Source organism: Aquila chrysaetos, chromosome 23 (genome assembly GCF_900496995.4).
Source record: "Aquila chrysaetos chrysaetos chromosome 23, bAquChr1.4, whole genome shotgun sequence".
Classification (NCBI taxonomy): domain Eukaryota; kingdom Metazoa; phylum Chordata; class Aves; order Accipitriformes; family Accipitridae; genus Aquila; species Aquila chrysaetos.
The window spans coordinates 19,920,238-20,063,773 of record NC_044026.1 but is presented as its reverse complement, the minus strand read 5'-3'; the positions used below and the strand labels follow the sequence as shown (position 1 = coordinate 20,063,773).

Genomic DNA, 143,536 nt, shown 5'->3' with positions numbered 1-143,536 from the left:
GATTACCATTAACCTTACTTGATATACTGTTAAAAGTTAGGCCTTGTCTCTACTTCATCTGCATTGTCTTTTTTTGCTTCCCAGTTATATATTTTAAATTTATATTTCTGAACTTTATTAAAATGCCCTGAAATGGTCCTTCCATAACTTCACATCTTAAAAAAAAAAAGCAATAAACCCCACAGTCATTGTGCCTATAATTTAAATACATCTTATGAGTTAGGATGTTAGTATTTCATATTGGCATTTTAACAGAAACTGAAAGGAGTAAGGTGGCAAAGCGTAAAACAGCAACACATCTAAATAAACTGATTTTTTTTTTTCTCAGAACAGCAGTCACACATAAAATGCATCCATGTGGAGCAGGAATGGAGCACAAGGAAAAGCCGGTCATGCAGCATCCAATTCCTGATCGCCATGAGGGGAGCTGCCCCAAGCTGGCAGTCCCCGGACTGCTCTGCCACTGCTTTGCTAGCCTGGGACGATGCTGTGGCTGGGGAGAGGTAGGGATGCAGCGATGCATGGGTACCACAAACCCAGCAGAGCAAGTCAGTAGCTTGGAAGACCTTGTGCCCAACGTGATGTGCTAATGTTGCTTATCCAGATTTGGAGTTTGCCATGTCAGCTGGCTCCCGGTGGGTAGGAAGCGCCTTGAAAGGACCCCTGCATCTGCGGGGCAGGTCAGGGAGCTCTGGCAGAGACAAGCAGGGAGGAGAGAAAATCGGCAGCGGGTCCTCCCAGGGCCTCCACGTGGAAAACCACTAATTACCTTGTCAGCAGGTAGGAGCGCAGGCTGTTTTATTGATGGCGAGATATGTTTTCTCTTAAAATGCTTTTCTCCTAAATGATGCTTTGCTCTAAGGAAGCTCTTCAGTCACCAATTACGACTTTTCTTGTAGCCAGAGAGAATAAAATTACCAAATGGGAGCCTAAATGAGATTCACCAAGATAACCGTATTTTACCGCTGGGAACGGCACCCTCAAGCCAACTCACAGAGTGGCAGAATCAAGTAATGCTGTTCTCAGAAAAAATGCAGTAGCTGAGGGGCAAAGACCAGCGGGGTATACCAGAGATGAGGAAGCATCGGAAGTGATCACCTGGTGATTATAACAATTAGGTTTGGGGACATGAAGCAACCCTACATTTGGTTTGTTTCCTTCATAATTACGGTTGCATTTTGGTGACAGAAGATGGGCAAATCACAGCATCTGGCATCGCCCTGCTGCACAGAGTCCCCAGGGCCACAGCTGCGACTGACTGGCCGCAGACGAGATGCACAATGGGCACAAGATGAACTTCTCCTCGTCGCCCACAACTGCCCAAGCTGCTTCCTGGCGGGAAGTGGCACATCAATTTTACTCCTCCTGGCCAAACGACCATAGCAGCGTAAGGTTACTGGCTGAAAATGGAAACCTGGGCAGCTGTCACAGCAACTCTGCCAAGGATTAGCCTGCCTGGGCTGCACCATCTTAAGGTGTTGCTCAAACCTCCAAGACTGACCAGCCAGAGCAATTGGGAGAAACGTACAACCCCTTTCGTGCAAGGCAGGAGCTGGGGGTACGTTGTGTTGGGCATCTGCGCAGCACATTACTCTCTGTCAGTTCTTACCGGATCCTCCTATTGATAGCCCCAGCTTAGGTCTATACACTGAGCCGTACATTAAAAATGCCCTTCCCCTTCCCTCCTCCCTTTTCAACCACCCTGTGAAAGAGCTGCAGTTGAGGTTTAAGTGCCTGTAATGTCACATTGCCAAGCCTCCAAAGACTGCCAAATTTCTCAGCGGAAAGCTAGGATGTGTCGTGGTATTTGGAATGATTAAGTTGCCTTTATGCATCACAAAGGGCACAGACGCCATTACGAACATGACTGATGTACTGCATTTACAAATTATTTTTTAAAACAATATTCACGAACAGACTGCTAACAAAACTATTTCAAGACGTGCAAAAATGTGTGCAGGTGAAAGTGTTGTGGGCAGATATGGTCTATGAAATCACTTAGAAGCTAAGCCCCTCTTAGGCCCATCAACAGCAGATGGGTTTAAGCAAAAGTCATTTATCTTGTTTTTTACAGCCTTAACACTCCTTCTTAACTGCCAATGTCCAATGTGTCTGCAGCCCTTACTGGGAAAGATTAATGGTCCCCATCATATGCAAAGCATTATATTTTTCTTTCAGGACCTAATTATTTTCCTTAATTGCAAGTTATGTATGGAATTTACTTTTAAAATTATAAAGAAATATCATATAAGTTTAGATCATAACAATTACAGCTGGGGAAAGGAAAGCACAAAGCAAGCATCCATGAGACTGTCATTCTGCAGATATGAAGAGCTCGCTCTCAGTGATGTTAAACTGCTGGAAATTTATATTTTTTAAGCTTTAAAGGTACAGAAGCCAGTCTGGGCATCTAAACATTACTGCATTCAAGGGACGCAGGTTTGCTCAGCAGTGCACCAAAGGTGCTCACCAGCCTGCAGATGTGTTGATCTTGAGCATCTCATTAATAAATCCCTTTATGAATAAATCACAGAGAAGAAATCTTAAACTAGCAGGAGAACAAGCAAACTGATGTAGCTCTTTCCAACCCCAAATTTATAGAAGTCCTAAACAATGTAGTCTTCCTACATACTGATAATAAACTTAAGTTTCCCTTGCAGTTTTCTCCCTGGGATCATGGCATGCCATTTGTATGCAAGATAAGGGTTCTCACTAAAATGAATAGGGCTATTTTCGGAGGTTTTATTTTTAAATGGAAAAAAAAACACATTAAGAGTTTGTTAAAAAATACTAACCATTAAGAATTTGTTAAAAAACCCCACTGGGTAATAATGTGACTATGTCCAGTGAAATATTAATTAAGTGGTTTCTGCTTTATGAACTTCACTTACTGCAGTGAAAGTAGAGAGGGTTAAAGCAATCTGGGAAGACAATCAATATTTCATTTCTTCGGAGCTAAGTAACAGCTAAGATAAACAATATTGATGCAGATGTTTGTAGAACTGGTGCTTTTCAGTTTTACAAGCACATCCTGATGAATCCTCCCAAAATCCTATGGGAATGGTTAGTTTTATTCTCATCATTTTATAGGTAGCAGCATTGAAACACAGGCTGAAAGGCTGACATTTCAAATGTGGGTGTCTTAAATTAGGACTTAATCCATCTTTTAACATCTAAACAAAGGTCTGGACAGAAGTTCACTGAAGCCAGCTGTTTTCAGTGAGTGTTTAACTGGGTCCAAAATAATTTCATATTTGTCATACAGCAAATGGGACATGCAAAATTCATGAACCTTTTAAGAAAATGGGCAGAGTCCTTGTGGAAATGCTGGGGTTAGAATTCAGATGTTTCTGGCTTTTGTTCCCTATTTTACATTTCTAGCATAGACAACAGAATCAAATAACATGGAGCTCAGTCACTTTTATTCTAAATAGCTACAGGAATATGCAACAAGTCACAAATTGGTTTTACAATTGGATGGTGTACATAATGTTAATTACTAATTATAATATGTTTGGTCAGAATTATTTATTTATTTATTTATTATTCAGCCAGTTCTAAATGGTCTGCATTAAGGGAAGGTCTACAGAGTAATGAAAACTAGCAAATTATTCTTCAAGGCACATTTGCAGAAAAGAGTGCTGTGTTATTTAAACCCTTGAATCCTGACTACAGTTTCTTCTGCATCATCTGCTAAATCTGATCCCATTTCTACCAAACAGTGGAATTTAATTAAAAAGGCTTGTGAGTTTATCATACATAATGATATACTCACAGATGTTAAGTCCATCAACAGCTTTCTCTGAAAATTAACAACACATAACAATGTACCCAGGGGAAAACTGCAGGCTCACCAGTTTACTGATGTGTATATGATTTTTTCTAAGACAACAAAGGCTTTTCTAACATGTTAAACAATAAAAGAAATTGATTCAGACCTGTGTAAATAATAATAGGTTATAGTCTCAGATGTTTCACATCTCGTTGATAGTATTTTCAAAGTTTTTGCACACTTAACTGTATAAACTTCAGAAAAAAATGCTGAAAAACCTGTAATTAAAATGCCATCTAATATTTAACTTTATGGTTTGTTTTGATATTTAATATTTAAATGTATATAAACTGACAATTAATCTAGAAGATCCTTTCTGAGATAGATAGATTTGAAGAAACACTGCTTGAGTATAAAGATAAATATATTAAAACAGCTGAAGTGCTCATTCTTCTGCATTGTGATAAGCCTATTGGGGTTCAGTGACAGACTCTTGCAATAGTTTAATTCTGCTGTTAAAGGATACTTTAGAATCTGTATTTTAGAATAGTACCACCATCTCATAGTAAAAGATCTTTTCTGGTATAAGCACAGGATGTAAAACAAGCCATTTTTTTAATCAAAACTCTTCACTTCAGTTCTAGCATCTCAAGAAAGCCTTTGCAAATAAAACACCATGAAACGTGTTGCAAATAAAAATGTACCCTTCAATCCCAGAAAAGAAAGAGCTCAGCAATGATATTATGAACTCCATAAAATCACAATGGCATAGAGGAGGTGAACAGAAAAATGACATAATTCAAGAACTAGCCAGAGTTCTAAAACAAACAAACAGAAGTATTTTCCCCAAATCACGAATCATTAAACTGGAGAATTTAATGTTAGAGGTAATTTTGAAGGCTGTGCTGGTTTTGGCTGGGATAGGGTTAATTTTCTTCATAGTAGCCAGTATGGGGCTGTGTTTTGGATCTGTGCTGAAACCAGTGTTGATAACACAGGGATGTTTTCATCACTGCTGAGCAGTGCTTGCACAGAGCCAAGGGCTGTTCTGCTCCTCACCCCACCCCACCAGCGAGGAGACTGGGGGGGGGCACAAGAAATTGGGAGGGGACACAGCCGGGACAGCTGACCCCGACTGACCCAAGGGATATTCCAGACCATAGGACATCATGATCAGCATATAAAGCCGGGGGAAGAAGAAGGAAGGGGGGGACATTTGCAGTTACGGTGTTTGTCTTCCCAAGTCCCCGTTAGGTGTGCTGGAGCCCTGCTTTCCTGGAGATGGCTGAACACCTGCCTGCCAGTGGGAAGTGGAGAATGAATTCCTTGTTTTGCTTTGCTTGCGTGCACGGCTTTTGCTTTCCATATTAAACTGTCTTTATCTCAACCCATGAGTTTTCTCACTTTTACTCTTCCAATTCTCTCCCCCACCCCACTGAGGGGGAGTGAGCGAGTGGCTGTGTGGTGCGTAGTTACTGGCTGGGGTTACACCATGACAAAGGCCAAAAATTTGGGTGAAGTCAAAACCGATTCAGATGAAGAAGAGAAAAATCTGTCATCAGTAGCTCAGCATGAAGGTGCAGTTAGAACCTGTGCTTCAGAAGGATCATGAACTGCTGTGAAGCTGGGAGATTATATCAGGGAAATGTTGTGCCATTCTTAAAATTTAGCCCTTTTTTCTGTTGCAGACCATTATACAAATGAGGCTAGAAGGACCATTGTTTTAACTCAACAGGGTGGTACATTCTTACTGTTCAGTAAAAGGTTCACCACTGTGAAGTGGAATAACTCCAGATCACAGGCTGGCGATTTTGAGCAGTTCATTCCTGCTGTTTTCTTGCTAACAGTTTTGGAAGACATACCTCCTCTGTTATAAGTTGCATTTGCAGAGGTATTTTTTTCAGAAGAATGGAGGTAAACAAATGCATATACAACAAATCATCCCAAGGAACAAGTCTAGGAGGTCAAATTATTATGTTGACATATCCAAACTATCCAAACTGGCCACAGGAGGTGAATCTCTGGTGCAGCCATCAGATCGTCAGAAAGATCTCCACAGCCTTCAGGATGGGCAAAGACAAGCCTTTGTACATTTACTAGAGTTTGGGTGGGTTTCAAGCGTGCACAGGCTGCGTGCTGAGGTCAATGACACAGTGGGGGAACTGGATGGGCTGGGTGTGATATCTCAGTCATGTTTGCCATTTGAGGTCAACGGTTATCGCATCATTCATTTGAGGTAGAAACTGATAAGACCTATGCTATTTCAGTTCAAGGGATAGAAGTGGATGCTGTACAATAACAATAATAAGAACAGCAAGAGATTAAAGCATTGCTTGTGGTTTGGTTCAGCTGTCTGCCTCCCTCCCTGGTTGGCAGGTGTGGCATGATACCTCCCGAAGTTAAGTGCTGTGGTAGACCAGGAGAAAACATCTAGAGAGTGGAGTTCAGTTGCATATGACAGTGTAAAAGCGTAATTCATGCAGTGTAATGCCTAGAGCAACACAGCAGTGGCTAAAACAACTGAGATCTTTCTTGATAAACATTTACTTCTGTGTAATCTTCTCCATGTTGGACTGGAGATACCAACAGGGCATGCAAAGGGAAGTTTCCAAAGTAATAATGGGACATTCCAGATCACTACTGTGGGTCTAAAATGGTCATTGTGCAGGCAGACAGTAAAAAACCATGGGATAGCTGCCTCAGTTATGAAATTATCTGAAGTCTGACTCTAAGACGGACTCACGGCTCCAGAAACTGTCTGGGAAGAAAGTATTTCAAGCAGATTCACTGCTGACCTATTGCCAGGAATGGCAATATTTTGGACAGAAAGAAATTATTGTATGTATATAAAGAGATTGTTTGGCTGATCTTTCCTGTTTTTTCCTGTCCCTGCAAGTGTATCACGGTGCAAGGGGCAATGGGAGTGGCTGTGGTGACTGACTGAAAAGACCTCATCAAAATTTTAGGTCCAACAACAGTAATCTCCCTTAGAAATATATAATGGTAATTATCTTAATACAGTGAAATGTGCAATACAAAGAAGCACCTGACAAGGCAAATTACAGTATTTGAAGTGTAAATTAGGCACTAGACCAGTAGACATGTAATTAGCCAATCAAAAAATATCACAAGTGGATTTTCATGCTCATTGTTTCTGTCCACCCGCAGTGTCTTAAATATCTCCTGTATCTCAAAGTGTGGAGGGGTGATGCTTGTTAATCTATTTCTCCTATTGGAAATCTCCATGGGTACCTGTATCTATCAAGAATTTCTCACTCTCTCGCAATGGGATCAGTCTTGGACTAGAGGGTCACTGTCCCCTTTTCCTTTCCTGCACAGTGACTACACTTGCAGTGATGGAGTTTGGAGCAACCCCTAGAGCTGAGGTAAATCTTTCCAAAAGGCTATGGACCAGGTCCTGAGCAGTCAAACCAACCCACCAGCAACTGCACCAGTTCAGTTTAGTTTCTCTGACAGCCTTTTGTAGGAGAAATACTTTGTTCCAGGGGACAACATTTATTTTCAGAGCTCTGAAAGAACCCACTTATCTAACCCAGAAGCCAGAAGGAGCAGTCACTGCACAAAAATTAGGCTTGCAAAACAGGGCAAGTTCTCAAGATACTTGAAATGTATGCCTTTGTAAAGGTTTGTATAAGTAATATTCAGTAAACACACTTAAACCCGAACCAATTTTTTTTTCTGATATTAGCTCTGTTTTCAGGTGTAAGATCATTCAAGAAGCGCATCTGTTCATTTGTTTGCACTGATACTTCTCCTTTAAATCTCTCTTGTAGTCTAATGCTCTGTTAGCTGGAATTCCCTAGGTGCGCTAAATCCCAAATAAGAGCAGGTACCAAGTACTTTGGGTCTCTGGGCCAGAATGCTTCGTAATTTTTAATTTTTAATTAATTATAGGAAGGAAAGATTAGAGTGAGGTTGTGGGGGTCTATTTTCATGTTTCTTTCTTTGTTTTTTTAAAAAGGTAGTACAAAGTACACCAAAAATCATGTACTCATGCATATGTCTCACAGGTTGAGAACAGGAATTTCTGAAACACCATCTCAATTAGTCACACTCAGTACCAGGCAAATCCTTTTATAGTTTGTGGTTTTAATATGGTATGTGAATTTATAATACCACACTGGTAGAATTCAGTGTTCACAAACACCATAACAGCACCCACAAAATAGAATGGCAAGAAAATTCTAAATGAAAATTTGCAGCAAATAAGTGCAAATATAGAATTACTGTTCTCATATTGTGGGCTCTAAGTACATGCTTACTTAGGAAAAGATAGCCAAACAATATTGCAACCCATAAACGGAGATGGTCAAGTCAACCTTTAGCTGAAGCTCTGGCCTGTAAAAACTGTTTTTGAAGCTGCCTAGTCCATGACTATAAATAAGGATGAAAGACTATCTTAATTGTTAAACCTAATATATTCTTTAGAACTATATTTGAAATTATTAACAGCATTGAAATGCTGAGAAAACAAAGTTAATGAGCATTTATCCTTGAAAAACGTTACTGTGGAGGCAAATTTGTTGATGTTATAACTACATGTTTTCAATAGATCGGTGGGTATTTAAAATCTAATTTAAAGGTATCTTAATGTATTTCTTATTTCCTTCTTGCAAAATTTTAATAAGAAACCAGAGGACTACTCAATTCCCTGAAAGTGCATAAACAACAAAGTGCAGAATGTAAACTGCCAGTTTCCAAGCCTTCACCCAACGCAAGCCCAAAACATATTTTTTTTCTGAGGCCTAAACTTTTCACTTGTTCTTTTCTCATTACTTTCCTTTGCCTGGGCAAATATCATAATTCAGCCTCTCTTGGAAGGAGATGTTCCAGGAACACGGGACAACAGCTCCTCAAGCAGGCCTGAGATCAGCATCACTTTGTTGCTGCTACTGATCCTACTGTGGTCAGGCAATGACCATCCACCTGCCTTCATATCAAGTATTAGGATTGTAAGACCCAACATGTCTGGTTTACACCCTTCTCTGTCCTCGCTATCCTTTATTTCTATGTAATTTTCTTCTTATCTGGTTCCAAATTATTACTGAATGTAACAGGCTTGTCATTCCTGCAGAAGTGATATGTTGTCAGGCTACTTTAGGAGACACTTTGCAAATGTAGTTAGTAATCTGACTGCTGTCCATAGAAATATAAGATTGTAAGACTCATTTTGATTTATTGTTGACAACTTAAAAATGTCCTATGCCTGTTATGCATTGCAGAAGAATTTTTGTTACAAGTTGTTTTGAAATGAATACTGAAAATGCATCAATCTATACAGACTTATGGCAAAGAAGGTGCCAAAGAAGAATGTCAGCTACTTGTAGCTTACAGTCATTTCTGTTGCAGTCGATGCCCACCTAAAGCCAAGTAATGGCATGTTTACACCACTCAGGAGTGTGTGTGATGCCAGGGCAGATCTGGGGATGATGGTCGGTACGCTTATCCCATCTGGGGATGATGGTTGCTAAGCTGGGGTCCCAGAGGAAGCACACCTGCACTGGTGCAAGCCTGTGCCCAGCCAGATAAACCTGCCTTTCAGAAAGCTGGCATCTGTCTATCCATGTTCTTCTGGACTTTTTTTGCAGCAGTCAGCACTTCACACTAAGGAATTCACTACAGCCTGTTTTTCCCAAAGTACCCCAAAAAGTTACAAAGGAAAACTACACCACCCCCTCGGTCTGCTTGCTCTCTTGGAGCATCACATGGACATATTGGCTTTCTACTGTTTTGTCAGTATCTCCATCTGAACTGTAAGTTGAAATGGTCAGAAGACATTGACTCAAGTACCAATCTAAGCACGCAGTACAGATTTCATACCAGCACTGTTATACAAAAAACACATAGCTCTCCTTTTCCTTCCCCTACAGCAGCACTGCCTCTGGAGGGGTTGAGTTCACAGAAGATTATCAGCTGGATTACACAAATGGTCAAAACTGAAGTGATGCTGCTCACTCAAGGGCTTGTAGTCAACTGGGCGTGAAGCTTGCCTAGTTTAATAAATGCCAATTAGTACCCCACGTGGCAAGATGTCTTTGAGGGTAAGTGCCCAAACACAGTGTGCATTTTTCTATCTACACTGGCTTCATGTACCACAAAAGCTCATCCCACCTGATGCTCACACCACATAACAAACGCTGTGCAGAGATCTCCAACCTCACCGCAGCCAGGCAGTTCCCGTGGCGTTGCATCGCTCTGTGCAGGCTTGGACATTGAAGCAACCCAGCTGCAAATTGCTGGGCAGATTCCTCTAGCTCAGCCCAGCACTGCAACACATCTGTAGTGCTTCTGACACCAGCCGGCTCCATGCAGAAGCAGTTCAAGTGCCTCTGCACTGTGTTTGCCACTGCTCCACTTTTCAAGGTTACCTCATTTGGTATTTGAAGAAGTATTTGCAGTTACTCTGCCTTCTGTTACTGTGATGTTAAGTGTGGTATAAAAAAAAACATTCAAAAAAGAATCCAAAAACATTGCTTTTTGGCCAAGAGCAATTTTAAGCATGCAATTCCTGTGAAATGTCTGCAGTGGTTATTTTAGGGTTATGTTCCTTTCTAAATTCCTTTACACTTCTGTACAAAAAAAGGGTTTTGCTAGCAACCTCTGTTGCCAATTCTACTGCAAGCAGGGACACAACCTTTACAAAAGATAAACACAAGTGGTGTGAGAACTGCCAAGCAGTCCAACAGTTCTAATACCTCTTTATGAAAAACAAACTGTAATGGTAATTTACAGAGTTGAAGAGTAAAAGGACATGTAGCCACACTTAGACTATTCAAGTGTAGCAATTACTTTCAGATCTTAAAATGGAGCTTTCCCTTAAGCCAAGCTGCTACCTCCTTTCCCTCACTGTGAGGAAGCTTTGTTGAGGACAGCTACGCTTGTCTTTCAGAAAATGAGTGCATTTAGCAAGTGAAGGATAAAGTTTAAATCTCACACCCCTGCACACAGGGACTAATATTTCACTTCAGAGGTGGCCTCACAACTGAGTGAGGGCACTAGAAGTGTGCTAGCCATCAGTGTTAATAGCATTATTGTATTTGCTGAGAGTTCAGTTTCTCCACGCCTGAACATACTTTAAAGGTACACAAGTCAATGGAAGCTGTCTTTGTTGCAAACAGCAGGAAACATCACTAGGAGCATATCAGCTTTGGTATAAACAGTGTGGTTTCCTCCAGGTCCATGGCAGCTAAAAGATCTGCTCTCTATTACCAACTGCCTAAGAGTCTAATACTTCGCCATTCTAACACAGAAGTGGACACTGATTTCAGTGAGGAGCATGATGAATTTCACTATCTCTGTGGTTAACATATTTGTTCACACCACAGGATAAACAGAGGCTTTAAATCAATTAGTGAATGTTTGCAAAGTTCCTTACAGTTTAAAAAGCTAAGTGCAAGCTATTATTACCTTCCTGTTATAATTTTGCTATCATTAATCATTTCTGCTTTTTAGGGGGAAGACAGCTAACAACCTCCTTAAAATTTGATTTGTTTGTATTAATCAGAACTATTATCCAAATTCACTTTCCCGAAGTGAATACATTAAAAACTGCCAAAACCTAATTGTTACCCAGTTAGTTAACAAAGCTATGGGGTCTTCTAGGTTATTTGTCTTGGGCAAAGACATGGATGGTGGAGTCAAGTGCCCTAGAAGCAGCATGTGCACAATCTTCTTGCATGCCAGGGCAATCCAACAGAAGGTGGCTATTTTTTTGCTCACAGCTACAAACTGCTTTCAGCCAAGGCTCAGCACAGAACACTCTTGGTGCACTTTTTCTGTACAGTGCTGCTGTTTCACAGTGGGCCCGGTGTTTTCTTGATCTGTTTCCGCACTTTTCTGGTGTTACTCTTTTCCTTCTCCTTATCAAGATGCCAGGCTATTACCACTGTCCTCTATCATACTATTTCCTACTGCACACTGTTCCTGTGTGTGCTTTTTTTCAGGTCTATACGTGGATTTTACCTGAGGTCCATACTTGGGTTATATTACATCTAACGTAAGTAGGACAAGAGCAGAGATGGATGGCTGAGAAGAACAGAAAGCAGACAGTCAGGTCTTGGAAGGGACAGTAAGAAAGACTCTTCTTAAGGACCCAGATGGGACTTGTGACTTTTATTATTGAAAGATGCTGGACTAAGAACAAGAATGTGATATCGGTCCATCTCTTCAAGAATGGAGCAGGAAGGCAAAGATTTGTTTACGAGCCCTTTTAATTTCTGTTTTTCTGACTTTTGCATTTTCGTTGGTTTAAGAGTTTTGCTTTCGTAAATCTAGCTTTCACATTTGATTTTTTTTCCCCTGGAATTTCTTACTTTAGGGAAAAGATTCATGCAGACCCACATCAAAGCTCAGGGAAGACTCACCACAGGTGACTATTTATAGTGTCATCTAGGGATGAATTTTGTAAGAAATTTGTATTCAGAAAAATTGAGCAGCCACAGCACAAGACTTGGCCAGGATATAATAACTTTTCCCTGTAATTATCTTAATGCCTATGTTCAATTGTCCTAGATGACTGGCTCTGAAAGGACTTCCATGAAAGAAATGAAACTGCCTTTTCTGGCAAAGCAGGATATAAACAGGAGCTGAGGGAAAGGTAGGAGTGAGTATTTGGTGTGGAAGAAAAATGGATGTTCCTGCCCTTTTTGCAGACTGCATCCGAAAGCCTCTTGTCACCCCACCAGCTTGTCTGTCATCTGTCACATTTCCAATTTGCCTGTCAGCAAGACAGAAGGAAATTGCTTTGGATGAAAGTTATTGACTGTGTCTTGAGAAATCTGAATCCAGTCCTCAGCTCTGTCCCAGGGCCTCAGGATGATACTGTGATAATCTTAAGATAGCTTCTGTAAAGGCATCCCAGGCTGCCCTCTGCCTGCCCGCTCACTGAAGGGAAAGAAAACTTCACCAACCCTTTTGCTGGTGCTTTACTCTCCGTCACTTCGGAGGACATAGGTACACATTGTGCTTACGTGTCCTAACAAATGCAGCTAAGTCCAATATCCATAGGGCACTTCAGGTGTTTCTGCATTGCAAATAATTATTTCACAAACCTATGGAAAGTATATATTTTCCCTCCATTTTACATGTGGAGTACAAATGGGGAATCTTTAACCTGGCAGCTTTGGCCCCATGGTCTGATAGTGCCACAAACTTTTGATGTGTGCTGCATGTGACCCAACACCCACAGAGGCAGCATGCTCCATCTCTGTGGCAGGATATCTTTTGTCCTGGGGTGCAGTTAGCCCCAAAGGTGTAAACAGAGATTTAAACAAAAAAGAAATCAAAACATGTGAAAGCATTAGCTGAGTCTTAAAAAACCTGCAGCAGTACTCAGCAAACACTCACTATGTTCATAGCCCTGAAGCTAAAGCCATGTGGGCCAAGTATTCAGGAGCTCTGTGAGCCAGCGCACTTGTCCGAGCAGGGATGAGCTAAGATGGTGGCAAGCATGAATTTAAATGACAACTTCAGCCTTTGCGGTACTCAGGACAAAACCTGACATCAACACATAGTTGATTGTGACTGCAAAGAGGTAGGTTTCTTTCTCTCTCCACTTTTTCAAAATTAGAAAAAAGTCCTGTTGTTAAACTAGTAGGACAGATTGATACCAGCATCAATCTGTCTTGCACTATATTTAACTTGGTGTTACCAAATGGCATGCAGGATATCTTGTGGCAATGCATGTCATTCCTTAGCATCTTCCCTTCACATCTCCCACCTCCACTTCTTCATACTCAAAATAATAACTTTCTGATTCACTGTTATTATATTCCAATCTCCTGAAATCATATTGGCAGACAAGATAGATCTGTCTGTATATTTTCCTTAGCCTCAGAAAACTTTGTTTCTTAACACATAAAAGAAAAAATTGAAGAGCTCTGAAAATACCTTCCACTGGCTTTTTTTCTGGTTTCAGTTATGACATTTTCATTCCAGTGGCTTTCCTGACTGCAGATGGTGCTTATTGGATGTGCAGAAGTATGATATGTAATTTTAAAATAAAGTAGCACCTTTAGATCCCTACTTTCTTTTGATTTAGTCAAAAGAGGCAACTTTGAGACTTCTTACCTCCTTTCTGGAAATTACTAACGGTATCCGAGTGACAAGGTACTGCCATGTACAATACATGCAAATCCCTGAATCCCTGGTCTGGTGAAAGCTGAGGCTATGGAGATGGAGAAGACTCTGCCAGGAGGGGAAGGGAGCATTTTAACATCTTCTTTTCTGTCTTTTGTGAACTGCCCAGGCTCTTGTTGGAGCCAGCTGATGCAGCCCACCTTTGATATAAGCACTGACCACAGTTCCAGTCTAATTACAGCATGGTAGATTGTGTCTGTGTGCTTTTATAGCACTTGCCAGAATGGTATCAAAATATTTCATAGGTAAATTAGGTCTATAATGTTTCCTGGTGGACATCAGGATCTTTTGATGCTTTCCTGGAGAAGCAGGCATTACTTGGCACAACTGTTGTTCTCTCTTTACCTTTCTGCTGTATTAACCTACGGCAATACATACGTCTTAGTGAAGAGAATGGTTTTGCAAGATGCTCTGAAAAGAAGTCTAATCCACAGTCTGGTAATATCCTCTGAAATTTAAGTTTGTAGCTCAAGAACAGTGTCTATAATTCAGACTCTTTGTGCTGGGCTCTGGGAGCTGCACTGGTAAAGTCATGAAGGAGTCATGAATGATGATAAGACCAGTAATATAACTTTACCCAGAGCAGTGACCAATAGTCTTGGAAACTGGAACTAAGATTTTGAAATGACTGAGAACATGGATGAAAAAAATTGACCCCAAGAATTATGTACTAATAGTGGACCATGTCCCCGAGAAGGTAAACTGCTGCATTCTCCATTATAGTGCAAGTCACCTATGGTTTAAATTTATGCCTCTGTGTGTAGTAATCTTACTATGTACCATCTTATCTTATTAGTATGAAAGGAATTTTGGCATTGGAAGGCCTAATGAATTAAAGCCTTGTTGGGGTACACAGTAGAAAGAGAGATTTACACTTGATGTGGACAGTGTTTGGTGTTTTCTAATTAGGGGATAGGGCAGTAAGCTTTGTGACATGTTAATTTGTTACAGCTGGCATGTATTTTGACTAAGTGGAAAGAAAAGTTGCTTTAATTCTTAAAATGGGTAAGACATTGAATGAGACAAGTTGTTTTCATTTGAAAATATTTGATATATGTGTAAGATATGCTATCATGAGGTAAATGTAAATGAACTTAAACCAGAACAACACAGGACACTAAGTCTATTGCCGGGTGATATATATCAGCTCTAGCTAATTAATAAACATGTAAATTAGGCAAGCTGAGGATAAAGAATGTGTCAAAGAATCGCTTTTTGGAATGATTCCTCAAGATGATGTCATCATGGCTACCATTTATCTTGTTTCTACCACACTGATGGTGCAAGTATGGAGAAGCTTCTCTGGTTTGGTAAAGCTATCTTGGATTTCAGCAGTAAAGATAGTTATTCCAGATTTTGTTTGACTGTTTAAGGAAGCAAATCTCATACAAGCTACAAACTTCATAAATTAGAAACTTCACTAAACAACAGGATTAATACATGAGAACCTCAAAGAAGATAAAGCAAATATGGAGAAAAAATGTTGGAAGGAAATCTTGTTTATGTCTAAGTAGTAAGTTAAACACAGAGTTCACCATCTTGAGAAGGAAGCAGCAAGCAGAGCTTTCTTCCTGTGGGAGAAAAAGGCAGTCCCTCAAAGCATTGCTCCCTGCTTATCAGATTTATGTCAGTCCTGCTTGGACTGAGGACAGTGCCTACATCTCAGTGCCAGTCTCTCCTCAGAATGAGAACAACTTTGTATAGCAACAGACTAAGAAGGAAACAGCAGCACCTGACAGTACCAGCAACCGTCACCAGCAGCAGAAATGACAGTGCCTCCTCTGCCGTTTGAGTAGTCTCATATGGACACTAAGGTGCAAGGGTTCAAGCTGTAGAGATTGGGCCCTGGATGGGTAGGCTCCCCAAGTAGCTTTTCCTGCACACAAGACCCCAACTTGACTTGCGTGAGCCCACCACGACTAACTATGCCACATGCAAGGGCTCAGCAGCGGGGGTTTTACCAGGGACCTCTTATGATGGGCTTGCCGAAGAAAATTCCTGGTTGAGCCGCGTGTTTATGGAGCCCCAGTAGTTCAGTCCTCCTCTGAGTCTTGCCCTGCCTCAGCACTGCCCTGCCATCGCTGTGTGGGAAATAGCCTGCGCATGGGAACACTATAGCAGGGATGTTTCACTTGGGCTGCAGGGACCTCCAGACCAGGCTGCCCTTGTCTCTGATCAACCCCTGCTCAATAGCTGAAAAAGGAGCACAGCAGTGTGACAACACCAACACATGAGAAAACAGAGCAAGGCACACATTTCACTGACTCTCCCACTCCGGAGGGATCTTGCTTGACGCCCTGTTTAATCAGACTGCACAGAGGAGACTCGTAAAGCTGGAGTCTAGGCCCGCTGGGCTTCCCTTTTCACCTTGCTTCCTATGACCTGGCAGTTCTGGTCCCACCAACTTTCCTCAGAGACCAAATATGTTTGTTAATGTGATTGTTGGATAAAAATAATAGCAACTCCCAAACTCTGTAGTGTGAGAAGGGCTTGAGAGAGGACTACATGTACCTGCGAGCATAAAGAGAAGCAAGAAAGCCTGAGACACTCCACTTGTTAGAGCACTGAAAACATGCTACACGTACCCTATCAACTCCAGCCAGCTCAGAAGGAAAGACTAGATCCGTGCTCATCCTGCAGTTTCTTAAAATTAGGTAAGAGTAGCGTGTGTGCATGCGGACTGCGCATGCTCCATGCCGAGGGGCTGCAGGCTGCTTGTGCTCGCCCCAGGCACTGGTGGGGACAGGGCTGGGCACATCGGTCTTCCACCATGTGTGGAAGCCTCTTGGCAACACTTGTGTGAGGCATGCACCTCCCCTAAGTGTCCCATGTAATCAGCCTCGGAACAGGTAGTGATTTAGCTCCTACTCAGTCATTTTAAGTGATTTTTTCTCTCAGTTAAGGCACTTCTCTCAGTTCAGAGAGTCTGGGATAGGCTGGAATAGGTAGCCCCTTTGCTAACCTGTTTTAGTCCTAACAGAGCAAGACAGGCTAGCAAAGGGACTACCTATGGCAGGGCTACCTGTTCCTAACGGAGCAAGAGGTACGGAGTGATTCCACTTGATCTGTGGGACATCTGGAGCTGTGCATAGATTAGTGACCTTGTGGCTTGTGGGGCATTTATCAGACAGAGGCTGCCAGGATGAAAGGCAAGGACTCCCTGCACTTTTAATCTCTTTTTTTTTTAAATTCTGTCGTGCCAGCCAGCAACTAAGCACCATGCAGCCGCTCACTCACTCCCCCCCCCCCCAGTGGGATGGCGGAGAAAATCGGGAAAAGAAGTAAAACTCGTGGGTTGAGATAAGAACGGTTTAATAGAACAGAAAAGAAGAAACTAATAATGATAATGATAACACTAATAAAATGACAGCAGCAATAATAAAAGGATTGGACTGTACAAATGATGCGCAGTGCAATTGCTCACCACCCGCCGATCCCCCGCCCCCATTCGCCCCAGTTCCTATACTAGGTGTGACGTCCCATGGTATGGAATACCCTGTTGGCCAGTTTGGGTCAGCTGCCCTGGCTGTGTCCTGTGCCAACTTCTTGTGCCCCTCCAGCTTTCTTGCTGGCTGGGCATGAGAAGCTGAAAAATCCTGGACTTAGTCTAAACACTACTTAGCAACAACTGAAAACATCAGTGTTATCAACATTCTTCTCATACTGAACTCAAAACATAGCACTGTACCAGCTACTAGGAAGACAGTTAACTCTATCCCAGCTGAAACCGGGACAAATTCCATCTCCTAAAATTAACGTTTGCAGCAGATCTGAAGGAACGTCTCTCTTCCATTCCTCTCCTACAAGAAAGTATGCAATTGTTTCCCTGGGGTTAGACGCCTACAAACTTCAATGACTTTGCAATTAAACTTTTACAAAGCTTGTTTGGTAAAAGAGCAAAGCACGGTGAAACTGCCGGGGCTTGGTGGCCCTCTCCTGGCCACGCTTGTGCCATGCACTTGTCCTCAGACACAAACCCCGCCGCAGCGCAGTCCCAGGCTGGGCACTGTGCTGTGCCTTGCTTGGCAGCTTGCTGGCAGCAGGCAGCAGCTAAGAGCACTCACGCAAAATCAGGCAAAAAGTTGAATATATTTATTTTGGATTAAACAGGACTCCTTCATGGCTTATGTACTGGCATTTTGCCAAGTGGCACACTAAATACAACCAAAGCTCCTTTATCACTTGCAATATGAGGCCCTGTTTATCACAAATGTTTAGAAGTATGTTGATCATTACAGGTAGGATCCATCTCACCCAGCTTTGGTCCCTCAGGTCTTTTGACACCAATTCTCTGTTAGCATCCTTTATAGTCATTCCCTCGGCCTCTTTCAGGTGGCAATTAAATGCTTTCTCAGGCTGCCTATTTCTCTCCACCTCAGAAGCAAGTGATCAGTGCCATCCACCACAATAGTCAGTTAGCTTTCCTCTTTCCTTGTGAGAGCCTGGTTGTCCTCTTATTTTCATTAGGGTGGAAAACATTTATTCCAGTGAAGTCCATCACACTGCCTTGGTGTGGAAAATGGTGTAGATAAAAGCAGAGCTGGGCCCCAAATCTCTTTAAGGATAACAGGGGTTTTTGCCACTACTGGAATCCTGTCCCTTCCTTCCTCTCTCCCCTTTCTTCTCCTCCCTGCCTTCCCTCATCTCTCTGAGTTGGAAACCATTTGGGGCTTGTGAGCCTCCTCTTTTGTCTGGCAAATTCTTCCTGCCTTCATTTTAAATATTTCAGACTAAAATATTTGAAATACAGTACACTGACAACATGTCTTTCATAAAGACTGATATGTCACTTAGCAGGAAAAAGAAATAAAAATACCCATTCATGATACATTGCTGATGGAGTTTGCAGGTGACAGAAAAGGCGGGGCAGTGCTAAATAATATAAAGTGTTAGGTCACTGTTACAGTATAATCTGAATTATCTGATGAAGTGGAGAGATTTAAAGGCTTATGTTGTTATAACACCACACATTATATGTATGTAGGAACATAGGAATTCCCACAGCATCAGGGTCTCTGTCCTAAGAAGCTATGACTGTTTCTTGCATCTTTTTTAACCAGCTGAACTTGAGTACCCAGTGCAACCATTGAGCCAAAAGCATCAACATGGCCCCAGGAGAGTCAAACCGCCAGCTATGAGAAGATACCATTGCCCCGTCTTTGGCCTGAGTAGGGGCATGCGTACAACTCCACACCCAGTCCTCTGCCCCTAGCTCCACAGGGTGCTGGAAAAACAAAGCAGGTGTCAAAGAGGAACAAAAAAGAAAATCAGAGAGGTAGAAGATGTGCTTTTCTCATGCAAAATAGAGGTGTCGGTTCATATTGCTTATACAACAGAGGGTTTGAACAAAATTTCTAAGAACCCACATGAGAACAAAACTTAAAGAGCTCTCAGACCTGTAGGATATAACGAGTTACTGGGACAGGAAGCAGAAGTTAAAAACATTCGTACTGAAATAAAAAGATAAATGACATGCCTGGAAAAAAGAGAAGGGGATATAAAGGCATACAGTAACATCCCACAGTAATATTATTAAAGGTGTTGATACCTAAGAGCAAGAAGCAGCCTTTCTTCAGCATTTCAGAAGTGTGTGTCATGCCAAGATCTCATTAATTTGTCTCTGAAAATCTTACACTCAAAGTTAAGTATGAATACATAACATAAATTGATAGCTGGTCTAAACCTTTGTCAGCATAGCAATCACTGGGAAAGCGAAGCACAGAAAGAGCTTTGTGGCCATTAATAAGCTGAATGTTATCACTCTTATTTGCAGCAAGGTGATTACTTCCTAAAGTGTAGGCTCACGGTATGAAAAGACTGACAGTATAAACCGACCAGACTTGCCCCTGATTGAGAGCCAAGCCCCTAACCCTGGTTTGAAAAAAAAAAAGTATGTGCTCCCCATGAAAGGCAATTCAGGGCTGCCTTGGTCGCAGGCAGCACTGCTCAGCCACAGGGCTGCTCCAGGCTGTGCCATCACATCTCCTTGGCTTCATCCCCACTACAGCTCTTGACTGTAACAGGGCACCACTGCGAAGAAACACATCAGCTAACATCACGCTAAAATGACTCTGCAGCACTCTGCAGCCTTGGAGAAACAGTATTAGGTTGGCTGATGATGGCTACTGCCTGGTACAGGAAGGTGCTTAAATTTCCAATTTAGAACAATATTCTGCTATAAACATTTAATAGTGCTAAATCCTAACAGTCACTCTTACAATAAGCAATGCATTATAAAACCTGAACATATATTACCCTGCTTTTCTGGAAAGATTTGTTACCGTCTGTAGCATTCTTCTGAGATTAGTACTGTTATTACAGGCTCCTTTATACTTCTTCATATTTATGCCTATGAAGGCAGGAGAGGGTCATGTAACCTCTGAGATTATGAGACCTTCCTAATATTGCCTTGTGTTCCCTATGTGTTGGCTTGCTCCAGACTGAATCACGCTCACACAGGCAGAGCTATTCTACTGTTGACTTCTGTAGATTTTTGCTGCTGGAGGAAAAGGCAGTTCCTACACTTCCTGAACTTTAAAAGTCCTGAACTCTGAATTCAAAGAAAGACCTGGAGTTGCTTCACAGACTTTCTTGCTTTTCTACTTCTCCCATCACCTGTTCAGTAAAACAAATCTCTGTTTCTCTCTGGGACAAAACACAAAGAGAGCTGTCAAATGCCAAAACATAAGAAGTCTTTGGACTGTGAGAACAAAAAAAAGAAGCTGCCAAAATATGAATTGCCCTGCCTATAGTCAAAGGACTTCTGATCTGCAGGTCCAAATAGAAAGAAAAAAAAATCATTTTAGCTGCCAGCATGCTTTAGCCATTTTAAAATTACATTTAGGTGAAGTTGAAAACAAAACTCCGCTTTGAAATTAAAAATCAGTATTTTGTTTAAGTGTCCAAAAATGCTCTAAATGTTTCTACTTTTTACTTTTCCAATACTCTAAATGATTCTGTCAATTCGGCTAGAACTTGCTGAATAATTTCAGCCAATTCTCAAATGGCTTTTTTCTTTTCTTTTTTTTCTCTTCAATGATGTGGCTTTTTTTTGTCTTTAAAACAGGAGATAGAATGGTACTTCCTTGCAAGACCTCATTCCCTGCATGTGTATGGGCACACAGTACTGTGCATGATCCTTTGGAGAGGGAGACAGGGCTAATACTTCCTTCAGCCTCAGAAAGAGAGAGCTGAATACTAATAAGTTGCTAGGACATCCTTTCCCTGTCTCTCACTTTTTTTAGCCCATTGGGATGTACGCAAACTTAGAGAGAAAATGTCTTTCCTTTTTCACCCTAAGCATTTGTTATAGGTAAGTCTATCATACCCCATCCCTGTATTTTTAGAGCACAGAGAGAGTTAGTTGGCTATCTAGCTCCAAAATACTGGATTAGACAGACTGAAGGTTCAACTGAATGCAACCCCACTGCTACAGCCCTTCGTAATGACCTTGGCAAGTCACGCATTCCCCTGCCAGTACTACAGAAAAGAACTGCAGATTCTTTTTTCCCAAGTAACATGCATACAACTTTAATTTCCCAAAGAGTCTGATTCCCACGTGGAATTATATATCACTGCTAAATCACTGCTGCCGAGGACCTCCATCCACTCTGGCCACGGTGAGTAGGGCTGCTGATGGCCAGGGACTCACAGCAAACCATTTGGACCCCTGGAAGACCATACTTCCACATGCAAACCAACAGACATGAGGGTGACAAGGCACCTCAATCTGACAGCCCTGGACTTTGCCTACCCACTTGTCTTATTTGGGGGGACTGAAGGAGTACATGAGGCTCATCTTCTTTTCTGGAACTGGAGATTTCATTTCTTCTCCTGCCTGAACCCAGGAGGGCTGTTTCCAATGGTCTAGTAGGTCAACAGTTTGGTCCAAGCCATGTAGCTTGCATCAGATTGCATGCCCTTGGGGAGGGTGGGGATGTTTTCTGTTTCACTCTGGAAAGATGTCTTTTTCTTCACAACACCACAGTCAATTTGTAGTGCTGGGCAAGGTGCATGCGTTACGCTAGAAAAGCTGGAACCGAAGTGCCCTGGTATATAGCCGTGACATGGGGTCAGGACCATAGTATATTACCCTTGAGCTATGTAGTTACCTACTGGTGTGGGTTTGTGTGGTGGGGTTTTTGGGAGCAGGGTAGGGTCCGCAGGGCCGGCTCCTGTGAGAAGCTGCTGGAAGCTCCCCCGGCTCCGAGCCGGACCCGCCGCTGGCCCAGGCCGATCCCGTCAGGGACAGTGGAAACACCTGTGGGAGAGCAGATTTAAGAGGGGAAACCTGCAGGGAGTGGGGAATTGGGATGGGAGAGGAACCCTTCTGTGGGTACCGAGGTCAGGGAGGAAGGAGGGGAGGAGGTGTGCCGGAGGAGGGGATGCCCCTGCGGCCCATGGAGGAGCCCACGCCAGAGGAGGGGGTGCCCCCCAAGATGGCCGCCACTCCATGGGAAAGCCCGTGCTGGAGCAGTCTGTGCCTGAAGGACTGCAGCCTGCGGGAGGGACCCGCGCTGGAGAGGTTGGTGGAGGACTGTCTCCCGCGGGAGACCCCCCACGGTGGAGCAGGAACGAGTGCGGAGGAGTCCTCCTCCCCCTGAGGAGGAAGGAGCGGCAGAGACCAGGTATGACGGACTGACCCCATCCCCTGTTCCCCTGCGCCGCCGGGGGGAGGAGGGAGAGAGAACCGGGAGTGGGGCTGAGGCGGGCAGGAGGGAGGGCTGGGGGGAAGGCGTTCGCAGGCCGGGTTTTACTGCTCAGTGTCCTTGTTTTGGTTTGATTGGTAGTAAATGAAATTGATGTTGTTTCTTCCCCAAGTTGAGCCTGTCTTTTGCCCGTGCCCATGAGTGGGGAGTGATCCCTCCCTGTCCTTGTCTTGACCCACGAGAGTTTCTTTATATTTTCTCCTCATCCCGCCGGGGTGGGGAGGAGTGAGCGAGCGGCTGCGTGGTGCTTTGTTACTGGCTGGGCTGAAACCACAACACCTGGGCACTTTAGTTTTTCTCCTGACCTCCAGGCTCCAAAATGCAGCTATTTGCAAGGGCTGCTGAAGAAAATGAGTGCTGAGGGAAACCTACCTGTCTGGTATGGTTGTAGAGGGGAGATGTGTATTCAGTAGAGCAGCAGAGGTAGCCATTGCAGTGGGAGGATAAAGTGCTGTTTAATTTAATGTATGTGTTGGTAATAACAGTCATTAAACAAGAATGTTGTAAGAATGGTTTTAGACTTTCATTTAATGGCTACAACTGTAGCAATTAAAAAAAAAAGAAAAAGCAAATGCCGATGAGCAATAGCAACATTATGGGAGGTATAACAATTCAAAAGTTACTTAACTGGTATAACTCCCAAATGAAGACCCAATAAAGCTGTTCAGACACAGCTGCTAGAACTATTGCTACTGTCAGAATACAGGTTATTGAAATAAAATGCATTGTTAAAACACCAGTTTCAGGATGACAATATTTTCATGGGATACACTTAGAATAGAATGATTTTTCTATCATCTCACATCCTTGAATATCAGCCTCGGGTCTGATCTGCTTTATGCAAGTTGGAATCAGCCACTGGGGTTGCATGGCCCAGAATGGAAAAAAACTATAATTTTTTTTTTCTGTTTGCAAGACTTCCTAGATTAATGAATCTGCCTTAAAATAGCCTTGAGACACACAAAACAGAGCATCCCTGTTAATGGTGGGTGAAACATTTGGTCTTAACTACCTGTAAATAATTTAAGTGCTGAAAAGTGTGGTGATTCCGAGTAGGCCCAAGGCACTTAATTATCTAACAATACTCCTAGGGAACTCCAATAGTGTTTTCTGCCTCATTAGGACAGAAATACAATTTTTCTCCTATTTCAGCAAATGCCTCCTCAACAAACAATAAATGTGCAAGCTGGAAGTTAAAAGACTGGTTAATGGTCCCTTGACATGATCATACTGAAGTAAAAAAGAGTAAAACCAGCATATGCTGTGTACACAAAAAAGACATTTCAGCCTAGAAGTTAATATTTTAAAGAAAACATGCTGAAGGCCACAGAGTATCTTCATGGATGGCAGTTTTGTTCAGCATCTATTTCTGTTTGTTGCGTGGTTTCTAATTCTGTATTTCCTATCATTAAAAGGAAAAGGAGGTGCTGTAAATCAAGTTAACAAGTAGTTTTTCTCGAGCAGTAGATGGAGCACCTACTTTACTGCACGTGCACATACCAGCTGTGTGAATGTCTTCAAACAGGCACGCTATGGTTTATGGCTTTCATTCCACCTACTATTAATTACTATTCTTCATTATAGCTGGTTATGAGTACTTAGAAAGCACTTTTTATCAAAGGACTGTGTGATGGCTAAACAGATTTTGTAAAGGAAAGCCACTTTTGACTCTTCATAATTTATTGAAGGCATCTAAGACTGTTTTTCAAAAGCGATGGACAGCAAGCCTTGAGCTTCCAGCCCCCAGGCTGCATGAGAGCTGGCTGTCAGGGACCGTGTCTATTTATTGCCCTCTGCTGGTATAATCCCTAAATTTGATGTTTCAAACCTGACTTGTCTACCATTTGTCTCATTGTTTCTTTGCAATTTGCTGGCAGTGCAAATGATATTCTAGAGGAAGGACAGATCTGAAGATTGTTACTGGTGGGATGAAATGTCATGTGCTTAATTGTCAAGAAGCGAGGATGTTAGCAAATGAAGTGCTGAGAAGCTGAACATCTTAGGCTATTTCTTTAAAAGGGTCTTCAAACATGAGAGAGAATATGAAAATGTCTCCACAGAAATAGACCCTTGAGAAAGGGAATCACACTTTGAGGAAACTGAAGAAACTCCTGCTGATTTTCTTTCAATAGAAAGCTCGAAGCAATAAAACTGAAGTCAAGGTTTGCTATTGTTTAAGTATTCATTGCTTCACTACATCATAAAAAGAATGTTTTAGATAAGGAAATAGAATAACATAGCAAATAGACTGAAAATGTAACATTTAATTTATCATTTGTGCAGATAATGTCTGTTCTTTTTTATATAACATATAACAAGTGATTAAGCCCTTTTGGAGAGAAACTATATCCTTTCCTTTTAACAACACGTGTAATTACTCAGCCATACTAATATCTGCCAACAGATGTGGTGCTACTCAATTGCTGGCAATGTAAAAAAAAAAAAAAAAAAAGTTCATTTGTGGGGTATTTCTGTTCCTAAAACAGGAAGGACTAGCTTAAATAGTGGCGGTTTCCAGGAAGTCTCAGGGCGTGCAGTCTAGCTGGGTGCCCTCTGGTTTATGATCTAATAATCCAACTGCACAGCTGAGCTCCTGGTCCCTCTTTCTCATACTGTCCCTCCCCTTCATCATCCATCATCTTCATCCATTCCTTTTCCTCTTCCTCCTTTCCTCTTGCTCAGCTCCTATGTTCATCCTTCCCTGCCACTTCTCCACTTGTTATGTTCAAAGAGTTCAAGACTAAAAGGCACCAATTCTTCACCTAACCTTATTTAATGTATAAAACTAGCTACAGACTGTCACCTGAAAAAAATTATAGTAAGCACAAAATGCTGTAGTGGTCAAAGCACATTCTTTAGAGACAGCAAGCCTGGATAAGATACCAAAAGCAGTAAACCGATTGCTTCCTTTAGGAATTTGTTCCAGTGTTTTCACTTCCTTTCTCAACACCTTTGCCTAACTTTTCATTTGAATCCAGCTTCCTCAGCTGTTGTTACAGTACACCATTGAATCTCTCTCTCAAGGATCGAAGACTGCTTTAGTATCTATCATTTTCCTCTTGTGAAAATACAGAAATCACATTACCCATGAACTTGCTTTTAGATAAGATAAATAGGCTGGAAGATTTAAGGCTCTCATTATACCACATTTTTTCCAGCCCCTCAAAGCTTCTCTCTTTTCCTTTCTCTTCTGTTCTCCAGCCTCCCTTGCTATATCTTCTTGCTCCCAAAAGTCTCTTTCCTGGGAGAAAAAATAAGAGGGAAATTCTGTTTCTGCTACTGGATGAACTGAGGACAACTGCTCCTGTGATCCCAGGCCAATTCCAGCTCCAAGCAGCTGGAACACACTTGGGCTGGACAGCTTTCAGAGAACAGAGTTGAAAAGCCTTCAGCATTTGCAAATTTATATTAGTTTAAATGTTGCAACTCTGCAAATCTGGGTGATTTTTCAGAGAAAGAAAAAGGTATGCCTCCAAACCCAGTGTGAGTTCTCTGCTCCTGAAAAAGTCCAACTTCTGCTCCAAAGCAGGAAGATGCCTGCTGACACTGCTGAAAGAAATTGCTTGTAAAACTGTTTCAACTTAGTAGAGCAATCTGTTCTCTTCTAATTTCAGTCCTGAAATTGGCCAGATGACTTTTACTGAAACTTTCTTCCCCCCAGGGTCTCCGCCCCGCTCCCCCCAAAGAAATACCAAGCCTAACACCTAATCAGCCTACAAACATTCAGCAGGTACACTGAAATTATACGTAAAGAGCAGCAGGGTAACAACATAACATCCATGCCAGTTGTAAAGCTGCAGTAGGCTCTGGGTTTTGCACTGTCTATTACCCTTTTCCTAGAATTATTTTTCTGTTAGATTTCTATATGTCTCCTTTTATCTTGGTACTGAACATCTCCATATTAGTCAGTGGAGTTAAGGTGATGTATTTAATGTGTATTTTCTAATGATATTTGGAACTTTGTAAAAAAACCCACTTGCATTTCTTTAAATATAAGCCCCAGTTTACTTGATACATCTGTGCACATGTTCTGCATTCTACTATACTGGCTATAAAGTCCAATTTGAACTAACATTATATTACATGACTGTCAGGCATGATCATGCAGTCCCCTTTGTCCTTTGCTTTTCACAAGTGTTAATATCTCTAGAACTGTACAGAGAAAGGAAGCCCTAAAATACCTTTGCTGGTTTTCCATACATTTCTAAAAAATCTTACAAAAGGAGTTATGAATATTTATTATAATCATATATTTAAATGGCTCTTACAATATCTTTATCCATAAATGAATAGTGCACAGCACAGAATGAATAAGAAATTGCTGAGTATACCGGAAATTCTGTATGACTTCCTTTGCTGTTCTAAAGCTCTCCTTTTGCTTTGCCGTGGAAGCAAGTTATTGAGATCTGCAAGCAGCTGGTTCACTTCACACTTCAGAGGAATACATCAGTCCTGACTAGCAAAGCAGAAGATGGACTGTACTGTGTAAGGAAGGCTGGAATTGAGCTAAGCCATGTTAAATTAATGGGTAAAGCTTTCAGAAACACCATTTTATACATGAAGCTCTGCTACTTTCACAAGTTGCCCAAAGCAAAACTCCTTAGTTGAATTATTCACTGAGGGCAGAGCAAATTCTTTTCTCCCCTGAGAACTGATTTTCTAACTCCCGTCAAAGATGTATATTCTTCGGTCACGGCACTCTCCTCCATGCTGGATGAGGTTGGATTGATGCTCTGCAGCTGCTGCATTCCCTGGTAAATCCTGCCAGGACAATCTTGACAGTGTGAGGCCAACGGATTTTCCAGCTGGTATTCTCTTGGCTGATCTGCATTTGCTAGGAGACACCAGATTTGCACAACTTGTCATCAGCTTTTCCCAGACTGCTGCTAGATATAGCATCATTCATGCTTATTAATCTTTGTGAACCAAACAAATTCAAACAGGAGGCAGGTGCCAGACTCTCCCCAGAGCATCAGTTAGCGCTGAAAGCAAGCAAGGTGGACACCCAGTGACACAGGCTGAGAAAGATTCAAGGCACCTAGCACTCGTTGAATGTAAGCTGTAACCTGAATGAACAATATCCATAGCCATACTTTTCCTTTTTAATCTTTACCATAATGACACCTCTAGTTTTCAGGAAGCCTCCAGGAGCTCTGCTGGTCAACCTGACTTCTTGCAAGAGCCACGAAGCAAAACTGGCCAAGAAGTCTCTGCTTCTCGTGGCAGCAGGATATTACCAACCGGAGAGTCCCTGGTACCTTCCCCCTCTTGGGGCTCGGTTCCTCGAGCACACCTTGCACAGAGCTCTGCAGGGCACAAAACCTCCCCATGTAGGGCCAAGACTGGTGGCAGGATTTGGCAGGGGAAGCTGAGCTTGCACTGTCCAATTATAAAACCTAAGTAAACTCTTTGTCATGGTTTAACCCCAGCTGGCAACTAAGCACCATGCAGCCGCTCGCTCACTCCCCCCCATCCAGTGGGATGGGGGGGAGAATCGGAAAAAAACCCCACATGGGTTGAGATAAGAACAGTTTAATAGAACAGAAAGGAAGAAACTAATAATGGTAATAAAAACAATAATAAAATTACAATAATAATAAAAGGATTGGAATATACAAAGCAGGTGATGCACAATTCAATTGCTCACCACTCACCGACCAAAGCCCAGTTAGTTCCCAAGCAGCAATCTGCCCAGGCCAACTCCCCCCAGTTTATATACTGGGCATGACATCACATGGTATGGAATACCCCTTTGGCCAGTTTGGGTCAGCTGCCCTGGCTGTGTCCACTCCCAGCTTCTTGTGTCCCTCCAGCCTTCTTGCTGGCTGGGCATGAGAAGCTGAAAAATCCTTGACTTAGTCTAAACACTACTAGCAACAACTGAAAACATCAGTGTGTTATCAACATTCTTCTCATACTGAATCCAAAACATAATACTATATCAGCTACTAGGAAGACAATTAACTCTATCCCGGCTGAAACCAGGACACTCTTAAAACCAGTAAAAGGTAAAGGGGGAAAAGGGACATGCTGGAAAAGCTGGATACTTCCATTTGAGTTCTGTCACCCCAGTCATTACTTTGTCCCCTGTAGTCTTGGCAATGCATTACCACCAAGCCAGAGATTGTGGATGTAATCAGGTACCAGCACTGGGAATCTTTTCTCATAGCACAGGCTTTATAAAGCTCCGTGGCAATCCTGAAAATGATATGAAAAGCAGGAAGGCTCTTTAAGCTGGAAAAGATCTGCTTGCTAATGACTGCAACATCAGTGTATGTGCAGAGGAGCTGCCAGGACTGGGACGTGTCCCATTTAAAGCCTTTGTAGCTCGAACATCAGAACCCAGTTCCAGGGGAGGGGAGAGGAGGATGGGTCCCTCTGCTCAGGAGGGAAGATCCATAAATGATCAGAGGCAGGTGGGATAGAAGGGCTCAGTGTTGCTAAAGCTCTGCTGAAGAATTTAAGAAAAGGTGGGAAGGGCGCAGGCTGACAATACAGGTAGGGAGAAGACTGTATGTTGGACAAAAAGAGAAAATACAGTCACAAAGGATACTCCTCGGTGTGGGGGGACTAGACTGTCACGCCCTCATGTTATCTGAGATGTGGGAGCAGCTCTAATTGCTAAACATCACGGAGAATTGCGCTTCATAGATTAATTTTTCTCCTTCTTTTATGTGTTTCTAATTCCAATTTCTGTAATCAAACGACATAACAATCTTCTTTTCTAGAATAAACTTGCTGTTTTATTCTTAAGTTTATCTGTTATCAAGACTAAGTCCCTCCTGACAGACATAAGGCAGTGACCAACTAGTAAGCCACAGCTTCAGGAACCCCACATGATATGAAGGGAGTTATAAAAACAAAAAGAAACCTTCATTCTGTTTCTTAGGGGAAGAGGCAGACATAGAAAGATTGCACATATATCTACAAACAAGCGGAGCTCTTAGAAACCTTGGTGTCCTCTAATTATGATTGCTGCAATTTCTAGTGGGACTTCTAGACAAATATCACTTGGTGAATAGCTCGTATTTCTACAAAAACTTTCTAGAAAACCCTTATGTCATTTTTCATACCACCCCTATTTTGTCTCCAGCTATGCTGGCAAGATGCAAGTTTGCCTGATTTTCAGAAAGTTAATGCAGAAATATTTCAATCCTGATTTCCACATGTTGTGGTTTAACCCAGCCAGCAACTAAGCCCCACACAGCCGCTTGCTCACCTCCCCTGCAGTGGGATGGGGGAGAAAATCAGAAGGGTAAAAGTGAGAAAACTCATGGGTTGACATAAAGACAGTTTAACAGGAAAAGCAAAAGCCGCGCACACAAGCAAAGCAAAACAAGGAATTCATTCACTGCTTCCCATGGGCAGGCAGGTGTTCAGCCATCTCCAGGAAAGCAGGGCTCCATCACACCTAACGGTGACTTGGGAAGACAAACACCGTAACTGCAAATGTCCCCTCTTCCTTCTTCTTCCCTGACTTTAGATGCTGAGCATGACGTCCTATGGTCTGGAATATCCCTTGGGTCAGTCAGGGTCAGCTGTCCCGGCTGTGTCCCCTCCCAATTTCTTGTGCCCCCCCCCAGTCTCCTCACTGGTGGGGTGGGGTGAGGAGCAGAACAGCCCTTGGCTCTGTGCAAGCACTGCTCAGCAGTAACGAAAACATCCCTGTGTTATCAACACTGTTTTCGGCACAAATCCAACAAGTAGCCCCATACCAGCTACTATAAAGAAAATTAACTCTATCCCAGTGTTATAGAAGAAATTTGATTAACTGTATTCTCTCTGAATAGTCTTGTTTAGCATTAATGGCTTAGCATTACCAGCTAAAGTAGCTGAAACCTTAGGCCACAAGAGCTGACCGAGTAAACTTTGAGAAAATTAATGCTGCTAACAAAGAACTAGCTGAATTTAGCAGATACGAGCAGAATGAAGAAGATAAGGACCAAGGAGACAGTTCCAAGAGAATGAAGTAACTTCAGAAGGCGGCTAACCCAGTGACAGTGAATACCAGTAAGAAATCAAGAGACCACTGACCAGAATTAAGTGATGGGACTTGGGGTTGGATGTAGGGATCAGGTGGTGGGTGGTACAGGTATAATTGAGAAGCATGAATTCGGGTAGGTGTCCCTCTCTGGAGGCACCCAGCTTAAGCTGTAACCTAAGAACTAATAAAAGCCTAATTGGAAACCTTCTCTTGGACTTGGCATTCTGAGTGGGATCCAAGGGTCGGACCGTGTTAATCCCTAACACCCAGCCAAAACCAGCACACCAGATCAAACAGTAATTGAAAAGAAAACAAGCAGTTTCAGTCAACTAGGTAAGTTCATCACTGTAACAGCTTTTTTTTACCTCAGTTCATAATCATAGTGTATAGAATCTTATATTAGGAGATATTTTAAAATGACTGGACCTTATGCCTTCAATAGTTTTGCTGAGTAACTCAGGAAGATGCCATGCAGAAGGTGTCCATTGAGAAATAACAAGTATATCCTGAGGTCTTTCTGTAACCTCTCAGGCTGCATCCAGGGTTTGGAAGCATATGGAAAAGCTTGCAAAAGTCATTCAGACTTGGCAAGTTTTTCTCAATGGCAGCCTGTGAAAGTACCTGTTAGGGAATTTAATGATGGACTACAAGAGTTCATTGGCCACAAATTATATCAGTCCAAAAGCTGGCAGAGGTTCCAGTTAATGTATTAAAATACCTTTGCCCTCATGAATGGATCATGGGGCCAGGGCATAGAAGCAATATAACGAGCAATATAGTATCTACTCTTACTGAGCAACCTTTGCACAGCTATTCAGTTTCAAGTGTCAGCTGTCAACAGTGTTTGTATTTTTCCTAAATTGACTTGACCTCAAAAACTCCTGCTAACTGGGCTAAATAAAGGAAGGGAGGCTGATGTGGGAAAGGTATTCTGGAAGCAGGTTACAGCTTCTTGTCAGGCTGACAGGAAAACGCTGTTTCCGCAAACTCTCAGCGACACTAACGGGATGATCACCTTTCCCCAACGTTGAGCTATTCTCTCCCGTGCCCCACAGCAGCATGCTGTGCTCTCGGTTGTGCCAGACAAGAATTTCAGCTCAAGGCAAAATAGAACCCTTCTTCTCATCCTTGACCCAGGTCAAGGTGGTCCAGCCACACCTCCGCCCTGACAAGGACCTTGGTTGGCAGAGCTGAGGGGAACAAACACAGGGACAGCAAGGGCTGGGGAGAGCAGGCAGGAGGCGGAGGGGGTGGCACTCCTCAACAAGGTTTTGTATTAGCAGGTAACGTCAGTCAATAGGAGCAGGTGTCTAGAGTGAAACAGTTGTGCTGAGGACCTGATGCCTATGTGTCGTGGTTTCAGCCCAGCCGGCAACAAAGCACCATGAAGCCGCTCGCTCACTCCTCTCCCCGAGCCACGGCGGGATGAGGAGAAAATGTAAAGAAACGCTCGTGGGTCGAGACAAGGACAGGGAGGGATCACTCCCCACTCATGGGCACGGGCAAAAGACAGGCTCACCTTGGGGAAGGAACAACATCGATTTAACTTACTACCAATCAAACCAAACCAAGGACACTGAGCAGTAAAACCCGGCCTGCGAACGCCTTCCCCCCAGCCCTCCCTCCTGCCCGCCTCAGCCCCACTCCCGGTTCTCTCTCCCTCCTCCCCCCGGCGGCGCAGGGGAACAGGGGATGGGGTCAGTCCGTCATACCTGGTCTCTGCCGCTCCTTCCTCCTCAGGGGGAGGAGGACTCCGCACACTCTTCCTCCACGAACTTCTCCAAGGTGAGTCCTTCCTGCGGGCTGCAGTCCTTCAGTCCCAGCCTGCTCCAGCACAGGCTTTACCACAGAGCCCCGGCCATCTTGGGCGGCCTCCGCTCCCCTCCATGGCTGGGGGGGACAGCCTGCCGCCTCACCGCGGGCTGCGGGGGCATCCCCTCCTGCCTTCCTCCCTGCCCTCGGTACCCACAGAGGGGTTCCTCTCCCATCCCAATCCCCCACTCCCTGCAGGTTTCCCCTCTTAAATCTGCTCTCCCACAGGTGTTTCCACTGTCCCTGACGGGCTCGGCCTGGGCCAGCGGCGGGTCCGGCTCAGAGCCTGAGCCTTTCTTTACGTAAGTTCTAGTTCATGGCTTATTGTAAGAAATAAATTATACTATTCAATTATTTACAATCCTAATGGTGTTGCTTTCCTTTAATTGCTGGATATAGATAATATTTTATTTATAAAATTATATATATTATGTTTATTCAGGAGTTAAGGGAAAGCAATAATTAAATACACACAAAATATCTGAATAACTGCAAAGAAATTAATAGAAGAGATAAAATTATGTTTATATTAGTAGAACAATTATCTCCTATTTGTGACTAAATTCTGTCAATAATGTATTATTGCTGTCTTCATATTTTGCACTACAAAATTAACTTGTCACTTCTGCAGTAATTCTTTATGAAAGATGTATTAAGGTCACGCCAGAATTTCTAAGTAATCAAAAATATTTCACAAAGGCAATGATTAAGTGTTACAAACTAAAAAAGAATCTGACTACAGGATTACTTTATAAGTGACATTTTTGGCCACTGAATCTGAGCGTGTTAGAGCCTGTTAAACATTAACACACAAGTACTGTGAAAGGATTAGCTTGGACTGTGAGCAGGTATGGCAAGAGGCAAGCCCTTCATGCTGGGTCTGAGTAGAACTGACAATGGAATATTCTTCTATACCTCTGAGGTGAAAGCAGGAAAGTGGATGTCAATTTGATATTCTAAATGGACGGATTTTTTTGTCAGAACATAAAGTAAGCGGAAATAAGAGGAATTTTTCCAGCTCTTAGCACTGTTACCATATTTAGCAGTTATAAAACATTGTAGATAAACATTATTGAACACAATTTTTTTTAAAGAAGCTTTTTTTATTTTACTTCGCCAAAAAATCTGAAAACTAGTTTGTGATGGCTTTTTACCCAGGAAACCTAACCAGTGGGAACAAGAAGTAGGTTCTAGTGTGTGGGAGGATGGTGATGGCCTCATGAGTTTTCAATTAATCTTTGTCTGCTGTTTTGATCTTTCCAGGAGTGTCATTTCAGACAGAGTTACTGAGATGCTGCAGCAGCATCTTGTTGTATCATCTATGCTGTTAGAGTTGCAAAACAACCCTGACCAGCTTCTACAAACTAAACTGTAAGCAGGGCTGGATCTGGTGAAAGCTCAGTGACTATACTCAAGCAGGTTATTTTGCCACAGGAATCCCCTGTAGGAGCTGTGGTTGGTGCCTGGGTGCAAGAGGCTGCCAGTTCTCCAGGCTGCTATGTGCTGGTGGCACTCAGATTTAAGTATTTCTCTCCATTTTTGGACTGCTGAAAGCTTCCTAGATAACTAAATATGGGTCATGCAACTTTTCATAAATCACAGAATCACAGAATGGTTTGGGTTGGAGGGGACCTTTGAAGATCATCTAGTCCAACCCCCATGCCGTGAGCAGGGACATCTTGAACTAGATCAGGTTGCTCAAAGCTGTGTCCAACCTACCCTTGAACACTTCCAGGGATGGGGCTTCCACAACCTCTCTGAGCAACCTGTTCCAGTGTCTCACCACTCTCATCGTAAAAAATATCTTCCTAATACAAATACATACATTGAACTCATAGTCAGCGAAGGGTTTCAGTGATAAGCAGAAACGTAAATTTCAACAGAAACATCTGAGGCGCTTAACCTGTCAGATAGACCACCTGGGACCAAGACCTGCCTTGACCGCTCTGGGTGACCGGCCAAAGGAGGACTGAGGATGTCACAGCATGAGATGAGCTCCAGGCCTGGCCCAGGGACAATCACCCTGCTGAAGGCAAGTCTGCCTTTGGAGAGACTTTTCACCCACCCTGTTAGAGATATGGCCATGTATCTGTGTCAGCTGAGGGAACAGACTGCTTCTCACAGAAAGCAATGAGTCGGGAAAGGGCTTGGCAATCACTATAACGCAGTTAAATCAATACATAAAAGAAATATCAGGCTAGGGCTGGAAAGTGATCTTGTCTCTGAATGCAGTGATTGTTAAGACTGCTGCTAGAATAGTGTGCTGCCAGGGAGGATGTCAGAGAGGGAGAATTCAAAGGAAGGACACAGAAAATGATCCAAAATGAGGAGGGGATTCTTAGGATCCAGAAGGATTGAGTTATTCAGCTTGTTCAAGAAAGAGTGAGAGGTCTTACAATCATTTTAGGTGTGTATTTACACACAAAAAAATGTGGGCTCGGGGGTTACTTTTACAGGCATGAATTCACGGGAAAGAGGGAGGAGGAGGATCTTAATAGGGTTGCAATCTACTATCGGCATGGGCTGGGGCTGTGCGTTTGCTGTGTTAGTGATACAGCAGCAACACCCACACATTCCCCCTCCCTCCCCCAGAAAGCTGCAGAGCTCTTCCAGCCCCAGCTCTTCCATCCTGCAGAGAGCAGCTTACCAGGATTCAGCAGCTAGAAGCTGAACTCTGCCAGATAAACTCAGCCTTGAAATAGGACACAATTTCCTTGAAGTAAGGAAATTAACAGCTGAAATGATTTACCAGGGGAAATGCACAGGCTCTTAAAATGAAATTAACTGTCTTGCTAAACTGGCTGTTATCCAGTTGCAGAGAACAGCTCTACGTCCTATTTATGCAGAAGACCAGAGTGCATGACCACAGAGGTTCCTTTCATGTCTACAACCTATGAAAGATGCACCTGATGTTTATAGGTACTTTGGTTCCTGACTGTGCCAACTTTGCAGTAGTGTGTGTTCCTGAGCTGACCCGAGGCAGGATGCCGTCCTGCTCTATCTGGTACTTGTCAAATTTGGCAGATACAGGGAGGAGGGAAATGGATTACTTGCAAAAAAGCAAAAATGCATTTTCCTCACTTTTTTTTCCTAACATCAATTAGTGTAGCAGCTGATTACAAAAAAAAAAAATGGGGGCAGAGAGAAAAGAACCAACATCCAGTACAAAATTTCACGCCTGTTTGGTCAAATTTTCAAAATAAATATGTGGATGTAGAGAAATTCTACCTTTGCTGGCAGAAGTACCTGCACAGAAACAGGTCACTTGGATCTCAATAACCAGCTCCGGCAGTTTGCATTTCGTTCAGTTCCATCCCTTTTGGCACAGCACGTCTGAGCGAAGCCCACAGCGCTGATGGCTGTGCCTCATCTGACATGGATGAGGATGCACCTGGGAGGAATGGGAACGCTGTCGTGTCCTCCACTTTCTTCTCTGATCCCGATGCCTGCTGGCTATGAAATGGTGGTCTATCACTTCTGCTTTACACACGCGCTGGCCAAGCCTTAATGTGCATTCAGAGCAAGCTGTTTTTCTTGGGCATGCCAGCTGCAATGCAGAGTAAAAGGAAAGGCAAACAGGCACTTAAATGGGCTTTGAAGCCCTCATTGCGATGCAGCGAGAATAAAAGCCTCTTTGCTGCCAAAAAAAAAAAAATCAATTGGCAGCGGTACAGAGTCCTTTTTTCACTGTATACCCTGCTTACACTCGCACCTTTACTCTGTTATGTTCCTCCACAAACTGACACCAGTTAAGACACGGCAGCACACGTCGTCTGGAGCTATTACATGGCTGGCCTGGGAGAGCTCCCCGCTCCTCTCTTCGCCTAACTCGCCTTGATCACCTGCCTTCCAGCACGGAGGTGGATACGGCATGGAGACGGCAAGAACTCCCCGCGTCCCTCTGCTCGGCTGGGGTGTGAGGCTGGGTGCCAACCGGGCCAGCGGCACCACCGGGACCCATCTGTGGGTTCCCCTTCCTGAAGGTGGGTGCTGGTCACAGCGCTGCTGCGGGCTGGCTCGGCAGCTTTGGCCAGGCATTTCCCATCACTCAGCCTCTGCTTTCCACCCCTCCCTCATCTTGCAAGCTCCTCGGGTCTGGGGTTCTTTTGTTTTGCTGGGCAATGTGCAGCATTACATCAAATAACAAATAGCCTGTAACAGTCCATGTTGCTCTGTTCCTCCCCTGACTGCATACATAGCACCTCTGTTAATCAATGCTCGTCTATCCTAGTCAATCCAAGCAGGTTCCTGAGCACAGGGCCATTAGTCTCTACCCTAAACTGCTCCCTGATCCCAGTATTGGCTGAGCTAGTGCTCCCCCAGAGCAGCTTCCAGGCACAGTCTGGCAGTGAAGGCAGCAGGGTGGCCATCACTAGCAGGCAGCGTGCCTACAGCTGCTTCCATCTGCCAGCCAGATGGGGAACTGGCACCGACACGGGCTGTCCCACAGCGGGCGGTCCTGATGCCCAGGGAAGCTTCTGGACATGCTTCATCTACGAGTATAGACACGTGGACACGGTCAGCATGCCCAGGAATCCATACGGCACCAAGACAGCCAGTGTCTGTATGCAGAAGGGGCATAGCTGTACCCAGGGAGCGGCTCCAACAGATGCAAACGCTGAACTCGTAGCCTAAAAGGAGTGGGAGGTAAAGCAGTTTCATATCCATTTTATTGCTTTCATTCCTCAGCTGTTCCAGAGACTGGAGTTGTCTCTGACATAATTAGGGCTCTACTGCTCTGCTTAACAATGTGCCCTGTACCAGAGCTCATGGTACAGCCCTTGTGAGGAAACCTCGATGGCAGTTACCCTCTATTACTAAAAGATTTCTGCAGTCATACCCTTGACTTTTCCTTCATTTACTGAAGAGTTTGGAATAAGAAAGTGGATCTTTATGTTGCACAAAACATACCAGAGCATTGGGAATGGTGTATCAAAAGCAATTGATTGTATCTTAACTTCATGGGTAATTCTTGAATAACCAACTGGACAAAAATCTACATTTCAGTGTTCCCAAAGTCTATAAGCTTTGTACTCCATGCAGATTTTGCATTTTGGTATTCGTATTACTCAGCTTTGTACCTGAGGTTGAGAAGCGAGGAGATGTGGAAAATATGAGGTAGTCCTAACAGCTATTTATAGCACCTTAAATTAGGGAAAACATAAGCTTTCCCCTGAATTATGCTTGCACCACCTTTTTCCAAGCAGCTGCACAAAATCATTACACTTTGCAAAATTAATATGTTTGCTTGACTTTGGAAAAAATAAATTGCACATATCAGCATTTTGTTTTGATAACTTAAAAAATTATTATTATCTCCAAATGCCAATTTCTAGGTAATGATTAATAGCAGATAATTTTAGTTCGAAACTGTCCAGTTTTTACTGTAAAAGCCCCTAGGTCTTACTAGAGGACGTGAGTTTATAATGAAATCTGGAAATGCTGGTTTAGTTATTTTGCATCCCCCAGCTGGAGGGATAATGGAACTAGTTTCTCAGAAAAGCAAGCCCAGGCTTGTGAGATGAAAATCCGACCACAAGATGGCATCTCGTTCTCACAGTAACGTTCAGTAACGGGCAGGAATATTTCTGAAAAGAAAATGAAGCAGTGATGGGCATTTCAGTAAACCAAAACCATTTTAGACAGGGCACTCTCTCATAGCGCTGCCCAGCGTGGCATAGGATTGGAGTAACAAAACACGGAGCAACAAGCATCTCTTCATCTCACCCCACCCAAACTGTGGTTTCCTCCACTCATGAGTCCTAAGAAAAATTTTGACCTAATGTTTTTAATTGCTGTAATTAAAAAAAAAAAAAATCTGAATCCACCATCAATAATGCAGGCACTCTGAGGCTTTTTAAAGGGAAGGTTGATCATTAAAACAGATTTGAGAACTTTTTGATGGTGAATTACTCCAGAAGACAATCTGTGGCTGATTTTCTTGACAGTAAAATACTTTGTCATTCTCAAGGATGAGACAATTGTTTCCTATAATTCTTCATTTCCAGTACATGTCTAATATCTGTGGTATGTTTCCAGTTATCAAAGAGTGATGAGATACAAAATCAGGCTATGGACTCAGCTGAGAATTACATTAGTAATATTACCACGGGGAAAACGTGACTGGCTCTGGAATTGATATAGTATGAAAGCTAAATGTAAAAATACACACATTTTAGCTGACACTGCTGTTTAAAACAGAAGAAATAAATGTCTTTTATTTCTTATGTGCCCTATTAATTAGTGCCTTTCCAGTCTCAAAGCACTGTATTAAGGACTCAATACGCGAGCGTGGATCCTCTCCAGCCTCAGACATCGCCTTTCCCCAAGTAACGCTACGTCCCTCTGCACCAGCAGCAGTGCCCCAGGGACCCCAGTGCCATGGGGGACGGGACCCCAGCGCAGCAGGCGAGGAGAGGCAGTAGGGCTCCAGACCGCCCTCTGCTTCGTGGCATCATCGCCAGCGGCGTGTTCACCACCATCTGGTTTCAGCTAGGGCTTAAACAGGGGCTGTGTGATGAGGGACGCGGTAGGGAAGAACCGGTTGCCTGCGCGCTAGAAGCTGCCTGAAATCTCCCTCTTGGCCCAAGTCATGCCTCCCCGTGCTGGAGCCGGCCGGGGTTACAGGCAGCCCTGAAAGCAGGAGAGTGGGGGCAAGCAGGCAGAAAGCAGATGTGCTGCAAGGCCTGTGAAATCCCCTGAAACATCTGTCTCTTTGGACAAGGGAGTGTCTTGTAAATCATGGTCCTTCCGAAGGCTGTTCCTCTAAGGGCGCGCGTGTACATCAGTCCTTGCTCAGGCACTCTGCCCGACTCGCCAGTGCTGTTCTCCTTGCTCTGAAGTGAAATATCTTGTAAATGTTCTGCAAATCACAACCTAAGACAGCAGAAATTCTGCATCCGGCTGAAACTGCAGTGAGAGTTTCAGGAGTCAGGCTGCTATCATCTGTATTGGATTGACAGCACCTCTTCACAAAATTTGACGCAGGATCTGTAATGACCATGAGAGGTCATGAACCCACCACAATGGCTCATCAGGAAGACAGCACCATGTTTCCCAGTAAAATACTGAGGCTTCAGCTCATCTGCTGAACCGTGAATATTGACTGCTGCAGTACCTTTGTCTTACTGAAGGCTTTCACTAATGCATTGGACAAGTATCCTGCTGCAATTAGCATCTGAAATCTAAGAAACAAAAGCACAGCTCTCTTCAGCTGTGGCTTGGAGAAATGCCACATCAAAGTTTTCCCAAGCTCTGCCCCTTTTGTAGCCGCGTAAGAGACTCCTTGTTCCGAAACATTAAGTGAATGATTGTGTGCTACTCCCATGTTTATTAGTGGGAGGCAACACTTTCCAAAGCCTTGCATGTTCTTGAACTGAAAGAACCGTGCAATAAAAAAACAAACATTATGAGAAGTGTTCAGAAAATACCAGGGAAAATATAATTGAAATTGTCCTTTTCTTTCACACGATGAATTCTGTGTCATTTTTATCCAGCCTGTTTAAAAATGGCTCAGTTCTGTTTGCAGTGGGAAAACAATAGCATAGACAATTTATTCAGAACAATCACTTATTTGAGATCTGTTATAGTCAGAGAGCTTCAACAAAGCCTGTGTCATCACAGAAGCTCATGAATGCTATTATATATCCACACACACCTAATGTGACATTCCTGACACTCTACTGCCATCTGAATAGCTGCAAAAAATATATACTTTAGGACACACTTCAGAGCTGAGAGCATCTTGCAAGAGATTCCACAATTTAAAACACTGAATCGAAGGGGTTTTTTTGAAAAAAATTATGAAGATATTTGTACTCAGAATTATTAATATTTTGTTTCTACTACTGTGGCTTAATTTCAGCTTTTCTCCTCTGCACTGTTTTCACCCAGGAGACCTATTTCTCCATACTGTGCTGCACCAAACCCCCAACACTTGGAGAAAACCCACCTTGAATGCCACTGTGCTGGCAGAGCTCCCCAGAACTGAATACTACTCAGGTAGACATGACTGCTTTGCCTACATACCACGAGTCTGAGCTTCCCAAGTCAGAGAGGGAGCAAGACTGACCCAGATTTAAGATCTCTGCACATAGTCTTGGGTGCAGCTCCTTCATTTACTAACACCTGAGAGCTGGGACTTCACAATAAAACTGTTTAGCCCTGAAGATTACCTCCACTTCTACCTCTGTGTCCAAATCTGGGAGCACACTTGAGTTCTGGTACCTGAACTAAAGCAAGAAGGAACTATGAACTGGCCTCTCTTATCCAGTCTGGTTCCCACAGGCAAAATGATCAGATGCGAGCAGCAATGCAGATAAGTACAGGTACAGCTTCAGCTTAAATAGCTTAAACTGAAGGTTTTCCCCAGAGTTTCTATAATATGAGTCCATATCCTAAAAGACATGTGACATATGTACCATATAATGCACACAGGCTTCTCAGATTCCAAAATGAGTGGATCTTCACTAAGGTTATGCAAATAGTACAAAGAGATAGATTAAATAATAAATGCAACATGTACTTGCCTCACTTAATACTCCTTCAAGTTGCAACTGGATCATCTAAGACATTCACACAAGTCCCATAGCTCCCTTTCTGACCGTTATGCTTCTTTTGCCACTGAAGGTCAGCCTACCTGACATGGCAAATCCTGTGGTTAAAAGATGTTCCCATTCCTCATGCCTCGTACCAAAAGAGCCCTCTCGACTCTTTCTCCCTTTATCCCAGAACTCCTCACATATGGTACAATCTGCTCTAGAGTTGTGACCAGCGCACAATGAATACTATGTTCAATGAGACCTCCCAGGGTCCAGTGCAGTAATGACATTCAAGCCTTACCTTGAATCAGAGTTAATTCAGATTTGACAGTCATTGTAGGGAAAGGAAGGGAAAGGAACCCATACAATGCACAGGCAGTATAACCTTGGTAATGCTGCCTCTGTAGCTCCACATTTCATACTGGTGTCACAGTAGTACTGTCACAGATTATAGTGAAAATCTTGGAGGCACAGGTCAGAAGACCACCCTTCCTACCCATGGCTGCAACCTCCAACAGCCTGCCAACAAATACTTATTTAATGGGGCTTCTGGTTTTCATCTAAAAAGCCATCCACCAGACACATTTTCCCTTACAGATGTTTTATCCAGATGCTTATTTCTACAGAGAGCTTTTATTTTTCCTTCCTTATGCATCTATTAATTTGTGGTATAAGGCTTGCAAAGGTTTTAATATTTGTTCTGTTTTTACACGGTCCATAAGCACATTATTGTGACACAAAATAAATGTTTCAGTTCAGAATGTATATAGCCCAGGGACAGATCACAGGCACAGCTGCGCCTCAGAAATATGCTAGAGACTGGTAACATTCACTGTTTGGTTAGCAAGAAAATTTTCTACTTACAGTAGATCCTTGCCACTTTGGTTGCAAAATTTATTTGACGAATGGGATTTAGGAGAGGGTACAAATGCCATTGTTCAGGAACAAAGAACATATTTAAGCCTTGAGGAGATGCTTGAGCATTGCTCTGGTTCCACAATGAGTGGATCTAATCAATCAGTAAAATCACCAACATCTCTTCAACACAATGTTAAGGAATCCTTATCAAACGAGTATTGGTGGCATCACGGTACACAGAATACGCTACAGATCAATTGGCCTATAATCTTCTCTTTTCCCTATGAAACAGGGAAAGGTAGCACCACACTGCCAATAATAGAAATAATAGTCCGATGTTGCCATTTCTATGTCACGTCTACAACATACCATTAAGGTGATAAGATGATGTCAAAAGACCACTTTAGATGGAAATGAAGAGAACTTCCCTTTGTTTCGCTTCCAGCTGCCCCTACCACGACTTGATTTCTGTGTTCAGACTGCAGTTTTCAACCCAAGGTGCAGGCACTGCTCCAAAGCGGTGCTGAGGATGTCCTGTATGATGCTCAAGGGATGGAGTGCTGACAACAAATTGTGTGCAGACTTCCGCACTCACCCACACAAAACCAGCCTGGGTCCAGCTGGACACCACTGGATACAGATGGAGGGATTGGACCATGAAGGCCAGGGCTCTCCTAACTGAAAGCGAGGTATGAAGACATTTAAATGAACCCCTGATTTAGCCTGTAGGCTTCTGGACTGTATTTGCACAGTGCCCAGTGCACTGGGCTTTGGAAGCTCTAGGGATCAGAAAATAATATTTGTTTTCTAGATAGGATTCAAAGAAGCACTATAGAACTATTTTAGCAAATAAATAAATATATATTAATGTGCTTGGGTAGCTTCCTTGACTCTAAATTAAAATGACCTAATAAAAATATCCAAATGTTTCAGTCAACTCACTTTTTTATCTATGTGACTTAAAAGAGGATTATCAAGTGGTCATATTATTTACGTATTTTTCAGGCACGATTAAGAGAACACAGTGATTCGAAAAGTATCCCAATTGGGACAGATAATATTTATGTGATACGTGGGCTGATTGGAGATTTAAAAGTGCTGTTTGTTATGCTACAGCCAGTTATGAAACAAATGATCTGGCTCCAACATAAACTGTTAAACTGAAAACATGCCAGAGGGAGACAGCTGTCAGTACATTAAAAAGTCATTTTCTCAGAAAACAAAGACTTAAACCAATCATTTTATAAACATATTTCTTTGCCCAACCAGATTTCCATAATTCTAATGGTTCATCTGCTGCATGGAGAAATAAAGTAAGTTTTTGCTCACATGATTTGTCAGGAATTTCTACTTGGGAAGAACAGATGGTGCTAAAAAATTGAACAAGGATAACAGCGTTACCAGGCTTTCAACTACAAAATCCATTCTTTCTACACACATTTAAAATGGAAGCAATGAATAGCAGAAACCTTTGACCGCGGCCAATCCACAGTTTGCATTTAAATGACACTGTTCCCCGTGTCAAGGATCACGTTTTGGAGTCATTTTCTCCAGATTTGTGACGAAGGATTTGGATTATAAAGTAAAGTCATTGCCAAACTTGCCAGTGGTGTAAACTTGTATCTGTCTATTAAATGGGTAGATGTAGGGATTTACACAGCACAAGGGTCCAAATTCACACCTTCCAAACAATCCATGCCATATTTCACACTGACTCAGGTGACTGCCTGGACAGGCCTTAGGGAGTTGGTCCTCCAGACAAAGCTCAGAGCACTGCGTTTTCCCCAAAATCATATTGTACTTTTGTAGCATCATCCAAACATTATTCCTGGATCCCCCACTGTCTCAACTCCTCTTCTGAATTATCACCTCTGTGACCCTCAGCCAGCTAGAGAAACCACAGATCCCAAATTATTCTGTCCTTCTGCACCTGCATATTCAATAGCCCAGAAAGTAAAGGTAGCACTCAAGTGTAAAAGCCTGAAATCCCAGCCCTCTTACTTCAGGAAATAAAATAAAATTCAGCACCAAGGTAATCCATTACGTAGACTGCTGTGGGTTAGAGTCCCAAGAATCACAAGTACTGAGAGGACAAGAAATCTCAAGTTGACTAATTCAAGCTGGGGAATTTATGAGAAGGGAATGGGGTGGCTTTACAACCCTGTTAATGTCTGTGCTGGCATGGATAATTTTAAGGTGACAAGCTATTGCTGGATAAAATATATTCATTTACTTTGCCTTTCACTCTTGTTCAGCGAGCCAAGTCTTGACAGAGCTATTGTCTCTGGTTTTATGTGAAAGTTATTTTACCTGTTTCTTTTCTTAAAGGCATAGTTCCTGGTAGTGTTCTGCAGAAATTATTTTTCTTCTTCTTCTTGCTTGCTATTCTTCCCTTCTTCCCTTCCTTTCTTCTGTCCTTCCCTCCCCTCTTCCCCCTCCCTTCCCTCCTTCCCACACCTAAAATCTTAGCCCGACAGAAAAATGAAAAATGACCTGTATGGATACTGAAGACCCAGAAGCCAAACAGCAACAAAAAGGAGCCCTCCAATGTAATTATTTCTAAATTGCATAATTTGGGGCCAGGCTTCTGTGGGCTTTGAAAACATGGAACTGATAATAAGGTCACCCACTAGGACTTAAAACCAGGGCTGTCTCTACAGCGCAGTATTGAGAGTGGCAGGTGGCAGCTGTGCACAGATACAATCTGTTAAAGCAATAATAATGATCACTACTCAGCACTCCTCTCCAGAAACAGCACCACTAATGAAAATGTCATCTGCTGTAACCTAAATATGTCATTACCAGCAACTTCCAAGACAAGTGTAGCGGCACCGGTTGCGTACACCGCCGGCAAGGCCCACAGCTTCTGCTTCCCAAGAGATGGTGAGGCACGGGCTCCACTCTGCAGCGCAGGGAGAGAAGAGCAACCACATAAATCTGCCTGCCTGGTGCCTGGCAGATCTGCCTTTTTCTCAGAGACAGACCCCGCACGTCTGGCTCCGTCTGGCTCCGTAGGCGCCTGCCCTGCGCGGGTGGGAGGACGGCCGTGCACGGGCCCAGGAACCAGGAGCGCCCCGAGCCCCAGAGCTTGCTCCGAGCCCCAGCCAGGCACGGCCCCTTGGCGCAGCGGCATCCTTCCCTGGCGTCCCTTCCCTGGCCAGGTACTGCTGAGCCCAGCTGAGCAGGATGATTCAGCGCTCAGTGGAAGGTAAGTGCAGATGCTGCCAAAGTCTCCTTCAGTGCGGTGATGTCTAAACCGGAGTTATTCAGGGCGCTCAGCCAGTTCTCAGCCTGCACCCATCCATCATCCCCTCCTCAGTCTGGCGATTTCAGTCTGGCGCTGCTTTAAGGCCCAAAACTGACTTAGCACCCGTCTGTTTCTAGGACTGGGTGGATCTGCAGCGAGGGTGCAGGCACGCCGGAGCACGGGCAGCCCTGCATCCCCGTCCCTCAGCCCTGTCAGCCCGGCCGTGCCAGGGCTCCTGCGGGCGGCACACGGGCAGGTCCCTGCAGACAGAGCTACGGGCTCCGCTACACGCAAGCGGGTACAGGAACCACGAGGCGACGGGAGCATCAGCCACGCTGGGGCATTGAAAGGCTCACACACTGCGCTCACGGCCAAGCTCAGAGCTGCTCACGGCTGAGAGGGGACCTCAGCAAAATGTACGGTGGGCATATACCCTGCACGCATCGGATCTAAACATGCACATCCCGGTCTTAAAACTTGCTGCGGAACGCATCAAGTCATGCAGAAAGAATCTTTTAAAAGCGCACGTCTCCTAATTAAGGAGATACTCACTCTCACACAAGTTGTTTTGAGCATGTACTACATAGAAAGGAAAGAAAGGAAAGGAAAAACATTTTTTTTCCTCAGCCTCTTAATATTTTTAATGTAATCAATTAAATCAGCTTAAACCACACCCATTTCCGGTTCAGACTGCACCTGGTTTTTATGACGTTGCATCACCACTGTACATAGAATTTTCCCAGGAAGGATCAAATTAGTGTAGTCAGTACCTCTTTCAATTTGCAGGTGTACAGTCAGTAATCCTTTCTCAGACAGAAACACATGCACACACGTGCACACGCACACTTTGAGCTCTTGCTGAATGGAGGTTTCTGGTGCCAGGCAGGCTGTGAGGCCAACTCAGACAGAGAAACGATGGTGGTATCCTCCTCTCCGGGACATCTACAGCGACATTCTCCTGAACAAGTGACCACCCAGTTCCTTACCACTTGCTTGAACAGGAACAGGAAAGTCAGCTTCATGGTAAATATTTACAAAGCAAGCATTCATGTTTCCATTTTTAAATCACTGCTTGCTCATTATATTGCCCATCCCTTTTAAGGCGATAGAATTGTTTTCTTCTACCTCCACTTTGGTATCACAAGTAGTTCTGTCCAGCTGCCTATGAACGCATAATCTTTCTTCATGAATTTGTGAGTGACTTGGGTATCCAAGAAAGAGGAGCCCACCTGAATTAAACTGTTTCAGTGGGAGGTATAAAAAAAATGTATATCCTGTATGACAATTCTAGATGCAATATTCTTAGATGTGAGGCCTTCTTTTTGGGAAATTCAGCTCAGACCTCCATTTGTAAGTATTTATTTTCTTTACATAGTATTTTTTAGCCAATAGGTATCATAGGCATCCGTTTGACCAGCCACCTTCATCTGGCAGCCATCACCACATCTCATCCAGCTTGGATGTTGCATGAAAATAAAAGGGTAATGTGGGGAAAAAAGCAGACTAGTTTAGTTTGTCTGCTAAATATATGCTCTCTTAAAAAGAGAGCAGTGAGATAAATTATGCCTATCTAGTAGCTAAGGCAGCGTCTACATCTGTAGCTTCTACAAGCTTTAATAACCAAGGTACACTCTGTACTTAGGAGAGGAAGAAATCTTCTGAAAACAATAATTTGTGCATGGAACTATCACCCACAGCAGGCATTCATGATGGAGAAACCACTGATCTCTAGTTTTGGACAACCATGCTGCTTTCCTGGTTTTGCACTTGCATCTATTTCCTTTTTTAGCTACTTAGCTGTGTGATGAATTGTAATGGGAGTTGTTCTGGGTAACGCAAGTAAGAGTGGGCTAAAGAAGGCGAGCTGCTACATAAATTGTGCTGTTTGTTACAGCTTTTAAGTTGCTTAAACATCCATACTGATGGAATGTTGGTAACCATCTGCTACCAACATTTGTAAATAAATATAAACCAACCTAAATATTCCCCGGCTTGTTGCTCTGTTTCAGGCATGGGTCTCCGGGTTTGGTTTGGGGTTTTTTTGGGGTTGTTTTTTTTTTTTTTTTTTTTGGTGGTTTTTTTGTTTGGTTGGTTTTTTTTAATCTACATGTAGTTTATACACAGACTTAATTTCTTCAGACTGTTTAGCTGCCTGAGGGCGATTTCACTACACTGTTCTTTGGTACCCCCTCAATGCAAATTACTCGTGACTGAATAGAGAGGAGGGATGCCTAATTCTGATTATTATTATTTTTTATTGATATTATTTATCAGTGGCAATGCAAGCTGTCAAACTAATTTCTTCATGGCAGACTGGGAAGAGAGATTAATTATAACCTTTCTTTACCCAAGTTCCTTTTGCAAATCTAAGCAAGTGGGACAAGCCTGTTCTACCTACCGAATGAAGAGATTTCATAGCATTTAGGAGCCCTACCCAAAGCTCAGCTGTGTTTGGCTCTTACAGAAATAAGAGATGGAATTTTGAAAGTTTGAATCTTTAGTTTTGGCCTGACATCAGGGTCAACTGTATTATACACCACAGCTCTGGAACACTACTCATTTCAATGCATCCTCTCCCATGCATAATTCCTCTCTGACTTGTGATCACACAGTATCTCTTTTGTTTCCACAACAGTTGCTTACTCGGAAAAATAATATTATGAAAATTGTACTAGAAATCAGCTATTGGGTACTTCTTTAAGCATCTACCACAATAAATGTTACTTGTTGACTGTTGCTATCATTTTACACCATAATGCCCCAGGGAAATAAAAGCTGCTCGCTCTCAAATCTGATTTCCTTTCTGACAGCTTTCTCTCTGCAACAAATGGTGCCTAAGTTAAGAGTGCTCAAAGAGAAACTCATGTTTTGGGGAAAGAGTTTAAAGAATTATAAAGAAATGAAAGGACTTCTCGATAGCCAGATTCTCCTATTAGAGTGTTAGTTTCTGACAACTGGTAAAGTTTTACAACACTATTTTACAACTCCTCCAACACATCAAGTGCTGTGCACATTTTAGACATCTTTTTTTCTTTTGTTGATGCTCTGCCTTGAGTTATTATCTCTTATTGAATATGACTTCTAAATAGATTGGTGCGATGTAATATCACAGAAACGTCTCTTGATTAATTTTTTTAAAAAAGTTTAAGTATTCCTTTCCCACTAGAGAGCTAGATCAAATATGAGCATAGCTGTATTATTTTGCACAAACCAATGAATGATCTTTTTTGCTTCCAGATGACTGCAATGCTTATGAAAGCTGCCAGGATGGATTAAAATCATTCATGAATTTGTAATAAGGGTCTTAGGTTCCACACGGCAAGTATTTTCAGTAGAAAGGATACATTGCCAAAGGATTCATCCTTGTTAGTGGCACACTCTGCAGTTTTGAAACACTGGCCTTTCAGACTTGAGCAAATAATTGAATGTCCTTTTGGCTTTGTTCCACTAATGACCCATTGGAATAGGGCAGAATCCTAAAGTCAGAGAGTAAATGGGGCCTTCTTACTGGGACAGGCTTCCACCTGTATTTGATATGCTACCATATAGATGGAAATAAAGAGGGAGGGTTGCACTTGAGGAACAAAGCTTTCAGGGAAGAAGGAGGAGCTTGCAGTGATTTGTAAGAAATATTAACATCAGACTTAATGGAGTGCGAGTGGAAGTGTGTGTATATGTGTGTGTGTGAAAGTACCAGAAGAAGCAGAACACATATTAAAAAGAAAGATATGTGAATGAACAGAAGGAACAAAGTGATCTAAAGCTAAGGTATCAAACAAGATGAAGAACAAGTCCAGAGCCGTAAAACACCCAAAGACAAGAAGACATTCATGAATTTGTGAAGAGTGAAGCAAAATAGTGAGGCAAAGTATCCCTGTCATGGTTTCAGCCCAGCCAGTAACAAAGCACCACGCAGCCGCTCGCTCAGTCCTCTCCCCCAGCCCCGGCGGGATGAGGAGAAAATGTAAAGAAACGCTCGTGGGTCGAGACAAGGACTGGGAGGGATCACTCCCCACTCATGGGCACGGGCAAAAGACAGGCTCAACTTGGGGAAGGAACAACATCGATTTAACTTAGTACCAATCAAACCAAACCAAGGACACTGAGCAGTAAAACCCGGCCTGCGAACGCCTTCCCCCCAGCCCTCCCTCCTGCCCGCCTCAGCCCCACTCCCGGTTCTCTCTCCCTCCTCCCCCCGGCGGCGCAGGGGAACAGGGGATGGGGTCAGTCCGTCATACCTGGTCTCTGCCGCTCCTTCCTCCTCAGGGGGAGGAGGACTCCGCACACTCTTCCTCCACGAACTTCTCCAAGGTGAGTCCTTCCCGCGGGCTGCAGTCCTTCAGTCCCAGCCTGCTCCCGCGCGGGCTTTACCACAGAGCCCCGGCCATCTTGGGCGGCCTCCGCTCCCCTCCATGGCTGGGGGGAACAGCCTGCCGCCTCACCGCGGGCTGCGGGGGCATCCCCTCCTGCCTTCCTCACTGACCTCGGTACCCACAGAGGGGTTCCTCTCCCATCCCAATCCCCCACCCCCTGCAGGTTTCCCCTCTTAAATCTGCTCTCCCACAGGTGTTTCCACTGTCCCTGACGGGCTCGGCCTGGGCCAGCGGCGGGTCCGGCTCGGAGCCGGGGGAGCTTCCAGCAGCTTCTCACAGGAGCCGGCCCTGCGGACCCTACCCTGCTCCCAAAAAAACGTGCGGCACAAACCCGTAACAATCCCAAACACCATCCCCCTCCTACAGAGCATAAAAAGCAAGTCCCAAATCAGTTCACTTGCCAATCAAGAAACCCAGAGGCTCAACGAGGACTTAACAGACAGCATCCTTATCCTCTGTATGATCACACGTGATCTCAGCCAGAACAGCTGAACACGCAAATTTTGGTGCTTCGTAGTATGTGGAAGTGTAAAGGGACACAGTCAACTATAGAGATTTTGTTTATAAGATCACATTTGCCTTCCATAAGATCTCATGGTGAGCTTCATCAGCTTCATTTCCTGTGCTCTTTAGTTCTTCAAAATCCTTCAAAACCGAGAGATCCCAGGTACACACTCTTTCAACTGATGCACACATTCCCCAACAAACACGTTTGCTGTAATTGGTGTTTGGCAGCTTTAAGGTCAGACGAGGGTGGCACTGCAAAGATAGGCTTTACAAAGTAATGGCAACAGAGGTGGTCTAGATGGCTTGAATGGGAATCCACACAGATGAAATTTTCTCACACATGTGGACACAGCCAGCACAAAATCTAGGCATCATTTAAATTCTTTTTGAGCCTTTAAAATTAGGAAGTAAATGGTTTACAGGCCTTTGGCTGCCCCAGTTTCATCCTCTTTAAACCCTTCAGCCAAAAAGAAAATGGCAATAAATGAAGGCGTTACAGCCTGCATCGTCCCTTTATGGTAGTGGCAAGAACTAGGCAGATCTTGTAATATATTTTCTTTAAAACGACAGAGGAAGTTATACTGAGTTTTCCAGAAGGATGTGAAATGAAAGCTTACTGTAATACTATAGGATCAGTGCGGAAGCTTGGGAGATTTAGGAGTCTGATTATAACATGGAACATTTTAGTTTTGGGCTACCATTTCATATTCCAATCAGTTTCCAAGTTTCCATGCAAAGTTTCTATCTCCAGAAAATTTGGACACATGCTATGCAAGTCTGTATCTTCTGTCCCGGTTGCACAAAGCAATGTGCCAATCTGGGAAAGTCAGAAGTTGGAAACTGGATTATCTCCTTGGTGCAAAAGGCAGTACCTTCTGGGCTATGTTAGACCAGGCTCCACACGCAGCTGGATAAGAGGCTTTACAGGATCATCAGTTGGACTTGTTTCATAGCAAGGACAGAAAAGGACATGTATGCCTAAATGAGGACTTTAGTGGATTTAGGGTGATCAAACTGTGTTCCAGAAAGCCTACGCACTGTCTTACTCTGAATGTGCCTGACTTCACAGGCGTCCTAACCAGAGTTGTGCACTGGTATAATAAAAAAAATTCCTCATCCTGGGCAAAATGGAGCAGCTCGGCACAAGCCTGTCCAAGTACTACTTCATCTGAGGGAAGGATCCAGTAAGTACGTACTGCTTAACCTGCAGCATCAGCCGCTTCACAAACTGCCGTGGCAGCTGCTGCTTTCTTAGGAGTGCCAGAGGATGAGCAAGATATATGTAAGATGCTTTATTCAACAACTCCTTAAAGTAAAGTACTGACGCAGTCTCAGAAATCCCAGCCTCCTCTCCCTCTCTCTCCCTTCCTCCCAACAACTACCTTGTGAGGCTGAAAAGCCCAGTTTCCTCACACACTTGCTTCAGAAACCATTCAATTCTTTGCTGTGCTGTGGCACAGTTTGTAGCAGTGGAGCAGGAAGGAGCATTAGGAGTTGTGAAAATTTCTTCATAACTGTCTGCACAGCAGTTCATTTCTTCAATTCTGGGGCCTTGAAGCCTTACTCCAATATAAACACTGAAAAATGAAAGATAAGAACATCACCTAAGTAAAAAAAAGAGAAATCTGCTGCTCACTAGCCCAACATACACAATGCTACCAGCTGGCTTGTGCATGTCTTATTCAAACAGCTGCTGTGCCTTGCACCAGGCTCAAGCTAATAAACATGGTAAATAAGAGGAAGCCCTCGCTGACTGGCAACTACCACATTTCCTTACCTCATTTGTGCATATTCAGATACTTTCAAAAGCAGGGTTTTATTTTCCAAAGCAAATGACATGTGTAAGCCATGGTTTAGGCTCTGTAATTCTCAGAACCAGGCTGGAAGACCGCACTTACGGTTTCAAACTACTCCTTCAGCTCTGAAAATTCAACTTCAAGGATGAACATCCATGATGCTCGTTTTGTAGCTGTGCCTATCACACGTGTGGCCTGACATCCATGTTCCTGAGGGAAAGCCACACATGACATTTAGAAACCAATCGTATTTAAAAGAACTTTAATGTCCAGAAGTCTCTCGCAGGCAAACCTGTAACACCAACAGAGAAAAGACAGGTGGGTAAGGATTCCAGGCATGATCTGATGATTTACTAGCATCTAGCAATCAGGCTACTAGATTACACTAAATAATATTTCATGAAGAGAGAGAGCTCCACTTAAAAAAAGGAGCATAACAATGAAAACTGTCATTTATGGTCTCATGTATACTTACTTTGGCTCCACTGAGATTAAGTGTTCTGCATGAATCATAGTGGTACACTGACAAGTTTGGCCAACGCTCAGACAGTACATCAGGGAAGAGAATTGCATATAATAACGCAACATCCTGTTTGGAGGCGCTCAAGAGGCAAAAATCTAGCAGTAATCACTTCCAAGGCTAGTAACTCAGTTCTTATTGCCTTCATAATGACTCCACAGTTACTCAGTCAATGAAAATGGAGTCTGATATTGAGCATCAAGAAGATAAATTAACAATAAAATGTCTTAATCATACATCCACCACCTACTTCAATGGAGACCTGCAAAGACACAGTATACACTTTTAATGCATGTTGCCCTACTCTTTCGAGTAGTGAGATGGTTGAAAGGGATGCAGGAACAAAGCCTTTCTTTACTAAAGACTGGGTTGCTTTCCTGAAAGGGGGGGGGGGGGGAAGGCAAGCTGTTAAAATATAGTAAACAAACTTTCCATTGGAATTAATAAATAATTCATGTTATAAAGGCCTCTTGGTTTACCCATCATTTTGGCTAACAATGAAAACACAGCAAAATTCTTTTAGGGGCTTCAGATTTGGCACTAACACCATGCATGATGTGCCAAATGCCAGGATGTTGGCCTTATTAATTTTGGTACAAGACCCAATATTCCAGACAAACTTCCCATATTCTAATTAATTAAAAAAACAAACAAACAAAAAACCCCAAGCAACCAATCAAACAAACAAAAATCCTCAAGAATTGACATAAACCATACCAGGCAAACCCAAGCAAATTTAATCTTATTTGATATAAGCTTCCTTCCTCCCACCCTGCCTCTCTCCCCAGCTCCAGGCAGTTCTCTTCTGTGTCTCAAGTCATGCTGGAAATAACCTAGAGAACAAACTCTTGGCTGGGGACCCCAAATGTCTTATGGTCAATGGATATATCCCCTGAAGACTTGCCTTACATTTAAACTGGAATACCGAGGATTTTACAACTCTAGCAGTTAAAAAATCCATCCATAATAAACAAGGGGGTTATCATTCATGGCCTAGAAACGAAAATACTGAGCTCATTCTTTAAAATCCACCTTGTTAAAGCTGGTTATAAGACAATAAACAAAGGCCAATGAACAGAAGACTCACTGTGTCATGTCTAAAATTAGACTGCATGACATTTGCATTGTCACGGGTTTGTGGAATACTCAAAGGCTATTATATTATTGTTTTAAGCATCATATGTATCTTCATCAATTTGATAAGTACTAGTTCAGTATATTGCTAGTTCAATGGGTAAGTGACAGGATAATTTCTTACAGGAACAAACGATGGAGTCGGTATAAAGAGGGGTAATTAGTACAAATTGCAACACTGAAACAAAATGCAAACAGAAGGTATTCAGAAGCTCCTGAAAGAAACAGCACAAACAGAAAAGACAGCACTACCTCTACTTGTCACTGCTCTCCCGACGGCGGTACTTGATCCTGAAACTGTCCCTTTTAGTTGTTTATTGTATCCTCACCTGTACAGCCAAACCCAGCCTCGTTAGCAATGCCCCGTGTGAGACGCAGCGAAGTGCCAGCACAGGAAAAGAGATGGGAACACAGAGCAGGGAATGGGAGGAGGGGGTGGGAGAAGTTGGGATTCATATCATCTGAAGCTGCCATGGAATCACACCTTAAAGTGCTTAAAATAAGGAGGCTCGTTTTGAGAGAAATGAGTTAAAGAATAATCATGTGTGTTAAAGAAGCACAGTTCAGTCTGGGTGTCCGGTGTTAGTCACTCCGCAGTTCAAACCCTTGGCTTCCTGAACCAGAATCTCAGGCATCAAATCTCGTAAAAATAACTTAATAGAGTGGTACAGCAGCAGGATCAGCTCGAGCTGAGTGCCTCCAGGGAGGGACCTCGAACAAAGAAATTCCCAGGCAATTATACCCTTACGGACTATGCATCTGCCCCTCATGCGATCTCCACGCACCTTTCACGCGCCCTTTGGTCCAATAGTGATTTTGGCCTGAGATCTTCTGACACCTTCTGACTCCATACTGGATTCCTTCACTGTCACCAGGCAGGCTGTTATCTTGTCGAGTTGCAGTTGCTGTTGACAGTTGTACCCTCCTCATCTTCTGGTTTGTGCTGGCCCTGAAGGCCTTGTCTTGCTTGAAGAGATACAAGTTCAGTACAAGTTCAGCAAATCTAGGTGAAAGTTTACAGCTTGCAGCTTAAGGCTTCAGCAAATCTATCTACTCCTGCTAAGTAAGTGAGCAGCATACTAAATCACACAACATTACAAGTCTAAGCAATTAATTCTATTTAAAACTTACTTATTTAAGCTGATCAACTAATATTTCTTAACAATATGAGTGGCAATCTGGGCAGGCTTGAGAAAATTGCATCCTCCCACTGGAACAGTGATGAGGAGGCAGGACTGGCTGAGGAAGACAGAAAGCTTCAGCTGAGCTAGAGCTGGCTAGACACAGTTCCCGACATACCACTGGTCTCACATGCCTTATCATACCACCTGAAACTGCATATAGCAGAGCGATTCTGACCAGAAGGAGATTTAATTAAGAAACTCCAAGTTAAGGTCTGAAGAAATCCGGCCACATAACAGAGGAGGGAGAAGGAACAGTGGAACAATGCCCTTATATCACTGGATGAAACCATAAACTGAAACTGAGCAGTAAATCTGACAGAAAATTAAAACAAAGGTACAGCATCAAAAAAAAAAAAAGAATCAGTGGAGCTCTGAGACTTTGCCTTTATGCCACCAAAATACATACATTTCTTGAACCATCTGGGTAGTTCGGCTGATTTCAATCAACTAAGCGTTTGTAGAATGTGTGGTTTGATCCACAGGCAGAAATATTTCACTGAGCTGGGAAATGACAAATCATAACACAGGTCTGGTGTGACTCCTTTAGAAATCCATTTCTGAGCTCCCATTACCATAATGATGCTAATATACAGGAAGTAGCTCCGATGAAGAGGAATAAAAGTTGGTTGCTGGCCTAAAAATAATGATTTAGAAGATCTAAAAGCACCTGAAGCGTGCATGCACTTGTAACAGAGATCTCATGGGATACATGATGCTAAATTCAAGAATAGCGAAGCGCAGATTAGGAAAGAGATCCTTTCTGAAAGCTTTCTGAACAACAGGGTATTTTAGACCATGGAATAGCCTCATAAGAAACAAGCAGAGCTGCAATGTGTGGCAACTACTGAGGACAAAATAATACAATGGTACAAGGGAAGTGAGATAACAGATCCATACACATCTGTTCCTGCGCTTGACGAAAGGCAAGTTCAAATGAGAAGAGGATGGCTGCTGAACAAACATTAACTATGACAGGAACAAGCCCCTGGAATGGTAGTTCTCACTTTCTATGTGACCGTAATATTGTAGTTGCCTTACCCATTCAGTTTGGTTTCACGCATGCCCCCTTGTCCTCATGTCACTTTTCTCTTACAATTATAAACTCTACCACAAAATGGGAAATATATTTGCAGTTTTCCTCAAGTACAATTGATTATACCATTCCTTGAAACGCCAGAGAATTGGCTTTCTTTTCAGACCATCCACATTTTTACACAAAAGCATTTCCAGCACTGGTTTCTGCTGCCACAGCTGTTTTGTAGCCAGAAGAATAGGCTTTTCTTAAGTGTCAGTAATAAAAAGTAATAAAAGCGTGACACATCCCAAAGCACTTGGAGCTGCTCCTAACGGAGAGCTGCGGAGGGGAGCGCAACCTTTTCCCCTAGTCCTGTCAATCACTGTGTTACACCATTAAAGGATCAGCCGGTTAAAGTAATCTTTTCTGATTATTGCCACCTTTAATGCTGGTTGGGGGGATGAGCACCAAGGATGGAGAGCGCTTTAGCTCCTTAAAAGATTTTTTTATAAGGTGCTCCCGCTTTGGCTTGAAGAGGCACATCTCTAAATTTCTTTCAACTAAAATTTCACCATGTATTTTCAGCCTACCTCCATTAGAACTAAAAAAAAAAAAAAAAAAAAAGACGCAAAAAACCCAAACCAGACAAACCAAACCCCAACTCGAGCTGTTTTGGCACGGAAAACCTCTTCAGCTGCACAGGAGTAGGAAACAAAAATGAAATAAAACCCGCATTTGCGAAAACACAACACCGCTGAAGGGATAACGGCGGCTCCCCCGGCCAATCTTAATTAACGCTCGCAAATCAAGGTGCCTTTGAGGAAAAAAGAAACTTTCCGGCGGGCCCGCCTCCCCTCACGGCCAGAGCTTCCCGCCCAACGGCCCCCCCCGCCACGGGGCGCGCACGTGCTGGAAGGAAACACCGCGCGGCGCAGGCGCGCTCCGCCCGCCCGCCTCGGGCAACGGGGCGGGTGAAGGCGGAGTCTCGCTCTCCGGGCGCCTGATTGACTGATGTCATTTCCCCAACCGCCTGCCTCGCCGGCCCATTGGCTGCTTGAGGACCGCTATCTGCATTCCGCTTTCCCGGTTGGCTGTTGCCGCCCCGGCTGTTGCCCTATCTTCATTCGGGCCAGGCGGGTTAGGTTCTCTAACCCCACCTCCTGCCTCAGCCCCTCCCACCGCCGCCGCCAGCTCCGCCTTCGACGCCTTTTCCTCCCTCTTATTGGCCAATACCGCGCGTCGCTCAGGGGGGAGAGAGAGAAGGGAGGGGGTAGCCCTTGAGGCGCGCGCGCGCGCGCCGGGCTCGAGCCGGCGGCATCTCCCCTCCCCTCAGTCCTGCTCGGCAGCCGCCGCGGCAGCAGCAGCAGCCGCCCGGGTAGCGGTGCCGCCGCCGCCTCTTCTTCTTCCTCCTCCTCCTCGTTCTCCCCGGGGCACGGTGAGCACAGCCGCGCCGTAGAGGGGTCTCGCCTCCCTCACCTCGCCGGGACGCGGGAGCCTGCCGTGGGTCGCGACGGGGACTCGGGAGGTATTCTCCCCGCCGCGGGTTGCGGGACCCCTTCCTCAACCAGCCCGCCCCGGGCCGGCGGCCGTTAGCCTTGGCGAGCTGGGCGCAGCACCGGCGGCAGCGCTTCCCCCCCCCCCCCCCCCCACTCCTCCGGGACGGGCGGCGCCTGCCCCCTCGCCCAGTGGAGGGGAGCCGGCGCCGCTCTCCTCACGGGCCGGGGCGGGCCGCCCGCGACCGCTCCCGCGTGGGGAGGAGCCGCGGCGGGAGTTGGGGGGGGCTGTGGCGGCGGGAGGGAGCGCCCCGGTATCGCCGGGCTTCGGAGCCGCCGCCTCTTGTCTGTGCTGGCGCTGGTCGGACTCGCCACCCGGGACTAGGCTGGGTTTTCTCGTCGTATTTCGCGTCTGTCGTATTGCCTGGGAAACTTCCTCAGCCCAATACAACTTCGAGCGAAAAAGGGGGGGAAGGAAAAAAAAAAAAGCAGCCATTTCCTTTAATGTTACAGCTGCTGGAAAGCACAGCCGACAAGTTCCTCTTAAAATATAATTGCAACATCACTCCTTTGGAGGAAGCGAGACCTGGAACATAGGACCGCAGGGAAAGCACTTAATCTCTACTCCTTTTGTGTAATGTGAGAAAAGACTAGGCTTTTCTATGCCGTAGGACTCTCCGTTGGGAGATTTAATGCCTTTTAAAGTATTCGGAGGCTTTTCGGAAAGATCTTAAGTGCAAATTGCTGCTGCTGTAAGGCTCTAATCCGGTGAATTGAAAATGAGTTTGGGTATTTGAGGAGACTGCTGTGCTGTTTTTTGTCATTTTCTGTAGTAAATGCAAATGCAACCCTACCAGTGCTGGACATGGTTTGTCTGAAATTTGGGTGTATTCACTCGCTACCTGGTGGTTCTGATACCCGTTTCTGAAACTTGCGTGTGCTTTCTACTGTCTTTGCTTTGACTGACCTTGTTCAGCGGAATCCTTTGTATTATTGGTACTTCCAAATCTTGTGTAACATCTGCCACCGCTATAGAAATGCGTAATGTAGTTAGGGCTTCGGATGGCTATCTTGCCTTCTGTTTGGTTTTCCTCACAGAAATCTTTTTAGAATTAAGAGACCGAGATTAATCTTTTTTTTTTCCTTCTTCTAATTCAACAGATGCAGTTTATGTTGCTTTTTAGTCGCCAGGGGAAACTGAGACTCCAGAAGTGGTATGTCCCATTATCTGACAAAGAAAAGAAGAAAATCACAAGGGAACTTGTTCAAACAGTATTAGCCCGCAAACCGAAAATGTGCAGCTTCCTGGAATGGAGAGACCTGAAGATTGTCTACAAAAGGTTGTTGTGTCTCACTAACCTTGTAATTGCCATACATCACAAACAGCGTAATAAGTAGGAAGAAAATAATGAAAGTTGATTTTTTTTTTCTTTTGTTGTTATTGTTTTTTTTTCCTTCCCTCTGCTGGTTATGGAGAAGACTGACTTTTCCCTTGAATCTAATTTGATCACCAAGTAGGAATCATTCATGTGTGCAAAATCACTCATGCGTTTAGAAATGTGCTGAAGAAATGAGGTTTCCTCCTACTTTTATAGGGAGTGGTGGTTCTTGGTACTCTGTTTAGATTCACGCAGTACATAAATGCAAAGCATGTAAGATTTAATAGGTGATAAAGAAAAACTAAATTTTATAAACATTTACTTCAGGCAGTGACTTCATAAATCACCTGAAAATGTAACTTGCTTTTAAAGGCTCGTAGAAACAAGGAAATAATTTTTCAGAGTACCTAGTTTGTGTTTTGGTGTTTTTGGTTTTTTTCTATGAACAAAAAGGCATTTCTCCTAATTGAAAAAATCACAGCTAACTTTCTTTTAGTGGAAGTACTGTGTAATTTTCTTTGCAATAGTTTCATTTCTCAGTTGTTCCCTAACTTTTATGGGAGTAGTTGGCAAGCATTTTTTAGCTTTCTGCTGATCTTTAGAATGTATTACAGCGTAGTGGTGTGAACATATTTTTCTCCACAAGTAACAGTAATCCTCATCCTGATTTGGTAGGCTGCATCTCTTCCAGCTAAAGCTGGTGCTACAGAAGCTCGAGTTATCTCCCTTCCCTGGTTAGTTATAAACTTCAGAAGGTTTATGCATTTTCTCTTTGAGATGGTAAGTAATTTGTGCCCTACAATAAATATTGTTGTATTCTTTCTGTAGGTAGGTCAGAGAACTGGAGCTGAAGTGAAGAGTCTGTAACTTTTCCAGTGTACCAAATGGGTGGAATCAAAAAGGTTTAGATGTTCTAAGTCCTGGTTTCATATCTACGTTGGTGCATGTAACATCATGCACATGAATGTTACCGGTCTATCTAATGCATGTAGTTCTTTAACACAAGGATGAGGAAAGAGGAGGAACAATCTGTAAGGCTGTGTTTAGAGAAACCATACAAGGTTTTTTCTTTTGCCTCTTGCTTTCCTCACAGAACTTCTTGTACATACATGTAGATGAGCTTGCTCAAATTCTTTGTGTGCTCCCTTAAGTGTTAATGTCTGCAAGTGCTCTTTCAGCTGGGCTTTTATGGGACTAGATCAGAAAAATTAGGCATGAGTAGGCCAGTCTGTTCCTTTCCTTGTCCAGTCTTGAACAGCAGTAGCTGTTCTGGTGGTGAGTTGATTCCATGCAGCTGCTTTCCCTCCCTGTCTGTTTATTGCTGTTAACAGCTACTTGTCATGTCCTTCTGTGTCTAGGGAACTGACGGAAATTTGGGTATGATCGTTTGAGTTGCTGAAAGTTGTGGTGTTTGTGCATCTCAGTGTGCTGTGTGTTCTGTGGTCAAGGAAAATGAAGAAACTTGCTGGGAGATGTATCCAGCCCATTTTGGGCTGGATGTAGACTGCAGTCCATCTGCTAGACTGCTGGTGTGCACAGCTGACTGCAGTAGTTTATTTCACTGTCTGCAAACCAATCTGGCACAGTTAGCCTATGAAATCTTGCTTAAGATTAGCTTGTATCAAGCTAATGAACATCTCAAATCTTGTTTTACTTTTGCTTTTTTGGCATGTTTTGTTAGGGTAAAACATCACCAGAAGGACTGGGTATAAGAGGTGATAGTTTAAATTCCTGTATCTGATAACATTAACAGCTTTTACATTTGTGGGACTTTTTCCAATTATCGTGCTGTAATTAAAGTTGATGAGCACCAACTAGTATGACTCTCAGAAAAGACAGAGCTGCTATAGCTCAAAAGTAGATAATCCCAAGATGACAACTGTAATAGTCAAAGTCTAATACTTTCTGAAAGGTGGGTGGCTAAAAAAGAAACACCTGCAGGAACTTTGTGTGGTTTGTGAAATTGCAAAAGGTGCTCCCAATTGCTCACAGACAAAAGGCTTTTGAGCATCTCTACTAAGATCTGTTCTTGTCTGATCTATTACTGGGAAGGATCTGAACCTCCTGGTGCAAATGTTTTTCAATATAAGCTATAAAAGTAGGTTCATGGTGCTATTGTACATGTTGCATGTGCATATTGCTATTATGAGTCTTGCATTGCTGAAATTGATGTGCTGTTCTTGTGTATTTACTATCAATGTGTAAGAGAGAATTGACCTAGATAGTGCCACTCAAAGAACAGTTGGCATTATGAGAAGTACACTCAAGGGTCTCATTGATGTACCTTTTTGTAAGAACAGAATGAACTCAAATGCAAAATTGGCAAGCCAGTAGCTTTTGCTGTTTCTGATACTTAACATTTATCAAGAAAGCTGGACTATTTTGATTAGCCTCCTTAGCTCTGTAGCATTTCATCCTTATAGGATGCTTTCTGAATGAAGCTTCAAGAAAATAGAACTAAGTGTTTTAAAATCTATCTGAATGTGTGTGACTAACTTTTATTTTCCTTGGTTTCATACATGTAGCATTGATAATGGTTGCAAAATAGGGTCAGTTGTTGCGGCCTTAATTTTTTTTTAGTTCTACACAACACAGATGGAAAGGTGCCCTGCTTTTGACATAGTTCATGAATTGGGATGCATGTGTTCTGTAGCTCGTTTGGAAGACAGTTTTTCAGACTGGTAGACACCAGAAGATTGAAAAAGGATGTAGCTTTTAACTTCAATAGACAAATAGAGGTTTGAAGTGACTTGCTGGAAAGAAAAAAATTCAAATATCGGAAGCCAACAACAGTTGCACTTTAAGAAAATAGAGAGGGATTCATATGCACACAGCTCAAACTTAGCAAACACAGTTAATGATCACTTTTCATGTTTTGTCGTTTTAAAAACTAACTGTAGTGGTATTGGAGCATACAGGGTAGAAGTTCATACAGCTTTCCCCTTGTGGCAGAGAAATGTGTTAAATGTTAAAATTTCTAGTTTTACTAAAAAAAGGGAACTTATGATTGGATGTGATTATTTTTTTTCTTTGAAGATCTCAGCTGTTCACTATTTCAGCTTCTGGCAGTATGAGTTATATTGCAGTCAAATTCAGAAATTGCAGAATAACCAATTTCTATGTAAATTTTACTTTGTTAGCACTTGGTTTACTGAGATCGTGGGACTTGTTATTGTTGATTGGTAACTTGATTAAGGATTGTGGCTTTGCTTTTATGTGTCAGTTGCAGTATGAAGTTACAAAACTGTTGTAACTTGTGCTGCCCTTAATGTTGTGGCGATCGTCTTTCACTGTAACATAAAATAACCATAATCATGGGTTATGTTAAAGATTTATGGAAAAATAAGTTTTACAACTTTTTACCCTTCCCCACTGAAAGAAACAATGAAAGAGCCCATTCTGCAAGTAGTGTGCCTCAGCTCAAAGTATTGTGAACCTAAGGTGTGGTCCTGTGGCTAGTGGTGTCTGCCCAGCGGTTGACATGTACATAAACAAAGACAGGGATCATCTTAGCTGCCAGTTGTATCTGTTAAACATGTTACTGTGGTGTTAATTAGGTAGCTCTGTAAAACTGACTGAATGCAATGATTATAGTGAATTAGGTACTTGGGTTTGATTGTTTTAACTTGATGGGGTCCTCTTTGTACAGCATTCTAGGTCATGTGGCACAGGAGGACTTCAGCATCAGGAGGCAGCAGCTTTTTCTTAGAGGATTACCAGTACCAAGCTTTTGTTAATTTCTAAAACTACTGGGAGGGTGTAACCTTGCTGAAATGAGAAACTGTAAAAGAAATGCTTAACTGTGGTAGTGTTATTGTTGTTGATTTCTGTAGTGACTAATCTGTCTGTCTCAGTCTCAGAACTTCTTGTTTTATTAAAGAAATGTGTAAGTTTTTTGGAGGAGAAAAAAATCTTTTGCCAAGCACAACTTTTTAGTGGTCCCAGTTTTCACTGGGTCAGCTATCACCAAACCACAGATTCTTGGGCTCCCTTAAGCACCTGTCTGCCTCTTAAAGGCAGCTGAGTCGTCAGTGGCAGTTCAGCTCTGCTCCTGCTGAACTCCGTAAGCTTTAAATGTCTGTAATTAGGATCTACATGCAAAGTGACTTAGATGCTGACAGACTTATGGCTTGCTTGCAGCTTTACCTGGTGACAAACTTCCAGGGATGACTTCAGGCAGCTGTTCTCTCACCTAGTAGGAGAACACCACTGAACTGATAGGATTTGCAAGTTTATGCTCTGTCCACAGTGACCTGATCTCCCAGCAGAGTTACTGAACCTGGTTGTGAGCAGACTAGTAGCGGAGAACTCTGCTGAAGCATTGCCTGACAATTTGTGAGGCTTCCCACTACTGAACTGGTGCAGTTACTGAGGGGGAGGTTCATGAATTTGTTTGCTAGCACAAAAACCCCTAAGGCCATCTATCTGAAAGCAGGAATTTGTGTAAGTATTTATATCTCTTGTGTTTCCTTTCTGTTCTTTCATTCTATGTTTTTAGGTGACTTTTTCCAAACTGATTTTGGTCTCTCTGCACTTGGTCCCCTTTCTGACAAGTGGAGAATGTTTATTGTAAAATATTTCCCTAAGTGAGTGTGAGCAGCTGAGTTGGGTCTGAAGATTCTGCTAATAATACCTGCTGAGGAAAAAAAAAAACCAAAACGCCACAATTGCAATAGGAGTAAAAAGGGCAGAATGTTTCTTACAGACTGCACTACATTTGCTGTTGTGTGATGTGGCATACTTTACTGTCAGGATTTGCCTTTTCATTGGATGCATATGAAAGGGTTCTGTCAGGCTCATTAGGAAGAGACAAGGCTTCTGCAGGGCAGAAATCTTTTTCAGCGCGAGTACAGTAATCTACTCGTCTTTGTATGGACAGTCTCCATGTAAGCTTCTACATTTGGCAAAACCTCTAGTTTATCTGCTGTAGACTATATGTAGATGCTTTTTTCTGGAGCCCTGGCCTGCAGAGAAAAAAAACCAAACCAACAATAAAATATTGCCTTTGAGAATTTGTGTCTGAAGAAAGGTATACCTTTGTAGTATGCTCATGCCCTTTGCAATGCTGGCTGACTTGTTTATACTCTTCCACTATTTGCCGTGTAGGCTTATTGAATCTGCATTTGTTTTCTTTTGCTGAGTAGTAACCCATTAGTCACAGTTGCTACTTAAAAAATACTTTGAAAAATATTCTCTGCATATAATGATAGATACCCAGGCCTCCATTTTGTGTCAAGATGCCCACTGAGTAGTTTTTGTTTCTTGGTATTCTTTCTCCAAAACTGCAGTTGGCAGAGCTTGAATGTGTAGTCTACTCACTAGCTGCCAAATAAAGTCTTACGAAAGTATGTTATATTTTCTTTTAAATGAGGACACAGAGCAGACCACTTTGTGGGAAAATACTTTGTTAGGTAGTTCTGCCCCCCCCCCCCCCCTTTTTGTGGGTATTTGCATAAAATAATTCTGTGCATCAAAAGAGACTCTTAAGTAATAGGGAAGCACAAAAGGACTGTCCCATGTGGATAAATTTCAAATATTTGAGTCAAATTTGATTTGATGAGGTCTGCTGGTATGTGATTCAACTTGGGTTTCAGCACTGTAAGGGAACAGTTTAACTACACTTCATCATAATCAGTGCTGCTCATCTGAATATGAAGAAAGCTTTGTTTAGATGGATTTGGCCTGAGTGCTGGTAATTAGTGTAAATGTCAACTAATGTGCCAAAGCTCTTTTTCTCCTGCAATGGAATACAATAATATGGAGTTTGACTTATAAATTCCTCAGTAGGAATGATTTTTCTTTATAGTATCACTTTCCAATACTTTTAAAAATAGCTTTGTCTAAAAGATGCCTTATACAGATTGAATCTTGCAAGCTACTACAAGGACTGTAAATGTCCTTGAAAAATTAGTGAGGCACAAACACAACAGTGTAAAATCAAAAGAACAGTGCTCAGATAGGACTTCTGATGAGCTGAGAAGTCACCATGGTGAAGAGATGAAAGAGCAAGGGAATTAAAGTTTTAAGTGCTTCAGTGGAGGTGTCTTCCTCTCTTTCACATCGTGTTTTGTGGTAGGATGGAAAGAAGCTGTAGGCAGTAATTTTTTTATATTAGTTTAAAACTTTTACTCAAGAGTTACTCTGATTAGTTGTTCATGATGAAGCCATAGGAATCTGACTCAGCTAGAGCAGAGTGGGGGGACTTTCAGGTCATGAATGATGCTAGGTGAGTGGCTGGGAGACAAATTTGAACATACTACAAAATGCAACTTTTTTTTTGCAGGACTTAGAGCCAAAAACCTTGACAGATTCTTTGTGGGCTTACAAAGTCCTAGCTGATAAAATATGCGTAATGTTTAAAAGATGTATGTGTTTCTGTGCATGGGAAACAAATATGCATCTTAAACTTGGCATTCACATCTGAATGACTTGTTTTTCAATAGGGCTGGCTACTCAGAGTGCTTAATGTGGCCAGTTGTCCTCTCTAAACAGGCAGACAAAAGCTGTTTCTGGTTCATGTAAATTACCAGTTACAACAGGTGTTACTTGAAATCTTATTTGTGCCATGGGTGTCTGTATGGCATATGGTTTTGGCACTTTAGAAAAGACTAAATGGGTTTTTTAGCTTTCATTCCTGTTTTGTTTTTGTATCAGCTTTTTTAAACATGACTTGAACAAGTGTATGGTAGGTCACAGTAGAATTGGATGGTCTTTTTGTTAAAGTGGAACTCAAGATCATATCTGAAGTAAAGAATTCCCTGTCTTCCAAGGTGGAAGTGGATTGCTAGAAACTAGCTGATGGCTTCTCATTAGTCTAATACTGGGACAGTTGGTAGTGATTGAGTTGTTGACTTAATAGCAGTTGGGTTATGTGGTGTTAGTGTTAGTTTTGGAGTTTGGGGGGCATTTGTTAAATTCACTATAAAGACCAAATCCTCATTACTAATTCAATTTATCTTTCCCAAGGCATTTTCTATAGTTTTTTAATATTGCTGTGTGTAGCTTCTTTGATAAAAATTTAAGATTGAATGTGTTGATTAGTATAGTAGTGTCTGGATATTACGGATAGTAGAGAAAATACCTTGCCCCAGAACTCTGCCAGGAGGCCAAACAATCAAATACATTTCCTTTTCCAGCCACCTCTTAGGCTAATTTAATTCTGTCAGCTAAAGGATGGTAAAGACTGAAGTCCTGCTTGACTCGAGGCAGATCCCTTTTGTACATGTGTATGTCTGCTGGTTTTTCAGCCATTCTTTGGTAGAACTTGCATGGCTGATTTAGAGTAATAGTATGCTAAACTTGCGTATGAAGGACTACTGAGAATGTAATACATCTCAAGTGCATTCATTTTGCTCATGTCCTTATGTTAACATCAGGATTATGTTGTTATTACAGATACGCAAGCCTCTATTTCTGCTGTGCTATTGAAGATCAGGACAATGAACTAATAACTCTGGAAATAATTCATCGTTATGTAGAACTTCTTGACAAGTATTTTGGCAGTGTAAGTAATTTTTTTTTATTTTTTATAGGTTCATAGTCTCTTTACATTATGTCATTTTGTTTGAATGCCCGCAGCACTTTAAAAAAACACCATCAATTAGCTGTTGAAAAGGTGCATCGAAGACATTTTATGTTGCTTCCGTAGCCAAACTAAACTGATGGTTGCCTATATAACTGTTAAAAAATTATTAATTTGGGAGAACAACTGTTAGTATTCTGGTGTTAATTGCCTGTATTTGTTTCATTTCATAGTGGTCTCACTTGGTCAGATAAAATCTTATCCATAGCTTTCTGTCTAGGCACCCAGCTTTTCTTCTCCCTGGCACTGCTCTATTGTGTGAGCACTTCTTGCATCTGCTTCCAAAGGAGGCAGTTGGTTGTGAACTAGCAGGAGTGGTAAGGAAAGACAGAGATCTGCTTACCCAGGTAGCAAACGCAAACTGTAGTAATGTACGTTAGCACTCTTAGAAAAACTGCTGCTCGTCCTTCTGCCTTCCTAGTCCTTCTGACTAGGAAATGCACAGGATGAATAAGAAATTTGAGATTGTGTTTTCACATTTTTCTGTTAAGATTGCATGATCTGCCTTTGGATACTGCAGGCAAGAAGAGAGCTTTTATGAGGATATTCTTGTGTTTTATGAAGAACCACATCATACTGATGGTAGTGAATTGAACCCTTTTTAAATATGAAAACATTTTTCAAAGAGGTTGCTGTAACTGTTTTTAAACTCAAGCAAAAAAAATTTTTCCAATCATTTTTTTTTCTCAAAGGACTTGATTTTTTTTTTTTTGTTGTTGTTGCCCCATTTCTTAAAAGGTTATAGCCTGAGGCTAACATCTTGATTTGGTGAAGTTTGGTGAAGCTCTGAACAAGTTAAGTTTTGTGAGAGGATATACCTCAATAGATAGTATCCTCCCACTCTGCAATAATTCTTGATGGTTTTTTTTTTTTAGGTATGTGAACTCGATATCATCTTCAATTTTGAAAAAGCCTATTTCATTCTGGATGAGTTCCTTTTAGGAGGGGAAGTTCAAGAGACTTCCAAGAAAAATGTTCTCAAAGCCATTGAACAGGCAGATCTCTTACAGGAGGTAAGCAAATTCAGCTTCTCTGGCCAAAGTATCAGCATGGTAGGCTGTGATTCGAAAAAGCTCCTGTTTCTCTAAGCTTGTAGAAAGTGCTTTTTAGCATGCTTAGCATGTAGTTTCTAGTTAGTTGTCCTAATTGTGCTATATGGTGACGTTATCTGTTCTTTTCATTTTGTTTGGCATGTTCATGTTGTAACCTACTGTGATTTTTACGTTTTGCTAGAAATGCAAGTGGCTGTTTTATGTGTATACCTAGATAATGATAGTTCATGCTGCTTTAACTTAGTTTTGTTTGTCTTTCATTTCTTCTTTTTATTAATCAACCATTAGTTTTTTGTCATACCTGATGCATGTTCACTTCTTTACTGTTTCATTGCTGAAATCCAGAAGCTAGACTCTCTTCTTTGAGGCTCATTCAGGTATAGTTCTTATTCTAAAGACCTGCCTTTCTGCTATAGGTTGCTTACTCTGGAACATTTCTGTCTTTTCAGTTGATAAAGCAGTAATAGTAGTGCCATAGAAACATAACAAAATGAAGTATAAGAACATTTGTTTTTTCACTTTGAATGCTTTTTTTGTTCATTACTAACTTCGAAGACAGATTGCATCTCTACCATTTTTCTTTGGAAAACATTTGAAGGGAAGGGGTCCAATGGTATAGAAAAACTTGGTATCATTTCCCCATGTTTCTCCATCCTATGCTGTTTTTTTGTGGTGTTTTACTGAACTGCTGTAGTCTTGAGGTCAGTGTTAAGGTCCTTGAATGTCTAAATGGAAGTCACAGAATTCTGGTGTGCTGGGGGAATCATCAGTGTTGTGTGCAAGTCAGTGGAACATGTGGTTTAACAGGGGTGATGAACCTTAATTTTTTTAAATGTACTCAGGTTCACGGGTAAGATTCTATATAAATGTAAGCTTCTCTGGTTTTTTTTTTCCCCTCGTGTGAACCTTCAATTTGTTATTTTGTCCTGCGAGATAATTGCTTAATTCTCATATAACCATTCTGTGTTCCACTTGGTACTCTTTTTTTGTTGAACATGGTATTAGTAGGATGGGGAAACACATAATGTCCTTTACCCTTCTAGCTGTGTTTGTAATCCTTTCAGAGTACAGGCAAATCCACAGCACATTAAAGTTCTTGTCTGTCAATAGCTAGTTAGTGTTATGAAAAAGGTCAGCCATTACACACAGATTTGCTACCCTATTTTTCTAGGAAGGAAATACATGCACTTGTTTACTGCTTGTGTTCTGATGCAGTTTTTGTTGAGCCCTTCTTTACTCTTAGAAGGAATTAATCTTAACCAGAAGTCCTGTTGCAGTTTACAAAGGGCAGGGGGGGAGATACCCTTACTCTCTTAAAATTTCTTGCTCTTCTTTATATTAAAACAGATATAACAGGTTAGTTATCCATTCCAGTCTGTTTCCTGCAGATGCACAGTTAATGATATGTAAAATAGAATTACTGTATTTTTTCTCATTCTCACTGGTTTTGAATTTTATTTTCATCATTTTCTTAGGGTTCTTCTATAGCAAAAATGCATTCTACCTCTAGGAATTAATTACTGATTTTTCTATCCAAGCAATTAGCATTGTCTTTTTACACTTAATATAATTTCAAGTTAAAAATCTTACGCAAAAGGACGTATCGCTTTTTCAATGGGAGACTTTTCCCTTGCCCTGACAGCTTTACTCTGATTACCCTTCCTTTCCCTATCTCTGAGATTTTGTTATGTCAAGGTTTATTAAATATTTTCTGATTAAATTGGAATGTAACAGTTTACCACAGCACCACTGTAGTCTTATATTTTATTTTTATGTTTTTCATTCTTAGTTGTATTATATTGACTGTTGATCAAGTATGAAACTACTCCATATATCTATATGTTTTAGTTTATAAAACCCGTAAAAGTCTGACTTTGTATTTAAATAGAGCTTCCAATAAAGTTGGACTCTTTCTGCAGAGGTTTGTTTTTTGTATCAACCGCTGCTATGTGCATGCTGAGTGTGAAGAGGGTTGTTAAAATAATAGTTTGTCACAACTGAAGACTCTTTGGTACTTTCAGTTAATTTTTGCTTCCTAGAATACTTCAAAGCTACTGGAATGAAATGTGGTTTGATTCCAAATGCAAACCATTTCTAGCAGCGTGGTTGTGTGTCTGTTTTTGACCATGTCAGATTCTAATTATATGCAACAAAAGGACTTTTATTTGGCCCTGAATGCTTATATTGCCTAATTTAAAAATTAGTAATCAGTCTTGAATATACAACATTATTAATTAGTAATGCTACATACATTAATGTATGAAGCACCTTAAAGATTAAAAGCTGTACAGAATACTTATACAAAGGAAAATCATTACAAATACATTAAGTGGCTATTTGCATGATGTTAAAAAAATATGCAGAGGGATAGATTGCTGAATAGTGAATTAGTTCTTAATAGCCTTGCCTTGTATTTTCTGTGGCAGTTTTCCAGGATGTACTTCTGTTTCTGAGCACCTGCTTCAGTTTGTCATTAAGATCTTGCTGTGCTGTCCCCTTACTAACTGCTAGAGTGCCTGAAACCTACTAACCCTTGAAGCCTTTTCCACCTTCATTTTCTTGTTAGCTCTTCAGTAATGTGCTCAGCTCAAATATTCATTCCCTTACCCCCCCCATTTATTACCACTTTAACTTACCAATAGTCAGTTGTCAATATTAGCTATGTTATCCATATGAATGGTAGTAAAAACTAATTATTCCAGTGCTTCCATGCTTCCTTGTAAATCTATTGCTAGAAATATTTCTGTTCAGAAGAATGCTGTTATGTGTCTTGTTTGATAATTTTAGATCTTGTTTGCTATAGAAATTTTAAATACTTAACTAGTGATTACAAAGGCATGCATTTCTGAAAAGGTGTTTTTTTTCTTGTGTGAACAACTTAATTATGCTGAGAGAAGAAAATTGGCAGATGCATTATGTTGTTGCATGACTTGTATACATGTGGTGTGTGGAACAGCTAAAAGATAATCCTGTGCATGATTTCATAGTACTTAGATTTTTTTAATGCATGAACCTAGCAAGAAAATGTTCTGTGCAAAAGAGAGGATCTGATTTTTTTTCACTTAAGTCTAACTGCTGTGTTTTTATTTGATGGTCCAAGTAATTCAGAATGGTGCTTGGAAGTTCATAGTCATTTACTGTGCTGAAACACTAAAATCAAGGAGTTAATAATTCTAATATCTAAACCAAGCAAATCTATACAGACTTTGCTCATCTTCATTTGAAGTAGAAGAAAGTTCCTAAACATTGGCTTTGAGTGAAAATTCCTTTTGTTACTCATTCTACATAATTTTTATAGAAGTATTTTGGAAATTATCCCCATTTTGTTCACCACTATTCTTTTCTGGGTGTGTATGTATTCTTTTAATAGTTGATTCCAGAGCACCAAAAATACTTAAAAAAAAATAAAATACATTTTTTAAGCGGTATCTCAATAAAAAGGACAGTGGATCTATTAGTAAATCACACTTGTTTGTTTCCATCACTATTTTAGTAATGATCAAAAATCTAAAAGCTATGTGAATGTTTTTTCTTAGGCTCTTGCAGTTTGGCCTCAGGTTGTATTTACTAGTCCTTCCACATGAAGAATAATAGATATGCTATCAGTTCACCTTATTTCCCTTGCTATCTCAAGCCTTCACTTCATCCTATATCCAGAAGGGTGCTTAAATTGTTAGTGTCAGCTGATGTGCACTAGATGCTTAGGGTCGCTATGTAGATTTAACCTTTTAGTTTTAGAATGAGCATCTTTGGAAATTAAAACTTGGTGAGTTTCCTGTGTATGCCATGAAAATTTTCTTCATGGAGATGAAATGTGCTAATTGGAAACGGTAGGTTTGAAGGGATGTGTAGTAGTGTCAAGATGGTATTAGGTTGTCCTTGAGATATGGCAAAATAAAGCAGTGTTAGCATTAGCAATGACAAAAGAAAATACCTGATACTTAAGCCTGGAGTGGGTGGGAGTATAAGGGTTGTTGTCTGGTTTAGGAAACAGCCTTTGTAAGCACCTGTTTCATTCTAGTCTCCTGAGGAACTTACCATAATTAATGCAATTAATTCAGTTTTCACTTGTTAGCTCTTAAATGTAGACTACTGAAATAGACTGCCTTCTGAAGTTGGCAGTGACATTATTTGCCTTGGCTATACCTGTATTCCTCTCAACGTGAAACAAGAATGAATAATGAAATCTTTATTGTAATGGAGATCTGACTGCCTTCACTGCTGTCTGTTCTTCATGTGTAACTTCTGGCTTGGTTTCAGGTAGTCAGCTTGGTTGGTCAGTTTAAGACTGCAGTTCTTAACACATGTATGTTCTTCATTTTAGGCACAGGTAATGATTTTAGAAGGTATGTATGGGGAGCTATGAGAGTTACCGTGAATGAGAAAGGAATATGTTGTTAGTTCATTATTTAAGAATTAGGAAATAGCTATGATCTTTGTGGATTGGAATCCCTCCCAACTTGTAGAAGGTACAGTAAGTTGTGTAGTGTTTTGGTAGCTGACACTTTTGTAAAATGCATTTCAGACTCCAGTCCCTGAAGGATGTTGGATATGTAGCAGGAAAGAGGTTATAATGCAGTTAGCTTGTTTGATCTTTTGGTTTAAGTATGAAGTGTATGCCTTGCCCATTTATATTGAAGGTATTGACTCTGATACTTTGATCACAAAGTGAGCTTGTTTATGGTATTGGTTCTAGATGTTACTTAAGAACCTGGAATGAAACTATTTCTGGTTTTATACGATGGGTAAAATCTATACATAAGCAGAATAAATAAGTCCAGTTTGGGAATGTGCATTCAATTTAATTACTCTTTGAGGTATTGCATGCTTTCTTAATTGTGCTGTTCAAAATGTAGGTGCTTCTTAAGTAGTAGGTGAGAAAATGCATGCATGTGGAAAAGGCTTTTTGTAAGATACTTTGAGTGTGAGAGATTGTTGGTTTTTTTTTTTTTTACCTCCAGTCTTGGGAATAAAAAGTCGAATTGCTTATTCTTAGACTGCCATAGTTTGTCACAAAACATATTACTGAAAACCAAGATAAAGCATACTGTGCTTAAGTGAAGAGGTCAGTTGCTTTTGTGTTCATTTTCCCACATCAGTTGAACAGATGGTTATTTTTTTGAATGAAGTAGGCCTTGTATATATGCTTGACTACAGTGGTGCTCTGTAACATTGTATATATAGTATGCTTCACTTTGGAAAAATTTACTTGCATCTCTTCTTAGGAAAATTTGTTAATTTGCTGTTCAGTTTTGATATAGGTTATTCTCATAAAAACTACACTGCTGCTTCAATTCGGTGATCACAGGATGGAGAGCAAGGAGATACTAAAGTTACAAAGTGTTTGATTGTGTGGAACTGTGGGAGCATGGTGTTTCCAAATGTGTCAGTTAAAGTTCCAAGCCTTGTCATGCTATCATCTATTCTTTGTGTATGTTTTGTGTTAATTGCTCTTTGTAGCATTCTGTTCAAGTAAAAAGTAAATTAAAATCTATATAGAACTGCATTTCTGACTTCATATATATATGTTTATGGCTATCTTGCATGTCATTGACTGTACTATAGACTATTGAGTTTATAAAATTGTTGATAAAACCTGCCAACAGTTTTCTAAGTCACCATAGCTTCATAAATACCTAATATAAATTCAGCTGGACTTTAGATGGAATGAACTGTAAGAATGCATGTAATCAGTAATCATAGGTACATCACTTCTCTTTGGAATGAACCTCTAAAGACAACTAGTTGTAAATTTAATAGTAGCAGACAGGTCTGTAACCCTTTATCAAAGCTGTTTCCATATTTTTAATAGATACTTTTGAACTGTCCTCCTTGTGTGGTGGAGTAGGCTTTCCTGCAAATATGTACCAAATCATACTCTTCTGTTTAAAGTACTAGAATTAGTCCAGAAAATTAATAGTAGAACCTGCATCTCTGTTTTATTCCCAAGTAGGAACGGGGGGAGGGGAAGTTAACCTTTTCAGATTTAAAAAAAAAAGTAGCATTGAGCATCCAAGAAGTTACCATGCCATACTTCATGCCCTTCCCATTCTCACACTGCTTATTTTCTGGTAACTTAAGTATTTTACTGGTCTGTATGTGAGTCTTCTGATTATTTTTGGAAGAATGCAGTTCAGCATCTTAATGTTCCTTGTGAAGCTTCTTGCTTTTCTGGATGTGTTATGATGCTTAGGACTTACAGATTTGCAGGCTGTGATTTCTAAATGCTTCAGAAATCCAGTTGTCTTTCCAGAAACATGTTGTCAAATCTTAATCTGTCCTTGGCTTTATGAATTGAAAATGATAAAGCAGTGTACTTCTCACCTGAGGAGCTTTTGTTCAGACCTTTAAAATACCATTTTAGTAAATCTGTCTCTATAATATTCTCCTTTTTTCCTGTTTTGTTTAGTGTGTATGCATACAAGATGTGAGTAGTCTTATTCTATTAAAGAAATCAAAATGCTGATGAGAAGTTAAGACTCAGCAAGTTGTGAGGAAGAGTCTTCCATATAAGTATCATTCAGTCAGCTTTGCAAATCAAAACACTAGGAAGTTTCAATTATAAGTAAGACAAACTAGTGTAAGTGAAGTCCTTGCTGTCTGGTAACTACTCAGTACCCTCTCTGATGTTGGATCAGTATTGGAATTCACAACATCCACTTCACAAAACTACCTACGAAGTTGATCATTCATTGATATAAGCAATTCTTGTAGAACTGTTGAGGGTATATTAACAGTACACCGCACTCCTTATAGATTCTAATTCTATTAAGGGTATGTTTATTATCTGTACACTAAACTGATAGATTTTTCTCCAGAGATATTCTGTTGCTGTCTGTGGAAGCACTGTGTCAGGGTGATACAATGAAAATTTTAGCACTGCTGCATATGCCATAGCTGTTTTCAGAAGCTTAGTTGTGTGCTTTTGGTCAATAAACATAGTACATTCAACAAACAATTGCAGAGGACTGCTTGACAGTAGGGAGAATCTTATCTTCAAAATTAGATGCTCTTTCTGAATGAGCACATTAATCTGCATTTTAATAGAACGTGTTCCCTGAATCTGGCAGAATGCTGAAAAGAGCAATGTTAATGTTTGGACCTTGAGATAGTGAGGAGAAAATTCCATTTTTACTCTGGTGTCTGACAGTTGTCTGAGATGATGTGTCATGTTGCAGTGCTACTACCCTTTCCTAAAACTCTCACTACCTGTGAAGATGGTTTTAGAGTGCCACAGAACAGTAGGTGAAAAGAATATGAACGCCCCCAGGATACATCCCATTGTGTTGGGTTTTTAGATTCTCATTTCTTTGTGGTCTTATCTGTGTGTTGTACAGATGTCAGGAACATTGCTGGTATGTGTTTTGGAGCTTTTATTTATTATTTTTAAGGGAGAAGCTATGTTTTTTGTTGCCAAGCTGTCTAGCAACAGTAGTAGTTCTGGTGCTGGATATCAAGATGCATTAAAAGTGTATCTATTTTAAAATCTTATGCTGAGAATTTGATTTTAAAAAGGCAAAAAAAGAAGTTTGAGAAGACCTACTGTTCACAATTCTTTGAGAAATCTAAGTATGTTTGATTAACAGATTATTTAAAGTGAAAATGTTCAACGTTTGCACCAAGCATTACCACATGAAGGTGACTGGCTTATCACATACAGCTCAGCAAGTAATAATGATGACTTAATAGTAAATACGATTACATAGCTTTTGAATTAAATTGTTTAAATTACTTCAGGGATGGTAGGTAGATAAGTTGAATGAAACTCTTGTTTCCTTTCATGGAACAAGCCTTACTTTAATATCAATGTTACTAATAATACTGTGTGAAACTTAGTCACTGAATTAACTATATGTAAATTTGGTAGCATCCTATTCTATTATGCTCTCAATCTGTTATAATAATGAAAAATTGTTCTTAAGTTCTCTTTTTAAAAAAAAAAATCTTTCAATTAATACTCCTTCAAGCACAGGTGAAGCTTTTTAAACAGCTCTCAAACTTATTTTCTTAAGGTACTAATATCCTTTATCTTGTTAAGAAATGAAAAATAAACTTAAGAGGTTTTTTAATGCATCTACTTGAGGTCTTTGAACAGGTGTTTTTTACTGATGCATTTCTGTTGTTTGCTTTCTTAGCAGTGGACTTTTAGTAGGACCTAATAAAGTTGTATTAACTTAAGAACAATAGCTGAAACACATTTGAGTGAAATAACTGAATTTACTTTTGTATATAGTTTAGAATATTTTCTAACTCTTGTTTTAAATGGAAATAAGCTGTAAATAATTGGGCAGATGTTGGGGTTGTTTTTGTGGGTTTTTTTGGTTTTTTGGGTTTTTTTTTTTTGTTTTTAAGTAGTTGGTATTATATTTTCACTGCTGCTTGATTTTGTGTTTGTAGAGCCAGAATGAAGACTGGGGAGGTTTGTCTGAGGATATCTTATGATTAAGAGCAATCTAAGGCATTAGCCCGTTTGACCCCCATCTAAATGATTGGTAACTACCAAGTTTACCATTTTGGTGGCATGGATTAAATGGGTGCTATGCAAAGACTGCTGCACGTGTAATTAAGTCCTTGCAAGGGTAAACACAAAATGGGTGATGGGCTTAACTTTCTGCAACACTTGCATGATGGTCTTTGAAGAGTGCTTTGAGTGTTCCTTTTTATTTTCCTTTTTTGTACTAACCGCATCAACTTGAAGTGTCTGACTTCTACTGGCTTTCTTTGGTGTTGATAATTAAGTGGGATAATGCAAGTTAGAGAAATGGATACCAAAACTAATAACTAAACAGATGTTTGGCTTTGTTTACTTACAATCAACCTGTGTAAATGTGTATTTACTGGAAAATGAGCTGTTTACACCTGCTGTGCAAAGAAAATGGGCCCTAAAAAGACTGGGTGCTGCTGCAATTGACTGTATATCAAGTGCCGGATGCTGCATGACAGAACAAAGCTTATTTGCATATATAGTGCATTGCAACATATTTTTGTCCAAAGCATAAATGGAAAACATTGTGACAGTCCTACTAATAAAGGTAAGATTTTATTTTACATAAGGCAAGTTTAAAATGCACATGAAAATGATTTGCTGGAGAAAACTTTAGTCCACTGCTTACTTGATATCATGATAAACAAGTAGTTCAGTAAACAAATTGGCTTTTGTAATGTGGAACTGCAGTAATAGATCTAATTTCATATGCAGCTTTATAAATATCAGGATTTAGTTTCCAGACAAAAGAAAATTATTATAATAGACAAAAATATTTTGTAACGTGTTCAAAATCAAATTCATTGTTGGTGTATGGGCTTTTTTACCATTTGAAAGTTACCTAGTATATGGTACAGCTGTTGATCTGTGTTGGGGAGTGGGGAATAGCTAATAGCCTGCTTGTGTATTAGACCTGTAGAATTAGGGCAGCCAACAAGTAATTTGTTCAAAATAGAATTTTTTTATATTAGTTTGGACATATTCTAAAACAAGAATAAGAAAACCTAAATGCTCAAGCTTGATTTTTTCCACAGTTTTTTCCCCATGTTTATTGCTTTTTCTCTCCTCTTCATCATAACAAGTTCATGTACGAAGAGTATGATTCTCATGGTGAGGTTACTATTAATACTGTGATTATAAAAGTTTCCTTGTGATTAAAACTTTAAAAAGTATTTATATTGTTTGGGACCTATGCTAAGCATAGAGCTTTTACTTAGGAGTCTTAATCTTTTTTGTTGTCTTAGATGGCTACAAAGACCAATTCTGGAACATGTAAGCTCAGGGTTAGAGAATTCTGTGAGACTCTGGTTTACTTGTCTACAGTATGTCCCTGATGAATTCTATGTATGGGCACAGTTTTAGTTGAAGAAATGTGCTTTGTCCCCATGAATTTAAACACAGTGGCATTTTCACATGCTCATGGGATGCTTATTCCTGGCCTGTACCCTTCCTTGGAAGGAGTGAAGCAATAGTTGCTGTGTACAGAACTTAATTTGCATGATTGTCATGATTCCACAGAATATGGAGACAAGGGGATGGCATCTGCTGGGGCGACTGGAGAGGGACAGATAAATGGTTGCACATAAGAGATGGGGATAGTTTTCCTGCAGGAAGGAACTGCAGATGGTATATTGGAATGAAGATGATCTGTGGTAAAGAAAGATCTCCTGAGGTAAAGAAGGTTATCTTTGGGCAAGGGGAGGAGTTTGACTCATACAGCTTCTGTGCTTGGATTAACCTGATATTTAACTAATAGGTTATACAGCTTCAAATTACTTAATCTGTGTTACTCTATCAAGCATAAAAAAAGCACTTAAATGAGTAGAATTTGGTTTTTTGAGGGCTGTTTCAGAGAGATTTGCTTGTAAACTAGGGGGGTGAGTTCTACAGGTGCTGTATGGCAGGTGTAATAAGCCACATATTCAGTAGTCTATTCCATACAGAATTTGGTTAAATTTAAGGTAAGCCTTGTATAATGTTGAAAAACCTAAGTGGTATACAACTAGACAGGGTGAAATCTTTTTATTGTACACTCAAGTTCTACTGAATAAACATATGCTTTGTATCAAGAGGAGTTTACAGGTGGTGAAGTCATGGTCTTGAGTCAGGGGTCGGTTTCCTCATCACCTAAAACCATGCTGACGGTGACTCTTGTTGAGAAGGACAGATCCATTCCTGCTGCTACCTTTGTGGTGGCACTTGTGTTGATCCACTTGCCCTGTGATTATGTGGCTCCTATCTTGTTAGGTAAAATCTGAGAATACACAGGGGAGCATGAGGGAAGTGCCAGGAGGAAGAAAGCAGTGGCATTGAAAAGGGAAGTAAAAGGCAGCTGCTTTTGGTGGCAGCTGGGACTTTTGCTAAAGCTAATAGTGTAACTTAAATTTTGTTTTATTTTTAACAATTCCTAGTGTATCTAAGTGTTTTAAAAAGCCAGTGTTCCCCATGTATCTTGGCTTGATTCATGTCTGCTGTGAACATGCAAGTCAGCTAGGATAGTTACGTAAGTTCTAATTTACCTGTCTTATGGTGCACCCCTGCTGTTGGCCTGAGTCATACGAGTGGCAGGGAGCTTCAGCAGCAGTATTGGCTTATGGAGTTTTCAGTTGTCCTTTCCCTGCCTCTTTCCTTTGTGCCGGAGAAACTATTTATATGACCATTCTAGAACTGGAGTTCAGATGCATTTAAACAGATCCAATTTAAATTGCTCATCTTTAAAAACATAGTCAGCAGCTTTTCTTTTCCGTGTTTACAACTTGGCCCTGCAAACATTCGTCTAAACAACTATAAGAAGGCAAAGTGCTGCAGGAACAGGAAGGAAGAGGAATGCTTAAATGCCATTGCCATGGAAGCTGAATGATATTGGATGTGACATGGCTTCTTACAGCAGTATATTCTGGTCATCCCTTCAGAGATACAGCCCTGCAGCTTAAGAAACAGTTCCTTAAGCAAAGGGAAATAGGTAATGCAAACCTGTAGCTGCAGTGCTGGAAGAAAATGGAAGAAAACACTAATGAATCCTTATGTGTGTAGTTTGGCAAACTGCCAAACATACAGACACTGTGGGATTATGTGATAGAGAACTCGGTGATTTGTAATAATCTTGGCTCTAGCTTCACAATACAAAAGTGTTCAGTGGTAGTATTTGCTTATAGCATTTGTGTTTTTGTGGTGGGGAAGTAGACCCTACAGTGGATGCTTAGAACCATCCTTACCCTTAAAGATTAGACTGTCAATTCTTCATAGCTCACTGCTTAACAACGGATTGGCAGGTATAAAGCACTGCGTCCTGGAGCGATTATCACCTCTGATCCAGCAGATCAGAATAGCAACTAAGAAGCAGAAAGCACCCACTATTATCTGGTTACAGTACATGAAGTTTCCACTGATATTTTAACTTCTGCTTTTGACAGGGAGGCAGGCAGGCCACTGCTGATCTTATGTCATATCCTTCTGCTCTTGTCTGTTGAGGTGATGTTTTAGAGCTGAAGTGTGTGCATATGCTAGGATGTTTTGCTGAACAACGCTTGCATGACAACTGTTGCTGTTTCAGACTCTAGTTGAGTATTGTGTTGACTAATTTGCACCAATCTTGAAGATTTCTTTTTTTGTCCTCTCTGTATAGGAAGCTGCAGACAAGGTCTTGACTTGGAGTTGGCATTGTAGGATTGTTCTTTGGTTTCAAACAGCATCATAGTTAATATTTGTGTTTGAATGTGTTCAAGACCTCATGGGTGTTTCTAGGCTCTCTGAGAAAACCCTTTGCTCTCCTTTGAAAGTAAAGTAGAATTTTCCCAATAACTGTGTAATTGGAGTTTCTGAATAGTTAGCTAACCAAAGATTGGGAAACAGATACTCTACTATTTTGAAATTCCTGAAAAGGCAAGTGAACAGCAGCAATTTCCTAAAGCAACCTGTGGTAGGTTGACCCTGGCTGGGTGCCAGGTGCCCACAAAAGCTGCTCTATCACTCCCCCCTCAGCTGGATAGGGGAGAGAAAACATAACAAAAGGCTCATGGGTCAAGATAAGGACAGTTTAATAAAGTGAAAGCAAAGGTCATGTGCATGAAAGCAAAGGAAAACAAATGATGTTATTCTCTACTTCCCATCAGCAGGTGATGTCTGGCCATTTCCTGGTAAGCAGGGCTTCAGCATGTGTAGTGGTTGCTCCAGAAGATGAAAATGCCCCCCTTCTGTCTCCCTTTACTTAGCTTTTATAGCTGAGCTGACGTCATATGGTATGGAATATCTGTTTGGTTAGTTTAGGTCAGCTGTCCTGGCTATGTCCCCTCCCAAGATCTTGCCCAGCCCCAGCCTGCCGTTGAGGGCAGCGAAAATGTTGGAGAGACAGCCTTGATGCTGTGCCAGTGCTGCTCAGCAGTAGCCAAAACACTGGTGTGTTATCAACACCTTTCTGGCTACCAATGCAGAGCACAGCACTACGAGGGCTGCTATGGGGAGAATTAACTGCATCTCAGCCAGACCCAATACCCAGCCTTTCATTGGAAATACTTCCTAATAAAGATTTGGAAGTAGGATGTAAAAGTAATTGCTTCTGAAGCATTGCTAAATAAGAGCTTGTTAAATGTTAATCTCTTCCTACTGTAAGAACTTCATGTTTCTAAACAAACTCTCATTCCTCTTCTCTTTTCCCCATAGCCTTTTTCTGTATAATTGTTCCCAAACTGCTGTGCACTCCATGGTCCTACCTCTTCTCTGTTGTAGCTTAGGGTTTGTTTAGATGCTGGGCGAAAAAAAAAGCCAAGTGTTTATCAAAAGGTAGCAGTTGTAATTTTTGTCTGCAGTTTAACATGGCTTGCCTTCATAGGTTTTGTGCTGGTTTTGATGGGAAAGAGGTTAAAACAAAAACCTAAGCAAACTTCCCCTGAAAAAGAGGTATGCCAAGTATTCATGAAGTCCATGTCACTGCTGTGTGATGTCAGTAAATGGCAGCGCTCCAGAACACTGAACTTGAGTCAGTTTGGTGTAGGCATAAATCACTTCTTGTTTCTCTCTTGCCTGAGGAAAGAGACTGTTTTCTTGTCCGCTACAGACATAAAATAGCTTAAGTTGGAGCAAGAAAATTTCAAAGTAGATGTTAGGCAAATTTTCCAGTGGTGATGATAATGAAGCATTGAAGTAGATAGCCTGGGGGGGGCATTAAAAGGTTTCCATCATTGGATGCCTTTAACAGATGAAATATCTCTCAGGAATGTTACAGGTATGCTGTTTGGGGGACTGGATTAAATGAAGTCCCTTGTAACTTTAGTTTGATTATGATTTTTAATTAGGTTGGGTCATGACAGAGTTGACTGAGAAAAATGTCAGTTGGGTTGGGCTAGCTAAATAGTTCTGTTGACTCAAATCAGCTCTACCATTTTTCTAATTTACAAATCTCTGATGACTCAGGCTGACAATTTAAGAGAGTATTATTAGCTTTTTAAAATGAGTTGTAAACACAGATGTCAGTTTGAAAAAGATGGATTCTAGTAACTTTAAAACATTGTGGAATTGCAGTGTGCAGCTTGTATTGTAGAGCTATTACTGCTTTGGCAAAACTAGGATCTAAGACCTATGTGTTAAAGTCAGATAAACAATCTACATGCAAATTTTTAAATAAGTGATGATTTTTCAGAGGTAGTATTTCATGTTAGTTTGCCATTGTATTGTGCTGTAAGGATACCATTGCCTCTTTCCCTAGCTGCTATATCAACTCATTTATAAACTCATTAGATCCAGGTAGCTAGCGATCTTAAGGACATGCTTCACAGGCTCAGGTGTTGTCTGAGGTCTGCAGAGTCCCACAGAAGGAAGGCAAGATAGTCTAGATACTGATTGTGGAAGTTGATATCAGTCCTCTCCCCCAAATTGTCTTTTTCTGGTATTCAGACCAGCAGGGTAACTGCTCTGGAGACAATGTGGCAGGGAACGCAGTAAAAAATTTAACAAATCATAGTTGGAGCTTGTGAGATACTGTAGTTCTGTGATGACAAATAATTTGTCAAAACTTTATTTTCCTTTCTGTTGTCAGGCTGCTCACAGTGCCAGACCCTCTGTATGTGATGGTCTTGGATGTCCTCAGTGCGGTACAGAGGTTTCACTGAAACTGTAGTGTTTCCCATCTCACAATATTGCTGTTATCACTTCATATCTTGGTTACTGTTGTGTTCCATTTAATCTTTTAGATTTACCTCTGCAATGTCAGTTTATTGCTAGTCTAGTTGCAGGGGGTGTTTACATGTTCTGTAAGCTAAAAAGCTGGCAGGAGCAAAATAACTGCTTTCTTCCTATTGTTATCTGGCAATCTATCTTGCTTTATCAGTAGATAATAAATTTCTGTCAAGATGAGACACTAATCCCATAACAGTAATTTGAGTCAATCATCTGATTTTGTGTACCAGGATTTTCACATCAAAGACAGTTAATTCCTCAAGTTATAAACCATTGAAAATAAGAACAGGGTGGGGAATACCCTGGGAGTATGTGGGAGAGTAGAAGTTTGGAAAGTACTGACAGGTAACAAGTGGATAAAAATGAAATTAACACTTCCATGTCCTTATTTGTTGATACCAGTTTTGTAAAAGGGAACATGGTCAGCGCTTCCAGGCCAAAGAGTGTGCAAAAGAATGTGTGCAGCCTGGGATAATCTTTGAACACAGCAACAGTCAATGGTAATCGACCTCATAAGAGTGCTAGAAAATGAGCTGCTCTCGCTCTCCTTTCCGTCCAGAGAGCTGTTGTAAAATTAAGGAGAAATCTGTTATGAGATTTGACAGGCATTTCAGCGAAGACACCAACTTTGATGGCTCCAGGTTTCCAAGGGTGAAACACTGGAAGACATGACTTTGTTTTTCAAGGAGAAGGAGAATCACAGTCACATGTGTACCTATATGTCCAGGTAAAAACTGAAAATACAGAACTGTAAAAATTGGGCATTTGAGATTGTAACAAAATATGCCTGTTTTTCAGTTGTCTTCATGAATCTGTATCATGCCAGCAGTGTTACGTAAAGCAGAAGTTTTCCATAAGTACTTCTCTGGGAATTTTTTGTCTGTGGAGGCTCCAGAAGTTCTAGAGTTAGTATTTTCTTTTTAGTCAAAGCTTCTACTCCTTGGGGTTAGTACATATACCACCATCATGCAATTCCTTTTCCAGTTAGGAATATGCCTCAGCATTTTTTTTTAATGTAGGCTGGCATTTGAGTTAAGCAGTAAGAGAGGTTTTGAGAGTTAAAATTCACATTTGTAATTCTCTATTATATACCAAATTCTTTTGAATTCTACCAAAAATCACAGCAGACTTCATACAACTTATTTGCAACTGCCACTGAGCTATAGCTGCTGTTAGTTTGATAACTACTGGATTTGTAGTTGGCTTGTTCAGAATAATTTTAACTACTACAGAATAACGTTCAGAGTACTGGTACTGAAAAGCAGTATAAATCCTGTAAAGCTTCTAGGATATTTTTGTTGTGCTTTTTTGTAATTGGAGATTAGAATTTAAAAATTTACAAGCTTGAACGTGTGAATAAACTGAGATGGCACAGAGGAAATTGTTAGGTTTAGAAGTCTCAGTTCTGTTGTAGGATTTGTATAATTTTGGGGGGTAGGATACTAAAATAGATGGAAGGTTTTAATTGGCACATCACAAAAGATGGTAACCGATATGCAGAGAGTTGTGTTTTGTGCGTGGGTTTTTTGTTTTTTTTTTTCCCCCTCCCAGATGATGTGGAACGGGCATATGTGGGGCTGATACTCCTAAATTGCTATTACTCCATTAAAAATGTCCTCATCTGTCTTCATGGCACTGAATTTAATACAAAAAACTGAGTATTGCTTGCTTTCTAACTCATCTTTCAATGGATTGTATACTAATGTTCATGCTAGTAATATAAGAGAGTATTGAGTTCAGTGGCATAATCCAAAAGCAAAGAAAACTTTGCCTACTGTGAGAGGCGTCTCAGATACCTACTGTTCTTTAAATAGGCACTCTGATAGATAATTTTTGTTACAAGTAATGCTGCTGCTGTACAGCCCTGGCATGGTGCTGCTCACCACTATGTTCTAGAGGTCTGTTACCAGCATGTGCTTATCAGAGCAGATATGGTAGGTGATGCCAAAAGTTCACTTAGCCCAGTGCCCTGTCTCTGACAGTAGCCAATAGTCAATGTCTACTGAAGAGGCTAAAATGGAGCAAATATATAGGGTGGTCCATCTCTGGAACAGTATCTCAGCTTCAAACAATTTTTGGCTGAGAAGAAACTCTGAGCTTACATAATACAGTAATTATGGTGTGAGGTTGTCCTGTATGTTGTTGGAGCCAGCATGCAAGTATGGGGGGGGGGTGGGGTAAAATGATGGCTCTCCTTGCACACCTCCCCCCCCCCAAGGTCTACAGTAGTCAAAAATAGAATATTGTATTTCTGTATCAAATGTCCTTTTCATGTCAGAGATACAATAGTGAGATAATCTTTGTTTTCTTGCATATCTGTCCACCTTTCTATTATGTATAAGAATATGTACATTTCTTTTGTAGCCACGTCATGAATACTTTAATGTCCCAGTGTACTAAATGGCTTCATTCATCATGCATGCAGAATTTCAGAGGAGATAGACCTGTGACTTACTCATGACAGAACATTATCATCAGCTTGGTGAATCCAGTCATCTTGAATCTAATAGAATACCACAACCATTCTCTACTGTTGTACTTTCCTCTCCCCCCCTCTGTTTTACAGTGTTGTCTCTTCACATGTCTCATTTCAACAAAACTTGTGCTTGTTGGCATATGGTTTAACTTTTTTATTGTGTCTAAGCTTGAAGTCTTATGCTTAAAAATTCTGTGGAATTTTCTGAGCTAAACATCTATATACTGCAACAACTATACTGTAACATTACTTGACCTGTGTTTATCTTTCAAATAAGTTGTGGTGGTATCTAAACACACACTTAAAACCTCTAGATGAAGTTAATATTTACAGAGAAACTAGTGAAGGAGGAGTAGTATGTGAAATGTGGATACACACAAGTATTAAATGATGTTACACACAGTTCTACACAGACCTTGCGTCTTAAAGATGCACATACCAGTATCCTTTTCTGAGACTGGCACGATAGTGTTACTTACCTTACAAAGAGGAGGAAGGCAGAATTGATTAGGACAAAGAGAACAACTTAAGTAAATCTAAAGTTACAACATTTGTATTTAAATGTTCAAAACATTTGAAATGGTTAGGCTTGGAAAGATTTTTTTAAGTCCATTAACAGCATACTTGAAATATGTGTCCTTCACTTGGCATTTCCAGTTTTAAGTGCAGACTACCTTGTATGTCAGAGAGCTGCCATGAGGATGAATATGATAAGTACCTTTTAATTATAAAGTGTGGTCAGAGTGAGAGGACATGTATTACATCCTCTGTTTGTCTAGTAGAAGAGAATAATTTGTAACCTAAAACCAATGCTGTTTTTTAAAATGGTTTAAATGTAGTTAGCAAGGAGGTGGTTACTGAGATTAACCACAAACAGCTAGCTCCACGTACTATATGTGGTAATGCACTACCTGTCAAATGTTAAACTGACATAGAAATGGGAGATTTAGGGGATTAGACAAAAGATTTGGATTGGATTTGCAGCATTCTGAAATCTTAGAAAACAAGATCATAAGAGAGGTTTTCCATTTCCAAGTTTGCCTTTTTTTGTGTAAGACATTAACAATGTGTTTGACTGTCTGGTTAATGCTGCTTTAGCCTGCATTATTTCATGCCTGTTGGCTTAAAATGCTGTGCATTGAGCTGTAATGAGATGCTGTTTTTCTTGTTATCTGTATACAGCTGCTTGCTTCTAAATGACTAGGTAATGAATTAGCTTTCCTGGCATGTTTGAAATAAAAGTATTGCATGCACTTTTGTCTCATGTGAATGACTTTTTTTCCTCATCTGTGTTGTGATATATTTCAAATTTGCATTGTTTGCCTTGGGTGATTCTGAGCTGCAGGTAGTGTATAATACTGCAGAATGTTTTCCATAACAATTGGATGAAATGTTTGACACTTCCTAAAACAAACAATGTGAACAAAACATAGTATAATTCATTCTATTTTTCCTTAAAAGTCATCATTGATAAAATTATTCCTCTAGCAAAAGACGTTAGCCTTTAGGTGTTCCTTTTGAGATTATATTGTAGATGTGCACATAAGAAGGCATGTCTGCCTGAAGGTTACTGCTGTAGTATTAAAAACTTAAAATCTTTCTGAGTTTTACTGGTGAGGTATCTGTGGACAAGTAGCCAATGTCCTTGAAATACATTGCTTTAAATTCATTGTTAGCCAATGACCTTGATTTACTTGAAGAAATTTAATCTTTATTTAAGTATATGTCTGCTGAAAATAGCATACAACTTTGAATTGGCAGTGGAGACAATAATACTAAACTGCTATGAAGATAGTATCAGCAGTGCACTGTGTTTCTTCATAGCTATTGAGCAACTTTTTTTCAGGTAATTTAGTAAATATCCTGTTTCACCACTGAGTAACTGTAAGTGTCCACTGCTGTCTAATCAATTTAAAACTGTGAAAAATTGTTTTATTACAAATATTTTCAAGACCCTGAAATGCTTGAGAATTTATATTCTGTTAGAATACTGAGTCCTGTTGCTATAGTTAATGTAGGATTTTTTTTTTTTTTTGAGTAAAATGCTTTAAGTTGGTGGATAAGGGAGACGCATCTCCTCTTAAACGAATGCAACAAAGTAATTTGGAATATAAATACAACAGGTTGTATTAAAAATGCTACATAGACTTTTCTTCAATCAGTGTCTCCTTTTGGGGCATTTGTGTTAAAATACACACAAATCTTTAATTCTGCCATCCTGTCTGGCTTTATCAAGGTCACTGCAGTTCTAAGAATATTTAAATATCCTATCAGTGAGAAAAAACTCACTATAAAATGTGTGTGTGTGTATATGTGTATATATATATAAATAAAATACACTGAGTATCTTGTTTCCAGTTTTAACTTGCCTTTTTCTTGCAATTTCTTACTTGCTGCTGGATTTTGGAAGCCATCTTGAAGTGCTCAGAGGTGGCCTGTTCCAAGCAAGCACTGACTGACTTTCAAATGAAGTTGCCTTTAAAATATCATATTTTGTTCCTTCAGTACTAAATCACCTGATACATGAACTGAATGAGGATTGTAAGCTTGATCATTTTGTGCTACATAGTCAAGGTTGATAGAGACAATGCTGTGGTGTTAGTTGCAAGATTCAAGGCATTTAATTATGTATTTTACTGACAATTTTTTTCTAGTAAATATTTAGAAAGCAGTTGAAAAATAACTTGTTTGCTGCCTTAACTATTATCTGCCTTTTTTTCTGCTTCATGACATGTCTTGTTTTAGGATGCTAAAGTAAGTTTATTTGTACTCTGGATACTAAAGCTGTTTATGTTTCCTTAAGGACACAGTATCCCTTTTTATTTACTGTGATATTGTTAATAATTATGGAAAAGGACAGCCTAATGTTTCTAATTAAACTACTGTTTCTTTTCAGATGCTATAGGAATAACAAATACAAAACTGATGATAACCCTTTGGAATTTTGTATTAAACAACTTGCTCTGAATCTAAACAAAGCTTTTTAAGATTAGAATTAACCTAAAACTTTCTGCCTGGTGTGGAATAATACAATTCCAATCCTGGCAATTCCTCCACTTCTGTAGGGGTCAATTTATTGACACCAGGTGTACCAAGATACCTTGGCCTGGTTTTATGAACTAAGCATGGGACTAGTGTAAAAAATCTAGGCCCTTTATGAAGAGCTTAAGGGATACTGTATCTTAGTTGCATCAGTCATTTCATTCATTGATTTATTCATTCTTCCCTAACAGATTTTTGAGACCCATGAAACAGTTCACCACAAAAATCACTGACTCCATTTCAAGATGCTTCCCCATCCCTCCCCAATTCATATCTCTGTTACTGGGTTGTGATTTGTTCCCTGCTGGTACATCTGAATTGCTTTATTTTTATTACGCTTAAGGGCAATAAAATCTGCCAGCTATTCCTGTGAACCATGACAAGCTAATTAACAGCTCTTTGAAAAGTGCAGCTAATACCATGTTTGCAAACTGCAGTACTTTAATATTTTCATGTCTTTCAGCTTTTCTTTTTTAATTAAGCATCTTTCATACTAACGCATGTATGGTACTGTTCAATAGAAGCACAGGGTCCATTTACCACTGTCTCAAATTTTCCCTCCATAGGAAGCAGAGACCCCACGTAGTGTACTTGAAGAAATTGGATTGACATAAATCTTCGCTTCAGCTGATGACATCTCAGTGTTTCATACTGTAAATGTTCACTGCCTTCATTGTAATGTTTAGCTAATGGTGTAAGATGCTGTTTGTCAGTATTACTGTTTTGCTAAGCTGCTTCATTCAGGCCTACAAGAAAAATGCTCCTTTGAAAAGGGAACAAGAAACTAAAGTCCAAAAATCATAAATGAAAGGGAATTAGATTTGAATTGACTCAGTGTCTCCCTTCACTGCATTTATATGAAAATTGCATTTGACTTTAAGTGTACTGTTTTTTATAAGCAAACTTGACTTCAGGAAATAAATGTATCATGATGACATAGCATATCTAAATGAAAAGAGACTACATGGACAACTCCAAATGTTATGGTGTAGAAATTGTGTTCATGCAACCAAAGACTTTTGTTCATCTACATTTTAGTCACCACTTGTGATGATAATTCTGCTTATTTCAGTTGATGCATAAAGATTGGAAATACCTGTTTACTACTGAATTTGTCATTATACCAAAGAATCCTGTTAGGATCTGCATATCAAACTGGTAAGAACTGTTAAGGTGATACTGCTTTTTGCAAAGAAACTGCAAACTGATAAACTCATTAGAAATGAAGGTGTATTTAAGTGTAGCTACCTTGGGAAAAACTGTGCAAGTTACTATCCTAAAAAGGGAATGCATGTAGTTTAAAAAAAAAAAAAAGAAAAAAATTCAAACAAGGAAACTATTTTCAGGTTTGATATTGGTTTGCTCTGAACATAAACACAAGAAAGGAGGTAGGCTTTCTGACTGCATAGAGAGGTGCATAAGGAAAATTGGGTACTTCTGAAGATGGGAAAGAAGGAGCTTTACAAAAGGGACTTTTTATTATTTTCTTTCAAACTCTACAAATTAATTTTTATTTATTGGTGTCTTATAGTTATGCTTTAATGGGTGTATAGGTACCTTTAAAAACCCCCACACTAAGTGTCAATGTAATTTTATCTGCTTTTCTTGACTTACATTTAATATGTGACACATCCCTTATGAAACTCCTGCGTGATGTACAGTTGAACTAACTAATTTGCAGTGAGAGCTTTTAAATATTAGATTTCTATAGTAGATTCACTGCAAATCACGTAAAGTGGTATCAAGGAATATTTTGACACTTCTAGCGGACTTTCAGTAATTATAAGCTAAACCCGTTTCACTTGAGGAAGTTCAATTTGTGTGTGCTTTTGAGGAGTAGTGCCACACTTTGGAGTAGCCAAGTTCTGCTGGGTGCCTGCACGGTCCCTGAGGAGGGGAGGCTGTTCCCTTCCCTTGTCCCCAGTCACCTCGCCCCAGGAGTCAGTGCTTTGGCTTGTTCACTTGAGTAAGTCGTGCCACGTTTTCACAAAACTTAGCTTTGGCGTTGTTGCTGGAAGCAGTCGTGCACTGCTAGCGTAAGCATTTACACAGCCATCTGGAGAGCTAGACTGTGGGCTTGATGCCATCTAGGTTAAATTTAACCCACTGGGAAAGGCTCAGCGTTGACACTTGCAGGTCCCCTGATCCAGATCCTGGTATAAATGCTCGTGGCAGCAGAAGGGCCGGCTGGGGCAGGTCTGTGTGCTTCTGTGGCTGTGCCAGGCTGGGGCTGGGCAACTTGCTGGGTTAGAGTTTGTCTGCTTAGGCCCCTTCTGGGATTTAAATGTGCCAGATTGCTAGAGAGCACTTTCATCCTAGGGCACATGGAAGGAGTGGTTCCTATCTCCCCAGTGCACGATGTGCAGGGATAGATGAGGATAAAGTGGTAGCAGAATTGACCCTGTGTGCAAGATTGAAGTGGTAAAATTACCTTAATTCAAACCCGAAGCAATTTTGTATGTATTAAACATGTTTTTAAAGTTTACACTGTCACTTGTATGTGCTTGGCTGGATTAAGCTTTGTTGTGATTGTGACAAATAAACTATTTGACCTCTGTCTGTCACATTGGTTTAGTTGTAATAAATGTCTGTTTTTACACCATTGCTGTGTGTTTATATGTAATTAGTTCTGGTGTTTGCAGAGGAAAGAAGAGGCTACTCGGTGCTAGCGTAAAAAAAGAGAAATTTTATTACAGTGCTTAACCTGTTCTTGAGCACTTTATTAAAAAATGTGTGAGTATACTGTGTCCAAGATTAGTTATTTACATCCATTTAAATTGTACAGAAAGCAATAAATTAGCAAGTTTCTGGAAGGCTTACCACATTAAACATGAAATTTATTAAAGTGGATGTTAAATTGATGCAGTAGTGCCACTTCATTTGAAAATTAAACCACATGTTGAGAGAGGGTTCTGGATAATACAGACTGAATATTCAGTTCCTTATATGGAATTATGAGCAAGTCAATGCAATGTTCACAATCCTAGTCTCAGCCAAAAATTTCTCAGATTAATCTGTTCTCCAGCTTTCTAAAAGAACTGAACTGCTTGATGTTATCAGCAGAAGCATAGGGAAAACTTACCATCTTAGGACATTTCTTATATCTAATAAAATTTTGTTTCTTAAATTTCCTATCTTATGGGGAAAGGGAGGAGGCAAGCTAAATAATCAATTAGAATTTCTGGATTGTTTAGGCAAGTGATTGTTGGCTTGAGTGTCTTCATTGCTGAATCTTGGTCTCTAAGAGGCCTTCCTACCCACCTGCTGTTTCTTTTGGGTTAATGCCATGCTGGTGGACACCCTGTGGCTGCCTTTGTGAAGTTACTGTGTGCCATGGGGTACGCTTGTATGGCTTGCTTTGTCATCTGTCTTCTAGTTCACCAAAGTGTAACTTGTCAATGTTGTATCTTTTTTTTCAATCAGAGATAGATACTGAATTCAGCTGATAACATCAGTGCTGAATAGAAGGATATGGGGAGTAATAGGGGTTTATTTTAATTAGGACAAACTTACAGTGAAAGCAAAATCAGCTGCACTCTTTAGATGATGTAAGAAAGTAAATTAAGCTTTTAAGTTATTAACTAGCATAGACTTCCACGTTTTGTAAGAAGTGCTGATCCAGGACAGGAAGCAATAGCATCTTTAAGGAGGCTCTTGCATTTCTTTTGAAAAAAACATTACTTAGCGCACAGGAATTTCACTAGTAAACTTCAGGGCAATTTCTGATACACTGAATAAGGTAATGCAAAACCGAACCTGAGAAAGACATGCTATCACCAAAGGACATAAGCTGAGCGGTTACTTAGGCTGCGTTTCAGACCATCTGCCCTGTAAGCGAGGGAAGGCCTTTTCGCGTGTGCTTGTTCCCCCCGCAGCCGTAAGAACTGAAAGCCTCGCGTTCGGCGCGTGGCCGCGTGCTCCCGCTCCTCACCGCGGGGACGGTGGTTTGCTGCTCTGGATGGGCAGAAAGGGAAATCGCAGGGAAGCGGCCGCCTGCCACAACTCGAGGCTGTGCTGCTGCGAGGGGGCAAGCCCGCTTCCCCAGTGCCCAAAAGCTGCTGGGCAGCAGTAGTGCCTGTGCCTGCAGGAGCTGCCGCCATGCTGTCGTTATTCCCTTTCTGCCACTGGGAAAACGCGATCTGGGCCGCGTTCCTCCTCCCACGGGAGCGCCTGCTCCCCACCCTGACTGAAATGAGCTCCCCGAGCTCTCCGGCAGACCCTAACCAACTTCTGGCAGCTCTGCTTTCGCAACCACTCTAAAGCACCTCTGTGATCCTTGCAGAATTTGCAACTGAAAAAAAGAATTCTGAAAGCCACTGCTTTTAAGCAGTCATTAAAAGACAAAACAAAACTTGGCCAATATTGATTCACTTTTTAAGGTCCTTTCATGTAGAATATGCAGAATAACATGCAGTGAGAACAAGTTACTCCTTGCAAATTTAAATCCTTTCTGTGTTCTTCTGGGGCTTCTCCCCTTTGGAAAAAAGAAGAATTAAGCTTAGCATTTAAAAACTTCTAGTCTCTTTGTCTCTTCAGAATAAATAGCTCACTCGGCTAATAAGGAAACACAAAACCATGCATATAACACTACTTAAGATTATGAAGTCAGGAAACAATACTGAAATATAGGAACTCTGAAGTTAGAAAACTGGTTGGATTCTGGGTTTCATGCTAACAAATGCAAACTAAATGTCAGATCTACAGCACTCAATTTCTGTGTAATAAACAGACTGCATGTGAAAGTGAATGATAATCGCAGCTACCAGTCCTACACTGCAGAGGTACAGCCAGTAAGTTTGGGTCCAGACCTCAAGAAAAAAAAGCTGAAGCTTCAGCCATTGTAGTAGCAGAAATAAAGTATATTTAAATTTTTACATGCATCTCTGAGCAAGTCTTTTTTTTTTAATTATAAGAACTTTTTTTTTTAAAAAAATACAGCAGCTCAGCTTCCCAGATCCCATTACAAAACTGTGGGGACAAGGAGCCTAATTACCTGTAAAATTCTCACATGGCTCTTAGTTGGCACTTGGTTTCTAATCCTACTGAGGCCAGCTTTGCTTATTTCACCCGACTGGTCACAGGTTCCCACCACCCATTCCACCGCTTCTCTTTGAGCTCGGCCCTTGACTTCGCTCAGACAACGCTCGGCGACAGCCCTGCCGCAGGACACAGGCTGTACAGCGCACTACAGATGGTGTTAGGTCACCTCTTCCACCCGAGCGCCTTAACCAGCAGGCTAGATCAGCAGCACGAGTTGTGGGACGCAAGGCAGCACCGGTGAAAGGAAGATGTTCCCGGCCTGCTGGTGGTGCGTCTCGGCAAGTAGGAAATGCCAGTTCAATTCTGCTCCGGGGAACCGAACCAGAGTTTGCTACGTTCTGCACAAGTGACCCAACTAGACAAGTGAGCATCTATGAAAAAATAGAAACCTCGGGGAAAATATGTCTGTAAGGTCTAGTCAGAAAAAGATACATTATGAGAAACCGGTGGTCACAAATTTCTCAAATGTAATTTAAAACTTAGTGCTGTCTATCCTTTGAAATATGCCTTTTGAACAAAGTTATTATTTCAAAAGTTATGCTATTAAATTACAACTCCTACATCTGTTAATAACTAAAACATCTAATCAAATTAACTAAGCTACAATTCTGCCTACAGTTATGACAATATATAGCGAAAGTTGGGTTTGAACTGAACATCAATATATAGCACTTTTGTTGTATTACTCCATATTGGACAACGGTTACACATGAAAGAAGGAAAATGTATAATCAGCATGCTAGGTGCAGTATGCATTTAGAAAAGCAAAAATATATATATTATATCCAGAAGCAATGTTCGTTCACTCTTAACTGTCCTGGGGAAAAAACGTTCTTGCTGTGAGGAATGCTATCAGATATCCAGATCTTCTACGGGACTTCACATTACATTGTTGGAGTCGTAAGGAATAACTATTTGGGAAGACTTCCATGCCTACTTCAGGCTTCTAACTTAGGCGGTCTGAACTGCACTCTAAAGACAGGAGCCTGGGTTCTTTGGATAGGCTAAGGAGAGGGAGGTATCTGCAGACCGTTTAGGGCACCTGCACCTTCAGTGCCACAAACCGCTCTCTCCGAGTGTCTGCGGATGCCTAGGTGCCCAAGTTAAATACCTGAAGTTAAGCAGCATGAAGTACAGTCCATCTAACAGCACAAATCTTTCATTTAAAAGTGAAGAAATATTTGTAAGGATTTAGCTAATTGTAGGTACTTTGCTAATATAGCTGTCATTTCAAAAAGGTTTTGTCCTGATAACTTCATTTTTATGTACCCTACCCTACTCTCCACCTTGACCATAGGGAAGCTAGCCAGTAGGGTGCCTTAAACCGTCTATAAAATAAGCCTAAAAAGGCTTTAAGTCAAGTCCTCCTCTCCCAAAAACCTGAAGTATTGTTACAGGTATAAAACCTTCGGTTTCTTCAGCCACTCTGCAACCATCATCTTGAGCCTTCACAACTACATATGCATCTTTGGTTACCAGACAGACACTCTTCCACCACTCCATCACAGGTTAGGCAGGTTGTTTTCAACTACAAATGGTATGCAACCAAGAGGTATGCAAAGTATTTTCTATCCTCACTCAAGGATTACAAGTGCATGGTCTCCACTCTTACTTGGGGATTAAGGTACTGAATAAATTGATTGTTTTTCCTACTTGGTTTTAGTCTACTGCAATCCCTACAGGCAATTAGCTCAGCAGCTCAGTCAGAGAGAAAAATCCAACACTTACGACCACAGAGCTCCTGCTGGGCAAGTATTGTACAATCAAACAGTGATGTCTTTTAGATCCCTTTTCTCCAACTCATAACATGATTATATCTACTTTATCTAGAAAGAGATTTCCCATAAACAGATGGAAAACATAAATGGCAGTCTTCTACATGGACTTCAATTTGCAGTATGCTGTGGTGTGAATTTACAGCACACTGGCTGTTCTGTACTAACTCCTTACAGGGACAGTAAACACTTAACACACACATAACACAGAAATAAGCGTATACCAAATAAGCTTTACTTCTCTTTCTATTTGTACTCGGTATGCATCCAGATGTTGCAGCAGTTCAGAGGGACAGAGTAGCTAGAGTACTTGACATTCACACCTTATGTAGGACTTAAACTTTTAATTTTCTGAAGCTTAGCACACAATAAACTAGGTTCCTTTATTAGGAAGAAACATTTTAATGTGCAAGAACACTTTATTTGAAACTCAAATATATCTGGTGCCCTACTGGAAAGATTTCTTTGTCAGCTCTATGTTTGATCAATTAGCAATTTCTAAAAGTAATTCTCACTTTGTTTTGGGAGTTTCACTATTTTTTCCTCTGCTGCTCGATCTCTTTTTACCCCTGCTCCTGGATCGCGAGGAACTCCGACTTCTGCTCCTACTGCGCGTTCGACTATGACTTCTGCTGCGACTGCGGCCTCTCCTCTTTCTCCCCCTGCTGCGAGACCTCCTCCTTTCTCGACTTCTTGACCTTCCAGATCGGCGCCTTCTCTTGTTTTTGCGGCGATTCTTTTTTCTCTCAGATTCGCCATTTCTCCGGTAAGAATGATCTGGGCTTGGGCTGCCCCTTCTCCTTGACCGGCTGTAATAGTCATCACGATGGCTTGTTCTGTTTCTCCTTTCAGAGTTTTTAGACAACTGATTAGTCCGTTCAGGAGAAATACGTATGTCTCTATTGGCCTCCCAAAACTCATTGTTTGGATTTTTGAATACATGAAGAAAGTTGCAGTGCTTCCCTCTTGGACACTTCTGCCTTTCAAATAAGCCTGCAACAGATTAGGGTTTGCTCTTTTATGAACCAGGCCTGTTAAAACTCCTCCTTCATTACGTGTGTATGTATGTCTTCATTATGGAAAGAAACTCAATAAACTGAATTTTGCTGCTTCAAACAGAAAAACATGCATCTGACCACCTATCAATTTAATTCACATAAGATTAATTTTGAGTATGTACTTTTCTTGGAATTAACTTTTTTTTAACAGCTATGAAGGTGTTGGCTTAAAACAATTTTCATAAATAATTTTACTACCTTAATCTAAGAATGTAAATATAGATAAGTCAAATGTGATAGTTACTGCTAAGAACAGTTGATGGTTCAGAAACTGCAGTTGCTTTTAAAGAGATAAATTAGTACTTCCTGTAGTTTCACCTTAAGATTATTATTTCCAAAGCTAGGATCCAAACTTTCTTTTCCAGTCCAAGGTAAATCCACCAGAACGATTCAGACACTTAGGTGACGTGGTATAAATATTCCCTTCCTCTCCTAGATCTACATAAGCAAGTTAGCATATTTGTCTTCCAAACAGAAATGAACTACAACATGAGGCAGATCTGAAAGCTACAGGCTTATTCCCTTTCTTTCACTTCCATAAGTACTCTGTCAATAACACACATTCTCTTTTCCCAGTGTTTATGTGACTCACCACATATAGCAGTTTTCCACCTTGTCACAGGACAAAATTCACAATGAAGCTGTCGGCCTGCATACCATCGTCCACTAAATAGAGCAAGAGCTGCCTGACAGTCCTTCTCCCTTTAAAAAGTAAAAATGACACATAGCATTATCATCATACAGTCATTTAAGATGTTACTTACCAGATTTAGGCTCCCATTACAGTATGGGAATGAATCACTTGGATTATACAGTGTTCATTACAGGACTTTGGAGTTTAATTCTAAAACTTGGTAAGATTGCGAGTACTTACGACTGATACTGGACATACACATTTCCTCGCAGGTGGGGCTCATAGTTGCAACTGACCTAAGGGGACGGAAACATTAAGTTAGCGGAACAGAAGGTTTATGCTGTACAGCAGCTCATGTGTGCGGACATAGCAGCCATTGTGATTTATGACAGCTCATCTATATGAACTTACGTATGATTTTTTTCTGAGCACTTAGTTTTAGAAAAAAACCAAAAACCCAAAAACTCAACAAACCAAACCAGCCCTTTTGGCTTATATTTGACTGTTTCCAGCATTATGCTTTGATTAACTCTGGGACTTCTGCTTCACTTAAGACCGCAAGACAGCTTGTACTCAATTGTCTTGCACCTGTCTGGGCAAACCCTACTGTGCAACAGCCAAATCCTGCTCTGAAAACAAGCAGTAGTATCCTCATGTGGAAACGAGGGATTCATTACGGTAAGAGTATCTTTAGAGCAATTTACGTTCACAGCATCCTTGCGAGATGAGTTAGAAAAGCTGAAGTCACTAGCTTTCACTGTACAGTTCTGAAACACCTTTTTTCATATTGATTCAGCATTCAAAGTATATCTAAAGCTCTCAAAAATACACAATTTAATTTCCAGAAAGCTCGTTGCTCATTACAAAAGATCCTGAGATGCGCAGGCCCAAGCAGGCTAGAACCCAGCTCTCCAGGGCAGAACAGTAAGCGCAGCCTCTTTCGCCCCCAGGCCTCTTCCAATATCCGCACCAAACGAGGCAAGCGGCTCCTTTCATCACTGCACCCTGACTGACCCTCGGAGAATAACCTCTCTGTGTGCACTGCATTAGGCAAGGGCTTCAGGCACAACAAGCAGTTGTATAATTAAATATTACAGAGTAAATGGTCAAGATCAGAACAAGCGAGAATGATTTTGCCATGGATGTTTCTGAGTGGGAAAAGAAGTGTGTTTTGTCAGGATCTGCCAGATTCTGGAGTAGCTTCCCAGAAAGAACAGCAAGAATAAAACCTTGGGCTACATTGGAAATAGAAGTCAGCTGGAAGAGGGGTGTGTATAATCTGATTCTAAATGGTAGCAGAGACAAAGCTCCATCAAGATCCCTGCAGCCAACACATAATTTCTAAGCATCTCCAATATAATGAAAATGCCCACAAGAATCATATTGCAGTTGCACAATTGCTTCAGAAGCTAAGAAATGCCACACTAAAAGCTCTTACCCTGTTATTAGTCATAGGGACCCAAGTATGTGCAACTTAGCACAGCTGCATATGACACCGATACAAAGTCGAGGATCTGAGTCTGATGATAAGACAGCATTTCAACCTACGCTCCATTGGGAATCTACATCCCGTCTTCTAGAATGGAGTACAGCTTGCTAATATCCCATGAGTCAAAATATGGAGGGGATACTCCTCCAAACAAATGAAGGTTTCTTACCTCTAAAGCTCATTATACAACTATTGAAAATTCACTTTTTCTACTTTCCTCTTGCTTGAAACGCTAATACAATCTCAGTTCTGAGGCAGCTGTCAGTAGATGGAAAGAAACAAAAGGAGAAAAGGCACTGTGTGCCTCCTGGTGACTGCAAGAGAACACTCAGGAACAGAAGCAGAAAGGGATGCTGCAATAGATTCTGCTACAAGGAGATTTCACCATCCAAGCTGCACATTTGGGGGCAAGATGGGACTGTAAACACACATCATTCATCTCTGAAGTCTCCATTTACAGGTCCCTCTCTTTTGCCCCGTAAGAAATCATAATATAAATGGGAAAAATTCAGTACAGAACATTCAGCAAACCAAATGCACAAACTAAAGATGGGATGACAAATCTCAACACCATTTACATAACTTACCTTTTTATAATTCCTCCTACTGAAATATCTACTACCTTTTCAGTTCATTGTAATTTGATTTTGTTTTATCCAACCAGTCCTAAAATGACATTCTTTGGGTGTATACTCCAAATACATTTTATACCCCCACTATGTCATTCCTTAGACACAAATACAATAGCCCAGATATATTTATATTGTCAAACAGTCTTAGTGGACCCTCTGGGTCTTATCACAGGCTCAGTAAAGAAGGGACTGTGAGGTTAAGTGGACCGTTGAGCAGTATGAGTAACTTGCGATATAAAACCACAAGCTTTTGTAACAGTTCAGGGGAACAGGAGAGAAGATTGACCCAGAGTAAGAAAATGCTCTGTAACAACAGTGACAAGTTTACAGGTGACATGAGACATGCACAGTTTGCTGTAAGGATACTGTATAGTTCTCTAATGTACGTGGAATTTAGCTAGTGCATGCTGGACAGAGTTGCTGTTAAGGCCAGTAAAACACAATTTACATGGTATATGTTACGTATTTAACAAGCTGTTACAGTCAGATGCATACCTTGAATTGAACAACCTTCCCCACATTCTGAAACTCAGGGAGCACGTCCTCATAGAACTCCAGGAACTGCTGGTAGGTCTCCTCATCACTGTACTCAAGACTTGCGTCTGTGTCATAGTCATCTCTCCGGCACTGCTCCATGCCAAAAGTGATGAACATCCCTCGGACGAGTAGTGTCTTACTAGAGGTTGGATAGTTATGCTTGCGAGAACACCTGGACATTTGTAGTGAAGCAAGAAAAGTGAAAAGATGAGAACTTTCAGCAGAAGATGCACTCGTCGGAACTTCAAACACTTGCCATTTTGAGTAACAGTTATTACAAAAGAAAATCCTTTAGTGGAAGATCAACATATTTCAATTATTAAAACAAACCTTTTGGAAGTGAGTTTGTGTATACCCTTAATGCTTTCTGCCATGCGTAAACACGTTCTTGCTTAAAAAAAGCATGTCTGCAAAAGCTAAAGATACCAATAACATAGTAAGAGCTAAAGTAATTTCTTTTAGGCTACTAGGGTTAAATGTGTTCCCCATTTCTGAAGGGCTTTATAGAAAGACTACTGACAATCTTTTATGACATTTTAAAGCAAGTCCTGGATCTTCTTTTTGCAAACTAAACTTTTATTGAAGTTTCCTCATCATATGGGGGGTGGACAGAGGGAGTGAGGGAAGGAAAGCACACTTAGACCTGAAGTTGGACAAGTACAAGAGTAGTATTTTTCCACTTCTAAAAAAATGATTCATCTAAGTAAGTCTTATCTTAATCTGCGTCTTCTTGACAGCCATAAAAGTATTAGAGCTCCTGCACCATGTATCATATTCAGGCTACCTCATTCACATGCTGGAATACAGTTCTTCCCTACAAGCCTTTAGATTCAGTAAGAACATAGATGTTAGCCTCCATGTTTATTTCACTGTGCTTTATGATCTCCATTTCAAACACTTCCCCAAGCAACTGGGTCATGCACTCTCCAACACATTTCTCCTTTTCATGACATGATCAGAAAAACAGTCAGACTAGTCTACTCTCTTTATCTGGCACTGGCAAAGCGCAGACAAATTGGAGGGGAGTCAGGTCTCAAAATGGGCAATTACCACTTAGACTTCAGATAGGAAGTTTCTTTGCACATCCAGTCAGTCAGAAATTGACTCTCACTTTCTGGTTGACAACTTAGGACTTCAGAAAACAAACAACAACAAACAAAATTCCAAACCCAAAACTAAAACCAGAGACTTTTTTTTCCCCCCACATTTTAGAAGCTGCCTCCTTTCACCATTCTATTTGAATGATAGAAATCAAAATATTACACCCAAGCAGTATCGTCTGTACACAAAATGAATATAGCATATGACAGAACAAAAGGAACCCCAAGGAAAATGAATGACCCAAAATCCAGTATTGCTACAAAATATTAGTGTTTGAATTACTGGGGAAATTAGTAATGGTGAACTTGGGCAGTTTTAGCTTCTTCAGGACATAGTGAGCTTTGACAAGATTCAACAACTATTTTATTGATAATATTGGCTCCCAATTTTTCACCACTGCGGTCCATTTCAGCTTCCAACCCATTCTTCCAGTCCTTATCCTAGCTGTACCTCAGTCCTTCAACTTAACGGTCAACACCAGAGGTTAAAATGACCAAATATGAAGGAAGCCGGTATGTGAGGAGGAGGAAGGAAGATAAAAGAGAGGTAGGTGAGATCAACAACTACAGGTGAGGAAAGAAGGGCAGAATATGATGTTTCTCAGTATTTATTTACCACAGCTATTGACAGTTCAAAGCAAAACTGATTTTTATGCAATCCATAATTAATCCATTAAACACCTCCATTAAATACCACTGAAACAAAAAAACTGCAAAGATTACAAAGAGCTAAACATTTGAAAAGCAAAAATGCTGTCTGCAATGAAATAGCTGGCCAAAGTTTTATTTAGGAATTCAACACATATTTCAGAATAGAAAAAAAGATGTGGACTTGAAGCTTCCATGGAGTTAAATTATCACATAATTATCCACAAGATACATCACACTAAACCAAATTGCTTCTAGGATAAAGAAAACTACAATAGCTGGACCACACATGTTTCAGTGATACAAGTTAGTAAAATAGCCTTATTAGTTTATGCTGAAGATTCAGGTAATAAGTATCAGAGTCTTTCCCTGCTGAGCTGTTGTTCCTCCTTAATGCACACAAAAATTCAGGTATTTTCTAGCCAGATGCTGCACTTGTTCATTGGTGACCATTAAAGATAATGACCCCCATACTCCATGAATCCATTTATACTTTTGGCTTCCTCTATGTCCTCTGGCAACAAGTTTTGCCATTTGTCTTATATGAGAAAGTACTTATTTTTTAAAGCTGGTAAACACTCAGGGACGTTAATTAAGCTGCTTCATAATAAAAGCAAATAATCCTTCCCATCCTACTCATGAGCTCAGTGTTCATCTGCCACAGCCCTCTTCCATCATCTCTTTGAAAGTAGAGTCTAGGCTAGTTAGGCACTCCTCCTACAGAAGCTGTTCCTCATCTCTGATCATCTTGTCCTTTTACCATACTTCCCTTTCGAGATAGGGCACCCGTAACAGTATACAAGAATCAAGAATGAATGTATCACGCATTTAAAAAGTGTACAAACAGGAGAATTCTGGAAGCTACACAACAGCTTTTCCAACTGTGCAGATGTATCTTAACTTGCTTTAGTCCATTTGAGATTTGATTGTATTTTTTTAGATGACGTGGCATATGCAAATTACACAAGATAAAACAAAATCTGACATATCAAACCCGTACTAATAACAAATCAAATATATTCTGTCTGAATATATCTGTGCATGTGTCAGAGCTACAGAAAAGTCAGTTTGACGAATGTAACCAGAATGCACCATCAATAATATGCCGTAACAATAAATAGTTCAATTCCAGCCAGGCAATGCTTTTGCTCTCAATGACTAGTTCCATCATGAATAACAGAACCACATCCAAATACATGAAAGTAATTTATATAGCAATTTTTCTTCAGTTTGCTTATTACCTAATGAAGTTGCTTCCCTTTCATCTCTCCAAAACACTTGTATGCTGGTAAATATTCAATTGATTACCTGTCTCCAAATCGGCAGGAACCTGTTTTAATATAGAACGGGCAGTTCGCTCTGTCCTTCTCTGTTCCTATATTCTCTGGGGGCTCTGGGTTATGCCAGGTCACACCATTCTCTAGCTGTGGAAGAAAACATTAAAATACACAGCAGTTAGAAAAGAATAAAGAAATGTAATGGCAAAATAAAACTACCAATTAAATCCATATGCAATTCTGAGCAGCGTGTTACCACAAGGCAAGCTGAACCTATTTTAAGCATTGTTTTACAAAGCTGCCCAGTGCCTTGGGTCTCTGGTGATGGAAACCTCTTTTGTTGACAATTGTTCAGTTTTAAGAACAAATATGTATTCATGATTTCTTTTTAACAAACAAACAAAAAAATCACTAAACTGGATGTTTTCTTTTGCTAAAGGAAGAGCTTCTTAAGATTTTATAACCAAAAGAATTGCAATATATTTGCTCCTCAAACAGCAATTTCATTTGTTATCCACAAGAATTACAAACATTGGGACAGGTTCTTTCCACTCAGCTAAGCTTGTTACCTACTTCACTCCACGACCCACTGAGCAGCACTTCATATACCTGGCAGATAGAAAGCTCGGACTATTTACTTATTTGTGTTTGCAGCAGCTCAAGGCTCAGTAAGGTTATCATTATCGCTTTTTATGTGGCTAGAAAAGGCTAAAATAAAAGTAACCTGCCAAAGGCCAGATGTAAAAAAAATAATTAAATTCATAGTTAGCACTGGAAGTAAAAGGCTCCATACTGATCGTCTCAGGCCCTTAAGATTTCTGTAATTCAAAATAGGATTATCAAGTTGCAAGCCTTGACTGACAACAAACAAACCAGACATTTTAAAAAGGGAATTTTAATTTTGTTAACCAAAAGATCTGTACAGCTGACTAGCCTAAGTTCTTGTTTTAAATCAACCGAAAACTCTATTTACAAGCAGCATTTAACCCTGCTACCAGTTCTGTTCATGACTCTTAGCCGTAATTGTCTTTCAACAGAACAGCACTGTCACTTCAACAGTAACTGAACCCTGAGCTGATACTATAATGAAGTCTCTAACATAGCACACTTCTGCCTGTTCCTTTGCAGAAATGGCTGCTAATACATCTTGAGCTCTGGGCAGGTCGTAGTTCAGAGCATTTTTCTAGGCATATTATGAAATAGAGTTAGATTCTCTACCTGAAGAGCTGTTTAAACATAATTTGGAACTGAATGCAGCTCCAGTGTGGCTATGGCAATCAACATACAAGGGGTTAACTAGGTTAAAACTTAATTTTCAGATTCATGCAGTGGTTTAAGGAGAGAAAGAATCTTTACAAGTTTAACCATAGGACAGGGATAAAAAAACCAAATTGTTCCTTAAGGCAACAGGAAAGACTGAATTCATCCTCTCCAAGATTCAAATGAAAACTGCAGTTTTCTTTACTACACACTGTCAGCTTGAGATCCGTGCTCTTCCAGGCACCCAAGCAGTCAGCTTCTCCCACCCCCACTTTTTTTTTCTTAAGGATCTGTGCCCTCCTCTACTGCTGAATGCTTTTATTTAGAGCCTGCCATCTGCTTAAAAAGACAATTTTGCCTTGCCACCCAGAAGGACTGACAAATCTATTTAGAATTCTAATTCACAAATAAACTATCATGCATAGTGCTTTTATAACAGCACACAGCAGTATTTCCAGATTCATTTTGACTCAGACCTCCTGAACAGGAATGAGCACACACAACTGCACCGCCACCAACCAGCGTAAGAAATACGCTTAATTATGTTCCACCCAGTAAATAATTGTTTACAGCTCATGCAAGCCACCACATATTAAATTTATTCAAGCCATTAGGTTCTTGAGAGCAGATGGACAACATGCTAGAAGGCAAATGCTGGATGGCAATTAAATTACTTTTCAGTTCTTTTTCAAAGTCTCTGAGCATACCTGGCTTTCAGCTTGATCCAGCATCCTCTGCACAGCTGCCTATAAATGGTGCAAACACAGGACTAGTGAAAACCCTGAGGACACGCAAAACATCTGGTTTCTTTAGTTAAGAACCTAATTTACAATACTCAATGATTATGCATAATAAAAGTTTGATGGGGTTTACTTTAAAAACGAAGTTTTAATTTTGCTCTGTACTACAAAGCTGTTAAAGGATACATCAGACAAGACCCTCACGTAGATGATTTTCTAATCTAAATGCTAGACAAGTTAAAAAGTTTCATTTTATTCTTTTTTGAAACTATCATTGAACTACTGAATATTTAAATGTATCTCCTGCTCTAGTACTCAGTCTGGTTACAGTTAAGTTCATAATCATTTAGTTGCACTAAACTTTTTAAACTTAGAACGTTCTATGTGACACATAGAAAAACACATTGCTTAGTGAGCCTCTGTTAAAGCAAAACATATAACTGTTAAGAAACTTTAATATCGTAAGTTCACTGTATCTAGCCTTCCAAATACAGGAAAACAATGAGGATATTATTCTCCTTCCTTCTTCTAAGTGGGCTGAGCAAAAAAATAAAGTCACTCTCCAAAACTGGCTGGAAATCAGTTCCAACAAATTCTCCGGAAGTTCCAATAAAAAAGACATTTAAACATAACCAATACAAGAAAGTATGCTAGCATTGTTCTAATTTGGAAGAGAATTAATGAAATTAAGAAGGAGGAAGAGCAAATAACAATTAAAAAATGCAATCCAAGAGGAGGACCCAGACAGCATCTGGTACGAATCATCAAGTATGTCAGATATTATCCACCCTATTAAAGAAAAACAAAACAAAACAAACAAACAAAGAACCACCCAGCAAAACCCCACCAAACTAGAAAAAAAAAAAAATCTATTTTTTCATCTTAGGAAGGGGCAAAAAAAAAAACCAACCAACTTTTTTTTTTTTAATCAGTAAGTCAGAATTTGAATAAACTGCTGTTTCAAGAGACAGGCCAAATCAACTGAACAACTTCCCGCTACTGAAATGGGTGGCTCCGCTCCCAGCTGGGTACTCGGTTTCCCTCTGGGTGCCTGTCAATGCCCTCTATGAGCCAATTTAACTCACTAAACCAGTGAAACAGTAACACAGAAAAAACCAAAACACGACAAACCACCCAACAATCAAACAAAAAAGAAAGCGGCTTCCATCTAGTTCAGGGAACCAAATTAGCCCACTGAGGGTTTGGGCAAACCCAGGCAACAAGGAGAGGGAAGGAACAAAATCCCGCTGTTACCATGGTTCAACTCTCTTGGAACTATATCTCAACCTGAAATAAAGAACGCGGCCATCATTTTCTCTCCCTACTCTGCAAAAACGGAAATGGACAATTAACACAGAGGAAGTAAGACAGGAAATACAACAACTGCTGTTCTTCTCCATTCCTCATGCAAGTGTTACATAATCAGTGACACAACCATTAAATGCAGGTGACAAGGTTTGCCCACATCTCTTCTCCTGCTGTGGCTACCAGACACAGTAGCAGAACACCTCCCAGTGAAGTGACTGGACTCTTGCAATTGTGGAGAAGCTAAAATGGGTTTATTTATTACATCCTAGAAAGCCGCTGTGCTTGTTTTGGCTGGGATAGAGTTAATTTTCTTCATAGTAGCTAGTATGGGGCTGTGTTTTGGATTTGTGCTGAAAACAGTGTTGATAACACAGGGATGTTTTCGTTACTGGTGAGCAGGGCTTGCACAGAGCCAAGGGCTGTTCTGCTCCTCACCCCACCCCACCAGCGAGGAGACTGGGGGGCACAAGAAATTGGGAGGGGACACAGCTGGGACAGCTGACCCTGACTGACCCAAGGGATATTCCAGACCATAGGACGTCATGCTCAGCATATAAAGCCGGGGGAAAAAGAAGGAAGGGGGGGATGTTTGGAGTGATGACGTTCGTCTTCCCAAGTCACCATTCGGTGTGATGGAGCCCTGCTTTCCTGGAGATGGCTGAACACCTGCCTGCCCATGGGAAGCAGTGGATTAATTCCTTGTTTTGCTTTGCTTGTGCACGCGGCTTTTGCTTTCCCTATTAAACTGTCTTTATCTCAGCCCACGAGTTTTCTCACTTTTACCCTTCTGATTCTCTCCCCCACCCCACTGTGAGGGATGTGAGTGAGCGGCTGCTTTGGGCTGAGTTGCCAGCTGGGGTTAAACCACAACAGCTGCAATCACCCTTTACTGGCAATAGGCCAGTCCTCACATTGGACTTCTGTACAGGACATCGTACATCCAGGTCATTCAACCTCTAAAACTTAAGAATGCATCGTTAAACAGAAATGTTATCAATGACTAGTATCTTCAGTATCATTTTTTTCTCCACCCAAGGAGCTCTGAAAAAAAGATACGTCCTGTTGGATGAGTCAGGTAAAGAAGAGGTGTAATATATCTTTTGATTAAGAACTGTGTTAAGGAACAGCAGCAAGGGAATTCCATATTCCATATCCTCCTTGGTCATTTTCTTCAACGCTGACTGTGTTCAACTGGGACATTAAGTAAGGATTATCTTTAACGGATGATGCAAAAAGTGCACATATCAGAACCTGCATTCACAGCATGCCTTTGTATTTAACTGATGTAAATATTACATACTACAAACAACCAGATGCGTTAAAACTAGTCACCCTCCTAGGCATCTGGATTCACTAGATCCTCTTTAACAGTGACTGATAGTCTCAGGAATTTAGACAGTATGGAGAGAAGAACTAACTAATGCATTTATACGTTTGCTAATTAGAATAAAATCTCTCTTCAACATGCATAGACTGTTGCATCTGATAACGTAAGAGGATATGTAACATGTTTATCCTCCCACTGCCAGGAATCACCTCTCTCTCTCTCTTCTCCTGTTGCTTCTGCTGTGCCGCTTCTCTCTCTTTTCTTTGCTGCTCCTCCCATTCTTCTTTGATCTTCCTCTTTGTGATAAAAAAATATTTTAAAAGATTATTTGAGGAAACAAATGCCTTATAATCAGTCAAATTCAAAACTATCATGTTGCATTACAACTCCTTGACCATTAAGTTTTCATCCAGTCATAAGCAACTACATCTCTGGACAAAAACCCTTTTAAAAGAGTCTTTTTTTTTTTCTTCTCCTTTTTAATTTTGCTCTTCTAGAATGGAATAAAGAAGAGCTCATGCTTTCAAACATACCAACATCAAGAAAACTGGTCCACTACAGAACAGTAAAAGACATTACACTAAGTCTACCTTATTGCCAGACACAAGTGTAACACTCAGTTTATACATCACCTCTTCTTCTTCTTGACGTTTTCTTGCAGCCTCTTCTTTTTCTTTCTTAAGCTTGAACTCTTCTTGGGCCTTTTCTTCTCTCAGCAACCACTGCTCGTGTAGTTTTTGTCTACCAAGGAAACCAGATACCACTTAAGACAAAATTTAATGACTCCCCACAACTGATGCAATTGTCATGCATACAATCCAAATTTATTAGTTCAGCAATAACGACAGCTTATCTAATCTTCTTTAAAAGAGAAAATTCCACAGGAATCATTCAGACTTTAGAGAAAAACTGTGTAGCCCAAAATATACAAAAAGGATTCTGTTTTACAGAAACTTTTCAAAGTATCAGAATGGAATTGACTACAAATGTATCTACTGCATATATGCCATTTTACAGATTTTTCACCTTTCTGCCTCAAGTTTTTTTTCTTCTTCTTCCTCTTCCTCCTCTTCTTCCAGTTCTTCCTCTTCCTCCTCAGACACTGATTCATCTTTTTCTGTAGCTTCTGAGGAGAAGCACAAAACGATGCAACTAAATAACTGGGTGTTATACTCAACAAAGATACACAAAATTATATCCTTTTAAAAAACGGAAAGAAAAAAAAGGAAAAAAAACCCACCACTATTTCCACTGACAATACAAAACACTTCACAGTTACCTGAGTCTCTTAGTTTGGCAAGCGCTTGCCGCTTTTTTTTTCGCTTTTCTTTCTTCAGAATAGCTCTGTATTTTTGATGGCTGATAATGAGAGAATATTATTTACGTTAAAACAGCCAAACAAAGGATTCTTACTGTCACACATGCACTCAGTTTACGTCAGCATTACAAAACCCCACAAACTGCAAAATTAACAGCTATTCATATGAAACAGTAACTCTACAGGGACATCTGACATGACAGCAAAATCTGTAGCTATGCTGTTAGAGCTGCACGTGGACAGCAGCAACAATCACGGACACAACAGACAGGGTCTCATCCTTCTTGAGCTCTGCAGTACTTGCTGTTATCACCAACTCCCTTAGTTCCTGAAACTTGGTCACTCAGTAAGATTAGGGAGAAAGATTTGGGGATCTCCTACCCTATAATTCTGGCATACCTTTCAGCACATTCTAGCCTTCCTCTCTTTTACAGGGTATGAAATTTTAAGTCCCGCCCCTTCTCCCTTGATATTCTCTACAGGCAGCAGTCTTAATGTATAGGTAACAAAAGCACGCTTAACGACCACCACAGGTAGTGCTCAGATCTACTCTTCTGCTGCTGACGCTTGGCCAGACTCATCCTTGCTTGTCTGATGGCTCTGCAAGGCTGCCTAGAAACAGCCCCATGCTTTCATTATGGTTAAAGCCCCTCTGAGTATCTGAAAGCCTTTTCATATCGACCCCTTTTCTGTCATTTTTCATTCTAGCTCTCTTCTTTCTAGCCAGTTTGTAACAGAGGAGCAGGAGGCAGGGGTGTTCTTCAACTGTTGTCATTCTGCCACACGCCAAACACTGACAGGAAATCAAAACCTTCCCATTTGGGAGCATGTAATTTTAAAAGATTCCATAGGTATAACTCAGACAGCCAAAACCTCAGCCGCATCTCTAACGCCTCAGTTCAGGCTTACTCACAACCTCACCAGGCGCGCACACCCGTGCACACCACCGGTAACGCCGCAGCGGTCATCCCGGCAGCGGAGCGCATGCCGTCGAAGACCAATGCCTGACCACACGCAGTGCCCACACCTGAGCCTTCCGCCTTCGATCAAGCAAGCCCAGGGACTCCTCCCGTAATGCCACCTGCCTGAAACGAGTCTCACCCCCTCGGCAGGTGCCTGGGGCCGACAAGCAAGGATCCCTCCTTCCCAGCTCCCAGGCTTTCTCGGGTGCTCCTGAAGCCCAAGGAAGGACGAGAGCGAGCGACTCTCCTCGCTCCCAGGCCGCAGCAGCACATCAGGAGCCGGGCGAGCAGCTGAAGTGCAAGGAGCAGCGCTGCTCCAGCCGCTCCGGGCCCGGGGGCTCACCTCCCCCTCCAGGCCACCCCGGCGAGCCCGGAGGGCAGCGGCCCGCAGAGACCTGCGGGCCGGCCCGGGAATCCTCCCCCACCATGTCTGCGGAGGGGGCCGCACGGGGGCTCGGCTGCCCGCCCGCCCGCCCCGCCGAGCCCCGCGGACCCACGGACACCGAGCTCGGCCGGGGCACACACGCAGCACCGCCGGCTCCCCCCGCCGCTGGGCCGGGCAGGGCCGCGTCCCCCTCCCTCGTCCCCGACCCCCCGGGCACCCCCCCCCAGTGCCAGGCCGCTCTCCCGCCCGCCGCGCCCCGCGGCAGCCGGTTACCCCCCCACCCGCCCGGTCGGCCATGGCCGCTGCCGCGCGTAGCTGCGCCACTCCCAGGCCCGGCCGCGGGGCGGCCTCAGCCGCGGCCGCCCGGGCGGTCTCGGCCAGCGCCGGGCCGCGACCCTCCTCGGGGAGCGGGTGTCCCCGGACCCTTCCCCTTCGCCCTGGAAGCGGCGGGGAGGCCCGGCACCGGCACACGGCTTCGGCCTCACCTCAACTTCCCCAGAGGGGACTCGGGCAGCAACATGGGCGCCGCCATCTTGCGTTTATCGAGGGGGGTGTCACGTGACCCCCCCCCCCCGACGGCGGCGGAAGGGCGCCAAATCCCTTCCGGCAGCCGAGAGGCGCCTGGGCGGGGCGAGCGGGCGTTGGGGCGGGGCGAGCGGGCGTTGGGGCGGGGCGAGCGGGTGGTGGGGCGGGGCGAGCGGGTGGTGGGGCGGGGCGGGGGCGAGCGCGCGAGCCCTGGGCGGCGGTTGGGCAGCCGGGCGCTCGCGCCGCCTGAGGGGATGGGCGGCGGGATCGGGACCGGGACCGGGATCGGGATCGGGACTGGGATCGGGATCGGGACCGGGACCGGGATCGGGACAGGGACCGGGACCGGGACCGGGACCGGGACCGGGATCGGGACCGGGACAGGGATCGGGACCGGGAGGCGGGCGGGCAGCGCAGTAACCGGCGTAGGGGGTACGGGGCTGTGTCGCCGGTCGGGGCGGGCAGGGCCGGGTCGCTGAGGAGGGTGCGGGGAGGCACGGCGGGGGGCCGGCGGGTTGGGGTCGTGGTTTGCCCAGCCGCCCTTCGGCCGGTGGTGGCAAACGGCTGAAATGGCGGGGAAGAGAAAACCGGCTTCGGGCGGTGGGGGAGCTCCGGCGGGTACAGCCGCTCTCGGCGAGCTGCCTTGGCGAAACGCGGGAAACGAAGACGGGAGCTGTTCGGTCTTGGAAGACGAGGAGGAGTTTGTGTTGCTCCTCCCGGCAAAAACATTCAGGATTCGGTGAATGCGTGGAGAAGTAGCATTTTAGATTCCTATATGCTAAACTCTCTTTCAAGACCAGAAAAGGTTCGGTCCGCTGAATCTTCCATTGTGATTATCTGTAATTAATAATTGTGATTATATTTTCCCAGCCCCACTGAGGAAAGCAGTGCGCATGGCGCGCATTGCGACAGCTAGCCGGGTTTTTTTTCTGCGTGTTGTAGTGTCTGCTATGTGGGTGCTCCCCGGCTGTAGTAGGTAGCTGCTGACAGCTTGTGCTCCGTAAGTTGCCTCGGTTGCTTTGCAAAATACGTGTGGAAACGTGAGGCGCACGATGCCTGCCGCGAGGCAAGCTTCTAGTGTGTCTCTCAGCTGCTGTGAACACGGGTGATGGATGGCTGCCCTGGCCTACAGCCTCAAAGCATCGAGGGAAGTCACAGCTCCAGTGTAGCAGGGGCACACCAGACTGGTACACTGATGAATTTAACTGACGCTGCTGGTATGTTCTCATCATCTCTGAGGCACACTACCTGTCTTGATCATAAACATGTTTCGTGGCAGGAAATGAGTTACAATGCACAGACTGTCATGGATATGATGGGTCGAAATACGCAAGTTGTCAGTAATCAATTCCTCAGTGACATGCGTTATAGACTGCAGCCTTCAGAGGCAATTCATTTGTAGGTTTTATTTGGGCGTGTTTTGCATAGCCATTAGTAATGTACATTGTTGATTAAGATCTAAATTATTGTCATGAACCACAATGTAGGAGCTTATCTCATATATCCTAGAGGTAGTATATTGCATAAATAGTCCAAGCTGCTGGCCCTGAAGCATACCAGAGCAGGCTTTATCAAAATTAGAGTAATTGACTGTGCTGTTCATTAACAGCATAATGAGTATCCTTTTATTTATTCTGAAGCTCAATGAAGTTATTCAAATCAAGCACGTGACTGCTATTGTCAGCAGCTACATTTGCTATTTGACCAATGAATATTCAGACCATGACCTCTCTGCTATTACTTGACCTTGTTTCAGATTCTAGACTGCCTTTTAAAATGAAGGAGTTGGCATCTGTTACTTTTGCTGTTTACTTGTGCAGAACATACATGTAAAATAACACATAATTTGCTGCTTCTTAGATACAGAAGATGGCAGTATTGTGCATTTTACAACGGATGAACCATTGACACCCATGAAAGTTTTGGAAAAAACACAACCAAATGTGTTTCATAAATCTTATTTCATTAAGGAAGTCATCCTTCTTTCAACAGAGTAAGTGCCATAACAATAACCTTCCTTTAAACTACCTGTAAGTCAAAATTGAGAAATCCAATAATTTCTTTCATTTGTATGCTACATTTTGTCATTTTCCCAATATACTTGGGGAAGGAACCATTTTAAGCTTGTAGGGAGATCCTCCTTTTCACTACTGAAATATATAAGAAAATGCAAAATACATCAGCTGTTACAGATAGTCATAATGATTCTGGAAAAAGCTGTCATGCCTCTTTGAAACAGGAATACAACAATTGTGTTTTTCTCCAGTTTGTTTATTAATTTATACACATAACAGCAGATTGATATTCAAGTGCAGGCGCAGAATTCCATACAATTTAATTGATACAGTGTCAGAAAGAAACAATACAGCCATTCCAGGCAAGAGCCATTCACATATCCAAAGTAATGTAGCATTCTGGTCAGTAGTTGTTAGCCCTTATGCTGGGATTATAGACCACAGGCCTTTTCAGGCATAGTTTATTTTTGTGGAAACCTTCAAGAAGTTTGTGGAACTCACTCTTCCATGTTTCCTAAAGAAAAATATACCTGCACAGTATGGCACAATGTGAACCCCATCATGAGAAGGTCAATACCGGCTGCACTGATTATACTTCATAGAGTAGCATGGAACAGAGAAACTTTTCTTCTATAACTTGAAGTTAGGTACCATATTGCACTATAAATCTCTGCACGTCATTTAAGTTCTATGCACAGAACTATGCATGCGCAATAGACCAGCTCTGAGAAGGAGTACCGGTGCTCCATCTAGCACACATTTGCGCTTCATTTTCACGTGGTTCTTCAGGTTTCCATTTCTCGTATTTCCTACCGTTGTGGACTGACGTAAGCAGAAAGCGTTCACTCTCTTTGTTGTATGCCTAAGCCCCGTGTGGAAAAAAAAGAAAGATATGTTTAGTAACCATACAGATTATCTAAAAGTTGTCCTCATCATGATTTTTGCCATATGCTCCAGTAGAAGAGCAGTACCCTTCCTCATGGAATCGTACAGCTTTTATTTTCCTAGCTGAAAAAAATGGACGTAAGAGAAAACGTGGGAAATGGCAGTAAATCACTAACGTGGATTTGGTTGACTCAGAAAATACATGTTGACTAGGAGACATTGAGGAAGTGTGGGTTTGAGATGGGAAGCGGTCAGTTTTTATTGACACTTCGGGGCTGTAGATTGTAGTATAAACTTGGAAGTGGCAGCGGCAGCACCGCCTTTCACTATCCCCTCGACGCTGGAAGTTTCTGTTTGTTCATTCTCAGCGCTAGCCCCGTTGTGGGCGATCCTTGGTGCTTTCTGCTTCAAAGTGCACGTTTCAAGGCAATGTATGTGAGCTCCAGAGAGCCCATCCTTCCCCCACCTGCTGCCTAATGGCTACACTACTGTCTCGAGGGATAAACGATTTTTCACATACTGTCTACTTCTGTGAGCACTGATAAAAACTCCGTCACAATGTAAGTCACTTTCGCATTATTACAATGCTGACAGTGGTGGCGGCCCTCATTCAACACCCTATTCCCCCAAAAGTTACTGGGAAATCTCCCATTTAATGAGACTTAGGCTGGATCTGTATCAGCCCCCCTGGTCTATGGGATGATACTGACATTCACTTAGATCCTAATCTCATCAGCCTCTGAAGTCTGCAAAAGACGTGCAGTGTTTGTCGTTTCCATTGCACCCGGGGAACTGCAAAGCACTGTGTACAATTAGATCTGCAGTTCTCCAGGTACATTTCCATGAGTGACTAATGCTGAGAGTAGCACATTGACTCTCCCCTCATAAGAGTTGAACACGACTACTTAAGACTAAAGATTAACTTCCTCGGAGTTTAGAACTGTTAATTTGTCAAATTTGAAAACTGAGGTTAAGTTTGGCCATAGCTGTTAATTAACTTATATGATAGCTATCAATATTTTACTTTCCTGGGATTTTCCATTTCAAAGACATTGAAAGAAGCAGAAAAGTACATTGCTAATTGCATCGAGAAGATGGAAGGGGTTTGTTTGTTTTACCAGCTCATATGCTTTCTTGAAATTTCAGTCCTCTCTTGATTTGTTTGGAAGTCCAAATTATGGTATACTGCTAAGTATATACATACAGATAATACATGAACTTCTGGAGGTCACAGCCACTGAAAAATATTATAGAGATACTGTTATTTTCAACCAGACAGACAAATTCATTTAGTGCCAAAAGAGAAATAGTTCTTTGCACTAGTTCAATGATATTTCTGGGATGCAGATTGTGCATGAGATTCTGCATGGCTATGACTTGTAGCTCAACAGTAGTTTGGAAAAACAAAATTACTCTAAAAGAGGAACTATTTAGAAATCTAATACCTCACAAAGTGCTGAATTAAAAACATACCTTGTGTATGTGCATGTAGATTGTCATTTGTTCAAGAAAACTGATGCCTGGCTGATTAATCAGTGGCAAACAAATGCAGACATGCTTAAACAGTGCTACATATCTGGCCAAAATGGGAGAAAAGAGGCTGGGCAGAATGTTGTCCACACATGTAGATTTATGACAGGGACACAAAGTGGCAGAATGTCTGTCCTTTTAGATTATACTGATATACTCCATTTGTAACCTGAAAAGTTACAGTGCTTTTTAAGACACTATTTAAAAATGTCATTGATCTGGAGAAAAGTTAGCTTTCTGCTAACACCTGGTCTAGGCTTGCTTGTCCACCTGGCTTGTTTAAAAAACATTCTGGCTTTGCAAAAAGATTTATAGATGTGCAGCAGTCAGTTGCTTATGTGCAGTGCTCTGTGCATATAGAACCTGATAAGCACATGGGCAGTCAGCCGGATGCATTTGACACGCATCCAAGTTGCTGTGCACGTATACATCAACTGCATGATGCTCTCCCTGTGAGCTCTGAGCTGGGGTGTTTATCACACTGCTTCTTCTCCTGGCCTCCTCCCCTCTCCGCTGGAAAAGATCATTTGTCTTGCTGCTTGCCAGCAAGACAAATTGGGGAAAATCAGCCATCCTGGCTGGAAGTCAGCAGCCCTGATCAGGGAATCCAGTCATGTCCTCTAAGGTTGTTCCTGCTGGGCGTCGTGTGCCTCTGATGTACTTTGACACTGGCTCCATGTGATTCCGAAGGAAAGAACTGATTTACAGTGGTTTACAGCAGGGAGAAGTGGTGATGCCACGTATCAACGCTCAGTTCCATTTGCCTTCTGGCAGCAGGGAAACGATGCTTGGCTTTTCTGCTCTGTTCCCAAGTTCTCCAGTATTTTCCCCAAAGGTACAAAAAAGTTCAGATGCTCGTTATTGAAGCAACGCACGTGAATTTAGCATGAAACTGATTACATTCATGTTCTTTTAAGATTTTTTAAATTACAAACTTTACAGAAAACCGATAGTCTTTCATACATTTACATCTTTTAGTGCTCTCCTTCTGATGCATGTACATACAGGGTGTTAATTTAAACTGTCATTAGAAATGAGTACATCACTTTTTTGTTTTCATAGGCATAGATTGAACGTCTAAGCAGATAATGTATCCAATAGTTTTGTACTCAGAACTGGTTGCCTAGTGAGGGTAAACAGATGCCCAGGAATCAACTTGATTTAATGACTTTTAAAGACAGGGTATCAAGTCCTCTAACAGTGGCTTCTAAAAATAAGATTATATTAGTGAAACAGTAAGTTCTCCATTACCTGAAAGTCCAAGTATTCTTACATAGTAAATACTGGTTATCGTTTTCCATAAATTCAGTCCCACAGTTAAGTAAAATTTTCTCACTGGTAGTCATTCTTGTGAAGGTCTTTGGGTTTGCAGTCTCAAGATGCACTTGTCAGTGCTAAAGGACCAACTGAAAGTAGTTTTGAAGTGATCTTCAATTTAGGAACTAACCATTAATCAGAGCCACTACACGGGCAGTACAGCAGCAGAGTGGAATAAAATAATCCTATGTTGCTGCCCAGATTGCAAAGACCGTTCAAGTACTTGTGATACATTTCAGTTTCTGAATTCTTTCTTCTCTGCATTTATTTATTTGTTTTGGTAAACATTTGACTAATAGTGTACAGTGCATGATAGTGTAGAGTGCATATTAAAATATTTTTTAAAATATTAAAATATATGCATGCATATGTGTATACACAGTATGTCATGTCTACAAAACAAGAATATGTCCTTATCCATCATGCTTCCTATGAAGTCCTTTTATTGCACCTCTTCTTATTCCAGTTGCTACTGTAATGATCCTCCGACAGCAAGAAAGTATTTCTCCACCTTTATAACTGTTCTTTTTGTGCAAAGCAGTGCCTCGGATGTGGGTGTTTTTGTGTGGAATGAGGCGTTTGCTCTGCCAGGCTCAGACAAGCTCCTGAGCCAGGATGCAGGAGTGAGACTGGGGCAGGGTTGGGGGGACACAGCACTGGGGTCACCAGGCCAGCCCTTCAGGTGTGCTGTGAGTTCAAAGGCAAATGAGGGGCAAATCCGGAGCCCTGTTTTTTGGGGGCCAGGGCTTCTGTGTTCATCACACATTTCTTTTGGAGGGATGAAAAGGGTGCCCAGTCTTCCTTTATCCTCAAGGGCCCTCTGTGGGGCCAGCCAGTTTCCCAAGGAAGGCGGGTGGCAGTTTCCTTTGGAATCTCTTGGCAGCCAAGCTTCAAATTCACCTGCTGTGGGTGACAACATGGCATCCCACCACCACTGCGCTGGTGCGATGTCCCTCAGGCATCTTGTGTGCTTGTCTGACATTGCATCTGGGGGGAAAAAAGGTTGGCCTGGAGCACTGTGCAAAGTTTTGAATTATTCTAAAAAGGAAGATGGAAAATGAAAAACTTGTTATGGCTTTTTTTTACTACGGAGAAAGGTAGTAAATAGCTAACAGAAGACAGTTGTTTCTAGTGCCTGTTTTAGCTAAAATAACGGGGGTTAATTATTAAACCTTTTACTTGGTTGCTCACTTGTGCTGCTGATGCTTTAATCCTGGGTCACAGAAAGTTTAAGAGTGCTTTACAGGGGAGACTCACTTCTTTTTTCCTCAACTTTTCCACACTGACGGGATGTTACGGGTTTTGCTGCTTACTCTCACTGTAGTTGCCATTGCTCATGCTGAGCTCTGCAAGCCAGGTAAGTTTTGGAGCTGATTCCCATCCTTCCCCAGGTAAATGTAGCTTTGAGTTTATGCCTACAAAGCTGCCAGCTTCTCAGATTTTTATTTTAACTGGTAGTCTCCAGTTTGAAGATTGAATCACCGAGCATTCACTTCTTTTATGAGTTTGCAAATTAAGTACGGAAGTTGATCTCACTTAAAGAGTTCATGGTAAATCTCACTGAGACTCTGTAGGGCTGCAGCTTTTTTCATGCTAGTAACTTCTGTTCTAACCAGGTGATCTGTTAAGACACATTTAGAAGCTGCTGTTTGTGAAATAATTAGAGAAGTAAATGATTTCAAATCCTATTTTGGCTGACTATCAATATATTTGCTTTTTTCTCTTTGTGTCAGATGCACAGAATGCTTTCAAAGTACGGCTTAGTATCAAAACAGCTTTGGGAGATAATGCAGTAAGTAAAGTATCTTCACATATTCTTTCTAACTGAATATCTGCCAAAATAGAAGTAATATATACTGTAAAATTTCTGAAGGCAGCACAAGCAATTTGTTCTGAAGTGTTAATTGTAATAGCTTGCTCAAGGCATGATTCAGGCATCCATTTCTTGACATTTGACTAGCACACTCCTTAAAATGGCATCCTTTAAGAGAATTATAAAGCTTGCCTTTTCATAAAGATAATTTTCTGTCGAAGATTTTTTTTTTTTTCCTGGAAAAACAGTAGAGATGTTACACTTTATGCATGAGAGGTGCTGCATAAATCTAAGTCTGTATTTTGGGAAAAGCACTTCTGCTTGAGAGTGCTAATTGTAAAGTCAAGCATGTCTGGGAAGAGAAGCAGGAAAAGATTGTTAGGTCTTTATGAAATGGGACTTTATGTCAGGCTCTCAGACGAGCATGATCTGTAGAGATCATTCAAGCATATCTCATCAATTCCCTACTAATGTAGGGCTTTGGACAGTGGCTTCTTTTCTCTGCCTGTGGTGCACAGGCTAGTCTCATGAGGACTGAAATGCTTTGGCTTGAATTAAGTCCTTGGGCTTAATGTAGAAGCACTGGTGTGAGAATAAGGGTCTGTGATACATAAGAGATTGGGACATTAGATGACTGAATGGTCCTTCCTGATCTAAAGCGCTATGAAATATGGCAGAACCCAGTACTTAATTTGCAGTTTTGAATGCTTAGAGCAAATCTGCAGCGTGTTACAGGGCTCAGCATAAAATTAGGTATGAAATGTCTTGGGCAGTCGTCTCTGCTGGAAGTCTGGTGTCTGTGTTAGGAGTCCTGGGAAACAAGCAGCAGTTGGTTACATGTTATAAGAGACTGGAGATACGAGAATCTCCCTATGACCGTAGAAGCTGCTCTAAAATTACCCTGAAATATCAGGTAATTTAAACTAACATTAGCAGGGACCTAATTCCGCTGGTAACTTCATAAACCAGAAGAATTGGGAAGAAATATTCAAGATACACGCTAAAGTATTTTTCTGTGGAAATTCATATTGAAGTCAATCCTCTTGGGTGAGAGACTTTAATTAAACAGTACTGCGAACCTGGTTTGTTTAAAAATTTATTAAAAATAGTGTAATCCTATGGCTGAAAATAGGTCAAAATCATTATTGAAGCTCCTCTTGATGATAACTGCTAATGTTTTGATTTAATCTTGGTTCAAAATAGTAGCACAGAATGAAAATTGCAGTTTCCAGTAATGCTCGCTCTTAGTGCTTTTTACTTCTCCAACTACAGTAAAATAAGGGGGTTTTGTTTGATCATTTGTGATTTTTTTATTTTTCATCCAAAAAGAGTATGATGCAAATCATTAATCTTAAAGGCACTTTATATTACAAGAAAAAAGCAATAACTGAGGAGCCTATTGGTTTTTGTAGATAGATGGTAGTTTATTTTATATAACAAAACGTGTGAAAGCCCTAAGAATGGGGCAATCTAGAACAGCATTTTAGAACAATAACATGCTGAAAGTGGTCTGATGCCATGCAAAATTGCCCACAAATAACAATTTATTAAGTGCACAGGTAGTAGTTCCTTTTCATAGCCATTGCAATCTTCTCTGCAAATGACTGAAACTGAAAACTGAAAGTACTATCAAACTGAAATCCATTTTGATTGAAGAATTTGGGACATTTTTAGATTTTATTTATTTATTTTAGCAAAGAAAAGCATAGTACTGTCATTGTATCACAGTAGGACACAGCCAGCTTAGAAGATCTTTGTATGATGCTCTGCTACTGAATTCCATTTCATTCATTTCCAAGTCACTTCAAGCTAGATGATAGCAGAAAACCCTGACACTGTGGGCATTTTGTTCTAGGACTGGCAGGATAACTCCAATGTACATTCAGGGGCGTAGGAAATAATAGGTTAGTGTAGTTTTCCCCATGGTTTAGTGCATGCCATCCACTTTGTGTGAGGCTGATAAAGACAGGACACCATTTTTTAATTTGTTCACAAGGTAGGCTGTACTTTGAGGCAGGGAGTGCCATTTAGTTTATTTGTATAGTTCTTATCACAATGGCGCTGGAAAGAGCAGCTAAGACACAGTAAGTATTTAGCTGTTATCATTTTATTTGCAAATAATGGGTGCACTTGACAGAGACATTGTTTGCTAACCAGTGGGAGGAAACATGGTGTCTGTAAGCCTAAATGGAAGGAAGGTGATTTATGAGTCTGTCTGAGGATGGTGTTAACTTTATGAGTGGCTTCTGGAACAGCTGCTAGTCAGTAGTTGCTCCTACTCATGGAGTTAGCAGAGTGGTAGAGGGTTAATTCAAAAGGGCCAAAGACAACTAGGGAGTGAGCCGAAGTGATGTGCACTGAGAAGTCTATGTAACTCTGTGTCACCACTCAGTTTAACAGTAAGAGTCAAAGAGCTGGCACCTCAGGGGCTGCAGCCAGGTGAAGTAGAAAGTGGACTTCCCTTCTGGCTCATATATTCAGGCTGTTACCAAGGTAGAGGATGAAGGGGAGAAAGGCTGATGTGCACCTGGTGTCTTACCACCAAATGGGACCTGGAAGTGTGTTCGTATGTCTGTAGCCACACTGCAGTCTGAATGGCTGTCTAGTTAAAACACAGAACCATTCAGGAGGGGAGGGACCTTGGAAGGTCCCTAGTCCCCTGCTGCTCAAAGCCAGGTCAACGCTGAAATCAGATCAGGTTGCTCAGGTGTCATGGTTTAACCCCAGCCAGCAACTAAGCACCATGCAGCTGCTCACTCACTCCCCCCCACCCAGTGGGATGGGGGAGAGAATCGGGGAAAAAAAAAGTAAAACTTGCGGGTTGAGATACGAACAGTTTAATAGAACAGAAAGGAAGAAACTAACAATGATAATAACAATAATAAAATGACAATAATAAAAAAAGGACTGGAATATACAAGTGATGCACAATGCAGTTGCTCACCACTCGCTGATCAATGCCCAGTTAGTTCCTGAGCAGTGATCCCCCCAGGCCAACTCCCCGCAGTTTTTATACTGGGCATGACATCCCATGGTATGGAATACCCCTTTGGCCAGTTTGGGTCGGCTGTGCTGGCTGTGTCCCCTCCCAACTTCTTGTGCCCCTCCAGCTTTCTTGCTGGCTGGGCATGAGAAGCTGAAAAATCCTTGACTTAGTCTAAACATTACTTGGCAACAACTGAAAACATGAGTGTGTTATCAACATTCTTCGCATGCTGAATCCAAAACACAGCACTGTACCAGCTACTAGGAAGAAAATTAACTCTATCCCAGCTGAAAGCGGGGCATCAGGGCACTCTTGTAATATTATAATCTCATTCTACTAGCTTAAATTTTGTTCTCCTTAGAGCACTACTATAGCATTTCACCCCATCAACAACCTACACTCATCATCTTTTACCCATTATCTCATCAACCTCCTCTTTCACTAACAGGCACTCAAGACTGGCTTTTAGAGTCAGCTGTGTCTAATTCTGCTCCTACATAACATAGAAAGGATGGCAAGTGCAACTGAATCAAGGTCTTTGTGTTTGCTCCTTTGTAGAGCAAAAATGGTAGACATTAATAGTTCTGATACCATCATGTAATGTTTCATTGATAACAGAGTTATCTTAAGTTTATAGTGTGTGGTTGCAAATGGTATTTAATACATTTCCTCTATAGCAGCATAAAATGTACATCAATAGCTGCACTTCATAGGAACATAAGAACAGAAGCAACATCCTCAGTCATCAGCGGCAGTCCAGGCCTTTGCAACTGGAGGATAAAGATGAAAATGATAAAGCCCCAGAGTAGAACAATTTGGGTTTCTTTGCACCTATCCCTCTGACTGGAGAAAGCTGATGATTAGAAAGTGGCTTCTGGCAATTTGTGCCCACTTGTCCTGAGTTCATACAGTTTATTAGCTTAAAGGTATTCTTGCCATATTTTTCCTCCTCATTATGTTGCCTCCCCCCTGCATATTCCTTCATGCAGTCATGTACATAGGTTCTTGTTCATATGGAGCCCACAGCCATCTCCATTTCCTCTGCCTCCTGTCTGATCACCATTTTCTTGGGGCTTCTTGCCCTTCTGCCCAGAATGTTGTCTGGAGCATCTTCTCCTCACTCAAGCAGACCCCTGATTTCTGCTGAGCTTTGTCTGCTGGTCTCCTCCCCCATTTCTTGCAGCTTTCTGTTTATTCTGTCTTTTTAAAGTGCTTACTCTTTCAGCTGGGGCTGGAGTTCCTCACTACAAATTATTTTTCCTGTTTTGAGATACCCTTTTTGTTACTCTGACTTAAAGAAGCTCTAGGCTACTGCATTATTTATGAAAACTGAATACTTGATAGTGATGAATTGTGCATATATACATGTACTACACTAAACATAAACATATCAAGTACATATACTTGGTAGTGTTGCATTGCATTTGTGTCCATGTAAGCATGAAATGGAGTGTTCTTCATCATTATCCATTTTCAAGACAACTGATTAAATTATCTCTACAGCTGGTTTAATCCACTGGATAACAAATGATTTTTTTCTGTCCTTTTGGACCTGTTCTCAAAGACTGCAGATGGCATGTAGGGATTCAGTCAATAGTACCACACACAGAAAATAGGAAGGTCTTCCCTTATAGTGCTGCAAATTGTGCTCTGTTGTTTAAATACAGATGTCTTTAAAATTACAATAAATAGTTTTATGGCTCTCATCTGTATTAATTCCTCTATTACATTATCTGTTTCTTTTAGTACTAGTTGCTGTCATTACTGTCACGTTTTCATCAGCACAGTGGGATCAAAATACAGGCTTTTATAATTTCTTTTCAAAGAGTGTCTTTTTTTTTTTTTTCCCCAGTTTAAGTTCCCAGACTGGCATGCATTACCACAGTATGCTTACACCTCCCTTCATTCACAAGGCAAGAGTGGTGAGTCAGAACCCGGGTTCTCAGCCTTGCATCTGGATTGTAATGCTACTCAAGTTGGCTGTTGCTCAGCTTTGCTGTCCCTGTCCTACCGCATCTTAGCGAGCCCATTTCACAACTCATCATTTGTCAAGGGATGATAAATATGATCAGTATGACTTTCTGCCCTTTAAATGACTGCTTCCTTCCCTGCTTAGGTTCCGAATCCACAGGATGTCAGAGCAAATGAGGGCTGATGCCTGGAATTTGGATTCCTTCTTTTTGCAGAGAGGTTGCAGCTCCATGCATCCAAAATCACAATTTAAAAACCAGAATTAAGATTTGGCATTTTCAATGCTGTTTAGTCTACTGCTTTTTGATGTATGTTGCTGGTTTTTGAATGTGTTATGAAGGCCTGTGAAAAAGTAGGTCAAAGTTGTCAACAGGGTTAAGTATCCACGCCAGTGGGTGTCTGGTTTGGATGATTACAGTGCAGATTTTTTTAATGCTGAAAGTTAAAGATTAGATTTCTGTTTTTATTGACTGAAGAAAGCTACCTCTAACCTCCATTAACATCATTCCAAGAAACTATTAATCTTTGTAATCTGCTGAAAGGGGAAATTCAAATCAGTATGCCTCAGTCATGGCTCTTGTTATAAAAATGTAATAGGTGCAGTTCTTACAGGTCATTAGAATTACATATGTGAATGAAAGTCCAGGGGAACGTAGTGAAGCTATCTCAGAAAACTGAAATTATGGAAGCATGATTTTTCATCAAGACAACAGAGAACAGTTTTTGGAGCCTGTATTTTACTTCTTATCGAAGTAGTAAGGGTGCTATTTTCTTTCTTTTGTCTTATGTGTGATGTAGTAATTTGTACTACAGTTGAGTCTGTCTTCTTGTTGCAAGGATGGTGTGCAGCAATAAGGCCATAATCTCATTTTATTTCCTGCTGTCCGGACATCTAACTCCCAGAGACTACCTTCAATATTAAGGGTTTTTTTTATTTTTGTGCAGAGCCAAATGGTCTTTGAGAGTGGATTTAAACCTTCTACTTTAACAGGGTTTATCCAGCTAAAGAGGCAAGGTGATGGCTGCAGCTCTGTGGGGAGAATTCTAGTAATGTGCCTAGTCTTTGGTACATGAAACTTTAAATCTCCAGTTTGATCAGCCTTTGGAAACATTCAATTAATTTGGTTTTTTTGAAGCATTCTTTGCACTTTATATTGCGCTTTACAACAGCCATTATAAAAAGTCCTTTGTGCTCACTAAATAATGGGCAGGAATTTATTTTCATAGCACAACCAGAGAATTTATTCATTTTCTTGATCAATATAGCATTTCAAGTTCAGTGACTCTTTTCTCTGTCTGTACTGCCAGCGCTGGTGCTGAAACTGATTATTTTCCATCTTCCTTTACAGTATGCCTGGGATGCTAATGAAGAGTACCTCTTCAAAGCGATGGTGGCTTTTGCAATGAGAAGATATTCCAGCAAGAGCACAACTCAGTAAGCATCTACCCTGATTTGCCTTATACATATTAACAATGCTGCATGTAGCCACCCATTCTCTGCTGTACTGAACTGCAGAAATCATTATATACAGCTTCTAAAAACAGACCGTTCCAGTATATTTCTTTGACACCCGGATACATGTTAAACATCACACTCTGTCTGTCTTGAGCAATGTTCAATCTTTGGACCAGTATCCCTGTTGATGTGAAGTGACACAGCTGTGGATCTCAGGATTGTGCCAATTCATTCTAGCAGAATCTGGCAATAAGACATCATACCGTCTGGGGACTATACCGCGAGGAGGTGAAGGGGCACATTAGCAAGGTCAAGAATTGCCATACAGAACCTTGAATAAGCAGCTTTGGTGCACATTTTCTTAGAGCACAGCTTCAGCAGTATGCTGAAGATGAGCTGACTCAGAGAACTGGAAGGCAGATAGCTATGTTAGTGCTGTGTTCTGCTGGGGTATCTATCCCTAATATTGCAGTGGTTGAGTTACCTAGCTTCAAGAAGTTTCAGACATTGCAGTTCAGACATAAATCAGCCTTTAATTGGTTTTGGGATTAAATCTACCCTGAGGTATTGAATATTCTTCTCAGGCTTCTGATCCTTGCTACTTATGAAATTAGATACCAGATTAGACAGACCATTTAGCAAGCTGTGTTTTCAGTCTGTTCTTATCTTTCTTAAATGAGAAACCTTGTAAGTGTATTTCTATAGGCCTATTATTTTTTCATTGTTTTTCAATCTCAAAGGAAAGATTTATGGTTCTGGTAGGCTAATGAGGATAAGGTTCTCAATTTACTTTAAAAAAACCTATTTCAGGCTGTCATTGTATCAGATGAAGCATATTCCACGTTTGCAAAGATCCTAGTTAACTTTAGTCACATGATGATTATTGTGGCTGCTACACTTTCTCTTAAATAGAAGGTGATTTCCCCCTCCATGTAACAGGAGTGTTTGGTTCCTTGCTGTTTCATTTTTACTCCTCAGAAGTTGTCTCCTTTGAGCAAGACAGCCATTACACCAAGCTTAACAAAACCAGCCAAGTATGCTACTGCACCCAATTAAAATGACACTTAAAAAAATGAGTTCAAGATAAAAGCTAATTAAAGGTGATTATGCAGGGCTTTTTCTCAGGTTTTCAAATTAGCAGAGTTTTCATCCAGTATCTGATCCATAAAGATCTGCTTTTGTATACTTATTTTAGTCCCAAGTCCTTTTTTACAATTATTGTCTTCCTTCAAAGTCACAGTGCTTTCACACAGCAAAAAACCTGTGCCAGAAGCCAGTGATCTTTTTCCGCTTCAAGCACCATGGGTCTTTGCAGACTCAACTAATACTAGAAAGCTTGGTGCAGGAATGGGAAAAAAATCAAGCCAGTATGAAAGGAGTTAAAGTTTTAATGGAAGTTACCTCTATCGACTCTGGGAAATCACAAAATTTATGCTCACTTAATTCAGTTCCCTACCAAGACAGTTTGTCCTATGGACAAATATGATAATGTCAGTGTTACTCCAATTTGGAGGTGGGGTTGCACACATCAATAATTTCCTGCTACTATGTTTGTCAAAGGAGAAGTCAGTATAATATTTGGAAACAGCTAGGTGTGGGCATTTTACCTCTTTAAGATGGTATAGGAATTACTCATGGGGTATAACTTTTTGGGGTGTACCTTGGAGGTATAACTGATAACTCTTCTAGGACTTCTAGATACCTTTGGGGTCATGTGTAGACAGCATGTCAACTGAAGGACAGCTGTGCAGCTCTGAGATCTGGTACAACTCACTAGGCAACAAGCTGAGGAGTTTCCTATCCATAGATCTCTCCCAAATCCCAAGGGACCTCAGAGTTCCCGTTCAGTGATGGAGAGCTAGATGAACCTCCCAATACACCCCAAATAACCTGCCTGTTACATGGGAGCAGGAAAGCTGTGAAAGCCTCCATCCTGTCAGAAGTCCTGGAAATAATGCTCTCCTTTCGCCACCCCTGTGGCTGGCAGCTGGAGGGGTATAGAGGAAGGAGTGCAGTCCACCTCCATCCCCCCTGCAGTAGGTATGGAGGCGTGGGAGCACTCAGCATCCCAGAGGGTACAGCAGCCTGCCGTGCACACAGGAACGTTACTCTTGCATAGCTGGCAAGAATAGCGGCAGGGGCTTGCAGTGTGGTGAAGAGGAAGGCAGAAGCAGGAGCTTGTGGCAAATGAATTACACTACACTACAGGAGCTTTTACAGATAAATGCCAAAAGATTTTCTTTGGGAGCTGTAAAAGATCAATGATCAATTATTCTGTCATAAAAGAACAAACAAATTGCTTGTGACTGTATTCTGGTAGCATCTAAATTCACCCAAATTTCGCATCTGGTTAATTAAAGATTTTTATCAAAATAAAGACTCATGAAAAATTCACCAGTATTTTACATAACCAAATACTGGTTCTGCCAGGGTATAAATTCTGCACAGGGCCATAACCAGGATGTGACATACCTTCCCTTTAACATCCCATTAATTTCTAACACACCCACAGCCCTGCAGTAACTCACAGCCACCACTAAGTCCCACATGAGACCAAATGCCATTAAATTCAGCAAGCTGGATCACACCCCAAAATAATTTGGTGGATCATCATAACCATTGTTGCAGTTTGTCCCATCATTTTTGAGATTCAAAGTCACCTTTTGTTAGGCTTCTGAAGCTGGATAAAAGCCAGCCTGTAATGACAAGCATTTGAATGTGCTGCTGGAAACAGCAGTTGATGCTGTTGTTGCCCTTGTGTAACCACTGAGTGACCAACGCAGAATGGACAGGATTGCACATTACATCTCGAGTTCTCTAAAGTTAATTTCCAAACTAAAATTTAATAAATCATGGAGCTGTGTTTAATATTTGAAAGGCTTGTCAAATTTTCAAGTTTGTGTGAAATGGAAGAAAGACACAATCCATCACATTACTCAGTAATTATTAATACAGATAAAATAAATACTTCTTTTTCAGAGGAGAAATAAAACCGCTGTATTTCCTGCTATATATAATGCCTTTCAATTCATTCTCAATACATATATTCATGAACTACGTAAGCCAACCTTTGATCTCTCAGTGTTAAAAAATGGTTGTCTGCAGTCTGTGTTAGTAACTCTGGTTTCTCTAATCTGTCACTCATTTGAAATAATACGCATCTCTTTTGGGCCTGAGACTAGTTAATCTTTAGAGCAGAAAGAATGTAATCACATTTACTTTCGTTCAAGTAACAGAATCTACTTTTGGTACATCTTCCCTCCATTGGTAGATAAAAAAAGCTGCAGTTTCCCTCATGAAGTGACCAGAAAAAGTTCATCAACATTATCCATCTTCCTAAGACAGGCTGTTTTGATACTAAAAATATTGTGACCATTTAGAACAACAAAATAAGCTTCTAGAGTTAAAGCTGTTATGTCAAGGTGACCCCATGGCTGCTGTTCACAAAAAGGAAGAAGATAACATTCTTTTGCAGGAGCAGCTGCACACCAGTGGTTTGGAAGAGGCCTGATGCTTTTGGGAGAGCTGGAGATAGGTGCTTGGGACTTGGGGACTATGGTTCTCCCACAAGCTAACAGCCACTGTAGGCACCCAGCTCCCTTTGAGTCTCTGGCAGCTCTTTCTTACCCCTAAACAATCCTTTAAATCTCTGTAAGGAACAATGATGGTGTTTCAGGCCAAGGAACCATCAGGGTTTCCTGCACTATACTCACTGGTGTTCACTTATATATATTAAAGGAAATACAATTTTGGACTTTTGCCGTGGTGCCATAAGGCAGAACGAGGATCTTGTCATTTTGATGGTAACAGTGTCCTGTAAACCCCATGCCAAAAGTATATCACCTGCTAAGGAAATAAAAAGATGTCCACATATATGTTTACAAATATACTTAATTAGCATAGTGCATGGAGAAGTCAGGTTTCCCAAATCTAAACAGTGTAAAAGCATAGTTTTATAACGCTTCTGCATGCTATGAATCAAACCTGTGTGCAAATAGCAAATAGGGGGAAAAAAAAAAGGTATAACTGCTGCAAAGAAATTGCCACATTGGTGCTTGTTGAACCAGTCTGTTTTGGTGTTTACTCAGTCCCCTTTGAACTTCTTGTGAGCGGTATTATTCTCTTTGGAGCCTGGAAGGATTTACAGTATTCAGATTCCACTGATGAAAAAGTGGTGGCGGTGGAGCCAGGTTTTGGAGGCTTATAATCGAGCAAGGATTTTAGACACAACAGGGAGCAGAAAGAAGGCAAAATTTACGTATCCTAGTGTAAGACTTGCTGCTGAATTGATTCAATACTGTTTGTTCTAGAGAGAGAGATATGCTGCCCCTAATGATGACCGGCTCCCCTATCTCATGCTGAAAGCCTTGGAACTGTAGGGAAGACCCCAGGTTGAAGGGTCTCTGAGTCTCTGAATGAGAATGATTCAGTCAAGGTGTTCTGCCAGTCTTTATCTACCAAATTTCTTTCTCTTTGGGGATCAAACTTTCTTCACTAACCCCATTTCAAGAACATCTCTAGAGCAACATGAACCCAGATTTCCTACCTGGACCAGTTTTTGATTGCACCACAGAAATTCGAGCTTTAAGTACTGCAGTAACATGAAGCTTTGGGTGCTACTGTTACAAATTCTCCTGATGGAAGACTTCCTCTGCAGATACAATTTTAGATATTCTGTGAAGTCAGCAAGATTTTGTCAGCCACCAGCTAAAAGCAGAATCTTTTTTTCCCCCTCCTGTAAATTTTGTGCTTTGCTTTTGTTTTGGGAGGAATAAATCTGCTTTCATCTTCTGACTGTTGCCAGCAAACTGATGTGAACACCTTTTCAAATTCCAGAGGGTGGCTTTCCTCTTTTATCCATAAAAATTCTCTGTATTTGCAAAATTGACATTGTTTCAGAGAGGCAAAAGTGGGTATTTCAGCTCTGTAAAATCATTGCTTTCCATTTTATTGCATGTCAGTAATGGAATATATACCTTCTCTGTAAGACAAAGGTTGCACTACCAGAGGTGCTCAAAACACCACCAAAAAGCTTCCAGCAATAGGTAAAATATTTCTGGAAAATATCCATAATGAACTACTGTGGTCAAGCCGATGCCTGTCCTGCCTTAAAAGCGAACTCATTCTTTTCTGGATGGAGACTACACATTCATGGGCGATTTTGGCTCCCTTCTATTCCTTCCTACCTCATGCTTCCTGCCCCTCAAGCCACTGCAGAAGTCATTTAATTATATTTGTAATTAGCCAGCAGGTGGCACTACAAAACAGAGCTCTGTGGCAGGGGAGATTGCTTGCAGCTGGGGATTTGTCACCCTGAGGAAGAGCACAGGCTGGAAAGGAAATGTTAAAACTTGCATTTTGATGATGGACAGGCCAAACCTTAAAACCAATTACAGTAGTTAGTAATGGGCATTGCAAACATCACTGCAGGTAATTAAAATAGGGGCTGCATCCTTCTTTGCTGCCACACTGCAGGGTTTTCTTCTCCAGAACAGCAGGTGGTATCTGGAGACTGATCATCCTAAGGAGGGTCTGTCAAGACAGGACGGCTGTGTTGTGCTTGTGGCCAGGTAGACCTTGTGCAAAGGTGAGCCAAGCTGCTTTCTGGAAATAAAAATGATCCTAATTCTTGGCCTGGACTTTCAGAATATCTGCTTGCTGCTTGGACATGGCCAGTAAATCTGAATCTTGAGCCAAATTCTTTGGGTTATTTAATAATGGCATAGAGCTAAGTATTTTTTTCCACTTTTATCTCTCTACCTATCTGTCATTGAATTCATAAAGGCTTTGGCTGTCCTTTTATGATACATACTATGTTCCTTGCCATGCTGTAATAAATGCCACATTATACAATTCCTGTATATTACACAAGTTTGGCTGGCTTGTTTCTTAGTTGTGTGAATAAACTAGGAACAGATAGAAGAACATAGGGGCACCATCTATCCTCAGTCACTATTATGATACTAATATATTAGCCTTCACTTCTTTAGTTTAAATACTCATGATGATGTCATTCCATGAGTTTTTTCTAATGATAATTCCACCATTTACTAGTATTAGTGGTAGAAAACAAATTTGTAAGAATCTGAAAAAAGGCATTTAAAAGACATTTCACGCACTTTTTACATAATATGCCACAACAAGCTGTGTGCCTGTGCCCTTCCACTATTAATTTCACATAAAGCTGAGCTATCTTCTTTTAAAACAGTTAAGATAAATATTTGTCATAGCATAACCTAAAGGGCATAGGCCAGTGCCAGTAGAATGTCTAAATTTAACCTGTTGCCTCTACTCTGTGCCTGACTCTGTGAACAAAGATGTCAAAAAGAATAATCTAAATTTTGTTGCTCTTCCGTCCAACAAATGTATCCTGTAGAAGGACTGCACCCACTTGAAAATCATGTGGGGAATCCTGCATGCCTGGTCCCTGTGGTATTAGCTGTCAAAACCAAAATTCTTAATTCCCCAATGCATTTGCCCCATTATATGGCCTTTGTCACAGCCCTGATGATTAAGATGCAAATATGTATTTTTCCATTTGATTACGCTAAATGTATGTCCAAGACCATGCAAGTTTGTAATAGATTCAGAAATTCATTTGAAGACTCAAGTTTGGTCTCAATAAGCTTAATTTTTTTTATCATACTGGGAAATGGGAAATGCTGTGAGTGATATTTCTTCCTTGAGCATTAACTGTTAACTTTTAAAAAAGTAAGAATTTTCCCCCCTTTAGATGAAAGCATTATTTTAAGAAAATCTAAAATATTTCAATAATTCCTTCCATGCTTCTCTAATGCTGATTATTGGTTTAACTATCTGCAGAATTTCCGATGTGCTGCTTTGCAATGTGACGGATCGGGTGTCATTTTGGTTTGTGGTCACAGATTCTTCCCAAAACATGACAACCGTTCCTGGAAGTGTGGTAGAGGCGGCCATCAGGTACAGTCACTGCTTCTGCAACCTTTTCTTCCTTGCTGACTGAGGATGCTTTCTGTCTCTGGGCCTGGTATGAATGAGCACTCTGCCTCTTTAAGGGTGGACTAATCCAAGTAGTTAAAACACCAAGGGGTCAGTACTCTTTCATGCATGTGACATTAGAGGATTTTTAACAGTCCCATAGAATGCAAAGCATGTGAGCCTTGGGATTATAACTTTGGTAGGAGTCTCTGTTAATGCTGGAGCCTCAGAAGAAATCTAGTCCCTTTCCAGAGCCCTACTTGTAATTTGCTGTCCAGTGTGTGGCACATACACTGCTCTCATCCAGGTGCCACATTTCCCAGCGAGAGAGCCTTCTCTCTCAGATGACAGAATTGCACATTTTCTGTGTGGGATTTACATCATTTAACTTTCATTGCGTGCCACATGCACATCTACACCTGGACTAATGACCATAGGCTCCCTTTCGGTGCTTCTCAAAGCAGGTCTGACTTAATTTAGAAGTCAGCTTTCACATCAGAAGAGCTCGTGTGAACTCTTCATGAGCAGAGCTGGCTGTGTCCCAGCTTGGCTTAAACAATCTTATACTCACATTCTTTTCATACCAGCTCTTTCTAGAATGCCAGTCAATATCGTAGCAGAGCATTGCTTGTGCAAAGTACCATGTGGTACAAATCAGTTTGCTTTCTACTGAACATTGCATTCTGTAGCCAGTGAAAGCAAGAGTGTGGAGCTGAAGAGGGAAAAATTAAAAAATGGGTAATCTGACTTCAGTGGTCGACCAAACCTACATAAGGGGTTTATAGGGATGACTCCCACAAGCAGCATAACTCACATACATTTCTCAAGCACAGAGTGGAAAACAGACCTCTTTGTTTTTAGGCATTCTGTACTTTGTCTTGAAAATTCATGCTATCTCTATGGAGGTGTAATGCCTAATTCCTGATGAATGAGTATGCGTTCTTTTGGAAAGATTAACTTAAGCTTATGAGCAGATTAAACTATTTCCTACAGAGACACCAAACAATAGCTTCATAGCATTAGTGGAGGAAGCAGATTATTTATTCACTGAAGCTCTCTGTAAGAGCGCTGGAATGCAGGGTTTTTGCATTTCTGTTATTCTTTGATACGTTCAGTAGCATAAGCTGATTTATTTAAGTCTTTTATGTGCCCTGTTTGCCACAGAAATTGGATGCTATTATAGTATGTTTGTTTTTTAACTGTTGTCTGTTACCCAATAAAGAATATGCTGTTTATGAAAAGTTTTAATTCCTACCTAACTTAGAAACAAGAAATAAAATGGCCTATAAAACTACAATACTTTTTATTCAGTTGCTTCTGATTGCAGGCTTCCATACTAAACCATTATTCTAATTCTTCATACTACAGTAGCACATAAAAAACTACCCATGGACCGGAATTTTATTGTATGAGATTCTCTTCAAAGTAAGAATAAAGAGGAAGGTAAATGTTCTCAGAGCTATGTATGAGACCCAAGATCTTGCATAAATATACACAAGATGTATTTATGCATATACAAACATGAAATGCACCTGTAGTTGCCTGCATGTGTTTCAGCACATAATTCTGTAACTCCAGCCATTAGATAAGGGTGAGCAATGCTTATTTTAGCTGTTCACAATCATCCTTTCATATCAATAAGGATGAAAATCTTTTCTAAATCAAAGATGGCTTACTGTATAATGAGTCTTATAATATGCCATGGCTTTCAGTCCTCTCCAGGAATGCTAGCTTTCCATTAAGGCTAAGAACTTCCTGTTTAAGGGACAGTCAAACGTTACAGTTTCCAAGAAAAGAAATTTACAAAATCTTACCTGTATTTCCCATATATCTGTTCTTAGGAAATACTTGCTCTATGGTAAATAAAATTAATTGTATACAAGAAAAAGCTGCTGTAAATCATAAAACTGCAATCAAAAAGAGTCTCTCAAGACCAATATATGTAATATATTTTCTCAAAAACTTCTAACATTTTGAAAAAGTAATGAAAGAAACTGCTAAAGCATCTTAAGGCTGCTTAGATTCAGATCCAGAAATACCAGCAAATGCTTAGAAGTAGTGAATGTGGGTGAAGATAGCCGTTAAACGGTAGCAGTTGTACTACTCATGTGAAAAAGTGTATTTCTCAGGTTTACAGTTTCTCATAATGGAAAAAATGTGCAAAGTACAAATCCCTTCAGCTGCATCCTGCAGGGAAGAAGGGCATGTTGGCAATAGGGGTGGATTCTTCTGGACCTAATTGTATTCTGTGCCTCTTGGACCTAAGAAAATCTACAGCAGCAAGAGCAGATGTATTGGCCATCCTGTACATGCAGGATGGTTCAGTTTGAGGAGCCAAGGGGCACTGATAAATACTCTGAGCATTGCAGGGTATACCTGCCACTCCCATGCTAATCTTGAATGCTGCATGAGCGAGACAACAGAGCCACCCTTACAGATTACAACCTGCAATGTCTTCAGCACATGGTCCAAACCACAAATAAATAATAATACAGTACTTCAGGTCTCATCTGTATTTCTCAGTTTTTCAGATAAATACATACAAAAGTCTCGTGTTCAAAACCTTGTAAGTGTGTGGGTGTCTATGGATTACTGACAAGGTCTATGTTAAAGTGAAGGTCTGTGTAATCCTACCAATATCATGCTGTATCAAATTCAGCCCTGCCAGACTTGCAGCACATACATGAAATTTCCTTTTCTTTTTTTCTTGTATCTTTTTAACTTATGAAATACCTTTCTAAAGAGTTGTAACGTTCTTTGTGTTTTTATGAAGGATGAACCGGAACAGAATCAACAGTGCCTTCCTACTGAGTGACAAAACACTGCAGTTCCTGAAGATAACCTCAACCTTATCACCTCCAGTTGAACCCTCCACTCCTGTTTGGCTTATTGTATTTGGTGTAGTTCTTTGTCTCATTGTGGCTGGAATTGTTTTCCTTGTTGTTGCAGGGATTCAGCAACGCAAGAAGTAAGCGGCATAGCTTTTCTTCTGGTTTAACTGAATACTGACAAGTTAAGTTGGCTGGGCTGGCTTTGCTTTTCAGATCAGCCTCAGAGAAATTATAGCTGTGCCCCCCCTCCCTCCATAGGTAAAGATAACCCATGTGTCCTTTTGTGAGGAAAGGAGTTAGATTTTTTTAACTATGAAGTATAGATGCCTTAGTAATGCTGGGGTGTAATGAGGAAATAGGGAGTACAAGAATATGATCCTGGAGGCCACCTAACTAGAGATGATAGCTTTACAAAGACATTTGCTGTCATTCTTCTCAAGGTTTAGTGTGCCGCAGATGAGCCGCCTCTCACAGACTACCCAAATAGCTACCAAGAGGGAGAAGGCTGGCAGTGACTGCACCCCTTCCAGGGCAGTAGTGTCAAAAGCTGGCAGGGCTAGAAAAAAAATCAGCTGCTGCAATTTGAGAAGCCTCAGTAGAGGACACAATAATGATTAATGTATGGCTGAAGAGGGCCTGCTCAATGGAACGGTGCATGGTCTCTCCTACCATTCATGACTTGATGAGTCCGAAGTACGGAGCACTTCACAGGTTCATGACCAGATCTCCCCATGAGCCTAGGTGTTTGCTGTTTGGCAGTAGGGTGGGAGAGAGATACTCTTTTTTCCTCTCAGTTTCTTCCCTGTGGTGGCACTGGTGAAAAAGAGGCGGCTATTCATGCTTCCCTAGTGTGAGCATGTTGGAGCAAGACAGAGAGTAGGTGAAATTTTAGTCCTGCCATCTCTGTTGGCTCAGAGTTGGGCATAAGGAGTAGAAATTGCTCAGCTGAGCTGAGATTCTGCCATGCTTTAGGCTGCCATGGAGGTTAGGTTAGCACAAAATTATGATTTCAGCAACAGAGTCATAGAGGAACAGCAGAAGAACTGAAAAAGGGTAAACTTCTGCTGACAACTAGATAATGTTAGAATTACTGACTGTATGGTGGACTGCATCCCCATATAGTGGTGCGTTGCAGAGACTTTCCCTTTCTGCATCCTTATCACCTTGAAGAACAACATTAAAAGATCTCAGAAAAACAACACATTGTGAAGCATAAGTGCTTCTCATAGAGAACCCTTAGTAGTGTAGTCAGAATCCCTTCAGTTACATTTTGCATTGAGAAGAGTTGCATGAATTTGCAAAACCAACCCCTTTCTGTTTTCAAAAAACAAAATTCAACAAACAATAGATGAGAGGTTCTGTTGGGGAAAGAGTCTGGGCAGGTACTTGGGATCTGTGGATAGTTTAAGCCCTGTCACAACCTTTGAGGTGGTATGGGCTGAGTTATTTCATCCCCTGAACCTAGGCAACCCTTCTGTAAAACTGGAGAATAATGTTGCTACCTGAAGCCCATACCTGCCCTCTGTGTAGTATCATGGCTGTGTGTCTATATAGTGCCTAACTTAAAGTGGGTCTTTGAACGTTTTAAATAAGTGTAATATAAATAAATTATGCTAAATAGCTATGATTTTTCTAGCTAAAATAATCATTTGTGCTTCATATCATGCTGAAAGACAGCATTTCCGACCCCTCTGTTTTCAAAATAACTCAGATGAGCTTGAGCAGTTCCCCTCAATATGGTGTAAACTACATGCTTTTATTGTCGTACTACCAGTAATATGGTTTGTTGCTGCCTGCTTATGGTCACTTGGCATCCTCTGTCTCATGCTCTTCTTGTCCTTTTAGTTGTTATGCTCCTTTTCACTTCTCTGTCTGCCTTTACATATAACCTTTCCTCAGAACAGATTAATCCATGATTGAAGTCTAACCCTCCTTTCACATCAACGGCATCTGCAGGCAGGGATGGGGGAGGGAGAGAGAGGGTAGACCAAGCATATATTTCTTCCATCTACTGTTGCAAAGACTGGAGAGGTAAAAGGGCTGGTCTGGGCTATTTGGCTTCTCGAAAGAAGAGCCAGACATCAGAGAAAAGAAGAGAATTTCGAAAGTGCTCATCTCTTTTTCAGCCACCGAAGTGTGTGACCAGGTTGTCAAAGACTTCAGCATGTCCAGTAATGAGTTTTCTTGGAAACCTGTCCAGAGCTGACATAATGGCAGCCCTGTTGCCTAGTAAGCTGTGTTGGAAATCTGGCCCCAAGGACGGTGTTGACTTCTCATAAATCTGGCATTTTGTCTTTATAGGCCTTTAAAGTACAAGTTAAATACCTTGGTTCAGAGGAGCCCAAAAGGACATGCTTCGGGCCGTTCGTACTCAGAGTGGCAAGGGAGCACATGATTGGCCTATAATGGAGTTTCAGTAATGAGTTAGACTCATGCGTCATTTTTTGAACTGAAAGATTTTCTTAATTAGGTCTTCACTGTGCATCACTGCCAACATGTAAAATTCCAAGCTGCAGCTGCCTGCAACTTGAAGAGCTCCATGTGATTGTAGGCCTGGACTTTACAGTGAGCTGGATCAGACACACAGTCTCCCAGCCTTATGTTTGTTCTCCTGTCATTGCAGCAATAGGACACCTCCCTCTCCGATAATAGATTTGGCACATACCCAGGGCAGGACCATCTTCTACTGGCTATGCTGAACTAGACCGAAGTCTGCCCCTACCCCTCAAAATCCCATCTGCAGCAGAGGCCATAAACATTTGCCTTGGGAAGAGTGAAAAAAGAGTAAGCACACACAGCGTTTCCCTCTATTACTGTCCCAGCATCTAATTTGCAGCTGGGGGCCTTAGTGAGCTGGATTTGGTCTTTGTGTATTGGGTAACCCACAATGTTTTCTCTTCCCTTAACTTGTTGAGTCTGCCCTTGGGCTCACAGAAATTTTTAGCTTCTCTGAATTCCTATGGCAATGAGTTCCACACATCTACTCCTCTCATTTCTTTTGAACCTGCTTCTTAGTATCTTCTTTTATGTTCTGCCCCCACAGTTTTTGTATTGGAGAACACTCCTTTTATCACTGTAAGAGCAGATACAGCAGCCAGAGGTCAGAGGTTTCCACTACTACCCCCCATGTTTATTTTTAGCGAGTCTGTAATGCCGAGAATCTCCCAAAGGCCAATGAAATTTTATTATTGTTAATATTGCTGTTATTAGCAGTTACACTGAGTCAGGTTGTTACGATTGTCCTGCGTCAGATTGTTACAGTACATGTTGCGGGATAGGAAGAAGCAGTGTAGCTGACCTTTGAGTTTCTTATCCTCTGAAACCGCTGATGCTGCAGGCTGTAAAGTACAGCAGGTTTTTCAACTATGAACTAGTAGATCTCAAGGTCAGAATAAATCTGGAATTAAAGAAACATCGTGACATGTTGACTGATATTTCTGTATTACATCTTCTCGTGGTTGTATTTTTAGATAATTTTATTCAGCAACTATTTTAATATGCTCTTGGTGAGAACTGGAGCCTGGATAAGTGAAAGCCGTGCAATTGTTTGATCTAGAAAACAAAAGTATACAATACTGGGTAGGAAGGTGGCTGTTAATGAAGTTTGAACTAAAAATGCAGATTTGCAACATTAAAAGTGTTAATGAAGTTTGAACTAAAAATGCAGATTTGCAGCATTAAAAGTGCCTAACTTCTGGAGAAGATTGTCAAGGAGTGTGAGGGCACTCGGGTCTCCACATTTGGAGGCTATAGTCTAAAGTTTCTAAAAAGTATGTTTTAATTTGTCCGCATCATGGGGTGAAATCTATGACATACATAACATGGTCAGACTAGACATTTAGTGCAGTCCTTCCTGACGTAAAGCAAAAACAGATTTAGAGATTTTTTCCATTTTTGTTTTGCACCAGCTTTTCCTTCTGCACCCTCCAGTCATTTTACAGAATAAGGAGGTGAAGTAATATTTATAAGATACTTAAAACATGTTTACTCTAGGTTTTCTGGTTCCCAATCCTGACCTCAGACTGCTAAACCAGGGCTCCCAATCTGTGGACCTCCCACCTTCCATGGTATATTTACAACAGCAAAGAGGTGCACCACATTATGCCTTTCAGAACATAACCTATGATAAACTCCTGACTAAATGTACAGTTTTCTGTCTGTGGAATCATGGTGGAGTGCTGCAGGTCAACAGAATAAGATGATTTTCTCTTTCTTGTTTTTAGAAAGAATAAAGAGTCAACAGAGAGAGAAAATTTAGAAGAGAAAGGTGAAGTGACAGTAACAGTAGAAAATGGGATTCCTTGCGAAGCGCTGGATTTAAAAGCAGGCCACATTAATGGAGTCTTTGCAGCAGATGATGAACGGTTCACATCCTTATGAAATGCTGCCATTGGTATCTGGCAGTTTTTTGAAAGACTCCTGTGCCTACTTTATCTCGTCACTACTTCTGAATGTCAAACATGAAGACAAGAAAAATGTCCTTTCACTTAATTTCCCTTGAGAGAACCTTTTGCTGATAACAAATACACTCGAACCTCCATTACAAAGCTTTTGTTCATGAGCAAAGCAAATGAGAAGACATCAAGTGATATCCATTAAAGATTTCCGGAAGATGTACGGCAGAACAGGGTTGAAACCTGCCTTGTGTCAGGCATTTAATTTTTAATGATTATTTAAATATGTCCATTGCTTGTTTTTCCCTGATATAAATGTGAAACTGCATTATTCCTGAATGTCACTGGGGAGATCATCTATCATTGTCAATTCTTGCTGGGCTTTCTTTCAAGCCATATGCAAAAGTTTCTCTGTAAAACGACTTATGTTTGCTGATATGCAGCATGCCTTTGGGTGGAATAGTGATCAGTGCATGAAAGTTTTCATTTATCAAGAAAAAAAAAAAGCAAGCTTTCACAGCCTCTGTAAGAGCAGGTTAAAAGTGGCTGGGTCATCTATAGCTTTAGGGCTAGCAAAGGTCTGGTAGTAAAAGTGTTTTTCACTTGACAGTTAAAGTCACAGATTACATGACCTGGAAATTAAAAGTTGCAAAAGTTTGAAATCTGTTGAAATTAAAAGTTGCAACAAAGGGCAGATTTTCCAAAGGTGCAGTCTGTGGTTGGTGGCCCAGCTCTCATTAAATCTATGAGGGCATTTTGCAGCTCTTTGAAAAAATCTTCCTTACATTTTTTAATAATAAAACTAGAGTAGATTTCCAAGACATAGCCAGCCTGGGGTCAGATGAACCTTCATGTGACAGCTGGATAGCTTTTGGAAAGTTTCAGTGCTTGAAACACCAGCTGCTGGGCTTGGTGCACCTGACCTGGGTGAGCACACGTAGGCAGTGGTAAGTCAGCAGAGACCATTCAAACCTGCGTTTCCTACTTGTGTGGCTGGGAGTTGAGGGCATCAAGTGGTGCCAGACCCTAAACTGCATTGTTGGATTACTTTGAAGTCAGCCGTACATACAGACTACATACATACATACATACATACTACCTGTACCTCTAATCCTGTTCCCATTTAAATCGGTGATAAAATTCTGGCTGATTTCAGGAGATCTGGGCCCCAGTAAAGGGGAGTTGTACGTGTGGGTACACAGAGAATGGAAGCATGTTGAAGCAAAATGCGATATCTGCAGTCACCAAACAGCTGCCCACGTCACTGGAGGCAGGATTTGACCATTAGCCATCCTCTTTTCAGTGTCATGCTTGCAGGGAATATTAGAAAACCCATTTACTTATTAGGGTTATTCCATCAGACTCCTCACCAACAGGAAGAGGGTAAAACAGGGTAAAAGCTGCTTGTAAAGGACCGTCCAGTGTCCTGAAAGGGACAAAAGTTTCTTGTCTCCCAGGGTACAAATTCTTCAGCATTTTGGCTGTAATGAGCACCTTTGGCTGTCTGTTTGACCCAGCGCTGGCTCTTGGGAACAGGGTGAGCAGAAGGGGAGGCATGGGAGGAGGAGAAGGGGAAGCAGCGGGCCGAAGGGAGGAAGCTGCGCGGGGGAAGCCCGAGGCTAGGGGAGACCGGGAGAAGAGGGCTAAATGCAGAATAAAACTATGGAACCCACTGATCATTTGCCTCACTTGGTCTCATCTGTCACGGTTATTTTTGATGTCCTGCTGGTGGGTCGCTCTGGACAAGGACTGTGTCTTCTGTGTGCCCCTGCTCCATTCTGGAAAAGGATTAATAAAGTCAGTTGTTAGTGATAATATCTCAGTGCTTCAAATTTACCATCCACAACATGGAGATACATTTCTCACAGGAATGTCAAAGATTAAGCTTACCAGTGTTTAAGATCATTTGGAGTAAAGATATAGAGTACAGTGTTATTATTGCTTCCTCAGTCATTGCTCCAAGGTCTTTCGCTCAGGCAGAGTTTTATTGAGGTAATTCAGACCCCATCATTTCTAAACCTTCACACTTTTCACATTCTTTGTATGACAGATTGCTACACTGCAGTGTGACCACAATGGATTGCAGTTACTGCAGCACCTCTGCAAGAACCCGTGAAAGATTTCAGTGAGAAGAGCTTGGTGGTGCAAAAGCAACCTCAAGCTACCAATTACAATTACTGTTATCCTGTATTGTACTATATGATACCGAAATAAAACTCACTTGATACGAAAAAGGGCCAAGCATATCTGAGCATACTTCTCAATGCCTGAGTGAAGGTTCAGTTCAGCCCGTGGCACTGGCCAGCGAATTGAAAATAGATTGAAAGCCTCTGAACAAAACATTATGTGGTGTGGGCTGACTCTGGTGGGAAGTATTTAATCACTGACTTCCTCCCAGCTCACCTTTTAGCCGCATAATTACTTTACAGCAGTTTGGCGTAATTTTCTGCTAATGATCATATGGGATTCACCCAGAGCATACATCTTGCTTGCCTCTCTGCTGACAGAAAATGGCTTGAGAGAAGCAAATAATACATGAACAGGCAGGTATCACACTTAGCGATGCTTTGAAGCCAGTGTTGGTATTAGCTCTTTCGCTGAAATAGGCACCACAAACTAGGTTAATCAAAGGCACAGTGCTACAGAAGAAATAAATCTCTTTTCTAGTCTCTTTGTGCAGCAGGATCGTATTAGAAAACAAAGAGCACTTTGATTTGGTAAAGCCTGTCCTCCAGAGCCTGCAAATGGTACAACGACAATTTATATCCCGTGAGGATCTGGCCCAGATGTTTTATGTAACTTTCACCATTCTTTTTCTCTAAATCGCCTGCCACCGAATGACCTGATGATAAACAGGAAAATGAATAACAAGCAATATAGACTATACCGTAAACTACTTCCTAAAACAATGAGTTGTTTCTGCTTTCAGTTACATTTGTGCCGTGCCAATGAATTTCGACAAAGTAACACGGGGTGCCCGAGATTGTGCTGTTTCATTTCCAAGAGCTGCATTTGAGAAAAGAGAGGCGAAAAGAAAATCCAATTAAATGAAGCAATAAAGCCAGAGAAGTTCTGTTTAAAGAAAATCTGCAACGTTTATCACTAGCTCCACATCCCCAGCGAGTCAGCATTTCAGGAAGGACGTTACGGTTCTGTTCAGCTTACTTCAGAGAGAGTATTGATGTCTAGGCTAGAATGAGCACAAATCATGCATGAGTAAGTTGTTTACACTGTCAGTCATTAGCTACACATTTGGAGTGCTGGAGAACATTGGGAACTCTGCAGCGCCCTCCTTAAATTAGGGACAGCATTGGTCGTGACACAACCGTTTGCTGCGCGCAACCTTCAGCATTGTATCGACCACGGACTGGTTTTGTAAATGAAATTAGTTGTCCTTGTTTATCAATATTTCTTTACGGAAGATTGCAAACTATGCGCAGATGCTGAAGTTCTTACTTGAGCCATTCTGCCACTTGCTTTAAGGAAAGCTAACCACTCTGTCCTGCAAGCTGATGCTTACTCTGCATTGGAGAAAACTAGACTGAAGTTTGTTCTGTCACATCAGCATTTGCCTCTTCTCCTCCAGGACAGTGTACAAAGTCTTGAGAAAGTCTGTACTCTGGTACAGACTGGTCTGAAGTGTGGTACTCGCAACTGACCCCAATATTCCCCCGGGGCTCTGCCGGTGCTGAAGAGCCCGGAGGGATGACCTCATGGGCATCTTGCAGGCTATACGCTCCTGTTTGTCTATCCAGGTACGGCATTTACTTCTGTCAGGCCGACCTTCATGGAGAACCCTTCCCTGGCTATGCCTTCATAAAGGGACACTTCTGTTTTGCTTTTTGAGGGAAGACGTAACTGAAGCCAGTTCACTGTTTCTGCCATTGCTCACAAAAGAGAATGGTGAAGTGGGCACAAGGAGCCTCAGGGCAGGATTCAAGTCTTCTTCCTTCATCACTGTGAGAATGAAATAATTCCCAAATTAATGCAAATCATGGCATTAGCACAAGAGCTTCTGGTTTGAAAATTTGGTTCCAAGAACCGGACGTCAGTTTTGACTAAGCAAGGAGCATTATCACACCTTGACAGAAAGTGTTTTTCATGTGTAACCTCCCACATGTGGGAAAACAAAAGAAATTACTTTAAAACTTAGGGCAGAAGTGCAACAAAGATTTAAAATAACTCCCAGTGAAAAGTGGGAGCCTACGTTTCTAGATACTCTTAAAAACATGGTTCAGATGCCCTCAGAAATTTGGTCAGTTCGTCAGTGCAGTAACCTGTGACTCATGAAATGAGGTCTTTAAATGCGCCAAGTTTTTATAGAAAATGCATTGACCAACTGTCCACAATCCATTAGCAATGAGCAATCTGTGCTTGGTTTGCTATGAGCAGCTCCTTTTGGCCTGTCAGGGTTTTTGTTTCCTTTTAATGTGGCGTGCAAGAAGGGATGTGTGCAACGGGGTGACACCGCAGCTTCCTACACTACTGGACAATTGCTATTGAAAAATTTGCACTGTTAGATAGGCCTAATTTGACAGACTGAACTTGCTAGTTTTCAAATCACATAAATCTAAAGTACGTTGACAGTGACGAGTGATACACACTTGCCAGCACAAATGTGTCAGTATATTCAGTTTTGTGAATACATTAAGCACTGTGGGTGCATTTAGCATAATGCAGTTGCATTTTAGCTGGATATTCTGTGGCTGGATTGATGTTTGCATCAGTCCAGAGGAATTCTACCTTTATAGCACGGATTCAACTTTGTTCTCAGTAGAGTCAGCAGGTTCAGTAGGAACTGAATTTGACTTAAGATCAAAAAGAAAAGTTTGATTTTGCTAGTCTGTCTTCTTCCTTCCCACTGTGTTTCCCTTTCCCTTAGAGGTGGCAATCTGAAGCTATCAAAGCATCTTATTAGCTACAGCAATAGCAACAGAGAAAGCATGTAATTTTAGAGAAAAGGCAAGAGCATTCTGGCATTATCTCTCTATCAGCTTCTGCCTCTCTCCTATCATTTAGATTCTAATTGCTACAAATTACAGTGTGTAGCTTTTATCAGTTGTGGACCAACAGGAATTTTAGACTTTGGACTAATGTTCTCTATGACACTGTATCTAAACGACATTGTAGATGCTGATGTGCGGACACATGGTCCCTGTAAAATGAACTGGGACCACTCACTCCTGCCTTAGTAAAACTGAAATGAGAAACACGGGTTGCCTAGATGAAAAGCTATGTTTCACAGGATCAATACCTTTCCCTTCGTTGGTGGGGCAAGGTGGCTTTTTGTAATAGACAAGGTGTAAGGAACACAGAATATTGTGCCCCTGAGCGGTTCCCTCTCCTCTGCTTTCTTAACATGTGGTCTTGATTTTGACTGTGGCCTTCAGCAATGACGCTTCACGAAATCCTGATTTAACCTGCCAACCTGTACACTCATCTGCCTTCCTGAAAATCATTCAGCTTCAAAGCTTTCTCCTAAAACCTTGCAAAAACACTGGTTTCTTGATGCTTCGGGCAACTGACAGCATCTTTACACAGCTCCTGATGTTGTCTTTAGATCTGGGGCTCGCCCCTGCCCATGGGGCACTTTCCACCTCGGCGATGCTGAGCACGCTTTGACTCGGGCAACAGCCACCAGCCCGCGCCTCCCTCGGCCTGCAAAGGAGCGGTGCAGAGGCGACAGCTTCCCTTTAGGTCTGAAATCCGCGGGGTGAAGCAGCCCGTCTTGGGACAGAAGGTTTTCAAGGGATACGGACTAGTCATCCAAGGCACTGGCCCCAGCCCTGGGCCAGTGGGGTGCAAACCGCTCCCTGCTCCGGTACATCACTGGGGTATGGCTGGGCGGTCGGGCCAGCAGCAGGAGGTGGGTGCAAGCCGGGCAGCAGCTCCCCTCACTTCTTCCCCTCTGAGACAGAGGTCCCGAGCGTGGGGCAGGGGATGGGGAGTCTCTCTGCTCTGCACTCGCCGCCTTGGCCTCCGTTCCCACTGGGCGACGGGGAATTAACCCGACCAGCCGCTGATCTGCCCTGTCTTGTTCCTGCAGAGGAAGAGCCAGCTAAGCCCAAACTGCTGATG

The 143,536-nt window shown here is 41.4% G+C and overlaps 4 protein-coding genes and 1 long non-coding RNA gene across 20 annotated transcripts; 3 read left to right on the top strand and 2 right to left on the bottom strand.

Moving 5' to 3' along the window:
- Positions 1–44,547: 44,547 nt before the first annotated feature.
- Positions 44,548–48,229, top strand: LOC115334598. The gene is made up of 2 exons (XM_029998980.1): positions 44,548–45,040; positions 45,217–48,229. Exons 1-2 carry the CDS (start codon positions 44,625–44,627, stop codon positions 45,530–45,532), a joined length of 732 nt encoding a protein of 243 aa, XP_029854840.1. The 5' UTR covers positions 44,548–44,624; the 3' UTR covers positions 45,533–48,229.
- A 2,185-nt stretch (positions 48,230–50,414) lies between these two features.
- LOC115334599 lies at positions 50,415–53,819 on the bottom strand. Its single transcript, XR_003921187.2, has 3 exons — positions 53,662–53,819; positions 51,858–52,652; positions 50,415–51,536 (listed from the first exon to the last, which is right to left on the bottom strand). It is a non-coding gene; the product is annotated as an uncharacterized LOC115334599 (long non-coding RNA).
- A 3,044-nt stretch (positions 53,820–56,863) lies between these two features.
- Positions 56,864–89,890, top strand: AP1S2 (adaptor related protein complex 1 subunit sigma 2). Of its 9 annotated transcripts, none has more exons than XR_003921225.2 (7): positions 56,864–57,043; positions 58,263–58,441; positions 65,876–65,984; positions 66,938–67,075; positions 75,512–75,606; positions 86,992–87,000; positions 87,855–89,890. XR_003921225.2 is itself a non-coding variant. In XM_029999251.2 (7 exons), exons 2-5 carry the CDS (start codon positions 58,263–58,265, stop codon positions 67,478–67,480), a joined length of 447 nt encoding a protein of 148 aa, XP_029855111.1. In that variant the 5' UTR covers positions 56,865–57,043; the 3' UTR covers positions 67,481–67,491; positions 86,992–87,000; positions 87,855–89,890. The 9 variants fall into 9 exon arrangements, 7 of the variants coding, with proteins under 7 accessions (XP_029855111.1, XP_029855106.1, XP_029855113.1 ...); XM_029999251.2 differs by lacking the exon at positions 75,512–75,606 and adding an exon at positions 67,460–67,491 and having other exon boundaries at positions 56,865–57,043; XR_003921226.2 differs by lacking the exon at positions 86,992–87,000 and having other exon boundaries at positions 56,865–57,043.
- Positions 89,891–89,954: 64 nt separating this feature from the next.
- Positions 89,955–109,377, bottom strand: ZRSR2 (zinc finger CCCH-type, RNA binding motif and serine/arginine rich 2). Of its 3 annotated transcripts, none has more exons than XM_041119426.1 (11): positions 109,264–109,377; positions 107,393–107,472; positions 107,140–107,239; positions 106,704–106,854; positions 106,323–106,409; positions 103,446–103,484; positions 101,510–101,625; positions 98,412–98,625; positions 96,036–96,091; positions 95,754–95,863; positions 89,955–95,096 (listed from the first exon to the last, which is right to left on the bottom strand). In XM_041119426.1, the coding sequence occupies exons 1-11, from the start codon at positions 109,308–109,310 to the stop codon at positions 94,615–94,617; spliced, it is 1,482 nt and encodes a 493-aa protein (XP_040975360.1). In that variant the 5' UTR covers positions 109,311–109,377; the 3' UTR covers positions 89,955–94,614. The 3 variants fall into 3 exon arrangements, with proteins under 3 accessions (XP_040975360.1, XP_029855104.1, XP_040975361.1); XM_029999244.2 differs by having other exon boundaries at positions 106,746–106,854; positions 109,264–109,367; XM_041119427.1 differs by having other exon boundaries at positions 107,140–107,236; positions 109,264–109,367.
- A 431-nt stretch (positions 109,378–109,808) lies between these two features.
- Positions 109,809–139,275, top strand: CLTRN (collectrin, amino acid transport regulator). Of its 6 annotated transcripts, none has more exons than XM_029999171.2 (7): positions 109,809–110,275; positions 111,164–111,296; positions 116,784–116,842; positions 123,170–123,255; positions 130,099–130,215; positions 133,007–133,201; positions 137,288–139,275. In XM_029999171.2, the coding sequence occupies exons 2-7, from the start codon at positions 111,245–111,247 to the stop codon at positions 137,442–137,444; spliced, it is 666 nt and encodes a 221-aa protein (XP_029855031.1). In that variant the 5' UTR covers positions 109,809–110,275; positions 111,164–111,244; the 3' UTR covers positions 137,445–139,275. The 6 variants fall into 6 exon arrangements, 5 of the variants coding, with proteins under 5 accessions (XP_029855031.1, XP_029855030.1, XP_029855029.1 ...); XM_029999170.2 differs by having other exon boundaries at positions 109,809–110,303; XM_029999169.2 differs by having other exon boundaries at positions 109,809–110,520.
- The last annotated feature ends 4,261 nt before the right edge of the window (positions 139,276–143,536 follow it).

What these genes read in the sequence shown, in the direction of transcription:
- LOC115334598 (XM_029998980.1), top strand. Translation starts at nt 44,625, where the DNA reads ATGTCATTACCAGCAACTTCCAAGACAAGTGTAGCGGCACCGGTTGCG. An exon ending in GATTCAGCGCTCAGTGGAAG is followed by an intron (nt 45,041 to 45,216) that starts GTAAGTGCAGAT and finishes GTCTGTTTCTAG; the next exon opens with GACTGGGTGGATCTGCAGCG.
- AP1S2 (XM_029999246.2), top strand. Translation starts at nt 58,263, where the DNA reads ATGCAGTTTATGTTGCTTTTTAGTCGCCAGGGGAAACTGAGACTCCAG. An exon ending in CTGAAGATTGTCTACAAAAG is followed by an intron (nt 58,442 to 65,875) that starts GTTGTTGTGTCT and finishes TTGTTATTACAG; the next exon opens with ATACGCAAGCCTCTATTTCT. An exon ending in TTGACAAGTATTTTGGCAGT is followed by an intron (nt 65,985 to 66,937) that starts GTAAGTAATTTT and finishes TTTTTTTTTTAG; the next exon opens with GTATGTGAACTCGATATCAT.
- ZRSR2 (XM_041119426.1), bottom strand. Translation starts at nt 109,310, where the DNA reads ATGGCGGCGCCCATGTTGCTGCCCGAGTCCCCTCTGGGGAAGTTGAG. An exon ending in AGGAGAAGAGAGAGAGAGAG is followed by an intron (nt 103,485 to 106,322) that starts GTGATTCCTGGC and finishes CACCATTTATAG; the next exon opens with GCAGCTGTGCAGAGGATGCT. An exon ending in GTGTATGTCCAGTATCAGTC is followed by an intron (nt 95,864 to 96,035) that starts GTAAGTACTCGC and finishes TACTTTTTAAAG; the next exon opens with GGAGAAGGACTGTCAGGCAG.
- CLTRN (XM_041119530.1), top strand. Translation starts at nt 116,341, where the DNA reads ATGTTACGGGTTTTGCTGCTTACTCTCACTGTAGTTGCCATTGCTCAT. An exon ending in CAGCTTTGGGAGATAATGCA is followed by an intron (nt 116,843 to 123,169) that starts GTAAGTAAAGTA and finishes CTTCCTTTACAG; the next exon opens with TATGCCTGGGATGCTAATGA. An exon ending in GTGGTAGAGGCGGCCATCAG is followed by an intron (nt 130,216 to 133,006) that starts GTACAGTCACTG and finishes GTTTTTATGAAG; the next exon opens with GATGAACCGGAACAGAATCA.